This window comes from Adiantum capillus-veneris, chromosome 5, assembly GCF_014529385.1.
Source record: "Adiantum capillus-veneris isolate H3 chromosome 5, ASM1452938v2, whole genome shotgun sequence".
NCBI classification, from domain to species: Eukaryota; Viridiplantae; Streptophyta; class Polypodiopsida; order Polypodiales; family Pteridaceae; genus Adiantum; species Adiantum capillus-veneris.
In genome coordinates this window covers 43,929,284-44,073,462 of record NC_140935.1, presented here as the reverse complement: position 1 = coordinate 44,073,462, position 144,179 = coordinate 43,929,284, and the positions used below count along the sequence as shown (strand labels likewise).

At 43.7% G+C, this 144,179-nt stretch overlaps 1 protein-coding gene across 1 annotated transcript; it reads left to right on the top strand.

Moving 5' to 3' along the window:
• The first annotated feature begins 54,872 nt into the window (after positions 1 to 54,872).
• Positions 54,873 to 116,949, top strand: LOC147457217 (mitochondrial import inner membrane translocase subunit TIM10-like). Its single transcript, XM_086513548.1, has 5 exons — positions 54,873 to 55,019; positions 55,329 to 55,381; positions 55,476 to 55,514; positions 116,328 to 116,397; positions 116,495 to 116,949. Exons 1-5 carry the CDS (start codon positions 54,996 to 54,998, stop codon positions 116,543 to 116,545), a joined length of 237 nt encoding a protein of 78 aa, XP_086369674.1. The 5' UTR covers positions 54,873 to 54,995; the 3' UTR covers positions 116,546 to 116,949.
• The last annotated feature ends 27,230 nt before the right edge of the window (positions 116,950 to 144,179 follow it).

The following is a 144,179-nucleotide window of genomic DNA, read 5'->3' as shown; positions in this document are numbered from 1 at the left end:
CCCATCAATCCCCACTTGTCCACAATGTTAGGGTTTAGGACTACCAAATACATGGTACCCTCGTCATCTAGATATCTATCTCCGCTATAGCTCACAGGCACTAAGTCCTTGAACTCACTAGGTCTATCTTCTATCTTTACACAATAGCGGTCCATTCCATCTTTGTAGATCTTGGCACCTTGCTCATTGTCGTACTCGTATTTTATGAACAATAGCTTCATTGTGGCGGAAGGGTTTGATGGTCCTGATGCCATATTTTCTCTGTTGTTCAGGTTCAAGTGTTCCAAGTGTTCGGTGAAAATCTCGTAAGATCTCTCCGAAGAAGTATCAGAAACACTTCCTTCAAAGATCGGCTCTAATGGTTGCACCCAACTTTGGTTTACACTTCCCTCAGTTGATATGACACTTGCTTGTTCCCCTTGTTTTGGTTGGTTATTCTGGAGATTCCTGCCCGATCTCAAATTCATCAATTCCCCTAAAGGACTTTAACTTTTCCGTCTCGGCAATTTGTTTTCCCAAGTTTTTGTGGTCAGAATTGATCCAAACTGATTGATACTTGGTCAATTGTTTAATCTTGTCAGTTGGACAACTTCTGTTTTATCAAGTGAGAATTTTGTTGCAGTTATGCTGAAAAAGACATTATACGCGTATGATGTCTTTTTTCACAGATTTGGACTATTTTGGTTATGCTCACTCTCAGTAGCCCCCTTATGCTCTGTCCACTCACAAAATTCAGTTTGAATCTGTTTGAGCAAGTTATGGCTAATTTAGGCTTTTCTTGTCAATTTTCCGCTTTTGACTTGTTTTGGGTCAATTGTGATCCAAATGGGATGAAACTTGAAATATAACCTCTAAACAGCTATTACAATGGATCTGTGTTGGCAAAGTATCAAAATATGTCCAAAATTAGGTCAAAGACATCATACGCGTATGATGTCTTTTTCATCAATTTGGGTCAAGACTTGATATTTTTGCTTTCTACAGTGTTTGTAACAATCTTGTCAGGTCAGGTATCAAAAATAAGCAGTGGATGTGCTAAAAGCATTATACGCGTATGATGTCTTTTGTCCCAGATTTTGACTATTCTTGGTTTTAAGCCTTCTCCAATGTTTATAATTGAGTTTCAAGTGTTTTTGTCAGGTTTGAATATAAAAACAAGATCTGAATCCAAAATTTCCTATTCTTTGCGTTTCTTGGACTCCGACTTGTCTTTTTGGGTTTCTTTGAGTGTTAATGCTCTTGTTTTAAGTTGAAATTAGGGTATAACCCCCCTTTTGAACACTCTGGTAAAGTCAAAATTTCTGTTTTAGTCTCTGTTTGGTCATTTAGACATCATACGCGTATGATGTCTCTGTTTGGTCATTTAGACATCATACGCGTATGATGTCTAAAGTTGCAGATTTCCAATTTTTTGGCACAGAATCCTTCCTAAAGCTTTCTCAAGTGCTCAGCAACTCCCAGATACACAGAAAATTTCTCTGACTTTTGTTTATTGCAAGTTTCACTACTAACTCGACGGTTTAGTGATCTAACATGCAATCAACCATATCAAGCAAATACTCCAATGATTACTAGCTCTAGATCAGGATCAAATGAAGTCCTACCTAAGCTATTCCTAATCATAAAATGGGTTTGGTAATTGTGATTTTAAAGAGATCCACTGCCACTCACGGACTAGCAAATTCTTCTTCTATCAACAACTACTCAACACCAACAAAACAACAAACAAATCTAAGCTAAACTAAAAATACTGTCAACACGGAAGACCCAAGAATACCCCACTTCCTAGTATCTCTCGAGATCTTCGGAGTCCACCACTCCTAGATCTTTTCTAATTAAAGTATACAAAGTAGTTTATACGACTCACCTCGTAGGATTAGTCTAAGGTCACCTACTTAGGGCTCTCGTCCCCGGCAGCGGCGCCAAATGTTAAAGCGGTTACGCCGCTAGCGGAAGCTAAATAGCGAGAACTCAACCAACAACAGAATTTGTCAGACGAGGACGGAGCTTGACTCGCAGGCGCATGGAAACAATTAAGTGGGTGTCAAATCACCTACTCGACCTTCTAATGACAATCACTACTAAGGAAATCAAATCTAAGTTCTAAAATACGCAAGTGACTGAAATCCGTACTACGAACGAATGCTATACGAAACAGGATCTAGAATCATTGAATCGATCTCAAACTCAAGGGGAAGTCTATACACTAGGTAAGAACAACACCCTAAAGACTTGAACTGCAAACTCAACCTATAACCACTCCGTGCGATAAACGCTTATGAAGACAGGCCGAAATATACAGGTGACCAAAACTTGACCCCGATGGTACTAATGTGTAGCTCTACTCGTTGTGGTTCTATAGATATGCTGCATGCTCAATTCCGACACACGAGTTGGAAGAAAAATCACACCGAAGCTCGTAGGAACTTACCACACATAGAAGCCGATAGCGCGCACTCTTGGTATCTGTGCGTAGCTCTCGCCGTTGCTAACACAATGGCGGTGTCGCTTCTCCAATGGTGGCTCCGTAGCTCGCATAGCAAGTAGATAAGACTCTCTCTCTCTCTCTCTCTCTCTCTCTCTCTCTCTCTCTCTCTCTCTCTCTCTCTCTCAGACACAGTCACGACGCTCAAAAACTCACTTTGATTAATAATCTCCTATAGGTTACAAAAAATTTGGCTTATATACCTCAGCCTTGGAGGTGAGAACATCTCTAACTAATTACATAAGCAAGTGAAATTACTTCGGGATTACAAGGTGGAAACTCAATTGAGTCCCGTTACTTAATGAATGGCTCAAATCAAAATTAATGTCGAAAAAACATTTATTACAATCAATGGTTACAAAATGATGAGAGTGAGCAAAAATGTGGGTGTGATCCTCTGCTGGCTCAACAGTTATTCGTAGCAATGATGTGCATTTCAATGAAGCCAAGTTTCACACTAAGCCAGAGAAGACAGAGGAGATCAGATGAGTTGTCTTCAGGGAAGATGGACCTAGTGCTAGCACATCAAGACAACATGGTCAGGATCAAAACAACCAATAGAGGCTAGAGGGGCAGAATCAGTTGTTGTGAGACGTTTTGAGCGTGTCTCCAAACTACTTGATCGTTATGTGCCATCTCTAAATTATTTCATGCTCACGGATTGCGGAGAACCATCTTGTTACAAGGAGACATTACAAGTGGTTGACTCGAAAAAGTGGCAGTTGGCCATGCAATCAGAGATGATGGCTCTGCATAAGAATCAAACATGGATTTGGTTCAATTGCCAGAGGGCAAGAAAGCTCTACCTTGTAAGTAGGTTTACAGGTATAAGCTTACTCCTCATGATGGACAGCCAAAATACAAAGCACGGTTGGTTGCTAAGGGTTTTAAGCAAGAACACAAAATAGATTTTGATGAAGTCTTTTCACCAATTGTCAAGATGACAACATTGAGAAGTGTACTTTCTTTGGTTGCCAAACATGATCTGCATTTACATCAGATGGATGTGAAAACAACATTTCTTCATGGAGATTTGCATGAGGAGGTTTATATGCAGCAGCCAGAAGGGTATGTTGAGAAAGGCAAAGAGAAATTGGTATGTCATTTGAGAAAGATTCTCTATGACCAAGAGAAGTTTCACCAATTTATGCTTTATCAAGGGTACAAGAGAAGTGAGATAGATCATTGCCTGTATACTCAACAAGCTAAGGATGGTAGCTTGATAATCCTCATCTTGTATGTGGATGACATGTTACTTGCTGGCAGACAAATGGCAGAAATTTCAGCTCTTAAGTCAAAAATGGCAAAGGTTTTTGACATGAAAGACATGGGTGAGGCAAGTCATATACTGGGTATGCGTATCCAGCGAGATAGGTCAAAGAAGATGCTTTGCTTATCTAAGGAAGACTATATTGACAAGGTGTTGCAACGTTTTCATATGGACAGGGGAAAGGCATTGATGACACCATTGCCGTCATATGTGAAACTAAGCAACCAAGATTGCCCACAGTCTGAGGTGGAAAAGGTTGAAATGGATAAGGTGCCATATGCGTCTGCATGTGGGAATTTGATGTATGCAATGATTGCTACACGTCCAGATATTGCTTTTGTAGAGGGAGTGGTTAGCATATATATGTCAAATCCCGGCAAGAAACATTGGGAGGCAGTGAAAGGTATCATGAGATACTTAAAACATACAAAGAGTATGCGCATATGCTATGGTAGCCAGGATTTGAGTGTCAGAGGATACACTGACTCAGATTATGCAGGAGACTTGGATAAGAGGAGATCTACATCAGGCTATGTCTTTACATTGGTTGGAGGTTCCATATCATGGTGATCTCGATTACAAGATTGTATTATGCAGTCTACTACAGAAGCTGAGTATGTTGCAACAAATGAGGCACGCAAAGAAGCTATTTGGCTTGGTAGATTGGTAGCAGACTTGGGAATCAAAGTAGATATGCCAGAGTTATATTGTGATAGTCAAAGTGCTATACAATTAGCAAAGAATCCAGTGTTCCACCATTCGAAGACTAAGCATATTGATGTGAAATATCACTTCATTAGGGAAGTACTTGAAGACAAGCAGGTACAACTGCTGAAGATCCACACCAAGGACAATCCTGCTGATCTACTCACAAAGGGGCTTCCAGGAGAGGGCTTTGTGCATTGTCATGAGTTATTGGGCATTGGCTAGATGGCAGCCATGTAAATCTTTGTACATTTATGTTCATAGATTTACAGTTACTTAAAGTGCCACATTGGACTTTAAGTGGGAGGTTGTTGGGATTAAAGCCCAAGTGGCCTCTTATACGGATATGGCTGGCCGCTCGCCTAACTCACTTATCACTAACTCTTTGTATATACTCACTTATACTTTTGTGGATAATAAGGTTTTGGGAGATAACCCTTCAAACGATTCTCTGTGTATTGTGTAAGCTCTCTGTGTATCTGTGTGTGTGTGTGTGTGTGTGTGTGTGTGTGTGTGTGTGTGTGTGTGTGAGTCGATCTACGCTCCGCTCCGCGACTTCAGTATATGTCGCATGAATTTAATGCATTTCTGGCTAGTCGTGGGATAAAACCCCAATGTACAGTGCCGTATACACCTCAGCAAAATGGTGTTTTTGAGAGGAAAAACTGGTTAGTTACAAAAATGGCATGATGTATGGTCCAAAAGTCAAGCTTTGCCGCATTTGTTTTGGCTTGAGGCCATCATGTGTGCCACTTGTGTACTTAACAAGTGTCCTATGAAGCTTTGCAGTCTATGACTCCTTATGAAGCATGGCATGATAGAAAGCCTTCTATTGAGCACATGCGTGTTTTTGGTTGTTTGGTTTATGCTTTGATACCACAAACTTAACAAAGAAAATTGGATGATAGGGCTATCAAATGCATTTAAGGTTGGTTATAGTGCTACAATCAAAAGTTACAGGTTGTATTATCCCCGCAAACAAAGTGTATCTTGGTCTCACGAGATGTTGTTTTTGTGGAAGATTATGTTCAGCCCTTGCTGTCATGTCCTAGAGACAGTATTGTACGCTCACACAACATTTATGACACTTTGTTGCCTCTTTTCAGTGGTGGAAGTTTGAATGTAAATTCCAATGAGGCAAATGTACAGCCTATGGGGGTTTCTAAAAATGTTACAGATCAGCTTATTATTGGTGCAGATCTAAATGACGCACTTGATGAGGAAAGGACTGAAAATGAGCAGGCTAGAGGTATGCCAAAATGGTTGGTGCATATTTTGTGTGACAGTAAATTGGATGCACCTTTGTCTAGTCGTACTCGCTCAAGTTCTTGCCATGCATCTTATGCATCAGATTGTTATGCTTTGGTTGTGTCTAGACTATATGATGTTGAGGAACTTCTATCTTTTGAAGCAAAATTTAAAAAATTGGATGGCTGTCATGCAATCAGAATATGATGCAGTTATAGAAAATGACACATGGACTTTATGTGATTTGCCTCCTGGCAAAAAGGCCATTGGTACAAAGTGGGTTTAGAAGTTGAAACGCAAGTCGGATGGTGAGATTGATCGCTATAAGGCTCAACTTGTTGCAAAGAGTTCTGCACAGCAAAAAGGCATAGATTATGAAGAGACGTTTGCTCCCACTTGTTCTATGACTACTGTGCATTTTCTATTTGCATTGGCATCTCATTTTAGTTTGGATGTACATCAATCAGACATTGTTATTGCTTTCTTGAGTGGTGACATATTTGAGGAAGTTTATGTAATGTAGCCTCGTGGGTTTGTTATTAAAGGGTAGGAAGATAAAGTGTGCAAATGTAAGAAAGCTCTGTATGGGTTGAAGCAATCTCCTCGTGCTTAGTATGAGAAGTCTGACACTTTTTTGTTCAAATGAGGCTTTTGTAGCAGTCCAACTAAAAGCACATTGTATGTAAACTGTGAGGGTGATGTACTTCTCATTGTCGTTCTTTATGTGGATGATTTGTTGATCATTGGACCACATGAGAGGCATATTGGTGTTAAGGCTGATTTGAATGCTACTTTCAAAATGAAAGATTTGAGGCTACTGCATCATTACTTGGGTATACAATTTAAGCAGTGTGATGGTGGTATTGCCTTGTGTCAGACAAATTACATAGAAACATTGCTATGTAAGTTTGACTTGAGGATTGCAAACCTATTGCCACTCCCATGGAAAAAGGTTTGAAGTTGAGTCCTCATGATGCTGGTGATCCTGCCGATGTCACTCTTTACCAAAATGATGTTGGCTTCTTATTTTATGTATGCAACACGAGGCCGGATTTTCAGTTTGTAGTCTTGTAGGTTAGCAGATTCATGCATACCCTAGGGTCTAAGCATTGGCAGGTTGTCAAGAGGATCTTTCACTACTTGAGTGGCACTTTATATCTTGGGTTGTTTTATCCCAAGGGGAATCATTGCCGCCAGATTTACATGCTTTTTTGGACTCATATTGGGCTAGTTGTTTTGACACACGCGTGTCCATGAGTGGTTTTTGTTTCATGCTCAGCAATTCATGCATATCATGGTTGAGCAAGAAGCAACCTACTGTGGCCACTTTAAGTTGTAAGGCTGAGTACATGGCACTCTTCACAGCTAAGGTTGAGTGTGTATGGCTCAGATGCCTTATGGCTGATTTGGGTATTGTACAGGACACTTCCAGCAATATCTACACTGATAGTCAAAGCGCATTGTTAGTTGCGAAGAACCAATTTTTCATGCTCGCACAAATCACATTGAGGTGCATTACCTCTATGTCAGGGAGAGGCTCTCACCAAGAGAGATCAGCTTGGCTTATGTGCCAACACAGGACAACCTTGCAGATCTTTTCACAAAAGCATGTTCTCGTGAGAATTTTAAAGCTTTTTGCAAATCTTTGGGCTTACTCCCCTTGTGGACTGATCATGTCCTCAGTGCAGGAACTTCCTTATACTCTATGTGACAGCTCCCGTTCACTGGATGTAGTTTTTGGTGAGCATTTTTCAATGAGCGCTTTCTTGGAATTCAATGAGCAGATTCCAAGAAGATTCTTTCCTACCTTCTAACCTTTATTCTCTCTCTTGATCCTTCGTTGGCCTCTTTCCCTCTTTCCCTCTCTCTCTCTCTCTCTCTCTCTCTCTCTCTCTCTCTCAGGTGTGTGTGTGCTTTGCAGATGGTTGTATGTGTGTTAAAAAACAAGTGGTAAATGGTTCTACTATTATACCACCCAAGCTTCTTCTTCTCCATCATCATCTCTCTCTCTCTCTCTCTCTCTCTCTCTCTCTCTCTCTCAAACATTCATAAATTTATAAATCTGTCTCTCTCACTATTATCTCACTCATACATGTGACTTGTCTTCTCAAATGCTGTGAAATATGTTGGCCAACAAGATTAACCACCAACGTGATGAGTGTCCTTCTATTTTGCCACACTTGTGAGCACTCACACACATGCACATTTGTATATCAACATGGAAAATATACCCGTAGCAAAGCACACATACTCTTTTCAAACATCATGCTATACACCATGCAACATGATAAGCCATCAACCGGACAACGAGATACATGTACAAATAATGCTCGCAACAAATCAATTTCGACGATTAACACTGCATATAATAATGAACTCCAATTTTGAACAACATTTAAAGACTGCAATAAAAAAACCACATATTGATATTAAAAGGGTTTAAAGTACACAGCTTAAAACAACAACTATAATAAGATAGATATGGACAAAAAAAAACAGTACAATATGCTAATATAGTGTCAAGGCCTTATTTCTCTAACATTAGCGAGAAAAGGTGAGATCTAGTTGTTGTTGTTGTTGTTGTTGTTGTTGTTGTTGTTGTTGTTGGCTCCATTGGCTATTCCTTGCACGTCAATGTATGTCATCCACACTTCTACCCAAGCCTCCGCATGTCGTTCGAAGGATGCACACTCATGGGGGTTTAAAAGATAGATATGGACAAAAAAAAAAAGTACAATATGCTAATATGGTGTCAAGGCCTTATTTCTCTAACATTAGCGAGGAAAGGTGAGATCTAGTTGTTGTTGTTGTTGGCTCCATTGGCTATTCCTTGCACATCAATGTATACCATCCACACTTCTACCCAAGCCTCCACATGTCGTTCGAAGCATGCACAGACTGATATTAAAAGGGTTTAAAGTACACAGCTAAAAACAACAACTACAATAAGATAGATATGGACAAAAAAAAATAGTACAATATGCTAATATGGTGTCAAGGCCTTATTTCTCTAACATTAGCGAGGAAATGTGAGATCTAGTTTTTGATGTTGTTGTTGTTGGCTCCATTGGCTATTCCTTGCACATCAATGTATGCCATCCACACTTCTACCCAAGCCTCCACATATCGTTCGAAGGATGCACACTCCTATGGGGTGCGAAAACCATGTTTCCCCCAAATCATATTTGCATTGTTGGCTAGTGCGGCAACTTTATCAATATCCCCTTTGGTTCGATGTGCATTGAAATCAAGGTTTTGTGTGGCATTGAATATTGAGCTTGTGGCCTTGTTGACTGCACAGAGAGCGTTCGTGTAGTTGTGTGCACTCGGTGCTGTGCATACAACACTCATAGCATATACACTGTTTAGAATGTAATTGGTGTGCACATTGTTGATGGGGTCAACACAGGGAGGGGGTTGAACAGGTTGATCGTGTTGTCCTTAGTTTTCCCTAGGCATGGTAAATATGTGAATGAGAGAAAACTAAAGGAATAACTCTAGATAATAGATACTTAATTAGCATGACTTACACATGAATGAATGAATGAAACTAGTGTTCTTTTCATGATTTACTTCAAAGGTCATTCGCACCATGTTCTTCGTAATATTTTCACATAAGATTTTACGAAGGAAAAAACTCACTAAAAGATTAACCACCATAAATTGACTTGCCTTCAAAATGAAACATAGTACAAAAAAAAACAAAATGTAGTGGCAAACACATAGCAGGTGGTGCAAAAATTAAAACATAGTATGACCAACCAGTAAGTTTTGGTGTACCATTACATAGAGGATAAGTTAATATGGAGTAACTAATACAAGTCGGGATTTAGGTTCCCGATGGCCACAAATTCTGTGGGGATTGCGCTACTAGGGCATGTGTAGGTGGGGGCCCCATGGGTAGTGTGGGAAATAGTGGCCGATAGAGCGGTTGACCATAGCTTGGCCAACCTGGAACTATGGTTGAAGGTATACTCGGAAGCGGAGCAGATGGCACATTTGACTCTTGGCAATGTCATAAAGGAGACGAGGGTGGTTGTGATTGTGCTCTATGTGATACCTCGCCCATATGAATAGTCGGTCCTAGACCAGTAGGAAGCCGCTACTGCGATTGAATACGTGTCAAAAACAATTTCTTGTCTCGGTCAATGCTGATGCAATGTTTTTTTAGACACTCGCACTCCATTGCCAAGCCACCACAACCTGCAAGACTATCCAAAATTGCATCCCCAACATTTGTGAAGGTACCCAACAACCACCTGTTTACAAAAGCACAAACATTTGCAGACACTATAATGGCACATTAGCAGACTAGTTCAAAGACTAGTTCAATGGAAAAAACCAAGCATAAAACTACTCTCCTCAACTTACCGAGCAAAGAACTCACTCTTCTCCACTCCAAGCCGAAATGGTGCTCCAAGGGAATTTAGCATCCATGAAAAGTCCCGTAGTGGCTCTCGGATCATGTCACAATCAAACTCAAACCCATCGTTGTCAGCTCCCACATCTCATGCTTAACGATCATATAGTGGAATCAGTGGAAGGCCTTCAACTTTACATGTAAACATGACCAACAATAAGGTCGCGACTTGCAATATGGATACTGTTTCAAACAAAAACACATCAATATCTACCAACCATGAAATTTGTGGAGAAATGGTTGAGAACTTACTAGATTCGTGAAGTCGTCTATCACAGCATATGTGTGTGATGCCATCCAAAGAAAAATCGTACGAAGATGGCAAAAATCGAACAAGGCGTCATCCAATAGTAAAAACTTTGCAACCAAGGTGAACACACTGGCAACGAGCTTGACAAAGAATGCATTCCATCGGGGTATGCCACCAATATCAGCATCAAGTTTGCAATGTATGGGAAGGTCTACCACACAAGTCGCATCCCTCCAAGCCGCTGATCAGGCTCCATTTTGCCGGAGTGTGAGAGAGATCCAATCAAACACTAAAATCACTGGAAGGCTCTTGCAATACATAAATACCATGCAAAAGAAGATTGATTGAGTGCTTATCAAGTTCAAAGTGGATGCCAAAGTGTCATAAACTCACTCAAAAGAAATATTTGGATCCATGATATCCTTTTATAGATGGCATAGATCAGCAAGTATTGCCAGACGTATTGGGACTACCCCAACACTTATAATTTCTACAATTTGTGCATCAGAGTGAGCCAAAACTGTGTCAAATGCAAAATTTAATGAAATGTTAGGTACCACAATTTTGTTGTTGTCAAAGAAAGCATTTATTTTTTGTGGCATTTTACCTAGTGGAAAGGAATTAAGTGGTTCTAGTGGCCGAATAGAAACCGGGCAACTAGCAATGGATATGGTTCACTCGGGACCTCGGGATCTCAAAGCTTGGAAAGGACTAGATCTCCGTGACTCCAAGTGACGTTCGAAATCACCTTGCTCATAATCTTGCCCACCACCTTCATGATTGCTCCTTTTGCTCCAAAACCCCTCTGAGAACTTTGAAAAATTGTTGATGAATGGCCATCCTCTCTTCTTACCATGTTTAGTTCTTTCCACTGTAGTTTTTGGGCTTCAACATCCCTTGGTCGTGCTAGGGGAAATGGCATCGATGGGAGGTTAATTGATGGTGACACTTCCGCTTTTGCCCTTACCCTTAACCTTCTTGTGCAATACTGCAAGTCCAAAAAAAAGTGAAAACACTATAAAAAACTAAACACATTAGTTGAACAAGAAAAACATTACTTGCGTTGTATGCTTCAACTTCGTCTTCGGGAAATTCACCATCCGCATAGCCCAAAAACCATGCACAATCTCTTCACATTTCCTTACCCAGTCGTCAGGATAGAGACCACTCTCCTCTCTCTCAAACTCCACCCATGCATAGCTGGGATGCTCAGGGTATGGACTGCGAAGACCTATTTTAAGGGCTCCCAACCACCATCTACAAAAAACAAGAGGACTCCACCATTCATAACACACGATTTTAATATTTTATTGTCTAATACCTGTATAGGAAGCGTCGCATAGTACAAGTGAAATGTGGTTGCTCCTCTGCTTGTATGTGGCTCGTATGGTTTTCTTCCACCGCACAAAAGCCTTGCCAAAGTGCTTTTGTTGAAAAGCCTGCAGTGCCTCGCCAAGAGACATGCCACAATCACGTGCGGCACGTGCATGTAGCTTCTTTAACATGGAGTTCGTGGTCTTCATCTTCTTGGCCACACTCAATACACCCCTCCATATTAAGTATTAGTAATGTGGCAATACGAGATAAGACCCCAAACTCTAGTGTTAGTATGCTCACCTTTCAAGCTGCCACCAATATATGTACATTCTCAACCATTGTGAGAAGGGCTTCTCCTGCGTAAGAATAGATGCTTCCACTAACGACACATCACCCTTGGCCAATATATCGATCAGATATTATTTTTTGCAATTTTTCATTGGATAACATTCTTAATAAATTAAGGAGAACAAACAGTGCTTTCAAAACCAGATAGTACTTACTTCGAAGGACTAATCTGTGTACGTCCAACCTCGAAGACTCTGAAGGGGTCATTTTGCAACCCTCCTCTCCCCAACCCACAAAAGAGATACATTTTTGGAAACGATATGTTCCATTCTTGGGATTGGCTATGACCGCTATCTCTAGTCTCTTTTGCACAAAAAGTTCTCGATCTCTTTCACAACAGCCAAATCATAGCTTGCCTTGTAATCATCTTCGTGCATGTGGTACTCTCTACTCCCCTTCCACTGTGGTAAATTCTGCGTTTTCAGCCGATACATTGCATTGAACTCTTCGTGCAATACAAATCAAACTAATTTCCAAAAAAAAACCCATGTACTTACCTTATGCATGTGTACTATAAATTTAGAATTACCTTCCATAGTAGTTGCACTAGGAAGAACATAGGTAGTCTAAGCCATTTTGAACGGTTCATCACCGTCCCACAAAGTACCCTATAAGCTTTTGCCCTATCTTCTTCTTTGAATTTGTCCAATAAGGATTGTGGATCTGCACACGCTAATTTTTACATCGTAAACATGTCGCGCATAGTGGTGTGAGGCACATGGACACGCATCACCTTATTTTTTTAAGAAACGTTATGTTGACAATCAATAATATCAAGTGCACCAATAGAAGCATGAAGAAACTTACTTGTTGATCATGCCGAGTACCAATAGAAATTCCTCCATCTTCGCAAGGTTTTACTTTACAATCTTGCACTCGACCTTTGGTGTAGAGAATTCATCCAACCGCTCTTGCAATGCTCAATCTTTCCATGCATGGAGTTTGTGGTTGCCGTCCCATACAATGAACATTTTCTCCTCCATGTGAGAGAGCTTGGGAATGTCTCTAATTTGGTCATCAAATGTGGCCGACATCACTAACTCTCTCTCGTAAGTGCCACGCCTATCGAATAGTATAGGATCTTGTCCGCAAAAAGCTTTGGACACAACAATGAAACGAGCCATCATGAGCTAGTAACCTCTTTCGGCTATAGAGGTCCTTAGTTCTTCCACACAATCATCATTTGTTCTAATGGCCAGGTTGGCCAAAAGACGACAAAGGGAGATGCGAAGGAACGAGTGATTGTATAGCACAACATGTGCATCAATCCAACTCGATGAGATGTGGCTATCAACCACGGATCCAAAGAAATTGATAAGAGGATCATTACCTGTGTTTTCTGCAAAGATGATGGTTGACGCAACTCCACGCGTTAAAGGAGGCACTTGCATCATCGTCAAAACGGATGCTCCATCCACGGAACTACTCTCTTGAGTGGTGTGCAGAGGAATTTTTTCTTGGGTGGTTTGAATCGTCATTTTTTATTGGCGGTCCACATCTTTGGACTGCTTTCTTGTTAAAATTGGGATTTTGTTTGTTAATTAGGGTGCTTATGGCTTCCAAAGAAAAGATGAAAGGTGAAAGTAAGAGAAGAGGTTTGAAGGTGTGGAGAGAAGGTTTAAGAGAAATGAAATGAAAGAGGTTGGGACTAGAAGGTTTCGAAAAAATGAAATGAGAGAGAGTGGGAGGAGAAGGTTTGGAAAAGTGTGAGGTAATGAAATAAAAAAAGTTTGATTTTCAAAGAGATAGAGATCACTAACGCTTAAGAGAGAGTAGGACTGTAGAAAAAATAAAGAACGGAGACTGAGCTTTTATAGGCAAAAAGGGAAGGGAGGCGAGGGGAGGGGAGGGGATTTGGTCAAAAAAAAAAGGGAAAGGTGGAGGTTTCGGGGGGGGGGGGGGGGGGGCGCAGGCCAAGGGGGACAGTGCACAGGGGGGTCAAGGGGCGGTGCGGCACGGGCCAAGGCAACGTGGTGGGGGTTGGGCGGGGGTGGGTGGGGCGGGCAGTGGGTCATGGGGGGCACGGAGGCGGACGCATGGATCAAGGGGGCAACGCGTAGGAGGTTAAGGGGGCGGCACAAGCCAAGGGGGGGTGGGGCTATGGGGGGGGGGCGCGGGCACGGGGTCAAGGGGCGCGAACGCAGGGGTCAAGGGGGCAGCGCGAGCCAAGGGAGGGTGAGGCGGCGCGGACAGGGGGTCAAGGGGGCAGCCGATGAAGGGGATGCACGAGCGAGGGCACCAGGCCAAGGGGAGGCCACCGTCCACGTGGACTACAATCGTGTGGTTGTCCACGTGGACTATGGGTCAACCGCAATCCACGTGGACGACAGCCCTAAGGCCCACGTGCTGTGTTGCCTCCTAGCACGTCGTAGTCCACGTGGGCATCGACATGGACTACAACGTGTCAGTAGGCCACGCGGCCGTCCCCTATCCCCAGCCCTTGCCCCCATCCCCCCCCCCCCCCCCCCCCCCCCCCCCCCCCTCTCTCTCTCTTTCCCTACGCTTGACAGCCCGCATAGGGCCAATTCTCACGGGACTGGGAAGAGGGGGGAGGGAGGATGGGGGGCGGTCTATAGAGAGAGAGAGAGAGAGAGAGAGAGAGAGAGAGAGAGAGAGAGAGAGTTCGCATGGGGGGAGGGGTTTGGGAAGAGAGAGAGATGGGCAGAATGAAGGTCAAGAGCCACCTGCAGACACTACCTCTCAGCATAAGGACCCACCTGCCAACCAACAGCAACTAGGCAATAGGCAGCTCAGACTAGCAGTAGGATGATAAGGGCAAGAATTTTGTTATAGAATCTAACTCTGAGCATGAACATACACATTCCACTGAATTGCTAACACTCAATAAAGCATTGAGGAAGCAAAATCATCACCAGATCCATAAGTATCTAGATGATGAAACAATTTACTCGGATCTGAAGAGATTTCAGATGCTATATGTGGGGGCTAGACGGATGGTATTGGACTGGAGAGCCTTCAATTTTCATAATCATCCAGCCTGCAAATTGCCTCAATGCCCAAGCTTCATACAAGTATTAGAGAGGTTTTTGGCTTTTGAAGACGTCGTAGTAAACCCAACCATGAAGAAATTGACTACTAACGATTTAAAGTCACTGGGTTTACAATTAGAAATGCTTCTCTGCATGAAACCCATCTATCAATGCATGAAAGACATCAGGGTTCAAATCAAGTAACTGATCATCCAAATGCAGAGTGCCAGAGGGGAACTGGACCAGATAATGAAGGCTTTACTGAAAAATAATGCCACTAGCAATAGAGGACCTAAGACTCGGATGACATTTAGAGAACAAGAGCTCAATTTGAAGAGTTTGTTTCATTTGTTTTGGATCATAAGGAAAATGATATAGCAAGAGAACCGGATGGTTCTCAATTTTCAAGAATTCGTTATAGACTCTCCAATACTGCTATGTGCCATCCTTGCAAAGGAAGCAAAGCTGCCTCAATTTTTCCCAACACTTTATCCTCCACACACTAGCCAGCAAACCAACAACGATACATCGTAGAAAAGAAGCACAAAAAAAAAATTAAGTTTGAGCTCAAGACTATGGAAATCCACTTAGAAGACCTCCTGTTCTTAAGGAAGGGGTAGGCATTGTTGACCATTCACAATACTTAAGAGGGTTGGAACAATGTCCAGTAGTATACATTTGATATTTCACATGATTGGCCAATTTGGTAATCGTGTTCTTGTTCAAGACAATTGAATAGTGAAATCACTTAATGACCAATCACCTCTATGTATGAATCAAAGAATATTTTGAACACAAAAAAAAGAGAAGTACTAGAATTGTGTGGAGAAGAGTTCACACACACACACACACACAATTCAAGAAATGGTCTCCTCATTTGAAATACAACCTTTCTAAGATTTTTTACAAGGACTAAGACATTCTCAAGGGACTAAGATGCCTTAATGACCAATCACCTATGTATGATGGACACTAAAAAGAGAAGTACTAGAATTGTGTGGAAAAGAGTTGAGAGAGAGAGAGAGAGAGAGAGAGAGAATATTCAAGAAATGGTCTCCTCACTTTGAAATACAACCTTTCCAAGATGTTTTACAAGGACTTAGACATTCTTGAGGGGCGGAGGAAATACAACTTTTCCAAGATGTTTTACGAGTACTTAGACATCCTTAAGGGGGGCAGGAAATGTAATGTGGATGGTAGTGAGGAGGAAAATTGGGTTGGGCTCACCCCTACTACATGTGCACAAGGGCAACTTATGGGAGATTTAGGGAGGGTACTCTAGGGAGCAAAAATGGGTTAAGACTTAAAGGTACATGTGGGATGGCTAGCCTTAGTCTTTCAACTCTCTACTTTGCTCATTATGTGAGGGTATGCTTTTACATTTGAAGAGGCCTTCTTTGCTGGTAAATAGTTAGACTTCTCATAACGCTCATAGGAGGGACTTTTGGGGTCCTTCCCAGAGTTTGGTTGCATTGTTAAGGTTAATTTGTTTACCTACAAAGACACTAGAAGTGGGTGATGATAGTTTATCCCATCTTTTTCCTTGAGTCAATTGATTTGCATCCTTATTCAACTAGGATTTGTATGCCCATTTCTTGCCATCTCATTAATAAAAAGTCGCACCAATTCCCTGGCCTTTAGCTTTTTTAAATATTCCATGAGTAGATTTATATACACAAGGTCTAACCTGTTTGAAATCTTCAGCTTGAAGTTTGCAATTGTACCAAGCCTTGTCCTTGTGTTTTTTGACATACGTGGCACATACATTTTTAACTCAAGTTTCCTCTAGGTTTTGGAGCTCATCATGCCTATTCAAGGAGGTTGTCCATTCCATCAAGGGGTGCCCCCTCCAATCAAGACTACACATGCAACACTACAATCAATCCATAAATCAACACAACTTGAGTGGTCCCTACCTAACTAGGACTTATACCATTGATAACCCTTCTCTAGGTATTCCTATATCTGTACGCACTTTAGTTAAAGTGAAGGGCACAGTTAAGGATGAAGGTATCACAATTCTCTTAGATGATGGCAGTAGTCATGACTTCCTTTTTCCATGACTGGCACAATCTCTCTCTCTCTCTCTCTCTCTCTCTCTCTCTCTCTCTCTCTCTCTCTCAATTCTCTTCACCCCACAAAGTAAATAAGGTTTTTAGTAATCAGCATTTCAACTATAAAACTCAATTCACCATTGAAGTTTGCATTGGTGAACTTTCACATACATGTATTCTTGGTCGCACCATTGCATGGTATTGATATGATTTTGGGAATGCCTTTTTGACATGAGTTTAACCCACCAATCAACTACAAAACATGCACATTGACTCTCACCCATGAATAAAAAAACCTTCTCCATTCAAGCAATCTTGGAACATAAAAAATATCCACTTCTTTCTCACACTGAAGCCAAACAAGTCATTAGAAAGCAAGGGAAAACATACCTAGTGCTTGTAAACCAACTCTTTGCTAAAATTGAAACTCCACACCATTCTTCTCAAGATGACTTCTCTTCATAGTTTAAAGATTGTTTCATGCATGATTTGGCTCTTATAATTCCACCTTCACACCCTGAAGGCCATAAAATTGATATTATACCAGGTAGTGAACCTCCTTGTAGAGCACGTTATCATGTAAACCCAATTGCATACAAGGAGTTACAAAACAAAATTACCAATTTACTTGACCGAGGACTTATGTGGCCTAATGGTTCAATAGAAAGCTCCAGTTTTTCTTGTTAAGAAGAAAAATGGAACCTTTTGTACGTGTATCAACTACAACACTTTAAACAAGACCACCATTAAGAATAGGTTTCATATCCCAAGAGTCAATGATTTGCTAGATAAAGTAAAAGGGGCAAACATCTTCAGTAAAATTGACCTTAAATTGGCATACTACCAAGTCAAAATGTTTGAGGAAGTTGTTTACAAAGTGCATTCAAGACACAATTTGAGCACTATGAATTCCTTGTCATGCCATTTGGCCTGAAAAATTCAACAATCACCTTCACACGTATAATGAACAAGAATTTGTATTGATCAGGATTTTTTCATTGTCTTTTTTGACAATTTTCTAGTGCTCAATAAATCTAAACAAGAACATAAGAAACATTTAGCACATATGTTTGTTCTTATTTCACAAAACAAATTATAATTGAATCCCAAAAAGAGTTCATGTTTTCAACCTAAAATTGAGCATTTGGGACACATTGTATCGAGAAAGGGAATTCATGTAGACCCAAAATAAATTGAAGTTGTCCAATCTCATGGCTTAAATCCAAAAATTTTCATGAGCTACATTCTTTCATTGGTTTTTGTAGTTATTACAGAAAGTTTGTTCATAATTTTGCTTATAAATCTCATTATTTGACTCTCATATTAAAGAAAAACACTCCTTATGTATGGAATAATTTACAAGAAAGCTCATTCAATGCACTCAAGAAAGCTTTAACTAATGCACTTAAATTACAATTTCTTGACTTTGATAGATTATCCTTTGTTGTAGTCATTGATGCTAGTGAAAAAGGTATTGGTGTAGTTCTTGTGTAAGATAACCATCTTTCTGGGGGTCCACACAGGTCAACACCTATCATATCTCTGAAAGAGAAGGAACCAAAATGTAATGTCAATCATGGGAAGCAAGTGACTCGACTAGGGCATAGAGGCACACCAAGAGGTTGTCAGGCTCTTGTCTAAACACAACACACTCCACTATGACACTCAATGTGCACTCTAGCTAGAGAAATCTCTTATCCTCTTCTCAGGACCTCTCACATATCTACATGCAAATCCACTCTAGCAAATTCCAAACTTTATAGGCAACATATTGGGACACTATTGATCATATCGAGGTTGTCAAACTTGCACTACAACTTTTAAAAAGATGTGTTTTTCTTTTGGCAACCTGATATAGGTCGGCCTTTTAGAATTCAAATATGCCTAATAGGTTCTCCTAAGTGTAGGGAATCGCATGCAATTGATGAAATCTCAAAACAACACTCTGATAGAAAGAAATGTCACTAGGAAGGTCATAGACATAGTTTCTTGGTTTTTGTGCAACACTTGCACTGTAGGTATTTGCACAGAGAGCTTGACACAACAAACACAATTGTACCCTCGGAATTTTGATGCGACAATCGTGCAGTGTGGTGTGAGCAATGGAAATACACAGTAGAAGAGAAGACACATGATGTACATAGCAAAACCTTATCTCCTCATTCATTCATAATAAAATGATTGTCCAAAAAGCATTACAAGGATGCCTTTTATACCCTGGCTCCGGGTTTCATGGTACAAACGTGAGATTTGCCATAATCTCATCAATAATTACATTCTTGGCTTCACATTACATTCTGGTACAGATACAAATTGTGGGAGGAGTCAACATCACTTGAGATTACAATTACAGTTACATGCGAGATAGAATAAATGGAAATCTTTGTTGGAATCTTCCAACACTCCCCCCCTCCTATTTCATGTAAACAGTGGCCTTGAGATGTAATTTCCAAAACTTATCCACGTACTTTTGAATAGACTCGTAAGGTGCCATCTTCAAGCTTCTCCATTCATGAGGACTTTATCTTTGGCATCCCTTGCAAGGAATTGCTTCATAATAGCAATCCTCAAAACTTTCCATGTCTTGGGAGCTTCACCTTGGACACATAGGCTTGCCAACCATTGACAAGCTAACTTTTGGGAATGCATGGAAACATTTCCGAGATTTGAAAATTTCAAAAAATCTCCATCTCCAAAAGCCACGTCAAATTGTTAAATAAAATCCAACACTTTATCAGTTGCCCCAAAGGTTCCATCATAGGTAAGGAAAGTGATATTTTTTCCTCCCTCTTTGAACTTTTCCAACTTAAGTGACCTCTTCCATACCACATAGCTCCTCCGTTTACCTCTTCACTTTGCTTTGGTGAGTAGCGAGTCGCTGCTCTCCTGGTTAGAAGATGGTGATGACAAAGAGGAAGAGGAAGAAGAAGGCGAGGATGGTGACCACTTTCTCTGATTTCTCCTACTTGGATTGTATTCTCCCTTCTTTGGGTTTGCATGGGAGGGAGTTCTTGATGACTTCCTCTTCGTTTTGGGAGGGTTGGATGACCGCTATGCTCATCACATTCTTGGGGCCGCATCACTTTCAGCGCCAATAGGCGTATCACTTTCATACCTCTCCCTAGAAAGTTCAAAATGCACTTATTCTTCTCAAACAATTTTCCTTAGAGGTCCTTCAAGCATCTCCTCTTCATTACCCAAAGAGATTCCTCTTTTGAGGTCTCACTAAGAGGCCTCACAGGAATTCGCTCCAAGCTCTGCAAAGAGTCTACAAGAGCTCATGCACTCCTGCAAGTATCGGTCCAATACCTGCAAACCTCCCCTATGCTCTATGCCGAGATCAGTCATCGAACAACTAATCAACCCTGCTGCAAATGCTCCCACTGCAGCTGCTATGTCGGGCCTCGAGATCAGCATCTCGTACATGAGGACACCGAATGTTGATGCAACCCTGGCAACCTCTGCCACCTCCAACTCAGAACTCAACTCATGGTAATCCTGTCCCCTATCATAGAGACCATGGCACTCTGACTCCGAGCTCTGGAGTGACTCCTCGTGCCCACCACATATCACATGTGTACCAAGAGTATCCATCTGTCCTAAATCTGCATCAAGCTCTGGCATAAGCATATCAAGAAATGACTCCACAATAGCCAACATCTCAGCATCCATGTGAGTCATCTCTGTCATCACCTCTGATGACTCATCCTGTTGTGACTCACTAGAGCTATCCCGCTCTACCTGTGCATCCGTAGACGCAACCTGCACAACAAGGTCACTGCTCTGCACTCCATGCAAAGCATCATGCAACCCACAAGCAAAAGAGACTCGCATGCTCTTTCGCTCTCTACTTGGCTGCATGATCACAGAGACAACACCGTCTCTCCCGTGATCCACATGCAATGGGTAACCTGTACCACTCCTGGCACCTCTCGCAATCACTAGCGAACCCAAATGCATCACAAAATCTCGCTCTCGTAGCGAAATCTGACATCCACAATCTCTAAGCTGACCAATCGAGATCAAACTCACTGTCAAATCTGGTACATAGCGCACATGTCGTAACAAGTAAGATGCACGACTCGGTAATGATAGTCTCACATATCCTGCACCTGCTATCGCATGCACCGATCCATCGGTCAAACGTACATTGCCAAGCATCCCTCTAGAATAGCTACAAAACCATGCACGATGCGGCGTGACATGAAACATAGCATCTGCATCTAGCAACCACTGTGAAGGGAGTGCACTATCCACATGTATAGCATCTCGTGCATAGCTCGAGGTAAAAGTGACATCCCCGTCACTAGTATACTCCGACACTACATCTGCCTCAACTGTCAAAGCAACTGAGTCCATGGCATCACTACATACATCTCTGAGACTGCCATGTCTCCTACGATGTCGCATACGACGAAAACAGCGCCGTCTAACGTGTCCAAAATGACCACAATACCAACATATCACCTGTCGGCATACTCGTGAATGTACATGTCTCACACGAGTCCTTGATGACTCAAATCTATCATACATATCATGTAATCTGCGCCAAAGTGCTCTCGAAGTAGTCTCATACATAACAAGAGCATATACAGATTCCGCAAGGTGCAAAGAGAGTGTAGATAGTGCCATCTCCTCTAGCTCATGCCACTGATCGTCAGACATGTTTGAAGGTCTACCTACATCACCACTCAATGGTCGATGCAACCCTCGCTATGTCAATGCATCAAGCATACACTCTCTCCATGCCGCAAAGTCTGACCCATCAAACATGCGCATCTGTGAGAGGTCACAATCTGATCGATCGCCTGTCTCTGCCATGAGCACAATGTAGCAAACTAGAAAGCAAAACCACCTCACCAACAACACCTGGAAACTGTCTACTAATATGGCCAGAAACACAATGTAAAACCTGTGAGACACACTCCAAAATAGAGCTCCCTCAATGTCAATACAAGTCAGCCCTAAACTGGCTCGAATCGCATCAACAAAAGTCTGCAAATATGGCTCAAAACCTAATGCAAAGTTGCACCAATAACCGTGCAAAACCTTGCACAAAATCACAAGTCAATATGACTCAATCGCGCATAAATATCTAACAAAATTTTGGCAGAGTCTCCTTTGTAACTGGAGAAAAATCTCAACAGTAAACCTCAAAGAGACAATAATATATGCCACAATGGCCAATCCGGGAATAAACTCGACCGGAATCACCTCACAAAGTCATACATATGAGCATACCCGCTCTTGCCGGAGTACCACTCAAATAATCTCAGCCATAAACAAATACACAAATCCATATATGGCATACATAAACCGCCAAGACCATGGCAACATAGCTCACTCTCGCATGAGTGGCTCTCTGGACAAATGCATATCCAAAAACCTGTGTACACCTATGAATTTGCTGGTTGCTGCAGAAAATACTCCGTGTGTGTGAGATATACCAAAAATAGTGTTTTTGGGACCCGAAAGTGCACAAATAAACCTGTTGTTGTACCTGCTGTAATTCAAAGAATGATTTCAGTAAATAGACATCACCATCGCGTCCGGAGCATGCCAAAACCCTGACCTAGACTCCTGGATCATGTAGATCTGACTCTGTATGACGGAGCTACGCAAAAAACTGCGTTTTAGAGCCCGAAAATGGCAAAAACGAGTTGCACACAGTCTTGAACTTGCTCTTGCTCCACTCTGCGTGATGCAATGTCCTCTCAATGCAAGCTCCAACACAAAATCTCTGCCACAACAGCATCCAAGCACTCGAATGTCAAGCTCTCCTCCGCCGAGCACTTCTCTAACGAGCTCCAGTGAGCTCAAAAGCTCCTCTCACCAAGGAAGCCGCAACCGCCTCCTCGACCAAGCTTGACCACACCAAGCTCCTAAGCTCCAAAGACAATGCTCCTCAAGCTAAAATCGCTCTCCGTGAAACTCCGCGATCGAACTCCACCGTCGAGAACGAGCGAGCTATCGCCTCGAAGCTCTCAAAGCTGTCGTGCTCTCCGCGGTCACCATAGCTCTGATACCAATTGAAGGGGATCGGGGAGCACCACAGATGGAGAGTGAGAGAGAGAAGGAGACACACACACAATGTGGGTGGGGAGACTCCAAAGAGTGAGCAGCCCCAAGTCAGTGGGCGCCTAGACTCTGGGCGGTCGGGCAAGGCACAGGCGCCTATACCCCAACAGCGGGTACTTGGGGAAACTTAAAGAGCTTGAAATTGTCTTTGAAGCTCTGCTTGCAAAATAGGGTTTCCCATTGCTTCTTATAGTTTGTCAATAAAATAGTTGACAACTCTGCAACCATCATCAAATGTTACACCATGAGCTAGATGTAAGTTATCACTATTAGTTAGATTCTCTTTATTATGTTGTGCCATGATTAGATTTCCTTGTATATGTATGCTTGATCTTTCTTTGATGCTTCCAAAAATTTGGCTATTTGTTAGGCCAAAGGGAACCTTAGTAGTAGTATGAAATGATATGGTTGCCGATTGAAAATGGTGCAATTGTTTGTACCCATGTGTCGCAAATGGATCTATAATTCAAACGCCCACTGCGTATTGTGTAGAGACAAGAGAGATGTACCATGTAGAGAGATGATAAATAAATATAGGATTCACTCTGTGTAATCTAATGATGATGAATAACAATATTGTTCCCGTGTTCTTTGGTCTCTTGAACCTTATCGATCGGCAATGAAGTATTGTTCTCATGTTTTGCTTATTACATTATTCGCGAGTAACAATGGAAACCACGATCAACCAGAATTGGGCGATACTTACGGAGTTGAGGTTCATGGAGCTAACCATTGAGGCATGGCAGATACCATGTTGTGGTGGACACGGTCTCATGGTCCACCTTCTCCCATTCCCCTTTCGCCCACAGCAGAAATGCGGAATGCCGCAATCTCGCATAATCAGAGACGCTACTCTAGTGGAACCGGAAGACCCATGGGGGGATAGGGCATTTAAAGTGGATGCGATTAAAGTCACGTACACATTTGCCCAAGTAGTACCGACAAATTTGTATCAATTTGAAGATGAGTCACGTGGATCCGAGCCCACCCCTTAATTCCTGCAAACAATTCCTCCTTCTCCGGATTGGACTCATGACCAAGATGGTGTCGATGCTTTTGAATCGTTTTTTCAAGCAGGATTGAGCCTTGACAAAAGTGCGATCACAATTGTGGGAATTTTACCAGCTGTCGTTGCAAGTTGAGATCCTAGTGTGGTTGATTCCTCCATTCCCGATCCAATTGCACCAATAAGAGAACCAATTGCAGTTGCAAGATTCTTATCCAAGATTTTGACAATTATAACTATTCTTGTTCCGGTTGGACCAAAAATCTTAAGAGTTTCCAGCACGGCATGGTCTCAACTACATCAAATTTGTAGGAAAATCCAATGTAGATCTGGATTCACATGTGTGATCCTTTGAGAAGCAGTATGCAGTTTTGGATGGCAGTGGTGATGTGGTGCATAATGAAGAATATTGAAACCAACCTGAATGGCAAAGCTTCAAAGTGGCTTGCAAAATATCCAATGGATTATTTCAAAACTTTTTCAGATATTGTTGCGACGTACTTGAATATATTCTGTACGAATAAGCAGACTCCACAGATGCTAGCACGCTTACAATTGTGCAAGTAGAAAAGATCAGATGTGGAAACTTACATTGTTAAGTTTTGCATGTTACTTCAGAGAGTTGGAATAGCACTTCTAGCAAATAAGATGTTGAATTCTTATTATGTTCAAGGTTTATGGAAGAGTCTGTGAACCACACTAGCTACAATTGACCTAGAAATTGTATCACTGGAAAAGGTTATGCTGGCATCTCATGTGGCGGAGAGATAGTTAGGTGTTCCTCGTTTTAAAAAGTCCAAGAAATAGTCAGCAGAAAGTGACTCCAATGAAGACACGGATAGTGAATCAAAAGAGGATGCAAGCTTGGACGAGGATGAAGATCCTCCTACACGATCAACAAAGACCAAGGAAGCCAAAAAGAAGGCCCTAGCGGTGACAATAGGAAAGGGAAAAACCTGAAAGCAAACACCTCAAAATTACATTGTACCAAATGTCAAAATGAGGGTCATGTGATGAGTGACTATGCATTGAATAAACTTTGATGTGATATTTGTCAGATGAAGAATCACACCACCAATCAATGAAAATATAATTTCCAAAACATAGCCAATTGGTAAACTCACCAAAACAAACATCCGAGTCAAGCAGCCAACGTGGTACAGGTTCCATAGCAAGGACAATAGCAAGAGACCCAGCAAAACTATGCAAACCAAGGATGTCAATTTGAAGGCTGAGATGGCTATGGTCAGGGTGCATGGCGATTGCATTTTTATCCACCAAGGCAAAAGCATTGCTTATTCTGTTTGGATGATGATCATCGATGCAGCAAGTGTAAGGAGGTTGTAGAATATGATAGCAAGAAAGTAGAGAAAGGAAAAGGGCCCAATACAAACAATAGTGCCCATTGAAATAATGACAATGGAGGAAGAAATAGAAAAAGTATCCAAATCTTCTAATCCGCAAGTCTAAGCAATTACTCGCTCAAGAAAAGAAGTTCATCTGAGTGAAAAGACGGCTTTGAAACCCACTATAGAGGACCAAATAGTTGTTTTACAAAAAGCAGTGAAATGGACAGAGAAAGAACTCATATTGCTATCTGAGGCTCGACTGGGGGAAATCCTAGGGAGACCCCAAACTAGCAGACACAACCTGTTTAAGTTGCATGTAGGAAATCTACCACAACCATGGAAGGAAAGACGGGATGTTGGGGTAACTTGTTATGTTCCAAATGAAGAACCAATTAATACCAAAGTAGGGCAGGACACGATGAATAGAATTTTTCAATATAATATTTGGGACGCTATTGTGTAGTTACCTTTACAGATAAAGTTGGGAGATATGCTCTGATTGGTACTTGTCTTCAAAGAATAGTTAAGGAATTCACCAAAAGAACCAACAACCAATAAAATAGCACTAGGGTCTGACCTTGAGGCATACTGAGAGGTGTGACTTTTGATATTGGGGGAATACCTTTTGCGATGTCCTTTGTGGGGTTGGATCTTTAGGGGATGCAAGCAGATTACCAGATGTTGTTGGGCTGACCATGATTGTGACAAGACAAGGCAAAACAAAATGGGGCTAAGCATACATTAAGTATACGGAGAGGACAAGGAAGGTACTAGTCCCGTACCAACAAGCCAAGAGTTAAGTGGATGAAAGCATTGCAACATATGCATCCCACTTCTAAAGCTCAAAAGCAAATTCAAAAAAGAAATAAATCAATTTATATGTGTATTATGAGGTGAAAAAGTAATGTATACTTACCTCGAGTTCAAGGGCAATTTCCAAGCTTTGAAGGTACATTACCAAAATTCCAACCTCAAAAGGCCCATTATGTTTTTAACACGGTAAACGCTAAAAGTAGAGATTAGTGAAGATAAAAAAACATTTATCAGAGAACCCTTCTTGTTGCCTAGGCAATCCCAACCCCACGGTCAGATTTTAAAAGAAACTACTTAAACCATTAGGTAGCTGAGACTAACATAGGCTACCGTGCTACCAATAGTGATTGTGAACAGTTTGTTAAAGTGAACTTAGTCACTATCCCTTGGCATTTGAGAATTTATTCACTAAAAAGTAGAAGTATGAAGAGGCCAATCGGTGACCATCAACACTTATGGAGTGATTTTTCATGCACAAGTTGGGTCGAACAAAAAAAATGTGCTCCCAAAGATACACCCATTGCTATAGATGAATGAGGAGATCCTCTCAAGTTGGAATCTTATTTGCAACAAGATCCTTGACACAATCATATCTCCCTATTCAAAGGAGAGATTGACTCCCAAAACCAAAAAGAAGGTTGTCATACTAGGTATTTTTTGGCTTTGAAACAAGAGATTGAGGCTCTCTTAGAAGAGTTATATTATCACACGAACTAGTTGCTTGATAGCAAGGCCATGCGTGTTTGTTGTTGCAAAAGAAAATAATCTTCTTTACTGCATGCACCTTGTGCAAATATACCTGCCTTGATTGCTATTGAGTAGAAAGTTATTATGAGTAACCCCTGGAACGGTTTAAATAGAAGAAGACCATGTCAAATTAAAACCACCTTGACTGTTAGGTGGAGATTGCTATCCATACTCTAGTGTTATAGCAAAAGTGTAAACATTGATTGAGTGGAATTAAGTCCACTATCTTGGCACGCCTTGCATGCAAAGACGTTTAAGTGCCTTGCACTATCCAAGACTAAAGTTGAGACATTCAAGCACAAGTTGACCTTGCATAGAAGAATGCCAATTCCCCAAACTTGTGTGCCATTTCCCTTAATTCCAAGTTAATGAGCAGTACCTTAGCATGGGGTAGAAGTCATGCTCCTTGTTATGCCTTTCAAAGCACTTTGCTTTGCACAATAGGAGACCCTTCCAAATTGAAGGTGAAAAACATGAAAACATGAGAATAACTTGAAATTGTCTAACTTTGTCGCCCACTTGGCAATGCTAAAGCATGCTATCCAATTCAATAAACCTTTAAGAGAGCCTTTCCTCTTTGCTTGCTATGGCTAAAATGCCCAATTGGAGCCCTTTTGACCCTTGTTTTAAATGGGTTGTGCTATGAATAGGACTTATAGCCGTGGATTTTGTTAATGTAACTCATACCATGGATTCCAATATACTATAAAAACCCGTTAGCTTGGTGAAAATTTTCTTGAAATTGTAGTCATTTTGGCAATCCAGCTCATAGTTGTGGATTTTGATATAGTGTCGTCGTGTGTATCGTGTAAGCCCCTTGACTTGGATCATGTTGATAGCTAGTGATAGATTGTTCATATTACACTTGCAAAGTGTGTAACATTTAATGCACTAGTAACTTGTGTGTAGCGGAAATTGATAACATAGTGAGCATTTCATTAAGAACAAGTTCCTAATGAGCATAGAGAGAGTACTTAATTGAGAAAGCAACATAGAAATTTACACCTAGTTAATTTGGCATTGACAATACTTGAAAAGAGAGATAAAAAGAACAATTGACAATAGTTGAGGATCGGATTTACATGGAGCCGGTCCTCCCTCCATAAAGGCTTTGTATTATAGCTTCTCCCATCAAAGGAGACTTTTGTACAATACAATTCTTGTGCTCCTTGACAAAACTCGTTGGTACAATGAAGATGCAATCTTCATGCACCAAATTATGCTTGAAAAATCACACCTAGAGTCCCTAGCCTCAGTCCCAAGACCTCACACACCTTCAAAAATGGTGAGAGCTAGCAGGGAATGAGGATAGATTGAGAGGAAGAAGAGGTATCTTATGAAAGAAGTATTCTCCTCACATAATCACTCTAATAGCATATCTTAGCTTAGTAATTAGTATGGTAGAGGAGATGAGCATGGCATTGAACCTTGGCTCTCGGTTGGATTTGCATTCCATAGCCAAGAGTTGTTGGTGTAGGCCTCTACTTCTCAATGCTTGGAGAAGGAGATGGATTTCTTCTTGCACACATGAGTTGTGTGTGTGTGTGTGGGTGGGTGTGTGTAGCATTGTGTTAGACTAAAATGCAGCCCCTTCTCTCATCTTGGTTGACCCCTCTTGCTAAATGCTCATGCTGGCCTCCCATTGGCTCTTGTAAAGCTTAGCCAATCACAAATTAGAAGCATAGCTGATAGACTTTTGACAAGTTTCCTTCTTTCCCCTTTTCTGAGAGCTTTAGGTATTTAAATAATTCCTCTAAACTCTCATTGGACCTTTTTGTCTTCTAGCCAATAGGAATCAAGCAAGCCATTGGGCTGTTGGATGCTCATTGGACCCCTTGGTAGACTGTCCAATAGTATTCTAGGGAGCTTAATTTCTATTGTTTCTTTTATCGAGCATTTTTAAATTGATTATACTAATTTTACTCTAGCCTAATCCTCATTGGTCCACCTCTATGGCCATCCAATAGGATTTGAGGGAAGGTTGGGGGCAACTGGCCTAGGAGCCTGACATGTGTCCAGTATTCCCTTTGTGTAAAGGGGAAGCCTTGGAGTGTGTATGTGTGTGTGTGTGTGTGTGTTTCTCTCTCATCCCCTACTCTCATGGCTCGCCCCCTCCTTGATAGGGATGTGGGAAGACTTTTTAGTCTTCCCATGACCATCCAATTTTCCCCTATATTGGCCTTTGGACAATTAAATAAAAAATTAGGAACCTTAGCCTATGGAAGCCTTAATGGAGGTGAACCTTAGGTCTTTTAAGCCCCATTGAAGCACATTGCTCTTTTGCGGACTGTCCCCCTTTGGATCCCTATTTTCTCTCCTTTGGATCCCTGACAGAGACCGGTCTGGTAGCCTTACCAATATTCTAGCTTTTACTCCCCTGGTACTTCCCCATATTAAATGATCAGTTTAACATGAGAAAATCATTGGGAGTATTAGATATTAGTTTTTATGACATTACATCTTTCTTGAAATCGTAGTCATCCTCGATTATGAGGTAGAGAAGATAAAGCCTAGTCATTAGTCCGTTTGCTAGCGTGTAGACGATCCCTACTTTACCCTACGACATCATTCCAGAATGGATGACTAGTCCATTTGGTGCTTGAGAGCGTTAGCTGCCGCAAGCATGTCTGCACATTAGTCAAAGTGACAAGCTCTACTTGGTGTTAGGGAGACGTCGTCTCCACAAACATGATCCTAATCATGCATACTTAATAAAAATTGTGCACAATAAAGAAAAAGAGAGTCTTATAAGACAAAAATTTTGTTCATTTATACATACTTACATTTGCTTACTCTAGGGAATCATTGTAAGCATTGACAAGGTTTAGGTTATCCTTTAGTTGTATGCCTTGCATCCATATAGCATCTTCAAAAGGATAATTTTTAAACCTGATAAGCTATCGTCGGATAGTCTTACCACCTCGTAATACCTTGTCTTCGTGTTGGAGAATGGACTCGGGCTGCAACACCTCTTCTCGGTCCTCGATATCCGGCGGGTCTTCAATGATTGCTCTTGAGGTGGCTCTCCTTTGTAAGGCTTTAGTAGGCTCACATGAAAAGCATTGTGTATGAGCCAATGGTTGGGCAACTTAAGTGGATAGGTCATCTCATTGATTGACCTAAGAATCGAAAAGGGGCCATAGTACCTTTTTGCTAATTTAGCATAGTACTTTTGGTGTCCCGTAGGATTCTTGCAAAGTGTCATGATAAAAATCTAACCTTTACGGATCGCTTAGCGATCACGTTCTTATATTATTCTCGCAGGTATACTTGGTGCGAAAATCGTACAGGATTTTCGAGGAAAAGAAGGATAAAAGCACGACGGGTGGTGCATTCGGGGATCATACACAGATCTCCTCTTCTGCGAGTGCGAGTGCGAGTGCGAGTGTGAGTGCGAGTGCGAGTGCGAGTGAGAGTGAGACGCTGCATGCAAGCAGACTGAAGCTCGGGGGTGGTCGGGAGGTTCGAGCTCCGTACAATGGAGTGCGTCCATATTCAATTGCTCCTCTGTTGTATCAAAACTCTACAAAATGTCATCAATACAAAGATCTCTTTTTTTGTCGATCTCTATTATTCCGTTCCCGTGACACGTCGTGTGTCTTAATCGAGCCTTGGGAAACTTAAGCAAGACCCAATCATTTTGTTTAAAGACAAGGGCTCTTGTGTGCTTATCAACAGCAGCCTTTTGCCTTGCTGAGAGATGGATATAGCATCCTTAATCTTTTGGAAAGATTCTTGCAGGTCTTGGCTATATTCATCTGCAGCGAAGATCTTCCCATGTACCTTGAGTAGCATGGAACTTTTTTATCTTCCCTCAATTACCTTAAAAGGTGCTTTTCCCGTGGAAGTATGTACAGTGTTATTGTAAGCATACTCCACTAAGGGTAAGTACTTCTCCAATTGGGACTTTTGATCTACTTCTGTGACATAAGCTTTTAGTAGATCAAGAATTGTTAGGCTAGCTATTTCACTTTGGCAATCCATTTGGGGATGATAAGCCGAAGAGAAGTTTAGCCTTGTACCTAAATTCTCAAAGAGACCGTTCCAAAACTTACTGGTCATTCTAGGATCTCTATCCGCCACTATGGACATTGGCAAGCCGTGGTACTTGAAGATTTGTGATATAAAGAGGGTTGCCATTAGATGGGCCTGGATAGTCTTTTTGACAGGTATAAAATGTGCTTGTTTGCTAAACCTGTCTACTATTGTCCATATTCCCGTATTCCCATGGATAGACTTGTGCAATCCAAAGATAAAATCCATGGATATGCTCTCCCATGGCGAATTAGGGATGGGCAATGGTTGAAGCAATCCAGGTTGCTTCCCCCTATCAAACTTCGTCTTTTGGCATACCATACATTTTGAAACATACTTTTGTATGTTTGCTTTTATGGCAGGCTAATAGAAATATGTTTCTATCCCGTTTAGGCTAGACTGAATCCCTCTATGCCCCGCATAAGGAAGAGTATGAGATTCATACATTACTTTCTCACGTAGTGAGTTAGTAACGCATAGTCTATTACCATAGAGAAGATAACCATCTTGTAGGGTAAATGGTTCTTCCTTCTTCCCTAGTGAAAGCGCTGAAATCACATCTCTAAAATCGAGATCGATAGCGTACTCATCTATCATAGAAGATAGATCATTATGAGTTGCTATGGATATCGCATTCACTCTCGCTCGTCTTGAGAGTGCATCAGCTACTTGATTATGCTTGCCAGTAATGTGAGCACTATGAAAATGAAATTGTAAAAGGAAAATACCCACTTCATTTGTTTGTCGGAGAGCTTGGTCTGCATCATGAAGTACTTAAGGCTTTGGTGACCCGTTCGCAGAATAAAAGGAGTCCCTAAAAAGTAGTGCTTCCACGAGTCTAGAGCATGTATAACTACTAAGAGTTCCTTCTCATATATGCCTAGAGCTTGCTCAACTGGGTCGAGCCTTCGACTTTCATAGGCTATGGCGCGCCCTTCTTGGAGCAAGACAACTCCAAGGTAATCACCACATGCGTCGCATTGGACCTCAAATGGCTTTGAGAGATCCAGAAGTGTAAGCAAAGGTTGAGAGATAAGCTTTTATTTAAGCTTTTTGAAAGCATTGTTCTCCTTAGTGGACCATAAATACCTAAAGTTTTTCTTTGTTAGGTCATGTAATGGTCCCGCACTTTGTGATAACTTTTCTATGAAGCGTCTATATTATGCACACATACCTATAAAGCTTCTTAGTTCATGCAGATTCCTTGGATTAGGCCATCCTTTTATTACCTCTAGCTTTGATGGATCCATTTGGATGCCATCTTGAGAGATAATGTGACCTAAATACTAAATCTCTTGTAAGAAAAATTCACTTTTCTTTCAACTAATATAAAGTTTATTCTCTCATAAAACTTGAAATATTACCTGGAGGTGTTGCTTGTGTTCATCTAATGAATTAGAGTAGATGATTATATCATCAAAGAACACTCCAGTAAAGGTTCCGTGAGGCCTGAATAGCTTCTCCATCAAGCAATTAAATGTGGCTGGTGCATTGGTCAAGCCAAAAGGCATGACAATGTACTCGTAAAGACCAAACGTAGTGCGAAATGTGGTATTTGCAATGTCTTGATCAACTATCCTTATTTGATGGTAGCCACTTTTTAGGTCAATCCTACTGAAGTAGGTCGACCCTTGTAGCTTATCAAATAGGTCTTCTACCCATAGAACGAGAAACCTATTGTTGATAGTGATTCTATTTAGTGCTCTATAGTCGACACACATACGATATGTGTCGTCTTTCTTTTGCACTAATAACACTGGTGAACAAAATGGAGATGTGAGCTAGGCCTAACCATGCCCTTCTCAACTAACTCATGCACTTGCCACATAATCTCCTCTTGTTGAGCTTGAAAAACTCTATAAGGAGGTTTATTAGGCGGTGAACTTCCTGGAAGAAGTTCAATTGCATGGTTGTCATTGCCTTGTTTGGGAGGTAGTTCACAAGAGATATCATCAATAAAAACATCCTGGAACCCCTTGAGGAAATTGGATAACTCTAATTCCTTTTGATTATTTATATTTTCTTTTGCTAAAGTATTAGGTTCATTTTGAGAATCTTTAACAAAAATCATGTACACAGAAATAGAGCTCTTTATTGACTTATTGAAAGCTTGCTTATGTACAAGAGGTATGGTACTACCCAACTCCTTAGCATCTATGTACATATCTTTTTCCCTGAACCTAAAGTAGATTTGCCTCTTAGAGAATTTAACATTGGTAGCCACGCGATCAAACCATGGTGCCCCTAGGATTACATCCTCGTGCTTGAGAGGAGAGATAAAGAAATCCTTCTTGTCCACATAGCTCTGGACATGGAGCCTCTATTTCCCAATTAAGGGAGTGACTGAGGCTTCTTGCCCCTTGAAAGCACCATCGACACGTAGGACATCTCCCATCTCATAGGCTTGGATGCCTAGCTTGGTGGCCAACTTTGTGGATATGAAATTGTGAGTAGAACCAGGGTCAAAGAGAATAAAAGCATCATGTTCTCTTACCTTTCCTCAAGCATGGCATAGAGGAGATACTTTGTGATGAGCATCCTCTTCTTGAATTTTGACCAAGGTAGCTCTAGGAGGCTCATTGTGTGTATTCTTGTGGGGGCAAGCATGATAGGCATGCCCTTGCTCCCCGCACTTGAAACAACGATTATCTTTCCGATAATGCTCTAGCTCTTCAGGAGAGAGTTTTATTTTGCCTTTATAAACTCCCTTCTCCTTAGCTTTGTTATTGTTGGCGTTGCCTTTGGGAGACTTTTGGACATTGTCCTTCCCCTTAGGCTCGTTACGGTCCTTTTTTTCGTGGGCTTAAAATTTCTCCTAGCCCCTTGTTGGAAATTGATTTGTGATGCCACCATGGTATGGTGTATGACCACAGATATGGTGCATGGCCTTTGGGAGTTAACATACTCCGCCATATCCTCAGTTAACATACTCCGCCATATCCTCAGTTAAACCCGCGCAAAATTGTTGTTTTTGCTCTCCAAAATCCATATTTTTGAAGACAGTGGCTTTGAGATGTAAATCCCAAAACTTGTCTACATATTGGTGAATAGATTCGTAGGGATAGAGCTTCAAGCTTCGCCATTCGGTGAGTACTTTGCCTTTGGCATTGGTAGCCAAAAATTGCTTCATGATGGAAGCTCTTAAAGCTTTCCGCGTTCGTGGAGCTTCACCATTTGCTCGTAGGCTAGACACCCATTGCCTGGCGGACTTTTGAAAATGCATAGCTACATGACATAGCTTAGAGGACTCCGTCAAGCCCTCATCTCCAAACGCCGCATCGAATTGTTGGATAAAGGCCAAGACTTTGTACGTAGCACCAAAAGTGCCATCGTAGGTAAGGAAAGAGATGTTCTTTCCTCCCTCTTTGAATGTTTTGAGCTTGGACGACCTCTTCCAGGCGGCATAGGATTTCCTATGGCCTCTTCTTTTAGGTGGTTCAAGAGTTGCACCATCACTTTCTTCGGAAGAGGAAGAGTATGAGGAGGATGGAGAAGAGGGTGACCTCTTTCTTGCCTTTTCTTCCCTTGTTCCTCCTTGTCTACACCATCACTTTCTTCAGAAGAGGAAGAGGATGAAGAAGATGGAGAAGAGGGTGACCACTTTCTTGACTTTTTCTTCTCTTATTTTCTCTTGTCCCTCTTTGAATTATGGTGTAGAGAAGTATGCGATGGTCTTCCCCGTTTAGGGGGTGTTGGAGAGCGTTTTTCCCACCGTCTTCGTGGAACCATCTCCGCCAAGGTGGTATGAGACTCACTTATTTCTCGTTCTTTCGGTGGGGGCTCTACCGTTGAAACTTGGGTTCTCCTTTGGGAAGTAGATGCGTCATCGAGTAGTAGATTTTTGAGCCCTTCATACGGATCCTCTTCTTCTTCCCTTATTGGAGAGAGTCCTCTTTTGGAAGTTTCACTAGGAGGCTTCCTAGGTACTCTCTCTTCTTGGTGGGGAGTTTGGATAATACCATGGGTGTGCAATTGTTGTAACACTTCACCTTGGAGGGATGGGTTTCCCAAGGCTTGTTGTAGCCTAGAAACAAGATAGTTTACAAGCATAGGGGCATCATTAGTTGCTCTTTCATTAGCAAAATCAAAGCTATCAACATTCATTTCAATCTCTTTTCCTTTATGAGCCATACTAGCAAATTTTAGGTGTAAACTTTTACTTGTACTTTGGCACTTCAAGCCCTAGTTGCTATTCCTCTTTACCTTCAAAGATAAGCACTCAAGCATCTATACCCGTGGCTTGAATATTATTAAATTGCAAGGAATAGAAGAGAGGGTTCAACATAGCCAAGAGAGCACCGGTTCCTGTCAAGCTTCTAATAGATTAATAATGGTTAAGCCATAAGAAAGCCCCGTAGGACTCCATTATTAAGACCATAGCTCTCGACGGTGTCCCCGTTAACTGCATAAAGCACGCGTGCTTCAAGGATGAAAAGTCCCTATTCTACTTACTCTTTTACAATTAATAACACCAACTATTTTTAGCAAGCTTGAGGACCTTTCTTATTGAGCAAGAAAAGAGAAACCAATAGCTCTGATACCAATGTAACGTTTAATGCACTAGTAACTTGTGTGTAGCGGATAACATAGTGAGCATTTCATTAAGAACAAGTTTCTAATGAGCATAGAGAGAGTACTTAATTGAGAAAGCAACATAGAAATCTACACCTAGCTAATTTGGCATTGACAATACTTGAAAAGAGAGAGAAATAGAACAATTGACAACAGTTGAGGATCGGATTTACATGGAGCCGGTCCCCCCTCCATAAAGGCTTTGTATTATAGCTTCTCCCATCAAAGGAGACTTTTGTACAATACAATTTCTTGTGTTCCTTACAAAACTCGTTGATGCAATGAAGATGAAAGCTTCATGCACCAAATTATGCTTGAAAAATCACACCTAGTGTCCCTAGCCTCAGTCCCAAGACCTCACACACCTTCAAAAATGGCGAGAGCTAGCAAGGAACAAGGATAGATTGAGAGATAGAAGAGGTATCTTACGAGAAAGAAGTATTCTCCTCACATAATCACTCTAATAGCATATCTTGGCTTAGTAATTAGCATGGTAGAGGAGATGAGCATGCCATTGAACCTTGGCTCTTGGTTGGATTTGCATTCCATAGCCAAGAGTTGTTGGTGTAGGCCTCTACTTCTCAATGCTTGGAGAAGGAGATGGAGTTCTTCTTGCACACATGAGTTGTGAGTGTGTGTGTGTGTGTGTGTGTGTGTGTAGCATTGTGTTAGAGTAAAATGCAGCCCCTTCTCTCATCTTGGTCGACCCCTCTTGCTAAATGCTCATGGTGGCCTCCCATTGGCTCCTGTAAAGCTTAGCAAATCACAAATTAGAAGCATAGTTGATAGACTTTTGACAAGTGTCCCCCTTTCCCCTTTTGTGAGAGCTTTAGGTATTTAAATAATTCATCTAAACTCTCATTGGACCTTTTTGTCTTCTGGCCAATAGGAATCAGGCAAGCCATTGGGCTGTTGGATGCTCATTGGACCCCTTGGTAGACTGTCCAATAGTATTCTAGGGAGCTTAATTTGTATTGGTTCTTTTATCAAGCATTTTTAAACTGACTAGACTAATTTTACTCTAGCCTAATTCTCATTGGTCCACCTCTATGGCCATCCAATAGGATTTGAGGGGAGGTTGGGGGCAATTGGCCTAGGAGCCTGACATGTGTCTAGTATTTCCTTTATGTAAAGGGGAAGCCTTGGTGTGTGTGTGTGTGTATGTGTGTGTGTGTGTGTGTGTTTCTCTCTCATCTCCTACTCTCATGGCTCGCCCCCTCCTTGATAGGGATGTGAGATGACTTTTTAGTCTTCCCATGACCATCCAATTTTTCCCTATATTGGCCTTTGGACAATTAAATAAAAAATTAGGAACCTTAGCCTATGGAAGTCTTGATGGAGCCGAACCTTAGGTCTTTTAAGCCCCATTGAAGCACATTTCTCATTTGCAGATTGTCCCCCTTTGGATCCCTATTTTCTCTCCTTTGGATCCCTGATAGAGATCGGTCTGGCAGCCTTACCAAGATTCTAGCTTTTACTCCCCTGGTACTTCCCCATATTAAACGATCGGTTTAACATGAGAAAATCATTTGGGAGTATTAGATATTAGTTTTTATGACAAACTGCCAACGAGTTTGTATGATTGCAACATATCTCAAACTTGGGAAGCCACCATGCCAGATGCATAAAGTTGAAGCCTTGCTTCACATAATGATAATGGACAAATGAATAGAATAATAGTTCACTAATGAACCTAGGCCGACTGGTGTTTGGGCTGGAAGCATTTTGAGGCCTCTTCAAACACTCACATGCTACGCATGATAAAAATCTTAAGAGCTAAACCGTGTTAGCTATCATTCATGCAAGCTCCCGCAGAGCTAAGATAAGAACGACCTTGCCAATCATCAACAAATGTAATGGAAATGAACTATGAACATTGAGAATAGCAGAATTTAGAAAACTGTAGGTAGTGAGCATTTTTATGAGAATAATTTGAGAAAATTGTTAACCCTCACGGCACACGGACACCCATCACCTACGATGGACGCGTATTATGTATTCGATAGAGTCAGGTACCGGGCTTGTCGGACCAATAGGGAAAGGTAGAGTGATCGCCGATGAGAGGCGCACTTTAACTTGGACATTCAAGGGATTAGTTGGTTAAGCATGGGCGCCCAAGTGTGAATGGGGTGAGCTCCTATAAAAGCCAACTAAACCTAATTTTTACTCATTCTCTCATTTGTGCAATTGAAGAGTGCTCTTGCTCCATCTCCATCTTCTTCTTCTTCTTCACCTCCTTGTGTGTGTGTGAGAGAGAGAGAGAGAGGGAGTGTGTGTGTGCGATCGAGCATTGCGAAGGCACGACAGCGGCGAAGCGGTTGAGCGCGGCACGACTGCAGCTTCTTCTTCATCGCGGCGAGGAATCCACCACGAAGGCGAGCGTAGAGCGGTGAGTGACACACCCTTTGTTTTCTTGAGCTTGCTAGTTTAGGCTTGTTGTGTGCTTGGAGCCGTTTGTGGCTCGCATACGGTGTATTGGCAAGTCCCTTGCTTCGACAGTGCGGCAAGGAGCGCACATTTTTGGCGCCGCTGCCGGGGATATGCCCTACACTAAGCTCGGTTAGCACTTTACGCTTCCTTGTGGTGCAATCTCTATCATAGGAAAGGCAGGGAAGGAGTGTGTGGAAGGTTTCTGTTTTTTGCGTTTTCTGCAATTGCTGTCAAGTTTCAATTTCTGCTATTGTCTGTGTTTTTTCAATTTCTGCAATTTCTGCATTTTCAAGTTCGGCGTTTTCAATCTCTGCAATTTTCTGCAATTTCTGCGTTTTTGCTGCATTTTCTGCAATTTCTGCGTTTTTGCTGCATTTTCTACAATTTCTGCGTTTTTTCTGCATTTTCTGCAATTTCTGCGTTTTTTCCGCATTTTCCGCATTTTCTGCAATTTCTGCATTTCTGCGTTTTTTTCAATTTCTGTATTTTCTGCATCAACAAAAAAAAATTGAAAAAAAAAAGTTTTTTGAGAAAAAAAAATTGAAAAAAAAAATAAAATTAAAAGGAAAAAAAATTCGGAAATAAAAAACGCGAGTGAGTGGGCGGCGAAATTTTTCGAAAATAAAAAACGTGACTCTTAAAACGGACGGGTTGGTTTGTATAAAAGATAGATCGGGATCATTTTCCCAAGCCCAAGCCCAGGCCCAGGCCCAGGCCCAGGCCCAGGCCTCAATCCTATGATATATACTAGACTCACTCTTATATATATACCCTACTCCCTCAAGAGAGAATGAGAGCATGTGGGACAAGTCCTCCACTCTCCTCCTTTCTCTTCCCACTTGCACCCTTAGACTTTCTAGTTTGGGCCTAGTTCCCTACTGGAAATTGACAGTTTTAGGGATTTCGAGGGCATAGAGTGACCAAACGGAGGGCTGTAAAGCACGGCACGACCCTCTGACCGATACGCTCGTTTCGAGCTATCACACGGCCCATTCCACGACACACTCTAAAAAATCTAGCAAAAACAAACAAACAAAAAACACGCTAAAAACTAGTCACAAGGCCTCCTAGAGCAGCTTTTTGACACCTAAGGGTATCAAAAGCACATGCACTTACGCTCTGGGCGGGTGCTAAAACACGAGCATATTGAGGGTGCCTCTGTTCATACGGACACCCATTACCCATCCACGATAAGCTCTAGACCCTCAGCGGGGACACAAGGTAGCACCACCCAAGACCCTAAAATAGCCGCTAGTGATTCCTCCTCCGACTCAGAAATCATGGAAGCATACCCTACCCAAAACACTGAGAGAGAAGGCCATGCACCTCCCGAAGCTCCACAGCCTAGTACTAGTATGTTTAGCCGTTTCATGGAAACATTAGGTAGAGCTACTCGCTCGGAACCTGATGCAGATGAAGCACGCGAAGGGGGTGGGGAAGTGGAATCTCCTTTCACATCGCACGTGGACCCCACACCCCCAAAGAGTGTCCATGTGGATATCCTACCAACTTCTTACCAAGAAGGCCCTGTTGAGCTGCCTCCTTCAGAAGTTCCCTCTAGAGTACCGTTGGTGGCAAGTAAAACCACGGGGAGCAACATTGCTTCTACCTCACAAGAAACCGTTAACACGTCGACTCTAGAAGGATTGTTCATTAATGATCATTGGACATACGACCTCCACACTGAGGTGTTGACGGATCTACACTCTGGCCACGCCTACCATGTAGGATGGATAGAGATTGTACAATCCACCTCTAGTGCCACGAGCATCGAAGATCAACAAAAAATGATCTGTAATGTTATCCATGGCATTATTCAATCAGAAAGGCAAAACCGAGGGGTAAATATACTCTCAACTGGCCCCATGAGATTTCTGGATACGAGCAAGGCTCAACAGCCTACTCTATCTCAAATGGAGACTCCTCTAATGAGCCCCATGGACCCATCTTACGTCATTTCACTTGGGGTCTCTATGCAATCTGAGCCTCCGAGCGACAACTTTAGCTTCCCTAACTTGGCTCAACCCTCTATTAAGGAAAACACAGTGCTCACTCCAGGGATAAGCCTGACAGAGAATGTACCGATGACATCTACGATTAGCGCAGTGCCACTACCTAGTGTCGTAGTACCTAATATGGGGCCTCGACCATATGTGCCTCTAGCCCCTTATGCACACATGGCCCCCACACCTCCAATTGTACCACTTGCTTATGCTCCTCGAGTGCCGCTCCCTAGCTCTTATCCGAGTGGACCTATGCCCGGTTATGTTCCATATCCTGCATCATCTACACATATGCCAAGACCGGTACCCGTTCCTCTCCCACATATGATTCCAAGAGTACCTCCACCGGCCCTACCTCCTCACATAGGTGACTTGGCAGCGTTTGCTCAAACCATAGGTCGATCTATCGCGGAAAATATGCGTCATGCATCTGATAGAGAGCCTAGAAGTAAGGCAGTACAAATTGCCAAACTCACGCAAAAATTCAATGGGGATGAAGATGCTAGGAAACACATTGAAGTGTTTGAACAAGTATGTGATTCCTTAGGGGAACGCAACGAACTACATAAGTGCAATGCCTTAAGCTTGACATTAAGTGGGAAGGCTGGAGATTGGTATAGGACCCTAAGGGTGGATGAGAAAACAATCTACCCTACCCTTCGAAGGTTGTTTCTAAAGGAGTACATACGAGAAGGTGTGCTTTGGGGTGTAGCATCTCAGCTACAGAAGGCCGAACGTAAGGAAGGAGAGTCAGTAAGGGACTTCATTAGTCGTCTAAAGCACTTAAACTCTCGCTGCCCTGTAAATGAGCGCTTCAACAATAACCAACTGCTTGATCGATTCATTCGAGGGTTGGGGAATGAAGGAATCTATAATGGACTAGTGATTAGAGGTATCACAACCTGGGAAGATGTCACTGCCAATGCAATCCAATTAGAGGACAACTTGATGATAGCAGGCATGAGGGTGTCTACTGACACGAGATCCACTAGCTCACAAGCCATTGAGTATGAACCCATGACTGCAAAGCCCATTGCCAATGAGCCAAAGGTATTTGAGACATTCTTGACAGACCTCACCAAGGCAATCCAAGAGTCTCTTAAGGATAATCGACCCCCTCAAAATAGTCACATGTATCCAAGAAGGGAGCAACAATGGTGTTCCATTTGCTTAGGTCCACATAGCACTAGTGAGTGCCCTACGTTTAGAGTAAAATTTAATGGAACTTGCAACGCATGTGGTAGGTATGGTCACCAAGCTAAGGATTGTTTAATGATCAAACGTATGATGGCAAATAGACCACCTGTAGCCTGGACGGATGCGCCTCGAGCTCCTGTATTGATGCCTACTCCACCTGTTGAGCAACTACCGCAACACATGGTCCCTAGATCTCAAAATGTTGTACAAGCTACACCGCTACCACCTCCTGTGCTAGGACCGCAGCCCCCGCATCCAAGAGTCGCCCCTATGAACCAAGTGGGTTGCGAGCCATCAAACGCTTATGCAGATGGTTGTGAGGAGGAAATAGACACTAGTATTGCCTACGGACTTGATACATTGGAAGAATGTCCTATATACTACATGGAAGATTGTTGGGGACAAGTCAAGCCGGTTTATCAAGCTGCTGCTCTCGCATCCAGAGGTCAAAATATCAACACCCAGGCTAGGAGGCCACCTCTTCAATGCTACGAGTGTGGTGGACCACATCGAGTAGCGGAATGCCCTATTAGGCTGCAAAAGAATGCTGCACAGATGCAAGTGAATCAAGGGAGCACGTCTGCAATGCCAATACTCACATGTAATCGTTGTGGCATAGATCACTTGATTGCCCAATGCCCCTATAACCCAAATGCGCCTAAAATCACACCCCTGAATTTGGTCAAAATTGCTAGTGTGACGTCACCAATACCACCCGTCGCACCCGCTTATGCGATTACACGGTCCATGCTTCAAGGGCCAGGACATATCCTCGAAGAGAGAGATACCGCGTCAGTTATCCAAGCAAAGAAAAAGAAGACACGAAGGACGAAGTCGCAGAATACGGAAAATTCAAAGCCAAGTTCCAAAACAAACATAGGAACAGGAGATGACCCCGTGTATATGAATGACCTCGAGGATGATTCAGATTCAGTCGAGACAATGGAGACTAGAACCAATACCACAAAGGGAAAGACCGACAAAGAAAACCGTAACATGGAACCAAATGAAAACCGAATGAGAGAAAACCATAAAGAGCCTCTGAAAACACCACAAGTGTTTCCAAATCCAATCCAAGACCCCCAAGATAAACCGCAGGGGCAAAAAGGGAAGAATCGTAAAAAGAAGATTGGGACGTATCCAAACCCTGTAGACGAGATTAAGCAGGTGAAACATCTAAGAGGTTTAGTGGAGGAGACTCAAAGGAAACTAGAACCAGAACCCATGCAGGTCAAAATTCATGACACAGTGTTTCCCACGCAAGTTCATCCACCCCACATGAACCATAGACCGTTAGCCATATCTAGTATCATCCAAGAAGGGAGTGAGGACAGGACATCAGAAAGTGAGCATACACCCTTCTTGTTGGAAAGGATGTTTAACGAAGGAATACCTGATCCCATTGAGGAATATGAGATTCCATCCTCACCAGTTCCTAGTCAAGGACCTACACCCTGCAAAACGCCAATGAATGTTGCCAAACTAGTGGACTTCATGTCTTCTGAGGTCCGAACCACGATCATAGCAAAGCTGTATGGAGATCCTGAGTTATTCCTTGCACTTCGAGCATTCCTTAACGGAGAGCTACGAACGGGATTACCGCAGTTTGCGCAACCAAATAGGCCTGACTCGATTATGATTGATGAGGAAAATCATGTGCAATCACTTGACTTAGATGGACACGAGTCTGTGATCGAGGTACCCATTAACGAATTAGGGCAGTATTTTGAAGGCGACGAGTCTAATGCGACCCTACCCATCACTACCAAGGGATTAACTATAAAGGGAATTCTTGATGGTGGTGCGGGAGTTAGCATCGTTACAAAAGATTGTTGGGAATCCATGGGAAAACCCCGCCTCAGTGTTACTAACATTGTGGTAAAGATGGCAAGTGGTACCATAGCCAAACCTATGGGGATGCTCAAGGATCTTAAGATCAAAGTTCTAGGATACAAGGTGCGACATACGTTCATTGTAATGGATTTCTCTAAACACCTTATGTCATATGAAATGATTTTAGGACGACCATTCATGAGGGAAGCACAAATGGTTCACGATTGGTCTAAAAATCATGTCTATTTGCAATTCCAAGACTCTGTCCTTAGAGTGGATTTGGTGACTGGTAAGGTACACCCCTTAGGGAGTAAAACCATTATTGATCATCGCTCTGACACCACAGTTCACTCGGCCCCACTACAATATTGTTACACTTGTAAGAAAGATACAGACATTGGCCAAGATTCTCCTTATATGGATATCCTACCTGGGATGACTGAGTCGGACAATGTGGATTGGGTACACCTAGCTGCAACCATAGATACCTGGGGAAATAGAGGAACCACTTGGGTCACACCAGAGGGGGAAGAGGTACCACAAATTGCACCTCTGAACATGATAAGTGCCATACATGCATCTTCTAAGGGCAAGGCAATTGTGGACCAATCTGACAGTGACACTGATAGCTCAATAGAAGACTTTGACCAACACGACTTGGACACTGACTCCCAGAGTGAAACGGATTCTGAATCTCATGAATTAGAGAGTGGAGCAAGTTCACAGTCAAAACATTCGGAAGGATCGAGCACATCAACCGATGATAGCTCCTCCGAGAGTGAAGAGGACACCAACGAGGACTCCTTTAGTGAGCCAGATCTAAATGCAAATCAAAAGCAGGTCTCAAATAAGAAAAAGAAAAACCTTAAGAGGCGTCGATATCGAGCCAATGTACGTGCTAGGATAAACAAGAAGAGATCCTCAGCAGAATGGCTCAGTTATATAGGAGCATGTGATGCTCATCGAAAATTGGTAGACAATTGGGGTGAATATCTCCAAAATGTTATGTGGTGTAGACCACGACCCCATGACATAGCCCAATTAGAGATCATAGACAAGCCAAAGTTGAGCCGCACTGCAAGGAGGCGTCAAAACCAAGAGTTAGCTCGACAACACAAGAAAGCAGAAATGGAAGCACAAACCAACGCACAACCAGAATCCACAGACTTGCATCCTGCACCAGAACATTTCAAATCTTACACCACAGGGGAAGCAAAGGTTGTGTACACAAAAGCCCAAAGAATACCTATCGATGGGAATAATGGAATCTATGATGGTCCGGCAATAGTTAAAGAAATAGAATTAGCTGACCCCGGTGAAGAATCAAAACCTGTTTTTATTGCCCAAGACCTCACAGAAGTTGAAGAGGCGGTCCTCAAAGAGCTTCTCAAGGAATTCAAGGACGTATTCGCTTGGACATACCATGATATGAAAGGTGTTCCACCTTCTGTGGTCCAACATACAATCCCTATGATTAGCACTACGAAGCCCGTACAACAAAGACCCTACCCGATGAATCCTAAGTACGCAAAGATCATTCAAGAAGAACTAGAAAAGCTTATCAAATGTGGGTTCATATATCCTATTGAACACTCTGAATGGGTGTCGCCAATAGTTATCGTGCCAAAAAAGAATGGGAAACTCAGGGTGTGCGTGGACCTCAAAAAAGTTAATGCAGCTACTAGAAGAGACCATTACCCCCTACCATATTCCGAACATGTACTCGAAAGAGTTGCAGGCAAGGAAGCTTATAGCTTTCTAGATGGGTACTCAGGCTACAACCAAATCACGATAGCGCTAGAGGACCAAGCTAAAACTGCCTTCATCACAGAATTTGGCGTGTTTGCATTTCGTGTGATGGCTTTTGGCTTAACAAATGCCCCTGCTACATTCCAACGATTAATAAACACTGCTTTTAAAGAATATTTGAGAGAGTTTTGTGAAGCTTTCTTAGACGACCTTTGTGTTTACTCTTCTTGGAAAGAACATCTATCATGTTTGCGGAAGGTGTTTGAAAAATGTAGGTTATATCGTATCTCATTGAACCCGTTCAAATGCCAATTTTGGGTCAAGCATGGAGTTATTTTAGGGCATATAGTATCCAAGAATGGTATCTCAACCGATGAGAGCAAAATTAAAGTGATTCTAGAGTTACCACCACCAACCAATTACAAGGGAGTTCAAAGGTTCATGGGACACGTGGGTTATTATCGACGGTTTATTTTATTTTTCGCTGAGATAGCACGTCCTTTGTACAAGCTTCTCATTGAATTTAAATGGACCGAAGAGTGTGACCAGGCCTATGAACAATTGAAGAAAACACTAGCAAGTGCTCCAATTTTAAGGACACCTAACTGGGATGTCATTTTCCATGTGCATATTGATGCATCAAACTTTGCTATTGGGTGTGTTCTCACTCAACCAGGAGAACATAAATTGGACTATCCCATTAGCTTTGCAAGCCGTCAATTGAACGATGCTGAAAGGAACTACACCACTACAGAGCGAGAAGGTTTGGCAATGGTTTATGCAGTAAAGAAATTTCGCTACTACCTTCTGGCAAACAAGTTTGTATTTTATGTGGATCATCAAGCGTTGCTGTATCTGGTAAACAAGCCATGCTCCACAGGAAGAATCACACGATGGTTGTTAATTCTTCTTGAGTTTGATTTCACGATTGTAGTGAGACCCGGTAAAAGGCACGTCATGGCTGATCATTTGTCTCGCATACCCAATGGTGAAGCCCCTACAGGAGTTGATGATGAATTACCCGATACTTCCCTATTCATAGTTGAGACTATGCCTGAATGGAGTGAGAACATTGTTAACTTTTTAGTTAATGGTTTTCCACCCAAGGAACTTCGTAAGGATATCGCTCGAAGGCTAGTAAAAGAATGTGAACCCTATTGTTTGATTGCCGGAACCCTGTATAGATTAGGCAAGGACGATATTCTTAGGCGTTGTGCCCGCGAGGATGAATATTTGTATATCTTGCAAGAAGCACATATGGGCATAGCAGGAGGACATTTTTCAGGGGACCTGACTGCTAGAAAGGTGCTGCAATCAGGCTATTGGTGGCCAACTTTATTTAAGGATGCATCACTTTTTACAAAAGGGTGTGATGAGTGCCAACGTTACAAGACCACTCAGCGCAAGGACAGAATGCCCTTACATCCTATTAAAGTAACCCAACCATTTGAAAAATGGGGCTTAGACTTTGTAGGTCCAATTAGTCCCGCAGCTCGCAACACTCAATCTCGATATATTCTAGTTGCTACGGACTATGTAACAAAGTGGGCTGAAGCTAAGGCTTCACAAAAAGCTGACGCGAGGACAACAGCTAAGTTTCTTTTTGAGAACATTATCACAAGATTTGGTTGCCCTTTTGAAATTGTTAGTAATAATGGTACCCATTTTATAAATGAGGTAATAAGAGAGCTTACCACGACCTTTATGATATCCCACCATAAGTCTACACCTTATTACCCGCAAGCTAATGGACAAGCCGAGAGCACCAACAATACTCTAATCTCTATTTTAACCAAGACGGTAGAAGCTCATCGCACTGATTGGGATTCGAAGTTGACATCTGCTCTATGGGCTTATCGTACTGCTTATAAAGTGGCTATTAATTGTACGCCATTCAAAATGGTATACGGCCAAGAAGCGGTTATGCCTTGGGAGTTTGTCATTCCTAGTCTTAGGGTAGCTTCGCAAGAAGGATGGAATGGTAACCCCTTAACCGAGCGTTTGTTTATCTTAGAAAAACTAGACGAAGAGAGACAGTTGGCTGTGCAAAATGCTCTTGTGGAAAAGGATAGGAGAAAGAAGTGGTTTGATCGCCATGTGAAGGACAAGGATATCAAAGTTGGTGATAAAGTCCTTATGTATGGAGTACGTAAAGAGAAGAAAAAGTTGAAATATGCTGGTAAAGGACCATATAGAGTATGTGAAATTACCCCACAAGGTACCCTTCGTGTGGAAACTCTTGATGGAGTTGAAACCATTGGATTCCTCAATGGGAGTAAATTCAAAAGATATTATGATCCTTTAAGCCAAGAAGAACTACGGGCCATTCATCAAAAGAAGGCCGCCAAAGCACAAACCGAGTTAAACAAGATACAAGCTCAAGCTGAGGCTAAGGAGCGACAACAACGTATAAGACAAAAACGAGAGGCTAACCTTGGGGTCACAAATGCATTCCACGTGGAAATCGAAGAGGATGGGTTGGACTCTGACACACCTCTACGATACCCCATTGAGTTAAATAGTGCCTATGGAAAAGTGCTATATAACGCCTTATTGGACACGGGTGCTAAATACAATCTGCTATCCTATGGGGTGTGGTGTCAGTTAGGGAAGCCACCTCTATCTGAGAGTATTATCCAAGTCAAGGGTGTCAACAAGAAAAAAACTGCGGTTTTTGGAATCTGGCACACTTCTGTCAGTTATGACAATGGGGTGGTAGCTCAAGACTTTTTGGTCATGCCTACTGGAACTATGGAGGGTAATATAAACCTAGGCCGCACGTGGATGATAGCCACCAAATGCACTATTGATTGGGGGACTGGGGGTGTTACAACGCAAAAACCAACTCTTAGCCCTACCACTCAAGCCATAGTCCCTGAGATATTGCCCAAGGAAATAAAACCCAAGACATTGCATGTCCAGGAGGTTGAACCATACGTCCCCATAGCCCAACTCTCTAGAGCTTCAACTAATGTAGTTGAAAGAAAGCTTGAGACACACAAGAACCATCCTAATATAACAGAGAAAACATACAAGTGGGTCCCTAAAACCTCTATAGTGAGCATGGTTGATGCAAAAAAACGGAAACCTAGTAAGAACCGTACCACTCACTCCAAGAAATGTAAAGAAACGCTGCGTTGGATTCCTAAACGACTATTGGAAGCCCAAGGATACTATGAAGGAAATGATCAAATCTGGGTGCCCAAACGTAAAGTGTACTCTTACCTGTCACCTGGCCTATGTAAACCCAATCCTGTGGCTCCAAAACAAATTGAAAATCGCGGAAAGGAAAAAATCATGGAATGTTACACACCCGTTCTAGAGCTAGTTTGGGTACCAAAGAAAGAACGATTTGTTCCACCTAGCTCAGGAACAGGGAAATCAAATGAAGCTTCTTGCTCTTCATGTAGTTCCTATATGCACATAGAAGCTTCGACACAACCTCCACCTACCACTGTACATATCCATCCAAGCACGAAAGAGTTTGCACCTTCCGGGGTAAGTTCACCACCTACAACAACGTTGCAAATAAAATCCTGGGAGAGTACCTTACCACCCTTACAACTTGACGAGGCACCTAGGGTAATAGAAAACTACTGGCAAAAATCCTCACCTATTACCAACTGGAACAATTGGTTTCAAAGGGTGACAAGCTCATTTCAAATGGTATGATCTACCCAAGGAAGGGGGGAGTGTTTGTGGACATCCATCATTCACTTGCTTCCCTCTCAACCTTTTTCCCTGACCTCTTAATCTCCGATCTTAGGGAATGTATATATATAGCCTTATACTCACAAAAAAACAAAAATAGTAAAGAGCAAGAGCGCCTAGCAATGAGAGAGCACCCTATCAGATCTTACATATAAGTCCAAATTCACCGTGTCAAGTCAAGCAACACACAAAAACAACTCTTATGTTTTAAAGGCCTAACCAAATCTATCTGTCTTGTCAGAAATGGCTACTTCACCAGAGGCATGCACTTATATTTTTGATGAAAGGTACCCCTTGTCTTTTCAACAAGTGTTCTACGTATGCTACCCTATACTTTCTTGCGAATGGGATTTGATAGAGAGCCTTGCATGTGAGAGAAATTTTGAGGAGTTAGAATGGCTGATACGTCTATGGCTAACTAGTGATCCCTACCCAGTGGCGAATGTGTCTCCAATGGCACATGCTTATTCTTTTGCACAAGATGAGTATCCACGCATCACGAGGTTCTTGATTAGCATGCTTGCACAAGAGGATGATGAAGAGGAACTAATAGAGACCGAGGAAGACTATGGCCTCACGGACAACGATTTTATTTATCTAGATGATGAGGATAGAGGCCTAGCCTTAGGGTGGCCACCCGGTTTATATAATATCCTCTTTCCTTGATTCTAAAAGGGGTGACAGATAGGTAGGTTAGGGGTCTAGATTGTGTTTTGAGTTTGTTTTTTAGGAGTTTTAATTTTTCCCACTGATGTGCCTCCTGGAGGTATTCCTTTTGTTTCCTAGTGTGTACAGGAGCGTGTTGCTATTGATAGGATTTGGACCTTCATGGAACCTTTCTCTCGTTCACACTTCAAATCAAGCGCGACCATCAACACAAACAGGTGTTTCTTGTCCATTAGCATTGCCGTTATCTTTTTTGCATCCATGTTTGTCTGCTTTGATTGTGATTGGTAGCATAATATTCAGCGCATTGGTTAGTATCAAACATTTAATTAAATGTAGTGTTTTGTCATAATCACTTGTTTAGGTGTAAAAATCAAGCAGTCCGACTAAGCTAGTTTGACCAAGCTAGGTATTAGAAATCTTCTCTTAATACCATGGGGAATGCCTTCCTAATAATCAATGGTTACTTAGGTTCTTAATCCGATTTAGGCAGCATTGTATGAAATGTACTAGGGCTTTCTAGTGGGCTTAACCCTATTGACCTTTAGCTTAAGTATTATAAAGGGAGTTTACTAATGTGATGAGCCTGGGGAATGTAACAATGTTATATGACCTCCCAAAGTTACAAAATTAAAATGATGAAAATGAACAAACAAAAAATCAAAGTGCCACAATGTAAAATTTTAAGCTGGAAGCGAAATCTCAGCTTGATTTGGTACTTCACTCACATGTATCGCCTATGGTACTAGAGCCCTAGAGGTTCCCAGTGTGGGCGCTTTTCCTTGAAAAGCAAAAAACCCAAGGCATACAAAATAAGCACACACATCATAATTGAATCACTGTGAAAAGACCTTGGGGGGTCAAAGAAAAAGTAATCAGTCAGGCGATGATTTCATGAGAAATTCCTTTTATGGTAGCTTAACTACAAAGTTTTCTAGATATAGCCTCTAGTCAGCCCTCGAACATGAATACTTGGCTCTCGCGATTAAACAACTTAATTGACCACAGAAAGTTAAGAAGCTTACCCATGGTATTAATATTCGATCTCTAGTGCTTTTCGACCGTCAAATTATCGACCCCAGACTTGTTTAATTTTTTGCCTTTACATCTGTTTATGCATTTGATTACATTGCAATTTAATGTTCATTGCTAACAAATTGTTTGAAATTCTTTGACCAATCAATTTTTCTACCTAAAACTGCATATGCTTTTTAAGAGAATGCCATTACTGTGCCAATGTTGTTTGATTTTGCAGTGACTGAAGAAGGCTAAGGACATTCATCTCAAATTCTCTTCCACCTCGACGAACCAGCTTCAACTCAATAGCTTCCGAGGATGGAATCTACATCAGGAAGGGGGGCATGTTAACCCTCACGGCACACGGACACCCATCACCTACGATGGACGCGTATTATGTATTCGATAGAGTCAGGTACCGGGCTTGTCGGACCAATAGGGAAAGGTAGAGTGATCGCCGATGAGAGGCGCACTTTAACTTGGACATTCAAGGGATTAGTTGGTTAAGCATGGGCGCCCAAGTGTGAATGGGGTGAGCTCCTATAAAAGCCAACTAAACCTAATTTTTACTCATTCTCTCATTTGTGCAATTGAAGAGTGCTCTTGCTCCATCTCCATCTTCTTCTTCTTCTTCACCTCCTTGTGTGTGTGTGTGAGAGAGAGAGAGAGGGAGAGTGTGTGTGCGATCGAGCATTGCGAAGGCACGACGGCGGCGAAGCGGTTGAGCGCGGCACGACTGCAGCTTCTTCTTCATCGCGGCGAGGAATCCACCACGAAGGCGAGCGTAGAGCGGTGAGTGACACACCCTTTGTTTTCTTGAGCTTGCTAGTTTAGGCTTGTTGTGTGCTTGGAGCCGTTTGTGGCTCGCATACGGTGTATTGGCAAGTCCCTTGCTTCGACAGTGCGGCAAGGAGCGCACAAAAATAGAGGGTGAACTTGATTAGAAGTAGCAACATAACCATTATACTTAATTAACTTGGCATGAGCAATACTTTGCAAGAGAGAGAATTAGAGAACTTGACAACAATTGAGGAACGGATTTATGTGGAGCATGTCCCCCCTCCAAAAGACTTTTGTATTATAGTTTCTCCCATAAAGAGAGATTTGGTACAATACAAACTTCGTGTTCCTTGAAACCTTGATGGTGTAATGAAGATAAAGAGCTTCATGCACCACAATTATGGCCGTAACTTAGCTAAATGAAAGCATTAACTTGTCCCCGGCCTCAATCCCAAGACCTCAAACACCTTTGAAGGTGGAGAGAGCTAGCAGGAAATGAGGGTAGTGAAGAGAAAGAGGAAGTAACTTATGAGAAAGAAATAGAGTCCTCTCATACCATTACTCATAGAGCTTAGCATAGCATAGTAGCATAGTAATGGAGATGAAGAAGATGGATAGCATAGCATTGAAGCATGGATGTGGGTTGGATTTGCATTCCATAGCCAAGAGTCGTTGGTGTAGGCTCTCAACTTCTCAAGCTTGGAGAAGGAGATGGTATTCTTGCACAACACACTATGAGAATTGAGAGTGTGTGTGAGTGAATGAGAGAGGGTATATGGTCAAGCACACCCCCTCCTTGCTTGGGTTGAACCCCTCTTCTAGCTCTAGCCAATCACAAGCTTTGTGTATAACAAGAGACAAGGGTAGCATTAGGACAAGTGTCCTCCTTACCCCTTTGGGAGAGAGGACTTGAATAAAGCTAAACAATTAATTCATTCAACTAAATTCTCATTGGACCTCTCAAAGGTATCCAATAGGCTTTAGGCACACTATGTGGGCAACGTAGCTAAGGCCTTGACATGTGTCCTATTGGCCTCTTTGAGCAAGGGGTGTCCCTTGGTGAGGGAAAGACCATTCAACCCCACCCCCTACTCTTGGGGCTCGCCCCCTTCTTTGTAGGCCTTGCTTTGACTTCAAGTACCTCGAGCATCTTGGTCCCCAAGTACCTTAATCATTTCAAGCATGACAAGCACCTCAGGTCAGCAAGCACGACAAGCACCCCAAGCTTGGGCTGGGTTTCCACCTCAAGCTTAGCCTAAGGTCCTAGGTCTAAGGACTTTTAACACTAACCTTTGGAGGTCTATAATGAAGCTAACCCTAAGGTCCTTCAAGCTCCATTAGCTAGCATTGCTCTTTGACATACCATCTCTCATTTGGACCCATCGACTTTGGTCCCTAACCCGTCCCTAAGCACATGTCTATATTATAACTCTTGTTGCCGTTTATTCTCCCACAGTAAATGATCAGTTTAATATGAGAAAATCATTTGGGTTAGTTAGATATTAGATTTTATGACAACAAAGAAGCAATGATGGCAAGTAATATGTCATAATAGAAGCATGAAAATTATCTGCAATTAATGCAAGTCATATAACACTATTGCATTGACAAAGCGTACCTCAGTTTGTAGAGTGCAAAGAGCAGATACATAGAATAGCGACAACATACCCATAATGCATTCTAACCAATATACAAAAAGACACTTTTGTATATCGCTCTTAGACTTAGATATTCTATCCAACGTGATGACATAATTACTCTTCGAGTAATTCTTGCATCAAAAATTTACTTTTGAAAACTTGTTCATGGAATCCTGCAAAATAAACTCATATATGGATTAAGAAAACCCACATAAATTATGAAATCGCAAACCTAATGACCATGTCATTGTTGGTGTACTCGGCAAAATGCCTTGCATGTTGTCGTATTCTTGATTCCCTTACTACATCTTGTATGTTGATATAGAGATCATCAAAGATTGTTCGGCTACTTAACAACTAACTCCTGTCAAGCTTTGACATCATGTTCAAGCACCTCCAAGTGCCAAGCTTCCTGTGCTGAGATCCTTGGTAAAACTTTGTCGTAGCTTGAATCGGAAACATGAATGCATGCATACATTAGGGACTAATTGCATGCCTCAGAGCCTCACTTCCTTTACTTGATAGGTTTTATGTTGACTCTGACATGCGTTGCCATGCACCCGAGATAATGACTCTTGCAACTTTACCCGAATTTGGAAAAACTGCCAAGGCCTCAAGCATGATGGCACCTATGCAAAAGTTGTAACATAGCACCGTCATTGTGATGACACTCCAAGTGACTGTGGTTGGTAGGTAGTGATTGCCAAAGCTACGGTGTGGTTAGGCTTCTTGTGTGAAATCTTCCCAGGCAAAAAATTTGGCCACCAGCATGACCAACCCTCAATTAGGGCAACCGCTTGTGAAAACTTTAAGAAAAATCGGCTATGGCATCGGCATCAGCATGCAAATAGGAGAAGAAGAAGATGTTATAGGAGATTTCACCCAGGGATGTTGAATTGAGCTTTGTGCAAGATGCCAACATGCACCCTTTTGGTGGCACCCTCGTGCAAAAACATCGAGGTTGCCATTGCCCTCCTCCTCTCCATAGGCGGATGTGCCCACACAAATTTTCTTTGACACCTAGCTTCCTAATCAAAGCTCATGCATGCAAAGTGTGCCCCACTTTTGGCAAGGCAAACCCATGATCTTCCTCCTTAGAAACAAAAACAATGCTTTGATACCAGTGTAAGACTGTAGGACTACTGCATAATCATCTCCACCCAACCTTATCCCTATATAGACCCGTGGTCCTTATTTTAGGAGTCTCCTTGACCATGCATGCGTAGATTAAGGGCTTGCCCCCTCAATCCTACCTTGGGCTTGGCAATGGGTGTTGATTTGATAATCAAAACTGATCAAGAAACTATCAAGTATTTATTATCTCAACTTTTAATATATAATATGTATATTAAGTGGGCTACTTTTATTCAAAGTTTTTAGCCCAATAGTCAATACTAACTTGGTAAACAAAATGTCGTAGCTGATGCTTTGAGTGGAAGACCCTCTCTTAATAATCTATCAACCATTATGGGTACTTCATTTGATTCTATGCCTGATACTTATGCACAAGATGATGATTTTAAAACCACATGGTTGTATATGCTTGACAATTATGTGCACACATTCTTGGAATATACTATTCAAGAACAGTTTCTTTATTTTAAACAGAAATTGTGGTCACAAAACCTTTTCATCTTTTACTCATTGAAAAGTTGCATAAACCACCTTATGCCAACCATAGAGGATTTGTTACTACATTACAATACTTATGTTGTGATTTTTATTGGCTTACTATGAGAAGCGATCTTCATGTAACTTACATCTGCAACATATCCCATTTGAAACCCCAATTTGTTTAGCATTTTTAGTCCAAATTCCGCGATGAAGTTTCGGCCACATGAGGCAACTCTGCTTGATTGAGAGAGGATAAGCCCATAAACATTCAAATCTGTAAGACCATTGTTGAGAGTTCCAAGAGTTTTAGTCCAAATTCCGCGATGAAGTTTCGGCCACATGAGGCAACTCTGCTTGATTGAGAGAGGATAAGCCCATAAACATTCAAATCTGTAAGACCATTGTTGAGAGTTCCAAGAGACCCCCCATCTTTTATTGAGCTTAGAAACTATTACAAGTCTACACTTGCCTACTTTCCTTGAAGGTGTAGTAGATACAAATATTGTCCTTTGAAACATCTTTGCAGAATTGGGTTATGTAGGCGTGAACCAACGATCGATCACGTATTTAGTCCTACTAGAGTAGATACAAATATTAACCAACGATCGATCTCGTGTTTAGTCCTACTAGAGTTGAGCATAGCCAGGTCTGAAGTGTTGAAAGCAGCTATGGCGAAGAATGCGTCTGACGAGGTAACTTCTGTTTATGTTTCAAGTGCATGGCACGCATACGAAGCTCTTACTGCGTTGCTCTATGGTAAGAGCTTCTGCTTTTTTTTCGGCTGTTCCACAATGGCGAGGCATGTGAGTTTTGTGGACCGAGTGTGATCCTGGTAGTGGAACGCCAAATACTGAGAAGTTGGACTGGTCCTTCCTAACTTGTTGGAGTTCTTTGTTCATCTTACTCTTCATATCACCGTTAGCATTTGTTGCATTCATGGTCACGGCGATTTTACTTCTTTTTTTCTTGTCTGACTGTGAAGCTTTGTGGCTATAATGCAGATGCTTGGAATGGCACAGCAAGAAATGGAATACCGGGTCGAGCTTTATAACAAGTAATCTGGCTACATTTTGTCTGCAAACTTCTATCAGACAGACTAAAGTATGACCTTCATCAGTCTGATTTCTGTGATTTTTTTGGTGATGCAGATTGACACACTCCTGCTTTGATAAATGCATTGAAAAGAAGTACGTATACAATTTGTCTTTGTTGACTTGCTTGGTGTTGCGGAGAAGCTGTACCAGGCTTCTGTGCCTGCATGTGCAGGACGATATTATGTTTTTATTGCAAGAGGCTTATTTGTATTTTTCGTAGTTGCAAGAAGTTTCATTTTGGAACTTGAAGTATGAAAAATACTGGTGCCTCTTAACGTACTTCCACTTGTAGTTTAGTGTAAAAACTTCCTCTTAGAGTAGCTTTAAGAGGCACTAGTCTTTTTCATGCTTCCTCTTTAAGTACTACAAGTGACTTCCGCTTAAGCCTTAACTCTCTTTTTGGAGAAAGTTCAAAGCATGCATTGGATGGATTTCTAAAATATGTAATGTTATAAATCTTTTAGAGACATCTGTACAAGGGTAGGCAAGAGAAAAGTGGGAGATGACTAGCAAGTTTGCAAAGAATCTTACAATTACCTTGTAGAAGATTAAGAGTACAAAAGCTTACACAGATTGTGGTCTAGGACTTGAAATAGGTAGAATATATATGTGTCGCGTTTTATCAACATCCTCTTGGTGCTGTTTAAAACATTTAGCATATGAAAGTCTCATATATCTGTTGGAATAAGCAAGAAAAGGGGAAAAATTGATGTTTGGGTTTTCTAGTAGCTTCCCTTTTTGAAAATGCTACAAAAAGGCTCCTGGTTTTTGGGGGGTGTGGGGACAAGGATCACCAAATGGACTTTCTAAAGAGCTCTTTATTGGTGTTGATGTGGGGTGGAGCAAAGGGTGATGGTGATAGGAGAACTTTCTAAAGAGCTCTTTATTGGTGTTGAGGCGGGGGTGGATCGAAGGGGAGAGGGTAGAAAGGGGGAGTGAAGTGGTTTTTCAATGGTGGTAGGAAGTCAATGGTAGTTTGTTTTTAAGGTAGAATAAGGAGGGTGATTACAAGTATAGATTAGTTTTAAGGATTGATAAAATATATGAAGGTTACATTGCAAAAAATGGTGGGAGATCCTAATATAGGGGTGGTATAACATGAGGAGTTTGCTTTTAAATAGCAAGCGGTTTACAAGAGAAGGTTAATATTGCATGCGTTTAATAATCATCGTATCTAGTGCACCATTGAGTGCATCTTGATGGAGAGCCACATCACATAATGTTCGGTTACATATGGATGTCCCCAATGTTGACCACAATCACTAGATAGTACAAGGGACTCAAGTCTAACATTGCTATGACCACCAAACAATGATTATAACAAGTAAATGTGATGACTAATTAAGTGAAAATTGTTCCCCAACCATGGCTTAGTATAATCATGAGAAGGAGGGAGAGATATCCAAGTATCAAAATGGAGACGACGTTAGACATCTGTACAAGGGTAGGCAAGAGAAAAGTTGGAGATGACTAGCAAGTCTGCAAAGAATCTTACAATTACCTCGTAGAAGATTAAGAGTACAAAAGCTTACACAGATTGTGGTCTAGGACTTGAAATATGTAGAACATATATGTGTCACTTTTTATCAACATCCTCTTGGTGCTGTTTAAAACATTTAGCGTGTGAAAGTCTCATATATCCGTTGGAATAAGCAAGAAAAGGGGGAAAAATTGATGTTTGGGTTTTCAAGTAGTAGCTTCCCTTTTTGAAAATGCTACAAAAAGGCTCCTAGTTTTTGGGGGGCATGGGGACAAGGATCACCAAATGGACTTTCTAAAGAGCTCTTTATTGGTGTTGAGGCGGGGGTGGAGCGAAGGGGAGAGGGTAGAAAGGGGGAGTGAAGTGGTTTTTCAATGGTGGTAGGAAGTCAATATGTAAGTGTAGTTTGTTTTTAAGGTAGAATAAGGAGGGTGGTTACAAGTATAGATTAGTTTTAAGGATTGATAAAATATATGAAGGTTACATTGCAAAAAATGGTGGAAGATCCTAATATAGGGGTGGTATAACATGAGGAGTTTGCTTTTAAATAGCAAGCGGTTTACAAGAGAAGGTTAATATTGCATGCGTTTAATAATCATCGTATCTAGTGCACCATTGAGTGCATCTTGATGGAGAGCCACATCACATAATGTTCGGTTACATACGGATGTCCCCAATGTTGACCACAATCACTAGATAGTACAAGGGACTCAAGTCTAACATTGCTATGACCACCAAACAATGATCATAACAAGTAAATGTGATGACTAATTAAGTGAAAATTGTTCCCCAACCATGGCTTAGTATAATCATGAGGAGGGAGAGATATCCAAGTATCAAAATGGAGACGAGGTTATTTACGCCCACTAAAGAGTATAAAACATTGAAGAAAAGAGAAAGACGGGGGGGGGGGGGGGGATGGTGAAGCCCGAAATAGTGTGGAAAACAGGGTAGGAAAACGATTGCATTGAAGTGTGATTGTGTGAGGGTTAAACATTCATCAAGGATTATTCTTTGCATCAATAATAGGGGTAAGCGTAGGCCAATAAGAAGAAAGGTAGATCCTCTTAGGTAAGGTTGAATTTTGTGACCTTAGCGCTCAAGAGGTAAGGAACAAAGTTTTCTAGGAATTAGGGTTGTTTGTGTGTGTATCAGTCAATGTGACAATCATATAGTACATTAATAGTACTGTATAATTGTACCAATGTACTAGTGTTTTAACTTATGAAGGTATAGTACATTATAATTGTACCAATGTACTAGTGTTTTACCTTTAAAGGCTTCACTTTTTAAAGGCTGGGTTTTAAGGTTGTAGCAGAGCCTACTTTTGAGGCTTATTGATCATGATGCTTATGTCGAGCATGGTGACGAAAGAAAATTTTTTCAGTCCATTAGAAGGAAACCCGAGTATGATGAGGATGGATGTATCCTCACAAAAGGGGGATTTTTCTATAAGTTTGTGACCACTTCCAACGAGCCGTTGGATGAAAGATGATGAACAACTGAAGTTTGCATGCTTATAACACAGTCAATACTGTCAAAGAAAATTGAAATTAATGAACATATTTGAATTGAAGATGGTGAAAGGGATGGAGAAGAAGATATGGGAGTGGGATACCTGTGTTATAACAGATTTGGACACCCCAAGTCGGAAATCTGTCACGACACGCGAGAGAATCACGTCAAAACACTTCACAAACTTTATCACAATTCAATAGAGTCGACACGGCCGGGCGTAGTTCCGTGCCTAGAGGTATTGGCCCAAAGTCTGGCGCCCCTCGGTATTTATTTTTATATTAATGCTTGAGCAAAGTTACAAAATCGGAGGGTCCTCTCTGCTCAGTGCTTGTGAGCAAATCTTAGCGGACAAGAGACCCTAGGTACATATATAAAGGGCCATGGCCTCTCAAAAGCAGTTACAAGAAAAGCTTCAAGTCCCTAAAGCTTCAGGTCCCAAAAGCTTGCACAAAGTTAGCGTCCGTACTTTGCGGAAATCTGTACGGATGCTACGTCAGCAGTGAGCGTGAAACGCGAGACTGTCCGTACAGACTGCCATGTTAGCTTGTCCACGCGCTGTCCTCTTTTTTTGTTTTTGTCTTGTGTCTAAGGGCCCCATTGGACAGGACGCTACAAGTTGGAACAACTCATAAACTTTAAATCTGTCAATTTTCGGTCGGACATGCCACGTCATCATTTTGTGACATACCCCCCTCTTGAAAGAATTGTAATTGCCCTTGATTACGTCTGCAGAAATCAGACACAAGCCACAAACTAGTTCAATAGACACTGACTCTAAGTACAGAGGCACTAGGTGACACAAATCCAGCACTTGCCAGCGACGACAGTCATTGAACATCCAAAGCATATCCAAATCAAATCACATAAAATCCATCGAGATCTAGGACCATGATCTCTCGACAATGTGTTTAGCAATCGCATCTAGATCTACACTTGACCTCACCGATGTCGGATTAACTAATTCTTATCGTTATCATGTCCATAGAATCTTAAGGCCAAATGCTGTAGTCATTTCGTCTTCCAAACCTGCACTCAAACACAATCACATGAGAGAGCACACATAAATCAGATTCATTTTTCGGGAATTCCCATTTCAAAGTACTTCATTCATAAAGCTATAAAGCAGAATACTGTCACCACATCAGTGTCCCTGAAATCCAAAGGGAAATCAATGACCTTATTCCATCTTGGTAATCTGTGACAAAGTAGCGGAGTGACTCCCCTCGTGCAATCCCGTCTGCACGAGATTCAACCGTGCTGATCTGCGGAATCTCTCGGAATAGACGCAGCTAGACCAAAATCCTCAAGGTAAAGTTTCAATATCTTAGCCTTTAGGAGTATCTGCAAGGTCCTCCTTCTCCATCTACTTCGCATCCAACTTCGTATAGTTCTTGAATTTGACTAAGAACCTCACTTTATCTTTCACTTTCCTTTCTAGTATCTGTTCAGAAACAAGTATCTCCTCGCTCTCTTCTACTTCAGGTTGCTCCTCAGGCTTCCTGTCGCCTGACACTTCACCCTCGAAAGGTTCTAAAAGACTCACATGAAAAGCATTGTGAATCTTCCAAGTATCTGGCAACTTCAGTATGAAGGAGACATTGTTTATCTTTTCTTGAATCTGGAAAGGGCCATAATATTTTGTACTTAGCTTTGGAAAAAGCCGCTTCTTTCCCTTTCTTTTCCTCAGTCGTCCCTTCTCAAATCGTAAGAGCCCAATCATCTCCTTCAATTGCAAGTCACGTCGATGTTTATCAGCTGCCTTCTTATACCGTGCTTGAGGCTTCTCGAGCCATGAACCTTGGCAAAAGCAGTATCCAAATCTCTCGTGTACTGATCCGCTTCAAAAATCTTGTCTTTGGTGCTTAGAAATGGAGGAACCTCTTAGCACCCTCGATTACTTCAAATGGCACCTTCCCAGTCGATGAACCGTGTTGTTGTAGGCAAATTCTACCAAGGGCAAACACCATTGAGTCTTTTGATCCGAAATGTGAAGATTGATATAAATCCAAAACCACTGAATTTGCTATTCCAGATTGCCCTTGTACGTGTGGGTGGAATGAGGAAAAGAATTGCAACCGCGTGGCAATGTTCTCCCAGATTTCCCTCCAAAACAAACTGGTGAGTCGGGGGTGCGACAAGAAGTAGCATAAACTCTGATCATCTGTGAAGACAGTAAAATCGGCTCCGAGTCGATAGTGTCGCCATTGCGTAAGAGCATGGATAACTGCCAACAACTCTTTCCGGTAAATCTGTGTAACCAATTCAGGATGTAAAAAACATCTTGCTCTCGTAAGCAATGACATGGCCTTCTTGCATCAAAATTGCTCCTAGACTGCGACCACAAGCATCATAGTAAACTTCGAATGGCTTTTGTAAGTTTGGCAAGGCCAACACTCGTCCAGGAGTCAACTTTTCTTTGAGAGTTTGAAAGACGGTAATCTTTGTTTGTCCCCAAGCGAAAGGAACCCCTTTCTGAGTGAGTATATGCCTTTATCTTTGCAAATTTTTGAATGAACGGCCGATAATATGAACACTGTTGCTAAATTGGCTTTATCTGACAGAAAAATAATTCTAAATGAATTATTGGATTTATAAGTGAGAGGGTTTTCTCGCTTGGAACATCAAAGAAAAATAATTCTAAATGAATTATTGGAATTTTAAGTGAGAGGGTTTTTCTCACTGGAGACATCCGAGTATAGAGTATTCCTAGTGCGTCATTCAAAGTAATGACGATAGCACTGTGAACGAGAATATCTGTAAGGCCACCAGGAACGGGTACTTCTGATGCGTAACATCGGATGGGTGAAAGGGAGCATCGGGAAGAAGTATCCGACCATCCGAGAACGGACATCTCTGATGCGTCATAGGATGGGTGACATAGAGCATCGTGAAGGGGATTGTACCGTAAGTTCGGTAGGAAAGGACTAGGTGATGGGTATTCCTGATGCGTCACAAGGTGGGTGACGGGTGCATCGGAAAGGGGATATCCATAGTCGAGAGGAAATCCGAACTGGAAAGAGGAATACGCGTAAAGACGCAAGCACAAGAATAAAGATGGGTTCTAAGAAGCTTTTCTTAAAAAACGGAAAATTTGAACAAGTTTTCCGGGAAGAGCAAACGCTTTCCCACGAGGAATCTATGTTTGCATTGCATTCGTGCATGTGGTTGCATCCAGGGACGCCTGGGAAGTGCTGTGAAAGCATTGATTTTAACTTATAAGGTTTTATTGAGTTTTTGGGCAGGTTCAGACCAATTTTAAAAATATGCCGGCCGTCCACTTAATAAGTGGGCAGCCACTTAGAAAAATAAAGCAACAAAACCAGCTAGCGAATTCTCTCTCCCTATTTCGGGTAGAATAGGAAAAAAAAAAAAGAAAAGAAAAAAAAAAACGAAAAAAAAAAACGGCCGCGATCTCTCCGCGAGCAGCTATTCGTGCCGTGGTGAAGGAGCTATAAAAGCACCACATGCCCTCACTGAAGAGAGGTTGCCAGCGCCAGCAAGAGAAGACTCTGCCGCCAGAAGACGCGAGAGATCGCGAGACTATGAAGCACGGAAGTCGCTTTTCTCGCGCAAGAGCGACAGGTACCTATTGTGGATTCGCCATACGAATTGTTGTCGTGTGTTTGCGTGTGTGTTTGCAGGTACTTCATCGCGAAGGAGAAGCGAGAAGGCTTCGGCCTACGCTTGGGAATTCTGGAAACGGAATTTGGAAATTGTCTGCGGAGTTTCAACTCCGAGTACAGACGGAAAAAGGATTGAGAGCTTGTCTTTCGGATTTCCCTTACGGGAAGGAACGACCATCAAGTCAGAGATTTAGAACGGAGGGGTTTTCTCCGGTTCTTGTGCTTGTAAAAAGATTCTCCCTAATAAAGAATTCTCTTTAAGGGGGGGGACCAACCCATCTTCTGGTCCCCAGTACTGTGTCGATCTTCTCACTCTCTCTCTCTCTCTATCTATTTCTCTCTATATCCTTTGGCTTCAATAATAAGAGATAAATTCTATTTATCTGAGTATATTTTATATTGTTATGCGCTCCCGTTTGTGACAAACACAAGCCAGAAAGCTTCGAACTTCATGAACATTCTTTAAATCACGAATAGTCTCAATTTTGGCCGCGTCCATCTTTACCCCTTCTACTGATACGATGTGTCCTGAGAAGTGTATCTTAGGCAAGAAAAATTCGCTCTTTTTCGCATTTATAACCAATTTATGCTTCCGCAGTGCCTAGAAGAAGTGCAACTGGTGGTGTTTGTGTTCTTCATTCTTGGAGAAGACGATAATGTCGTCAAAGAAAGTGCCCCCAAACAATCAACACTCTCTGAAAATCCTATCCATCATTTGGGTTGAATGTCGCTGGAGCATTCGTAAGGCCAAATGGCATAACTAAATATTCATACAAACCAAAAGTTGTCTTGAAAGCTGTCTTGTAGATGTCTTCAGGAGCAATTCGGATTTGATGATATCCCCTCTTCAGATCAATTCTGCTAAAACAAGAGAACCCTTGAAGTATATCGAGAATATCATCAATCCTTGGGATAGGAAATCTGTTCTTGATGGTGATTTTATTGAGAGCTCTATAGTCAATGCACATTCTCCAAGATCCATCTTTCTTTAATACTAGCAATACCGGTGAACAAAAAGGTGAAGTGCTAGGTTGGATGAGATTCTTTTCAAGAAGTTCTTTTACCTCATTATTTCTTCATTTTGGGCTCGGCTAACTTGATAAGGTGGTCGGTGAAACCGGCCCGTAGGGCGGTAGGTGTTGGCTTTCACCCGAAATTCTTTACTTTAGACACACACACACAGAGCACTTGCAAAGGAGACCTGTAACGGGAATTAACACTTAATCACACACACGGCTCGGGAGCTAGAATGCTCAGAGCAGACACCGACAACTTGTAGGCCCCAAAATTGGCGCCCCTTTCGGTATTTCTTTATTCTTTAGGAGGGTAAATTACAAAGAAGAGTCCTGGGAATCCTTTGACTGTATCCCACTAGATACCGCCTGTTTTGGCCAAATTTCGGTAGCATAACAGCCCCAAAACTTGCGCGAAACCAATTCCCCTGCTGGAACTCGCTTCTATTGGCGTATACCCTCCGATTCCTGTCCAAAAACAGTAAATTCAGCACGCTGTATTTACTGGTTTTTGCCCTGTTTTCAGCCCCAAACAGTCCCCTAACCGTCCTCTGCCAATGGGGCACGATTCCCAATGGTCCTGGCGTCCGTATGGCTGAAAAACAGTAAAATTACAGCGCATACACAGCGCTGATTTTGCACCTGTACGGTGAGGTTATGACCCTCACCAGTGCCTGCTTTGGAGTAGCAGCTAGCTACCCCTGTTCCTGCTCAAGGAGGCTCGTGCCTCAGCACAAAAGCATGAACCCACACAACTGTACATCAGTCAAATGAGTAGCCCTCTTGTGGGGCATCACATAATTGCACGTAGGGGAGAGAGAGAGCAGTGTGTAGTGTGCAGGGCATCACTCCTAGCACCACACTGTACATGAGAGGGAAAGGAAGCACTCCATAGCTCTTAACCTGTGACAAAAGCTGAAATGAGGCCTCTCCCAGCATAAAATTCAGCGCCACTTCTTCTGCAAGAGGAAAGTGCATGAAAATTCGACACTTGGCGCATTTACAAGCATTTGCCCGTTTCGGGTTCGCCGCTTAAAAATATCATGACCGGTTGCCCAGCTGACTTCGCGGCAGAGTTATAAAATGTTTCCCTAGTCATACCGGAGGTAATGACGCGAACACATTTCACGGCCCAAAATAGCAGTTCCCTAAATTTTAGGAGATGCTTCCGTTGGGCTCCCACTGGTCTTCTGACCATCTATCCTCATTGGGACCGCATCCAAAAGTGCAATGTGGCCCAACTGTCGGATACTTTTTGTTGGTAGTCCCACCTTGACTTTACGCCTTAATTGAGTTCACTTCCTAGTATCCACCAACTTGCTAAGTGCGAGGGGGGGACCTATATGATCTTGCTCTGAGCCTAGACATCCTCTTACCATACGAATTCTAGTGCCGACCACTTCTCGTCTACGGGTGAATCTACCGTTCACATTGGCCATACAATGTCCGACTGTTAGCTACTTCAAAAAGAGGGTCTCAAAACAAATAAAATAAACCCCATTGAAAAGAAACCAACAACCAAGGTTAGCAGTTGCCACATCTGTGTGACATGGTTAATAACTGCCACGTCCTCGTGGCATACCCCCCTCTTGAAATCGCAAACGTCCTTGATTGCATACCATAAATACACGCCACTGATGATCTTGTGCTATTAACACTCTTTTATCATCGCATGTATCCGCAAGAAAGGTCGTAACATACATAGATACAAATGACTTAATGAGGCCTTCATACTTTTGCCATTTCCATCTATGGCACTGAATGCATATGTACATTTGATGTACTAGCTCTATCATTACCCCTCCTTTGCACACGTTGGGTTGGGGCATAAGTAGGCTGTAACCCAAAGGCTTCAAGGTAAAGCTGCAATACATTTGGTGACTCTTAACAGTTCATGCTCTTCCATCCACTTTGCATCCATAGGCGGATAGTTCTTGAACTTCACCAAATAGCGTCTTGCAACTTGTCCTTTAACTTTTCTGTCCTTATGTGCCAAAACTTGCTCAGGTACCAGGATCTCATTAAGTTCCTCAACTTCTGGCTGATCCTCAACTGGCATATCTTCTGGCACATCACCCACGAAAGGTCTTAGAAGACTCACGTGAAACGCATTATGAATCTTCCACGCATCAGGCAGTTTCAGCCTGTAAGCCACATCGGGGATCTTGTCAAGCACTTGAAAAGGCCCATAGTAACGCATGCTCAGCTTAGGAAACAGCCGTTCCTTGCCCTTCATCTTCTTTAACCTTGCCTTTTCGCACCTTAACAGAACCCAATCACCAGGTGATAGCAGCAATTCACGACGGTGACGATCAACAGCCTTTTTCTGCGTTGCCCGAGTCTTCTCCAAGGCAACTTTAATCTTCTTATACATCCTATCCATGTTCTCAACATATCGATCTGCCTCAAAGATCTTGTCCTTTGTATGCAAAATGGGAGGAACCTTTTTGCCGCCTTCAACAATCTCAAAAGGTGCTTTGCCAGTAGACGAATGCACTGTATTATTGTACGCATACTCAAGCATAGGCAAATACTGTTCCCACTTGGTCTTATTATCTGACACATAGCATTTCAACAGATCTAAGACAGTAGAATTAGCCTCTTCTAAGTGTCCATCAGTTTGTGGATGAAACGAAGACGAAAACTTGAGCGTAGTGCCCATGTTCTCAAACAATCCTCTCCAGAATAAATTGGTCATGCGAGGATCACGATCACTGATAATCGATTGTGGCATACCATGGTACTTAAACACATTGTACATGAACAAGCGTGCCATCTGATCAGATTTTATCTTCTTCCTGACACGGATAAAATGGGCTTGCTTGCTGAACCTGCAGATAATGGTCCATATACCATCATTCCCTGTTGGCGTCCTTGGAAGATCAAAGATAAAGTCCATAGCGATGCTTTCCCATGGCTTATCCAGAATCGGCAGTGGTTGTAACAACCCTGGTGCCTTTTGCCTGTCAAACTTGACCTTTTGGCAAACTATGCATGCTCGCACAAAGGCATCCACATCTCTCCTCAAGGTAGGCCAATAGAAGAACGTCTCTACCGCTTTAACTGTTGCATCAATGCCACGATGCCTTGCATACGGTGGGACATGACTCTCTTCCATGACCTTATGTCGCAGTGGCCTAGTGACACAGAGTCTGCCATGCATCATCATAAAACCATCTCTGAGGAGGTAGTGCTCGTGATGTTGCCCCTCTTGTAACTGTTCAAAGATCCTTGCAAAATCTTCATCAGCAGTATACTGTTCCTTCATGTCATCTAACTCATGATGATAAGGAATTGACACAGCTGAAATTTGTGGCTTTCTTGATAACGCATCAGCCACAACATTCTTCTTACCTTCCACATGCATAATCTGGAAGTGGAACATGGAAAGAATGTTTGCCCATCGCATATGCTTTTCGGATAACTTTGACTGTGTCAAGAAGTATCGCAAGGTCTGATGATCTGTTTGGACAACAAAATCAACACCTAAGAGGTAGTGCTTCTAGCTAGAAAGTGCATGAATCACGGCCAAGAGCTCTTTCTCATAGACTTGCATAGTCCTCTCTGGCCCTTGCAAAATTCGGCTTTCATAAGCTACCACCCATTCGTCTTGCATTAGCACTGCTCCGATGCTACTGCCACACGCGTCACACTGGACCACAAATGACTTCCTGAGATCTGGCAAAACAATGACTGGATCTGAAGTCAACTTTTCCTTTAAGAGACTAAAAGCTGAAATCTCTTTTTGGGTCCATCTGAAAGTGACTTCTTTCTTTTGCAATGCGTGAAGAGGCGATGCTATCTCTGCAAAATTTTTGATAAACCTTCTATAGTAGGAACACAATCCCAAGAAGCTTCTGACATCGTGCACAGTCTTCAAGTCTGGCCATGTCTTGATAGCTTCGACCTTTGCGGAATCCATTCTAACACCATCCTTTGAGACTATGTGGCCCAGAAAGTGGATCTCTTCAAGGAAGAATTCACTTTTCTTAGGATTGACAAGTAACCTGTGACTGCGCAGCTCTTCGAACACAATGGTCAAGTGACGCCTATGCTCCTCTTCATTCTTCGAATACACTATCATGTCATCGAAGAACGTTCCAACAAACTGTTGATGCGAGTGGAAAATCCGGTCTATCATTCTGTTGAACGTGGCAGGAGCATTTGTTAGCCCAAACGGCATCACTAGAAACTCATAAAGACCAAATGTCGTTCTAAACGCACTCTTGTACACATCCTCTGGCCTTACACGAATCTGATGGTACCCACTCTTAAGGTCTATCCTGCTGAAAATTGCAGCACCCTCTAAACGATCGAGAATATCATCAATGCGAGGAATAGGAAACCTATTCTTGATGGTATTCTTATTCAACGCACGGTAATCAATACACATGCGCCATGAGCCATCCTTCTTCTGCACTAGGAGCATTGGGGAGCATAAGGGTGAAGAACTATGCTGAATCAGCCCCTTCTCTAATAACTCCTCAACCTGGCCCATAATCTCTTTCTGCTGCGCCGCACTAACCCTGTAGGGAGGTCTATTTGGTGGGCTACACCCTGGCACCAAATCTATCCGATGGTCCTCAGGTCTCTCTGGCGGCAATTGCGACGGTAATGAATCAGAAAAACAGTCACTAAACTTTTGCAAAAATGCTGACCTTTCTTTATCTAACAGAGATAAATTTGACTGATCACTATCTGAGACATCACGTGCAAAAATCAAGTACACAGAAAGATGATTCTTTATTACAGAAGTGATAGCAGAAGCAGATACAATAGGGACTGACTCTCCTTTAAGCTTTACATCCAAGATGTGAGTTTTGCCCCTATGTTGTACAATGATCTTTTTGTTGTAGGCATCCAAGACTCCATGCACTCGGAACATCCACGGGATCCCCAACAAGGCTTCACAACCTTCCAGCGGCATGATGTAAAACTCTTCAGTGTCCACATACGACTGAATATGCAGACACAGTTTTCCAATGATGGGAGTAACACACTCTGAGTGGCCAAGACATGCCAACCCTGCCTCTGCTGTGTACCCCATCTCTTCAGCTCTGATGCCCAGCTTCATAGCTAACTCTGGTGAGATAAAGTTGGCTTTGGCACCTGGATCAAAAAAGATGAGTTCCGTCTGATCCCTAACTTTATCCCATGCCCTGCATAACTCACTGGCATCTGTGCTGGGCCTGTCACCCACCATGTCTGGCACTAAACCTGCCGTGGGTTTTGGCTTCTTGCCTTTCTGGTCTTCTTTATCCTCTGAGTCAGTTGGCCTTTTCCTTTGTGGACAATTGATAGAAAAGTGACCAGGCTGCTCGCATATAAAGCATTTGTTCTCAGCCATTAGGACCTTCTTTTCTTCGAGCGACTTGCGCACAAAAGGCTTCCTTTTCTGTTTCTTTGCCTGCGCTCCAGAAGTCCCGGCTGAATCCTTGTCTTTGGTGGCCTTTTCTGACCCCTGTGACGCATCAGGAGCCGTTTTCACAAAGGGCTTCTTCGCTGAATTTTTCTTTTGCTGCCCTCCTTTGTCACTGCTCTGAAATCCACTGTCCTCTCCTTTCAACAAGGCAAGACCAGTGTTCGCAACTTCCATAAGCTGAGTAAGGGTAGCCACTTTGTTCTTTGTACAGTAATCGCGAAGCCCTTTAGGTAGCCCACAATAGTACTTCTCTATCTGTTCTGTCAATGGCACAAATCTGTAGGAGGTCACTGAGAGTAACGCTTTACAAAACCTCCTATTGTACTCCAGCAAGCTCTTGCACGAAGCTGCAGTAAGCTGGTGCCAATCTGTCAGGACATCGGCTTCAAATTCATTTGATAGCCAAGCAGATGCAAACATTTGCTTGAAGTAAACCCAAGTGGCGGGTGCCTGTCCTTGCATTAACAATGTCGTCCACCATGTAAGCGCATTGTCCTTTAAGAAAGTGGCAGCTTTCCTGACCTTCTGGGCCTTTGTAAAATTCCCTCCCGCATAAGCTGTATCAAACTACTGGAGGAAAGTGAGTGCCTTTGTCTTGTCCTCGAAACCACTGAAGGTACTGAACTTTACCGCTGCGCCACCTTCTTTGTAAGCCTTCGGCTTCTCTAGTGCCCCCAAATTGTCATACGGAATGGTCTGCAACATGGGCACTGTACTAGGCATCATCGGCACGTGTTGGCCATTCACATTTTGCGTCAGAGGTGCGATATCTGGCTGCTGTCCAGAAAAACCAGCCATGCCAAAATGACCCTGTGGCACCCCAAATTGACCCTGGTTGTAGTGGAAACCTTGCTGCATGCCGATACTACCATACATGGGGTTGCATACCCCCGAACACTGTTCCTGGCATGTACGGCTGACTTCCAGACGCATAACCAGCCATACTTTGGAACACTGATCCATCCCCGAAATACCCAGGATGTACCGTGGGTGGTGGAAAAAGTGAATGCATAGCTTGGTATCCAGCTCCTTGTCCATTCAAGACAGCATGCTGGCTCTGAAAGGTGGCGGGCTGAACTGGCATAACTTGTGGAATAGGCGTTCTAGCCACTTGTTCAAGCACGGGAGGAACCTGGTTTGGAGCCCCCGACTCCGCAACATGCGAGTGTTCCCTTTCCTCCTGCGTCACATGAAGTACCTGGGCTTGAGCATCAACAAGCTCCGTACGCGGCGTAGGTTGCCTATTTTGCTATTGCACTGGTGGCGCTTGCAAGAATTCCATAAACCTCGGATTCTGCACCAGCTGCGAAAAGACATTCACCGCGGCAACTAACTGAGTCTTGAACGCATCATCCTCAAGTTGCCCTTTCATAAAGCCCTGTACTACTGGAGGGACATTCACGTTGATAGGAGGTACAGACTGACGTGGCCGTGAGCTCTCGCCAATCTCAAAAACTATAGGAATCTCCTGTCTGTCCTTTGAAGAGGAACCCTCTTCCATAATTCCCTTCCCCTTGTCGGCCATAGTGTAATCCCCGTGTTCTTGCACTGTGTGTCTTTACCCTGAACAATCCAGGCTCACTCTTTGAGGAAAAAGTGATTAATGTCCCGGCAACGGAACCATGAAACCGGCCCGTAGGGCGGTAGGCGTTGGCTTTCACCCGAAATTCTTTACTTTAGACACACACACACAGAGCACTTGCAAAGGAGACCTGTAACGGGAATTAACACTTAATCACACACACGGCTCGGAAGCTAGAATGCTCCGAGCAGACACCGACAACCTGTAGGCCCCAAAATTGGCGCCCCTTTTGGTATTTCTTTATTCTTTAGGAGGGTAAATTACAAAGAAGAGTCTTGGGAATCCTTTGACTGTATCCCACTAGATACCGCCCGTTTTGGCCAAATTTCGGCAACATAACAGCCTCAAAACTTGCGCGAAACCAATTCCCCTGCTGGAATTCGCTTCTATTGGCGTATACCCTCCGATTCCTGTCCAAAAACAGTAAATTCAGCACGCTGTATTTACTGGTTTTTGCCCTGTTTTCAGCCCCAAACAGTCCCCTAACTGTCCTCTGCCAGTGGGGCACGATTTCCAATGGTCCTGGCGTCCGTATGGCTGAAAAACAGTAAAATTACAGCGCATACACAGCGCTGATTTTGCACCTGTACGGTGAGGTTATGACCCTCACTAGTGCCTGCTTTGGAGCAGCAGCTAGCTACCCCTGTTCCTGCTCAAGGAGGCTCGTGCCTCAGCACAAAAGCATGAACCCACACAACTGTACATCAGTCAAATGAGTAACCCTCTTGTGGGGCATCACATAACTGCACGTAGGGGAGAGAGAGAGCAGTGTGTAGTGTGCAGGGCATCACTCCTAGCACCACACTGTACATGAGAGGGAAAGGAAGCACTCCATAGCTCTTAACCTGTGACAAAAGCTGAAATGAGGCCTCTCCCAGCATAAAATTCAGCGCCACTTCTTCTGCAAGAGGAAAGTGCATGAAAATTCGACACTTGGCGCATTTACAAGCATTTGCCCGTTTCGGGTTCGCCGCTTAAAAATATCATGACCGGTTGCCCAGCTGACTTCGCGGCAGAGTTATAAAATGTTTCCCTAGTCATACCGGAGGTAATGACGCGAACACATTTCACGGCCCAAAATAGCAGTTCCCTAAATTTTAGGAGATGCTTCCGTTGGGCTCCCACTGGTCTTCTGACCATCTATCCTCATTGGGACCGCATCCAAAAGTGCAATGTGGCCCAACTGTCGGATACTTTTTGTTGGTAGTCCCACCTTGACTTTACGCCTTAATTGAGTTCACTTCCTAGTATCCACCAACTTGCTAAGTGCGAGGGGGGGACCTATATGATCTTGCTCTGAGCCTAGACATCCTCTTACAATACGAATTCCAGTGCCCACCACTTCGCGTCTGCGGGTGAATCTACGGTTCACATTGGCCATACAATGTCCGACTGTTAGCTACTTCAAAAAGAGGGTCTCAAAACAAATAAAATAAACCCCATTGGAAAGAAATCAACGACCAAGGTTAGCAGTTGCCACATCTCTGTGACATGGTTAATAACTGCCACGTCCTCGTGACAGTCGGTTTGGTGGTGTACTACTGGGAATCAAATCAATCGTGTGATCTTGAGGACGACGAGGAGGTAACTCGCTTGGTAGGCCTTCAGAGAAAGAGCCAGTTTGTGCGTGTAGAAATTCTTGTCGTTCCTTTTCTAGACCAGACATATTTGACTTTTGTTCGTCATTCAACTCCTTCTGTCACGATTGTGAGGCATTCTTTATGTTTGTATTACCTTCCTCGCTTGGTTCTCTTGCATATACGAAGACGTACCAGATGAGAGACCCCTGTTCTCGAAAGGATGTGCCTCTTCGCCCAAGAGTCACACCTATTCGGCGAATAGCCATGCCTCTTCAGCGAATGGTTGCACCTCTACGCCGGACGGACACGACTCTACAGCAGAGGGACACGACTATTGCCCTAGAGTCATGTCTTTTGACCTATGGTCATGTCTCTTCATCGTGTCTCTTCAGATTCTATATAAGAACACCCTGGTAACACATTTCAATCAATCAAACACATTCAATCTCTGAGTCTCTTTTATCAAGTTGTGTTCAGAGTTCAGTTTTCATCTAAGTTTAAGTATGAATAAACACACATAGTAAGCGTGTTCTTTATAGTGGTAATAGGATTCAGAGCAAATTTTGTCCCCGGAACCCGAAGGTTGTGAGCCTCTCACCCTTGCTGCTACCCTCTCCCCCCCTTCCCGGAGTTGCATGGAAGCAGAAGAAAGGTGGTTCCTTGCTCAATTTATGACCTCCTTTAAGTGAGCCTTATTTTCCATACATGGTTATCCATGGGTGGTTGGAGATTTGGAGCAGTCAGTGAAGCGATGGATGCTGCCAGTCATCTCTTGGCGCCATGTTGCCACAACTACCCCCTGGTGCCTACGCTGCCTTTCTTCCTGCTCTGTACCTGCTGGTGATGCACCTTGCGGAGGTGCCGTGTGCTGTCCAAGACTCTGCGTGTTGTCCTTTTGGCCTTGGCGAGCCCTTTTTCAGCCAGTGATGACCACGAAGCAGCCAGCCAGCGTGTCGATTTAGTCCAGGCAACACTTCGCGTACGAAAACCAGCCAAGCGATTAAAATTGCCCACGGCAGTCAACATGCGATCAATTTTTACCCAATTTTTTTAGTGCTGACGTGCATTAAATTATTGAGGTGGCACCCTTGGTTTGCGTGAATAAGTTAACAAATCGCTACAACACTGCCAACGATGGAAAATTCTCAACAACAGGAGTGCCACGTCACAGGAACACTGCCCCTTTTCACCATCACTGCCTCCGGGTGTTCCTCTTCGTACTCCCAGCTGCATGGATGCCGAAGCCGACGAGTTCCACGTGCCAGTGCCATACTTGAGCTACATTCATGAACTCCCACAAGAGGTTCTCCCGGAAATCAGCCCGCACTTTGTTCTTGAGGTGCCTCTCCTTGAACTAGAACGAGATCCTCTCCCAGAACAAGTACCTGAACTTGTTCCTGCATTGGCACCTGCAACAGAGAGCCCTCTTCCAGAACCGGTTTCACAACACCCATACCCGCTGTAGAGGCCAACCCCATACAGCAGGAATACAGGTTGAATGTGACACATCGTCACGCCACAGTTCCAATTATTCCCTGGAAGCAATCGGCATGGCTGAATCACAAAATGGCAACGACTCTATTCCACCTGAGGATCCGATCGTGGTTCTTATAGAGTAGATGGCAGCACTCCTGACAAGTCTCACATCAATTAACATTCGCTTGGATCAGATGCAGACACTAAACACTTCTCAAAGTTGTCCTACAACTTCTCGGACGACTAATGTTGCTTCTTCATCACCTTCTTCCAAGGCTTCAGTGGTCGATCAAGGAAAACCACTCAACCCAAAGGCTTCGGAACTCAAATTTTCTCACCCAAAGCATGGTTTCTTAGAGGCAACTAGACACAAAAGTATCTTCGTGCGAGCAACAAGTCTTAGCATGAATATTCTTGAAAATGTTACAGTTCTTAGCAACCTACTTCTTTTTGGAATCATCAACAACAAAAGAAGCAACATGAAGCTTCCAAAGGATCTCATCTTAAAAAGCAATCAACAATATCAAGATGGGCTTATTTAGTGGCACATATATTCGACCCTAGTCGTGTACTCGGTTGTGAATGCCGCGACGTTGGACAAGTTCCCCCTCGCGAGCCATGCCCTATATTTAAGTCTTTCTTATCTGATCGTGGAAAAGTTTAAGATTTATTAATCCTTTCCTTGTGCAAGAGGATTCTATGGAGGTCTAGGAGCCTAGGAGGCAACAATCCCCTCAACACTCCCCCTTCTCAATTGGAAGCCTTCATACCCGCTGAAACAACTGAAAATTCAAAAGATTCCGGTTCTTGTGTGACAATGGACAAGCACATAACCCCTTCTATGGCCGTGATCCAGGCAGAAAAAGTCGCCTTGTCACCGTATCTTTGTTTATGAAAAAATACCAAATGCAATGGTGAGTGACAAATTTTCAAACTCGAAGACTCCAATCCTTGCCTTCAATGGTGCAAATGATAAAACAGATGGTGTCTATTGCAACACGACTTTAGTCGCTGCAATTGAATCTTTGGACATAACTTGTTCTATTGATAAACCTTTACAGCTGGATATACCTCCAAACACTACTTTGTCTCAGTCTACGACATCCCTTCAGAAGGATTTTATTGTTCCACAGACAAACCAATGGAATACCTTGCAGATTTCCAACCAATGGTCTTCACTCAATAGAAAATGCAAGTCACTTTACCAATAGTTTCACTCAAAATAGATAAAGATTCAATCTTTTCTTGGACAAAGCTCAAAGTTACAAATAACTTTGACCTAATCAAGTTGCAGATATTTTCAGTTTTCATTTTGGCAAAACCGTTATGGTCAATAACAGTGCCATGACGTGGGACTTAACAGAAAGAGCTTTGGATGTAGAAGCAAGCCGAAATACATTTTCCTTCTCTCGGAGTTTCAACTTTCTACAACTACCTTGGGTTTTATTTTAAATGGGAGGGAATGTCATGATTGTGATGTATTCTTTATGTTTGTATTACCTTCCTCACTTGGTTCTCTTGCAGATATGAAGATGTACCAGATCAGAGACCCCTGTTCTCAAAAGCATGTGCCTCTTCGCCCAAGAGTGGCACCTATTCAGCGTATAGCCATGCATCTTCAGCGAATGGTTGTACCTCTACACCGAATGGTCCCGACTCTATAGCAGAGGGACACGACTATTGGCCTAGAGTCATGTCTTTTGACCTATGGCCATGTCTCTTCATCGTATCTCTTCAGATTCTATTTAAGAACGTCCTTGTAACGCATTTCAATCAATCAAACACGTTCAGTCTCTATTATCAAGTTCTATTCAGAGTTCAGATTTCATCTAAGTTTAAGTATGAATAAACACACATAGTAAGCGTGTTCTTTACACCTTCAAGAAGATCGAGTACACAAAAAGGAGTACACAAAAAAACTGGATTTCATTAATTTGGAAATGGCGGAAACCGATACAAGTGGGATGGACTCGCCCTTCAGCTTTACATCAAGTACAATCTCTCTGCCCTTCTCATTCTTTAAAGTAGCTTTCCTAGCCCTATAATCGACCACGACACCGTTCTTGTGGAACCAAGGGATTCCTAGGAGGACGTCACCCTTCCAAAGGCATGATGTAAAAGTCCTCGTGTCCTAAATACCACTGACAATGTAAATGAAGTTTGCCAATGAAAGTTGTAATAGCAACATCCCGTCCAGGTGTCGCTAGAACAGCCTTCGCCAGTCGCCCCATTTGCTCGGGCGTAATTCCAAGTCTAACCGCCGATTTGGATGAAATAAAGTTGGCCTTGGCTCCTCTGTCAAAGAAGATGAGGGCTTCTTGATCTCGTACTTTGCCCCATGCGCGACAAAGTTCAGTGCTTTGATCCATTTGATCTGGGTTTGTCCCCACACAATCTAGTACTTGTCCTACTTTTGTCTTTTCTTTTCTTCCGTGTTCTTCGGTTGCTCTTGAAATCTCTGGCCTATATTTTGATTGTCCACTAGGTGCCTTTTTGGGGTGCCGTGCGGAAATATGTCCTTGTTCCCCATAGGCAAAGCACTTTCTTGTTTTGAGGTACTCGGATTTCTGTTCTTCTGTGAGTCGGGGACGTGTATCTTTCTTTTCCTGAAACTTCCCTTTTCGTCTGTTATCATTTGTCGAATCTTGCCCGCGGTCCTCGGGGTCAAAAGTTGATCAGTGGATAAGTCAGATTATCTGAATGCATAGCAAACCCTTGCTAAGCATGTCCCATCAGTTGTTGTATGGACTCAGACTTTTGTAGTAAGCAGTAATCTCGTATCTCTTTGAGAAGTCCACAGCAAAATCCCTCGATTTGCTGCTTAAAAGTGATCTTTTTAAAAGAAGAGGAAGGTAGGAAAGCATCCTAAAATCTCTCGCAATAAATATCCAAGTATCTCCCTTGGTCATCCGAAGATGATTCCAAGCGGTAATCAAATCACGTTCATACTCCTGATTAAGCCAAGAGGAAAAAAAAAGTCGTTTGAACTTTAGTCACTTTGTCGGTGCTACTTTTCATAACAGAAGAGTGGACCACCATGTTCGTGCATTTCCTTTCAAGTAGGATGTTGCCCTCCTGATCTTGGAGTGCTTTGAATAGCTCCCTCTAGAAAAAGCTATGTCAAATTGTTGAATAAAAGCGAGGGCCTTGTGAGCATCTCAAAAACCTGAAAAGGTATCAAATTTTAGCGCTTGTCCACCCTCCTTGAATTCTTTGGTCTTCTTGCTCTTATCCTCGAGAAAGTCGTGTTGATTGGCTTGATAGAAATGCTTCCTGTTAGAATAAAACATTTGGTTATCAGAGTTCGAACTCTCAAAAGAAGATGAATCCTCCTCAAAAGTGTAAGAAGATTTTCGAGATCTTCAAGGGGATCTGCTCTTCTTGGCCTTTTTCTTGTTCTTATCGTGTCTCTTGAGTCTTTCTTCGTTTTCTGCTCTTTCAGTCCTCACTTGAAGAGGAGCTGTTTGAACTGTCAGAAGAGGATGAGGATGAGGTGGAAACACCCTCAAAACGTATGCGTTTCTTTGGCTTTCGTGCATTTGCAAAAGAAGACTGACGACCCAAGTAACCAGGGTAGTTTGCTCTCGGTTGCGTCTTCTTGTAAGGTGCAATGGAAGTGAGTGTTGAACTTTGCTCAAGATGAGTGCTCCGAACTGTGCTCAAGGGTTTTTTTTACTTACGGAAGGGAGAACCTTCCGTTCCTTTAGTGAGAGTGCAATGGACACAAACAAAGTGGTGAACACTGTGAATGAAGGTGCATGAGATTGAGAGATAGAGAGAGAAGAATACGACACGAGAATGTTGTCAAACCCTCCTCCGAAGGCCCCACTCTCTATGGCGAGAGTGGTCTACTATTGATTGCACAAATCTCTACAATGCTTTGGACTTGCCGACGATGTCGACGACGATGTCGACGACGATGAGGAGGACGATGAGACGGCCTGAAATCTGAAAACACTAATGGCTGAAATTTGCAAATCTTTATCTGCTGAATTCTGACTTTATGTTGGTGATGACGGCGATGACGACGATGCAACGACGACGCGCTGAAAACGCAAATGCTGAAATCTGCGTTTTCCGGGCTGAAATTGTAAACGCTCGTTGATTTGACCGTGCGGCGAGGATGTGCTGCGGAAAGGTGAGATCTGCGAGGTTCGGGGTCTGCGGTGCGGAGTCTATACGCTGAAAACTGAAAACACTGGTGCTATTCTGGGTTCTGTCGCGATGGAATTGCAAAACGCTGGGCTGCTATGCTGATCCAAAAACGCTAGGGTTGTTTCTGAGTTCTGCTGCAAAAACGCTAGTGTTTCTGCTGATCGTGCTGTCACCTGGGCTGATCTGCAATGCAGAACGCCAAGGCTCTGCTGTTGATGAAAACGCGCTTGGCCAAAGCGCTAGGTATATTGGGGGGGGTGGTCTTGCTGTGAAGGTGCCTGTTGGATGTTTGGTCCCTGCTGCCTCTTTGCCAGAAAGTGTTACCGCTAGGTTTCTTATGTACTTGACTTGCTAATTTGCCCTACCTAGTTCCCAACAAAAGTCACTTAAAAATAATAAGTGAAAATTGGCTAAAATAGGTCTATGCACTATAAAAATGCTCCTGATGGAAATCTGATGGTCATGCTGTGTGCAACTAGAGGATATGTATCTAATCTAAGTGTCTGGACATGCACGGTCTGCGAATAGACTCACAAAAGTGCCAGAACACTTCCTAAGCTAACTGAACTGAACTGAACCCATGTCATGAAGTAGCTTGTCCACGTACACATAGGGTTAGATGTGCATGTGACATCCCCTCCTTTTCATAGTGAGGTACTGGTACCGAACTGTATGGCGTCGAGGGAGATCGCCAACAGTCTCAAGAATCCTGGAAAGGACTCTTCGCCGGCCCACTCTGATGCGTGGGTCATGCGATACTTGAACTTCATAAAGGTCTGCAATGCTTGCTTCTTTGGGCCGCGTCGAAAGCGACACAAAGTCATCTGTGGCTCCTTCAATGCTTCAACTTCATCCATAGTCACGTATCTACCTTCTTCAAGAATCTCCGAGGATGAAAATTCCTGAAACCACTTCCAACACAAAAACATGAACATACCCATTCCATGTAAAGTGATTGGAAACATTCTAGTCTTCTTGAAAGACTGTGCATGCAATGTAGATGAACATAGAGATGGAGTGCCAAACCGTTCATCAAACACACGCAAACAATGAATTCGAAACTTGTCTTTCTGATCTAAATCTATTAATTGTGGCAAATCACAATGAAAATGCCGATGCTTGATGCTCAATCCTTCTTGTGCTCTTTCTGATACTGTGTCATGCCAAGGAAGAGACCTGGAATGTGAATTCCTTGGGTGCAAACATTTCATCTTTTCATGAGTAATCCGCATACGTCTTTGCTCATTCATGAGTGAATCGTGTTCATCGTGCAATATGGCATTCCTGTGAAAAGGGATCACATAAGGACGGTGACTAAAATACAGGAAAGCATCACGAATGAAACACTCGAACAATGGGTGCTGACGAATCATTCGAACACATAATACTTCCTATGGGGGTTCTTTGGACCTCGACTCGAGAGCCAAGATCGGTTCTTCGTGATTGATCGAATCTGCAATGAGGTTAGCTTCACTAGACAAAGTATCAACTAAACCATTATCCTTGTGAACAATCACAGTTTCTTCTTGCAAATCATCATGCTCGTGAATAATCACATCTTGATTATGCAAATCAATGCTTATCATTATCATGTAAATCATCGTGCAATTCCTGTGTGTCGTGCTTTGGAGAAGAAAAAACTGAGAGTCTCCGACCCTTTTCTATCTGTGCGTGCACATTAGAAAAGAGTCGCAACAACTCTTTCATGTGTCGGTCTCTCAACGCTTGTCTTTCTTTGTGCGCGCCATCCAATTTTGCTTTTCTTTCTTCGCGCTCACGATCCAATGCGGCTTTCTGTACTTGGGCTTCCAAGCGTTCTTGCTCACGCTCACGCTTTATGGCTGCCATTCTTTCTTCGTATTTACGCTGTATGGCTGCTATTCTTTCTGCTGTTCTTGCTTCGCGTTTTAACTTCCTGTCCATCATCATCTTGTCGAAAGCCTCCATAGGAGTTGATGCAATCCTTTGCGTAGATGGGGAAGGGGGAGGGTTAGAAAAACCTCCTGGTGGGGAAAATTCTTCTTCGCCACTGCCATGCTCATCACCTCCATGCGAAATATCCATTTTGCTTCGGGTAATGACCATACATTGAAGTCTTGGGTTCTTAAGTTCACGAGGAACTTGGGTTCTTGTGGGTCTTGGGTTCTTGGGTTCTTGAGTCTTGAGGTTCTTCTTTAGCTTGCAATTTGTGTTAGAGAAGGATCTTCTCTTCACCCGAGCTCTTCTCTTTCCTGCGGGCGCACCCCTTAGCGGCCTTGCGCTCACACCAAGGTTGCTTTTTCCCACCTCACGTCGATTGGCCGGCCCGTGCACGGTTCGCTCTCAATGAGTGAAAAGAGAGACAAGGGGAGGTTGGACAAGCCCTTCTTTCTTGGATTTCTTGTCACTCTTCAAAAACATGATTAGGAATCGACACGCCCAAGAGGACTTGGGTTACGCGCGACCGCAACAAGCAAAAAAAATTCTTGTGGTTCTTTCCTTGAGTGATACAGAACATTGCCAAAGCTCTGATACCAATGTAAGGTGCAACGGAAGTGAGTGTTGAACTTTGCTCAAGATGAGTGCTCCGAACTGTGCTCAAGGGTTCCTTTTCCTTACGGAAGGGAGAACCTTCCGTTCCTTTAGTGAGAGAGTGCAATGGACACAAACAAAGTGGTGAACACTGTGAATAAAGGTGCATGAGACTGAGAGATAGAGAGAGAAGAATACGACACGAGAATGTTGTCAAACCCTCCTCCGAAGGCCCCACTCTCTATGGCGAGAGCGGTCTACTATTGATTGCACAAATCTCTACAATGCTTTGGACTTGCCGATGATGTCGGCGACGACGAGACGGGTTGAAATCTGAAAACGATAATGGCTGAAATCTGCAAATCTTTATTTGCTGAATTCTGACTCTATGTGGGTGACGACAGCGATGACGACGATGCAACGATGACGTGCTGAAAACGCAGATGCCGAAATCTGCGTTTTATGGGCTGAAATTGTAAACGCTCGTGGGATCTGACCGTGCAGCAAGGATCTGCTGCGGGAAGGTGAGATCTGCGAGGTTCGGGGTCTGCGGTGCGGAGTCTACACGCTGAAAACTGAAAACGCTGGTTCTATTTTGTGTTCTATCGTGATGGAACTGCAAAACGCTAGGTTGCTATGCTGCTCCAAAATCGTTAGGGCTGTTTCTGAGTTCTGCTGCAAAAATGCTAGTGTTTCTACTGATCCTGTTGTCGCCGGGGCTGATTTGCAATGCAGAACGCCAAGGCTCTGCTGTTGATGAAAACGTACTTGGCAAAAACGCTAGGTATGCTTTTGGGGGGGGGGGGGGGGGGGGGGGGGGAGGGGGGAGGAAGGGATGGTGGTCTTGCTGAGAAGGTGCCTGTTGGATGTCCGGTCCCTGTTGCCTCTTCTGCCAGAAAGTGCTAGCGCTAGGTTTCTTATGTACTTGACTTGCTAATTTGCCCTACCTAGTTTCCAACAAAAGTCACTTAAAAATAAGAAGTGAAAATTGGCTAAAATAGCGAAAATAGGTCTATGCACTGTAAAATGCTCCTGATGGGTTCTGATGGAAATCTGATGGTCATACTGTGTGTAATCAGAGGATATGCATCTAATCCAAGTGTCTAGACATGCACGGTCTGCGAACAGACTCACAAAAGTGCCAGAACTCTTCCTAAGCTAACTGAATTGAACTGAATCCATGTCATGAAGTAGCTTGTCCATGTACACATAGGGTTAGATGTGCACGTGTCACTTCTTGAATGCATCGCGGTCCTCAATATTTGGTTGACTCGTCGTTCTATCACATCATCAAGTTCATCTTCAGTGTACACCCGTGGGGCAGGTGGTTTCTTCAATGCTTACTTTGTAGGTGAATTGAAGGCTGTACGCCACCGAGTATGCATTTTGTCGATCGGATGCTTGGTAAAAAATTTGCATGCTGGGGATCCTTGGAATACTGGAGCATCTGCTTAGCACAAGCATCAACCTGCTGTTGACGCTACATCTCCATTCGTTCATACTTCGTCGATCGTGGTGGCCCGTACTTTTCTTCTGAATCGTCAGGGGCCAGTTGTCGTCCATTTAAATTTTTCGTTCTCTCACTCGACCTTGAATTGTCAAGTGGATTGCTTTGCTCTTTGTGGGATTTGTCGACTGAATCCATGTGTCACGACCAAAGGGATCAGATTCTCCGTAGGAGGAAAATCGATTGAGCTCTAATACCACTATAACAGACTTGGACACCCCAAGTTGGAAATCTGTCACGACATGCGAGAGAATTTAGAGTGGGGTAAGACTCTCTCGAGATGTGTTCCAGGCAGATGAAGATCAATAGGAGTTTTCGCCCTTAGTTTCAATGAAGTTCCTTCGGATACAGTTTGCAGTTCATCATGACATATGGTGGTTGGTGTAGTTCTTTGGTTCTTTGCCATCGAACAATTGATTTCTCAGTAGCCTTGGTTGTTCGTATTCTTAGGACTTCTCGTAGCAGCTTGGAGATTCTGCATGTGGTATGTGACTGGAGGTGCAAGTTTCTGACTCTTTCCTCGAGGGTAGAGCTCTTGAAAGTTGGGAAATAATTTAGGTACCAATAGTTTGTCTTTACCCTGCATTTTTTAAAAGCGGTTAGCAGCAATATCTTTTGCAGATGCTGTTTGTGAGACTTGTGAGTCAATTGAGTTGAGGGGATTCTTGATACAACTTCAAAATTTGAGTCAACACAGCTCGGCGTAGTTCCATGCCCAGAGGTATTGGCCCCAAAACTTGGCGTCCCTTTTGATATTTCTTTATTATATTAATGCTTGAGCAAAGTACAACTCTCGAATGGGTCCTCTGCTCTCAGACTCTGAGTCAAGATGTTCTGAAGAGTGAGGCCCCTTGGGCTTACTTATTCTTACAAGGGATGCCCCAAAAGCAAAGCCCCAAAGGCTTCTAAACTCAAAAGCAAAAAGTCCCAAAAGCAATTGGTTCCAAATCTGCCAGAAAAGTAGTTAGCGTAATTTGCGAAAACCCATACAGGTTGCCATGTTAGCACCTGTCAACGCAAATCACGGAAGGCCGTACTGTCTGCCACGTCAGCATGTCAGCACAAATTTCGGGATTCTGCCATATCAGCTTCTACCCCCCTCTTGAGAGAATTGTAATCGCCACGCATGCAAAATCAGACATAAGCCATAAACTAGTTCTGTAGACATTGACTCTAAGTACCGACGCACTAGACGACACAAATCTAACACTTGTACAAAGACGACAGTCACATCACATCACATGACATTCAAATCATATCACATAAGAGTCTATGACCATGAACCTTGACAATGTATTTAGCAATCGCATCTAGATCCGCACCGAACCTCACTCATGCCGAATTAGCTAATCCCATATTGTGATCATATTCGTGGATTTTATTCTGACCTAGGACCATGATTGTTGGCAACGTATTTAGTAACCGCATCTAGATCCATCCCAGATCTCACTGATGTCGGATTAACTAATCCCATATTGCGATCATGTCCATAGATTTCTCGAGACCAAAAACTGCAGTCTTTTGGTCAATCATTTCACTGTCGTGTGCGAGTAATCCTTTTCGGGGATCCCAATCCATCAATCACACACTGAGTTCATACTGAACAGAGTGGTTCAATCATTCAGTTATAGTTATGTGGCCATCTCATCCCACAGGAACTCTCGATGCACTCACAACAGTTCCATTGAATCATTCATGATTCTTTTTGGTATCAAGTTCATTTTGGAGCTGTCATTGCTCCGAATTCATCATCATATCATTCTCGATTTTCACATGTTATCTGCACACAACTAGCAAGGTCTTCCAGAAAACATTAATTTAATACAGAAATCAAATTCATCTTGGGAAATCACTATTTCAAAGTTCTTCATTCACACACTCAGTGCATACTCAACACAATGTTTCAATCATCTAGTTATCTCACCCGTCTAGAAGTCTTGATGGACCTAGATCCCTATGTAGCCATTTCATCCCGCAGGAACTCTTGATGCGCGCACAAGATCTTGATGCACTAGAATCATCATCATTCATTCAAAGTTCATGATTCTTATCTCGAAGCGTGATCATGTTCATTTCGAAGCTATCGTCGCTCCCAATTCGTCATCATCTTATTCTCGATTTCACTGCAAAACATGCAAAAGTTTAGGCAAATGGGTTCACTTGGTTGCAAAAGAGTCGAGGTCTAGTTCCATGTTTCCAAATGCTTTCATATGCATGTTCCTCGCTCCTACTAGTTATCTGCACACAAGCAACAAGATAACAATATCTCTTTTAGCTTCCTTTCCAAAATCTTTTTTGGAGCGAGTATCTCCTCGCCCTGTTGTACTTTCAATCTGTCGGTCATTCTTATTTTGTGCCTTTTTGGGGTACCTTGCGGAGATATGTCCTTGTTCGCCACATTCGAAACACTTTCCTGCTTTGAAATATTCGTCTCTTTGGTCTTCTGTCAATCGAGATCGTGTCTCTTTATCGTCTGCTTTTGTTTTGACTTGTTGAAGATTCCTGGTGGGTTATTCAAGTTACCCGTATGCATAGCGAATCCGCGCTTAGCATGTCCCATGAATTGTTGTATGGACTCTTACTTCTTCTCAAGGCAGTAGTCTCGAATCTCTTTGGGAAGTCCACAACAAAATCGCTCAATTTGCTCCTTAAAACTCATCTTTTTACAGGATGAAGTAGGTAGGAAGACATCCCAAAATCTTTCACAGTAAGTATCCAAAGGTTTTGTCTTGACCATCCAAATATGATTTCAGTCTGTAATCACGTCTCGTTCGTATTCATAAGTGAGCCATGAAGAAGTAAAGAGTTTCTTAAACTTCAATCACTTTGTCGGTACTTCTTTTCTTAACAAAAGAGTGGACCACCATGTCCCTGCATTGCCTTTCAAAAAGGATGCTGCTTGTCTAATCTTGGAGTTCTTTGTATAGTGGCCTCCAAAAAATGCTATATCAAATTGTTGGATAAAGGCTAAAGCCTTGGAAGCATCTCGGAATCCTGAAAACTAATCAAATTTTACTGCCTGTCCACCTTCTTTGAATTCATTGGCCTTTTTTCCGTTGTCGTCAAGGAAATCATACAGATCGGCTTTGTAATAGTGCTTCCTTTTTGAATAAAATGTATGGTCCTTTCGTTGTTTCTTTCCCTTTCTGTCCTCATCACTCGAGTTAGAAGAGGTTGAGCTGTCCGAGCTGTCAGAAGAAGATGAGGACGAACTGGACAATCCTTCGAAGCGTACAGGCTTCTTTTGTTTTTTGGCATTTTCAAAAGAGGAGTTTCGGCTCAAGTAACCAGGGAAGTTAGTTCCCTTGTTTTGTTTTTCAGTTGCTTCTTCTTTACCTCCAACAATTGGTTGACTTGTCTTTCAACCTCGTTCTCTAGTCCATCTTCAATAAATATCCGTGGGGTAGGAGGTTTCTTGAGGGCTGACTTTATTGGGGGATCGATGGCTTTTTGCCAATGGGAATATCAATCAGGTGCTAGGTAAAAGATTTGGCATACTGGGGATCCTTTGCAAACTGAAGCATCTGCTTTGTACAATCATCAACCAGTTGTTGACGCTGCATTTCCATCAATTGATATCCCGTAGGCCGATGGGGCCCGTACTCTGGATTTGCTTGTTTATTCGAATTTCCCGTGCTGCCTCCCATTTCAAAAGTGTTAGGAAGGTTCATCTGATTCTTGCGGGATTCGTCGTTTGAATCCATGTCATTAAGTGATGACATGGTTGAAAACCCTAATTTCTGCCAGAGAAACCCTAATTGCAAAAACCCTAATTTTTGGTAAGAACCTAATTGCAAAAACCCTAATCTCTGCCAGAAACGCTAAATGGTTGCAGAGATGGCTGACGTGGTTGGTCGTAGCCTGCTGATGTGGCAGCCCGCAGATTGCGGAGGCTGAGATTTTGCGGCAGATTTGCTTTTTTGGACAGTTTTTGGATACTGCTTTTTCCTACGCAAAGGATGGTAGAGAGAGAGAGAGAGAGAAGCTTTTGCTTTATTTTCTATTGGCTGAAGAGAGCTTGTGAGAGAAAGATCCTTTGCTTTATTTTTAGGCTTTTGATTTTCAGCTTTTGGGGCTCTGCTTTTGGCAACCCTTGTAACCTTTAAATACACGGGTAGGTCTCTCACAACTCAAAGCATCTGGACGCAGAGTCTGAGTGTGAGCGCCTGCCCCCACTCTTGTACTTTGAACTCAGATTAATACAAAAAGAAATACGAAAGGGACGCCCGTCTTTGGGGCCAATATCTCTAGGCACGGAACTCCACCAGGCCGGTGTAACTCAATTGTGAACTGTGAATTGTTTTGAAGTGGTTATTTGGTGATGTTGCGGTAGATTCTGGACTTGAAGTGTCCAAGTCTGTTACAGTGGTATCAGAGCACGGCCAATTCTCTTCTACAAGAAATCCGATCCCATTTTTTTTTTTTTCCGCGGCACCTATGGCTTAACGCAAGGATCAGTCGACTCCCTCTGCATTCGGAGATGCGGCAAGGGATCACAACAAAGATTTCGGCAGGGAGTATGGCTCGCCTCGGCTTGCTCAGGCGGAGCGACGAGAGATGGAGCGTCGTCAATTGATCGGCGATGCAACAAAGATGATGCTCAATTTTGCGAAGGACCCAAAATTTGCAAATCATATGAGGGAGACTTCTTTTCAAGAAGTGCATGCGCAGTGGCAGAAAACCACAACACCACCCCCAAAACCCGCTCATAAGAAATATTCAGAGAAGGAATTAGAAGAGGTGGTTGATGCACGGATTGCTCAGCTTTTTCACGCGCAAAACAAAGCTAAAACGCACGGCAAAAAGCAGAAGAAAGACACTGACTTCCCGGGTTATTATGGGTCATCAGTCGACATTTGAAAAGGCAAAGAAATAGAAGGCAAAGAAACAGAAGAAGCGTGTTCGATTTGAAGAAGTACCCATTTCTTCTTCTTCTTCTTCTTTTGACAGTTCTTCTAGCTCATTTGACTCGAGCGAAGAAGACTGCAAAGGCAAAAAGCGAAGCGAGAAACAACGCTTCGGAAAGGGCAAGAAAAAAGCAAAGAAGCCTAAATCTCGCCCAGTGAGTGACAGTTCTACAGAGGACTCGACTACAGACAGTTCAGACTCTGACGAAGCAACTTTTATGCGAAGAAGAAGAATTTTTATAAAGCCAACCAATATGACTTTCTGGAAGATAAAAGCAAGAAGGTCCGAGAGTTTAAGGAAGGTGGACAATCAATTAAATTTGATACGTTTTCGGGATATAGAGATGCTTCGAAGGCTTTGTCTTTTGTACAGCAGTTTGTGTCACGTGACACATCCAACCCTATGTGTCCGTGGACAAGCTACAACATAACAGGGTTCAGTCAGTCCAATTAGTCTAGATTAGAAGTGATTTGGCACTTTTTGTGAGTCTATTCGTAGACCGTGCAGGCCCAGTCATTTAGTGTAGATGCATATCCTCTGGTTGCACACATCATGATTATCAGTATTCCCATCAGAATCCATCAGATTCCATGAGGGGAATTTTCCAGTGCATTCAGCCTATTTTCCCTATTTTTGACATTTTTCACTTATTATTTTTAAGTGACTTTCCAACAAAAGTAGCTAGGGCAATTTGGGTAAGAAAATATATAAGCAAACCAAAGTTAGCACTAAATGGTAGAAGAGGCAACAGGAGCCAAGCTCAGCAGGCAACTTCTCACAAGAACCTTGGTGGACTTTCCCCTCCAAGCAGCAGATTCCTCACCTAGCGTTTTTGCACAGCATCCCTAGCCTGGCGTTTTTGCATCATACCTGCATCGCCAACAGTACCCAGCACCCAGCGTTTTTGCAAGGACCACAAGTGCTAGCATTTTTGATCATCAAATCCCCTAGCGTTGTCAGGAGTTTTTTGGAGCAAGGGATTGCATATATGTACATATACATGCATGGTGCATCAAATAAAGGATTGCCCATTTTCCTTAGCCAGGTGGTTATGTGGGGCCCACATGTGTACAGGTAGGACAGTGTGTACATAGTGCATCGATATTTACTATCACCAGTATCAATATGTTTTTTCTACAATAATGAGGAGTTTATAGCGCGTAAAACTTCTCGAGGAAGCTATCCGCGGGCCGACGACATGAGGTCAGAAGGTGCGTCAGATGGCATCTAGTGGCGTCAGGAAGCCGAACGGGGTCAATATTTGCACGCAGATGAGGACGGACACAACGTGGGTGTTTTCTTGTGAGAGTTATGCACAAAGGTCATCAATAGGACCACTTTTTGGGGCCACTTCACGTGGTTGCGAGACGCATTATTGAAAAGAAATGAGTGCCAGGTGTGCGGATGATGCAAAAAAGGTGACAACTATGCACTGCGAGGTCAGTTTTTGGCCTGTTCGGGGTCCGTTTGAGGTCATCTAAAAGGCCAAGGGTGCCCAACTAATAAAGCTAAGTGTGGGAACTGAAAAAACAGAGAGAAGACCAGAAAAAACGTGGAGAAGAGAGGAGGAACAGCCGCAGGTGTGTTTATGCCCATTTTGGAGCCTGTTTTGGCCGTAAAATGCTCATCCGAGGTCGGATTTGAGCACTTTGACATTGTAGACTGGGGTTTTGGGCCGTTCCGGACGCGATGGCGCTGTCCATTTTGCCAAATTCCTCACTCTTTTCCTGCTGTTTTTCTGTGTAAGTTTCTTCTATGAGCGAAGTTTCTGCTCTAGTTTGTGATTGTATCTGGCTTATTTTACCCATATTGTGTGAGCTATTTGCCCCATTGGTGTTGGCCCAAGCTCAATTGTATCTAAACATCAGAAATTCTCCTCTTCTGAGCTGAGTTTTTTTTTGTCTGTGTGTGTGTGTGTGTGTGTGTGGAGTGGGCAAGTGGATAGTCTCTCTCCTCTCACTCCAGAGGTGTGTTCCCTGTCTCGGCCAGGTGTGTTGTCTAAGCCGAGTGGTGCCCCATAGTGTGTGTGTGTATCTTCCAAAGAGTGTGTGTCGGGTCGTTATAGAGGCGCTGTGTGTGTTTTCATCCCGCTCACAGCGTTTTTGGTTTTTAGCAACAGATAAAGATCGGCAATTTTCACCTAAAGTGTAGCAGATTCAGCCCGGAAAGACCATCAGTTTTCAGCCTTGAAGAACCTCAGTTTTTAGCCCTAAACCTGTAGACTTTCAGCGTCAAAAACCCACAGAAAACAGCCCCCAAATCAGCGTTTTTGGCTCAGTCGCAGATTTCAGCCCATAGCGTTTTTGGACAGCAGTAGAAGGATTGCAGATTTCAGTCCTTAGGTCGACTTCGTCATCACCGTCGTCAGCATCGACATAGCCTAGACTTGCATCAGTCTAATGCATTCCATTTGTACCAGATTGTGCAATCATACGTAGACCACTCGCCGACGAGAGTGGGGCCTTCGGAGGAGGGTTTTACAATGTGTCTGGTGTCGTATCTCTCTTCTCTCTCTATCTCAGTCTCACGCACAGTGTCCATTCACTTTGTTTGTGATCATAGCATTCTCTCATTAAGAACGGAAGGCTCTCCCTTCCATAAGAACAAAAGGAACCTTGAGCACAATTCAAAGCACTCATCTTGATTCTTGAGCAAAGCGCAAACATTCATTCCGTTGCACCTAACAGTTTGACATCGGTTTCGCGGGAGGACGCTACTTAGAGCACTCTAAGATTCGGAGAGCTGCCTCTTATTTTAAGGGGAATGCTCGAACTTGGTGGTCCACGCTTCTTTTAAACAAGACTGCGCCAATTAAATGTCTGAAATTTAAGAAGCCTTTTATTTCTTCTTGGCTCATTCAAGAGTATGAACGCGATATACGAGCTGCTTGGAACCATCTTTGGATGACCAAGAAAGATACAGTGGACGCTTATTGCGAGAGATTCTGGAGCTCTTTTCTACCCGCCTCTTCATTCAAGAAGATCTCGTTCAAAGAACAGATGGAGCGGTTTACCTTGGGTCTACCTACAGAGATCCGAGATCACTGCTTGGAACAGAAGTCAGCTTCTATTCAGGAGTTGATGAGTCATGAGAAACGGGGTTTTGCCATTCATTCTGGCAGTCTGACCCACCCCACCGATGAGGTCATGACACAACGAGCCGAACAAACTTCAGCAAATGAAAGTAGAAAGAGAAAGAGCAACCCAGAAAAGAAAGATGCACGAGCCAAGCTTACTCCTCAGGAGAGAGCTCGCTTCATAAGGGAGGGGAAGTGCTTTGGACGCGGGAACATGGACATATCTCCGCGAAGTGCCCTAAAAAGGCACAGAAAGAACAGAATGACAAGGACGACAAAAGGCCTGAGAGTTTGAGAGCAGCTGAGGAACGTGGAAGAAAAGGCAAGATGAAAACATGACTGGTTCTAGACTGTATGGGTATCTATCCCAGCACGTTGGACGAGAGTACAAAACTTTGCCGAGCTTGGGGCAAAGTGAAAAACCAAGAGGCCTTGATCTTCTTTGATGGAGGAGCCAAGGCCAACTTCATTTCACCGGAATTGGCGGCGTGGCTCGAGATCACTCCCGATTGGATGGGACCACTTGCGAAGGCAGTTCTAGCGGCACCCGGCAGGGACGTAGCCATTACACTTGTCATTGGCCAACTTCGGTTGCATTGTCAGGGGTATTTGGGGCATGAGGACTTTTACATAATGCCTTTGGAAGGTTGTGATGTTCTCTTGGGAATTCCCTGGTACCACAAGAACAACGCCGTGGTCGATTATCAGGCGAGGAAAGCGACATTGACTACAGAGAAGGGCAGAACCATTGTACTTGACATTAAACTGAAGGGCGAGTCTGTCCCTATTGTATCGGCTTCAGCCATTTCTAAATTAATGAAATCCAGTCTGTTTGTTTACTCGATCTTTATGAAAGAGTTGAGTGAGAAGGATAGGACAAATATGTCTAAACTTGATAAAGAACGCCAAGATTTTCTCCACTCTCACGCCGATTGCTTCTCAGAGGGCCTACCAGGCGAGTTACCACCTGTTCGTCCTGAAGATCATACCATTGATCTGATACCTGGAAGCACACCACCGAACCGGCCACCTTACCGTGTGAGCCGAGTACAGAATGAAGAGATTATGAACCAAGTGAAAGACCTCTTGGAAAAGTGTCTTGTCCAGCCTAGTACTTCACCGTATTGCTCTCCAGTGTTGTTGGTTTTGAAGAAAGACGGATCTTGGAGAATGTGCATCAATTATAGAGCTCTCAACAAAATCACCATCAAGAACAGATTTCCGATTCCTAGGATCGATGATATACTCGACAGATTACAGGGATCCTCGTGCTTTAGCAGGATTGATGTGAAGAGTGGATATCATCAAATCAGAATCGTGTCGGGAGACGTCTACAAGACACCTTTTCAGACGACTTTTGGATTATCTGAGTTTTTGGTGATTCCTTTTGGCTTAACCAATGCTCCCGCGACATTTAACCGGATGATGGACATGATTTTTCGAGAGTAGACGCTATTTGTTGGTACTTTCTTTGACGATATCATTGTTTTCTCCAAGAATGAGGCAGAACATAGAGATCATCTGCTTCAGGTTTTTTAGGCATTACGAGATCACAAGTTAGTGATTAATGCAAAGAAAAGTGAAATTTTCCTACCAGAGATACACTTTTTGGGACACATTGTGTCAGCAGCAAGAGTGCAAATGGATCCGGCCAAGATAGAGACTATCCGTGATTGGCCCGATTTGAAGAATGTCCATGAAGTTAGAAGCTTCTTGGGACTGTGTTCGTACTACAGGCGGTTCATTCAAAAGTTTGCAGAGGTTGCTTCCCCTTTGCATATCTTGACACAGAAAGGAGTCCCTCCTCGTGGGGACCCATAGAGGTGACTGCCTTTCAAACATTGAAAGAGAAATTGACTACGGGACCAGTTTTGACTTTGCCGGACTTGCAGAAGTCTTTTGAAGTATATTGTGATGCTTGTGGTCATAGTCTAGATGCGGTCTTAATGCAAGAAGGCCATGTCATTGCTTACGAGAGCCGATTGTTATCAAGGCCGGAAATGACAGCACAAATTTATGAGAAAGAGCTTTTGGCAGTTATCCATGCTCTTACTCAGTGACTGCACTACCTACTCGGAGCGGATTTTACCGTCTTTACAGACCATCAGAGTTTGTGCTACTTCTTGTCATAGAAGCAACTATTGGAAAAGCAGATGCGGTGGGCGAACATCTCGTCACAGTTCCACTTCCAGATTGTCCATGTTTAGGGACAAAAGAATGTGGTGGCAGATGCTATGTCTCGGAAGCCGTTGGTTTTGGCTATTTCCACGATACATCATAGGAGCTTCGAGGATATGGTCGACCAGTATGCCACATATACAGATTTTGCATACGTTTTCACACGGATACGGGATGGGGAGACAGTAGCGGGATATTCCATTCGGGATGGCTACTTGATGAGAAAAACCATGTTGTGCGTTACACAGCTGTTGAGGGAAAAGGTTACGACTGAATGCCACTGTCCATCTTTTACGGGTCACCGTGGCATCGCTACCACCATGAAAGGGGTAGAGAGATACTTCTTTTGGCCGAGACTCAAGAAGGATGTGGAAGAGTTTGTGCGCAGTTGCTTGGTATGCCAGTAGGTCAAGTTTGATAAGCATAAAGCACAGGGATTGTTACAGCCTTTGCCCATACCCACCCGCCCCTGGGAAAGTATTGCAATGGATTTCATTTTTGATCTCCGAGAACACAGAGTGGTCACGATTTTTTAGCGAGACTATTTGTGGCCGAGATCTTCAGATTACATGGCATGCCTGAGACGATTGTCTCCGACAGGGACCCCAGGTTTACGAGTTTGTTTTGGAAGGCAATTTGAGAGAACATTGGCACGCGGTTGCAGTTCTCGTCATCGTTCCACCCGCAGACTGACGAGCAATTTGAGATTGCCAATTCAGTGGTTTTAGATTTATTGAAGTCTTATATCTCGGATTAGAAGACTCAATGGGAAAAGTATCAACCTTTGGTGGAATTTGCCTACAATAACACGATACACTCTTCAACGGGGAAGGCGCCATTTGAGATTGTTGAAGGTGCTGCGAAGGTTCCACCCTTCCTAAGCACGAAAGATAAGATTTTTGAAGCGGATGAGTATACGTGCGACTTAGACACGGCTTTTGCCAAGGTTCGTGAGGCTTTGCAGAAATCTCAAGAACGACAGAAAAAAGGCAGCGGATCGCCATCGTCGCGATTTGAAATTGAAGGAGGATGATTGGGTGCTCTTACGTTTTGAGAAGGTACGCCTGAGAAAGAAGAAGGGAAAGGAGAGGCTTTTTCCAAAGTTTAGTATGCGATACTACGGACCTTTCTTGATCTTTGAAAAGATCAATGATGTCTCCTTCCGACTGAAACTGCCTGACACTTGGAGGATTCACAATGCATTCCATGTGAGTCTCTTGAAACCTTTTAAAGGTGATGTGCCTGATGATGGGGAGCTTGATGAGCAACCCGAAGTGGAAGAAAACGAGGAGATCGTTCCTGAACAGATTTTGGCACATAAGGACACGAAGAATAAAGGTAAAGTCCGAAGGCGGTTCTTGGTTAAGTTCAAGAACTATCTTGCATTGGATGCGAAGTGGATGGAGGAGGAGGACCTAGCAGATACTCCTTAGATTGTGAAACTTTACCTCAAAGCTTTTGGTTTAGCATAGTCTACTCCAAATGGAACCCAGAATTCAGCTTGGCCGGAGATCTAGTGCAGTAGGATGCTCAAGAGGGGAGTTACTCCATTCCTTTGTCAACAGATGCCTCGATTTTGATACTAGAGTCAGTGATGTCTCTTTGAGCTTCAGGGATACTGAGAGCTGACAATATTTTGTCGTATGACTTTATGAAATGGAATTCCTGAATATGAAACTGATTTGTTCTTGACTTGTTTTAAGTGCAAGAACTGATAGACGAAATGACTGTAGCATTTTGGTCTACTTGATCTCGAATAGACATGGTTGCAATAGGGGTTAGTCAATCGGACATCGATGAGGTCCCGACTCGATCTAGATGCGATTGCTAGCTACATTGCCGATAAATCATGGTCTAAGATCCGAATGAATGTTGAATGTCATGTGATGTCCTATAATGTCGTGTGATGTGACTGTCGATTGGTACATGTGCTAGATGTGTGTTCCTAGTACGTAGGTACTAACAGTCAGTGTCTGCTAAGACGGTTTATGGCCTCTATTTGTTTTGCAGGCGTAATCGAGGGCGATTACAATGCTTTCAAGAGGGGGGTATGTCAGTGATGACGTGGTTGAAAACCCTAATTTTTGCGAGAGAAACCCTAAGTGCAAAAACGCTAATCTATTCCAGAAACCCTAAATGGTTGCAGAGATGGCTGACGTGGCTGGCCGTATGCCTGTTGACGTGGCAGCCCGCAGATTGCGGAGGCTGAGATTCTGCGGCAGATTTGCTTTTTTGGACAGTTTTTGGATACTGCATTTTCCTACGCAAAGGATGGGAGAGAGAGAGAGAGAGAGAGAGAAGCTTTTGCTTTATTCTCTTTTGGCTCAAGAGAGCTTGTGAGAGAAAGAGCCTTTGCTTTATTTTTAGGCTTTTGATTTTCAGCTTTTGGGGCTCTACTTTTGGCAACCCTTGTAACCTTTAAATACACGGGTAGGCCTCTCACAACTCAGAGCATCTGGACGCAGAGTCCGAGTGTGAGCGCCTGCCCGCACTCTTGTACTTTGAACTTAGATTAATACAAAAAGAAATACCAAAAGGGGTGCTAGTCTATGGGGCCAAATCTCTAGGCACGGAATTCCGCCGGGCCAGTGTAAATCAATTGTGAACTGTGAACTGTTTTGAAGTGGTTATTTGGTGCTGTCGCGGTAGATTCTTGACTTGGAGTGTCCAAGTCTGTTACAATTCATGTGTAATCTAGGATTTTTTATGGCTTATGCCATGAAAGACAGAGCGATGAAGACGGGAGCGCCCCCGATGCGCGATGAACTAAGGGTGGGAGTGCCTAATAAGTCTAGGGTCGGGGCACGAAGATTCTATAATAACAATTTCCAAAGTGCCCTATCTGCTCTTTGATAGGACCGGTAATGCTTTGAGAAAAGTACACGCCGGATGACTGATACCACTGTCACAATCTTGGACACCCCAAGACGAGTATCCGGCACGACACACGAGAGAATCACTTAAAATACTTCACAACTTTAAAAATTGAGTTGACACGGCCCGACGTAGTTCCGTGCCTAGAGGTATTGGCCCCAAAACTTGGCGTCCCTTTCTGTATTTCTTTATTATATTAATGCTTGAGCAAAGTACAACTCTTGAAGGGGTCCTCTGCTCTCAGACTCTGCGTCCAGATGCTTTGAAGAGTGAGGCCCCTTGGGCTTATTTATTTTTACAAGGGATGCCCCAAAAGCAGAGCCCCAAAAGCTTCTAAACTGAAAAGAAAAAGTCCCAAAAGCAATTGGTTCCAAAATCTGTCAGAAAAGCAGTTAGCGTAATTTGCAAAAATTTGTACAGATTGCCATGTCAGTGTCTGTCTGCCACGTCGGGATTTTGCAACGTCAGCATCCGTACTGTCCTGCCCGTACAATCTGCCCAGGTAGTCATGCCATGTCATCTGTTTGTGACACCGATGATCCTCGGGGCATGTCTTCCTATGCTAGGAGGAGATCTAGACTTACTGTCCTCGTGCTTGCTCAACGGTTTCCTAGTTGTTGCCAGAGGTCTCATGTGCAAGAGCAGTTGGCAGAGTCAGTAGCAGTCGCAGTTGTGTGTACCTCGGGCCTATCGATTGGGGCATGCCAGTTCTATGTCGGCAGACGACCCTTGGTCACTTGTATGAGTAGCTTGTTATCAACATGGAGAGCCTTTCTAGATCTCTCTCTCTCTCTCTCTCTCTCTCTCTCTCTCTCATTCTTAGATGCCTTGTCTCTTTTTACATCAATGATCTCTCTTCTCCACAGGTGCCTTGTTCATGTATGTGGCATTGCAGGTGTTCTAGATCAGAGTCGAGGTGTCCATTCGACTCCATTGGATTGCATGCCAATTCTTGTCTTCATTGCATCCTCCGTTGCCTATTCTGACAGGGGATAGTTTGCCTATTCTGACAGGGGCACTATCCAAGATAGCTCTTTTTGTGATATTAACATGCTGTCACCCGTGTACTATCCTCAAAAACCTTGGAGACAAAACAACAAATGGAGACCACCAAGGTGTGACAATAGAGGAAGGGGTGGTGGAGGACACCTTGGAGAAGGAATTGGGGTGGTCCAAATCTGCCTCTCCAACCTCCACAACAAAACAAGCCTCCAGGTTAGAAGAATGTCCGTGAATCTCATGCAAATTTGGTATTCGTTGAAATTATTCAAGACACTGAGCCGCTTTAGAAGGTAGAATCAGCTAAATTGGATGTAGATTGTGACTATTTTGGATGTGTAGAATCAACTGTGATGGCTGCTACAAGGTCACAAGCAAAGTTAAATTCTCTATTAGACTAATCAAAATAGAGAGAAGTCAGAGATGAAGTTTTGGACAAACTTAAGAAAGTACAAAGACCACCGAACAATCTTTGCTTCTTATGCCAAAGAGAACAATATATTCTTATAGGGATATGTAAGACACTTTTTTTACCTCATTTGAACAAAGAAAGTCCTAGAGGAAGGGGTGGTGCATTAAGAAGAGAATGGGGTCTAGGAAGGTCTCTTTATTTGCCATGGGATTAAGGAATGAACAAATGGGTGACTACTGACATGGTGGGTGTTGCAGGGCCTAAAAGTGAGAGGTCAAACTTGTAGGCCTAGAGGCATTGGGAAATAAGTATTTATCAATATAATAAGAAAAGCTTTAAAAATTAAGAAATTTGTTTTTTTACCTAAAAATTTGGGGTAAAACCCAGTTGTTTCTCTTCTAGAGACTGCCAGTTTCTCCCCCTCTCTCAGAAGGGGGTCCCTCCAAAAACGTGTTGTTCACTTCCCTCTCTCCTCTCTCCATTCTACCATCTCTATCCTCTCTCCACTCCAACTCTGCAACCTTAATCTCCTTCCTCAAAATCACTTTTCCCTCCAAAATGCCTCTTGCAGCAGAAGTCCTCAAGTTATCAAGCCATTCTACTATCTTACCTCTTACATTTCTCCGCAATGCAACCACAACCACAACCACAACCACCTATTGAAGCTTTGCATTGTTCACTGGACCTCACCTTCATACATTTCCATTGAGCTGTAGATTTGAAGCTTAACTGCTTCTAGGGTCTCTCTCTTGAGAGGAATTACTTTCCTTGATACCTTCCCTACTCCTTCCCCATTTAGTTCTCAAATGGTCTTCTCTCACACTACAACTTCGCTTTGAAGATTAAATATACTACGTGAAAAATGGTTGCGGAAGATGGATGGGTATGGCTGAAGACAGTGACAACCAGTGCAAAATCTTTCGTCTCCGATGATGGACAACAACACGTCCTCTAGATATGGCAACTCCAATTAGCCCGCACAATATGTGCAACCTCTACCGCAATGGAACAAGTGGAGGGCTCGCCTATGGTAAGAGAAAACACAAGAGGAAATAATTTCAAAAGGGCAAGGGATATAGAAGAGACGGGCATAGACGTGCAAAAATGTCACAGACAAAAAAAATCTAGTAGGTGAGGCTAAGAGAGTGTGACCCAAAATGTTAGCACTGATGTTACGTGACACATCCCAACCCTATGTGTCCGTGGACAAGCTACACCACAACAGGGTTCAGTCAGTCCAGTCAGTTTAGATTAGCAGTGATCTGGCACTTTTGTGAGTCTATTCGTAGACTGTGCATGCCCTGTCACTTAGCATAGATGCATATCCTCCGGTTGCACACAGCATGATCATCAGTATTCCCTTCAGAATCCATCAGATTCAGTTAGGGGATTTTTCCAGTGCATTTAGCCTATTTTCCCTATTTTTGGTATTTTCACTTATTATTTTTAAGTGACTTTCCAACAAAAGTAGGTAGGGCAATTTTGCTAAGTTAATATATAAGCAAACCCAAGTTAGCACTTTCTGGCAGAAGAGGCAGCAGGAGCTTCCCGCTCAACAGGCAACTTCTCAACAGTACCCCCTCAAATCATCTAGCGTTTTTGCATCTTCACCCCATCCCTGGCGTTTTTGCATCTCCACCCCAGCCCTGGCATTTTCCTTCCACAGCAAGCCTTCGCCATCAACATCAGCACCCTAGCGACTGCAGGTTCTCATTGTCGCCAGCAGATCCAACTTTGCCAACGTTTTTCCCAGATCAGCCCTAGCGTTTTGCTAGCGTTTTTGCTCTGCTGCAGCGCTTTGTTTTCAGCCTTCATCTACAGAAGATACACAGCGATTTCAGCCTATGACACCGTAGCAGATCAGCCCCCAGTCGGTTGCAAAAGTCCCCCCCAACTTTAGCCAAGAAAACGCAGCCAAAACAGTCATTTTCAGCCACCAAAACAGTCCCCGAATTCAGCCATAGAAGATCACAGATTTCAGCATAAGTCGTCGTCATCACCGTCGTCGTCATCGGCATAGTCCCATTGCATCAGTCCATTGCATACGCATTGTACACCTCAAAGTAGACCACTCTCGCCGATGAGAGTGGGGCCTTCTGAGGAGGGTTTTACAACCTCTCGGGTGTCGTATCTCTTCTCTCTCCTTCTCTCAGTCTCATTCACTTGCACACACAATATCCACTCACTTTGTTCGTGATCATAGCACTCTCCATAAGACGGAAAGCTCTCTCTTTCCCTAAGAACTAAAAGGAACCTTGAGCAATAAAGATCACTAATCTTGAGAAAATACAACATTCATTCCGTTGCACCTAACAACTGAACTTTGATGAGCGATTGTTGATGCAACATATGGGGAACCCCCCTCCCTCGGAGTCCCTATATATAGAGAGTATGTGGTTGTCTGACTTTTTAACATATCCACGATTGGGCAAAAGTGGAAAAACATATGGAATTGGTCCCGTAGGTCTCGAGAATGAGACACACTAGGCAAATGGTAAAGCCCTAGAGGGGACCTACTATGACATTGCGAACAGTATAGGGTGGGCAAACAATGGCTGAAGCAGGCCAGAAGTGAGAAAACTACCTCACATAGGCATGATCAATTTTGTCTCATGTGTATGTTTTGTGAAATGTGCTATCCTTCCTATCGGTCACTAGCCCTATAACAAGATCCAGCCCAATGGTCTCTATGGTGGAGGCTCACTCTCCCGCAAGGACATCGACTGATTTTCCTGTTTCCGTAGTGTCATGGGAGTGGGCAAAATACATCCCCCCTTTGCAATAGGCAACAATGCCATGAATGGATCTCCTCCTAGTGTAGCTCCATCCATCCGCAATGAAGGTCACTCCATACTTTGTCCATTGCCTCTTCATGTTAAGGGTTTCCATCTCCACAACAACCTTCTCTCTATCAAGTAGAGTAGTGCGGAGGGTCTCCGAAGAGGGTGGCACATAGCGTGCCCCATACTTTCCAATCCTTGTGCACATAGTCTTGAAGTACTCCAACCGACACATAAGAGGTAACACATAGGTATTAGAATTCCGGGGTTATTATTTAGAATTGATCATTGAGCAATGAGAAGATATACTTAAGTCTTACGGAGCCTTTATGAAGGGAATGTGGTCATGAATCCTCATGATAGAAGAAGCGTGCAACACTTGCATCTACATCCTCCTTCCTTTTTTGGATCCCAAGGGGCATGTAGAGTACGTTGATGAGGTTTGGGAGTGGAGACCGGAGTAGTATTAGGCAAAGCAAATGCGGATCGAAATGATGTTGCCCCCGTCTCCTCCACCGCCACATTACCATCACCACCAACGGATGAAGATTTAGAAGAGGGAAAAACCAAGTCATTGGGGTCGATTGTGGGGCGCTTCGGCTTGGCCGCTTCTTTCTCTAGTTTGTTGGCTTTGATGGTGGCATCCTTGGCTTCAAATACCTTCAACGACTTCTTGTTGCACCACGGGCCTTTTTCAACACTAAGGAATGCACTTCGTCCCACCATGATGCTTGATCCTTGTTCTTCTTAGCACCCAAGGGCCCGCGTTCACTTGATGCGGAAGCTTGCGCCATAAGTTATGAGAGAGAAAGAAAGAAAGAAAGAAAGAAAGCTTTATTAACATCTTCTAGAGGCCGAACTTGGCCTATGAGACAAAACCATGGATATCCTCTGGGTATCCAAAAAAGGATAAAAGTGTTGAAAAAAGTGATGAAAAAGAACTGACCTAAAGTGATACAAGACTAGAGGTGAGGTGGTACAGTGCTGTAGTAATCAGATAAGAGGTGGGGTAATACATGTGCCAATATACTGAGGGGATGGAGCTCTATCTCTAGTAGATGTGAAACTATATGCTCAGGGGGTACAATGATGAGATGCAATCTAGCTCCATGCAGTAGAAAACTGAGGGTGTAGGACATCATGCATAGGAGGGTAGAGAGTGAAGAGTCCCTGTAGTATGACAGCCGGATCGGAGAAGACTCCTTGTATCTCTCTCTCTGTTTGGCTTGCTCATGCTATGTCCGAATCTGGTAGATCTCCCTTTGGTGTGCTCGTTGAGCACGATATCCCTCTGCTCTGGGTCGTCTCTTGGCTCGGATCACATCTGCCTGTTGGAGAGTGACCCCTCTCTGTGTAGTTGTAGCAAGTGGTGGTGGAGTCGCTCGATGAAAGAAATCTGTAAGGTGGGACTGACTACTCCCACTGGATGATTGTAGTACTAGGTCTCTATGTCTTTGAATCTGAAGGAGAAAGCGCCCAAGCTGTCTCTGGTCTCTGGACTGCATAAGCTCTCTGAGTGTAGGTTGCCTTGAAAACAGGGTAGGGTAGCGGTTGTGGATATCCTGGTAAGCTCGGCATCTACAAACATAATGCTCCTCTCTCTCCGCCTCTGCTGTACATACCCTACATATCCTCTGGTCTCTGAGAGTATGTGATGCTCGGCTTGTCTCAATCTCCAATTTGTGTGATGAACTAAGCTGTCCAACGGCTACTTTGGCTACTGTGGCACTGTGAGACATGTAAACATCCATGTATCCATCCATGTATCTAGGCCTCTGGATGAAGCCATCCTCTAAGGTAGTGAAGAACTGATCTCTGTAATACAACATCTTCGGTGGAAGAGGCTGTCTCGGTGTGATCCATGTCTCTTTGATATACAGCTGCCAGAGATCCTACTTGAGGACTCGATTCCTCTCCGCATGAGAGAGGCGAATGAATGGTGAGTCGGGGTCGTACTGAAATGTTGGTAGCTGCTCGATATCCAAGCCATGTGTGCTAAACCATTTTGTCATCCGTGCATACCATGATCCACTCTCTCCAGTCGCAGCTAGCTGGCGGGATGCCTCAAGTGCTCTATATGATAATCTGTCCGATGGAAGCTGCCGCACTCTCTGGATGAAGCATACTGTCTAGAAAAGGGCCTCTACCAACATAGGTGGTGCAGCTAGCTCTGCTCTGATGATGTCGTGGGGCATTGAGGATTTCCCGCGTATCCGATGGGATAGCATGATAATCTGTAGCCTCTCGACTTGTGTCCTCCAAGAACCTGTAAGGCTCGGTGCCCAAACTGGTGCTGCATACATGAGATCTGGGGTGACTAATGTGTCGAAAAGCCACCCCTTGGTGCGGGGCTCCTGGAAAAAAACCTAGTGGCATTGTCGCTCTAGCATCTCTAATGCCGCATATCCTCGTGTGATCCTATCTTTGGCTGCACTCGCCATGGAGAACCGTCCTGCATCAACACTAAAAGTGATCCCCAAGTAAACATATGAATCGGTGACCTCAACTCGCCCTCCTGCTAGTGGGAATGTGGCTCTGCTCTTGACCTGTCTGAAAGTATGGAACATAAGAACCTTGGTTTTACCAAGGTTCACAGTAAGACCTCTCTGTGTGCAAAAGTCATCCAAAATCTGAAGATTTCGCTGTAGTCCCTCCTGTGACTCAGATACCAATACAATATCATCAGCATATAACATGATATGAACATGTGTACCTGCTAAATCCACACCCTCGCCCCCATCTCGAAGAATATGCTCTGACAACTCGTCAATGTATAGCCCAAATAGTGTCGGTGAGAGAGGACAACCGTGCTTCACGCCAGTTGTGCTAGCAAGAGATGGTGAAGTGCCTCGTGGACAACGTACTCTAGCTGAGACGCTCTCATAGAGAGAGCGAAAATCGCCCAAATTATCTCTAGAGGAACTCCTAGTATCTGAAGGCGTTGGAAGAGTCTATCGCGGGGGACTGTGTCAAAAGCTTTGCAGAAATCCACAAAGCAGCAGTATAGTCGTCTCTTCCGCGCTTTTGCCCGATCAATCCGACAACGCAGAGTGAAGATGTGGTCGATGGTGGAGAAAGCTCGTCTGAAGCCAGCGTGGCCTGGTGCTCGTAAACCCTCGCGCTTAGTCTCCAGTACTGCTCCATAAAGCTTGGCCAATGTGTGGCCAATCATGATAGTCGTGTAGTTGCCCGGGTCAAGTGGATCCCCGGACTTGTGGATAGGTACGATAGTGTGCATACTCCTGTAACAAACTGCTGACGTGTCAAAGCCTAAAGAATGGAGTCAACTTACAGATGTGGCCGAGGGGTCTAAACCCTAATTTCTGCCAGAAACCCTAACTGCTGAAACCCTAAATCTAGAAACTCTAACCCTAAAACCTGCAAACCCTAATTTTGGAAACCCTAACCCTAAAACTGCAAAAACCCTAACCCTAACCCTAAGGGCAGCAGACAGATTCCGAAAATTGCGTTGACATGATGATGTGGCAGGTTGTATGGATTTCCGCATTTTGCGTTGGTTGATGACGTGGCAAGCTGTATGGATTTTCGTAAATTGCGCTGGCAGCTTTTTGGCTTTGCTTTTGAACCAGAAGCTTTTGAGTTTTAAAGGCTTTTTATTGTAACTGCTTTTCAGGCCAATGGCCTTTAAATATGAGGCTAGGGGTCATTCTCTTGCATGCTCCCTGAAGAAGGTGTAGAGTCTGGAGTACCGGCTTGTATTGTGTTGATGCAATATAAAGAAATACCGAAAGGGGCGCCAAGGTTTGGGGCCAATACTCTCTGGGGTGGAATTCCGCCACTCCGTGTCGCGTGTCGTCTCTCTTCATTTCAGTTCAATTGTTATTTGAAATGCTTAAAGTTGTTCAGTCTGTTCTTTTCCATTGGCACGTGGTGCCCGCCTTGTGATAGTGGTATCAGAGCATCAGGCATGTGCTTTTCTGAAAGCATACCGGTCCTACAAAAGAGCAGACAGAGCTAATTTCAAGACAGAGCTATTGATGGAATTTGATTTGAGGTATCTTCGCCCTCCAACCCGGACTTATTAGCCACTCCCACCCTTACTTCATTGCGCATCGGGCGCGCTTCCGTCTGCACCGCAGTGTCTTACAGGGTATAAGCCAATTAAGAACCCAATACTTGGAATTCATGGATTCAGCAAAATATTTGCAGTTTTTGCTCAACGAGCTTCACGACATTCTTTCGCGGCATCCTCAACAGAATCTTCCAATGCTGCAAGGTTTTCAACAATTTTTGAACTACATGTTACCCCCTTTGATGCCCCAGGTGGTACCTCCTCCTCCGGCACCAGAAAGTACGAGAGCTTCCAACCGGCAACCTTCTCAGTCGTCTGTCCCGATTGGGGGAGTCTTCAGGAATATGATGCAGCCATCTGACCTGATCCAGTGCAATCGCCTTTGTCACAACCATTCCCCCCACCTCCACCACCACCATCGCCACCAGGCTACAATGGTTGGAGCCCATATAAATACCCTTATTATCCATACCCGGGATATGTGCCAAACCAACCCAAAGATTTCAAAGATGGTGGCACGACAGTCAAATTTTTCACTTTTTCCGGGGTGAAAGATCGCAAGAAAGCATTGCAGTTCCTCTCAACAATTCGACAACATCTATGCTTTAGGGAACTATACAGAAGAATCCAAGATTTCTCGAGCAGCGGGATTTCTTAAAGATAATGCTATGCAATGGTGGAGTTCAATCGCGACACAACCGCATGCTCCAAGGACCTGGCAAGCTTTCATGACAGTTTTTGCACGTAGTTACATGATTTCTATGTTTGAAGTGCGGATTTTGGCAGAATGGGGCAACTTGAAAATGTTTGCCACTGAAACCATGGACGAATATAACCAAAGGTTTCTCGATGTGTACCTTCCGATGTCCTTCTTTAGATCTGTTCCCTTGGAGACCCAATGCGGATGATACACCATTGGACTACCATCACCATTGCAGGAATATTGTCTATCCAAGCAAGTCTCTACCATGCTAGAACTTATGGACCATGCCGCGGTCGGCTACAAACTGATGAAGGGAAAGCTATAGTTTACCACAGAAGAATCTCCGGTCACTAACCACAACTCTCGGCAACAACGAACAAATTCTCGAGAGTCTTGTGAAAATCAACCGCAAAGGCCTCGTTTGACGCCTCAACAACGAGACACCTTACTACAAGAAGGCCGATGCTTTGGATGCTTTCAAACAGGGCGTAATCATTCTAATTGTCCCAAACGCACTGATAGACCAGAGGAGCCTACGCCCGCACCAACGGTCGACAGAACCCCAGCGCCACCTCCTGCTAAGAGAGCTAGACCTGTTATTGGACTAGTTCCTGATATTTATGGCATACGCCTTGAGAGTACAAATGAATTGTGTCGAGCATATGGCAAAGTCAATGGTTTCAAAGCCCTTATTTTCTTTGACCCCGGAGCTACAGAGAACTTCATCCATCCAGAATTCTTAAAGCAGATGCACTTTGATTATGATGCAGAGGGTGGAGAAATTGACGTTGAGCTAGCCACAAGGCAAACTCAGAAAGTAGTACCGCTCATTGATGCTCTTCCAGTGACTATTCAAGATTATCATGGAAAAGCTTATTTCCACATCATGAAGTTGGGCAATTGTGACATTCTATTAGGCATGCCTTGGCATGACAAGAATGATGCGACTCTCCAAGTCTAGAACTGAACCATCACCGTGATGCAGAAGGGCAAGCCAGTCGTCTTTAAAGTTCGGTTGTCCGAACAAAATCTTGAATGAACTCTCTAGTTGTTTTATAGTTAGATACTTTTGAACTTTGTTTAAGAAAGTATTGTTTGAAACTTTGTTTGAAATGGATGGTATCTGTTTTGAACCTGTTTTGGTGCCAGTTTGAATTGTTTGACTCTGGTTTGATACTGGTTTCAATGATTGGTGATTTTACTCCCGGGTGGAGAAGTGAGAAATACTGTTTTGGTATTGTTTGAACCTCGGAACGACGCAGGCCGATGCTTGGGGAGCGTTTGGTTGTATGCTTGTAAAATAATTGTTGTTGTGACTCCCGGCCCGGACCTAGATGGTTATGCGGGAGGAGTATTGAGAAGTCTCTCAGCACCTCCAAACGACGCAGGCTGCGGTCTGGGGGGTGTTTGGTTGTAAAAGGCCTCTATATCTCCCGGCCCGGACGTTTTTAGGTTATGCGGGAGAAGTGATGAGGGAGTCGTTGAATATCTCCCGGCCCGGACCTTGTTAGGTTATGCGGGAGGAGTGTTCATCGGCGGCTTTATGTTTCTATGTCTTGTAACATGCATATGTGAGCATTTGTGTTGCATTGTGACCACTGAATATTCCTAATTGGATGAGAGGAATATCAAGAGTTCCGATCTGGAAAAAGGAGAAGCTAACTCCTTGATCAAAACAGCCGAAAGGAGAAGCTAACTCTTTGATCAAAAGAGCAGAAAGGAGAAGCTAACTCCTTAATAAAAAGAGCAAACTGATTATTCCTCGGAATGACCCTCGGAAATTTTTGAACTAACTTGAGTTGTTTTGCAGATATGTTGTAATCGCGGACGATTACTCTCTTTCAAGAAGGGGAGATGTAACAAACTATTGATGTGTCAAAGCTTAAAGAATGGAGTCAACTTACAGATGTGGCCGAGGGGCCTAAACTCTAATTTCTGCCAGAAACCCTAACTGTTGAAACCCTAATTTTGGAAACCCTAACCCTAAAACCTGCAAACCCTAATTCTAGAAACCCTAACTCTAAAACTGCAAAAACCCTAACCCTAACCCTAACCCTAACCCTAAGGACAACAGACAGATTCTGAAAATTGCGTTGACATGATGATGTGGCAGGCTGTACGGATTTCCGCGTTTTGCGTTGGTTGATGACTTGGCAGGCTGTACGGATTTTCGTAAATTGCGCTGACAGCTTTTTGGCTTTGCTTTTGAACCAGAAGCTTTTGAGTTTTAAAGGCTTTTTACTATAACTGCTTTTCAGGCCAAGGGCCTTTAAATATGAGGCTAGGGCTCATTCTCTGGCATGCTTCCTGAAGAAGGTGCAGAGTCTTGAGTACCGGCTTGTACTGTGTTGATGCAATATAAAGAAATACCGAAAGGGGCGCCAAGGTTTGGGGCCAATACTCTCTGGGGTGGAATTCCGCCACTCTGTGTCGCGTGTCGTCTCTCTCCATTTCAGTTCAGTTGTTATTTGAAGTGCTTAAAGTTGTTCAGTCTGTTCTTTTCTATTGGCACGTGGTGCCCGCCTTGTGACAAGTCCACTCTGAAGGCAATCCCTCTGCTAATACCCTATTGAAGAGCATTGTGATGAAAGGGGCAAGTGTATCTGCAGCATATATGATGTGCTCACTCTACATACCTGTGTGGTCCATGTAGCACCCATGCTGTAGGCGGCGTATGGCTCTCCCTTGCTGTAAAGAAAGTAGATGTGGTCGGGCGTGGTCCTGGGGGCTCTGGCATGGGTGGTTGCCCTGGAATCTCATAAAGCCTCTGAGCATAATCATGCCATCTCTGGGGGTCCTCAATTGGGGTGGATGGGCGGGGTTCCCGTAATCGGCGCTAGGCTAGTGCTGAATCCTGCTGGCTCATGAGTAGGTGGTAAAGATCTAGCTCCTGTGCCTCCTTGAACCCGCTTCTTACGGCGGGTGAGGGTCCTCATCTGTCTGCGAGCCTCCCTCTCAATGATTTCGCCTGTGGCCCGTTGCGCGCGTAGGAGTCTCTATAGCTCTCTGCACTCGTCATCTGTAAGGTGCAGCAAGAAGTGAATGTTGACTTTGCTCAAGATGAGTGCTCCGAAGTGTGCTCAAGGGTTCCTTTTACTTACGGAAGGGAGAGCCTTCCATTCCTTTAGTGAGAGAGAATGCAATGATCACAAACAAAGTGAATGCAATTGTGAATGAAGGTGTTGAGACTGAGAGAGAGATAAGAATACAACACCAGACGGTTCTCAAACCCTCCTCCAAAGCATAGTCACAAGGGACGCATTCCGGGACGGGGGAACGGGGGACGGGGGACGGGGCTGAAATGGATTTTTAGTGTAAAAAAGAGAGCGGGACGGCAAGTGGGGACGGAAAAGTGGGGACGGGAAGCCCGAAAAAGGGCGTCCCCTGTTACTATGCTCCAAAGGCCCCCTCTCTATGGCGAGAGAGGTCTATGCTATTGATTGCACAAATCCGGTACAATGGTCTAGATGCAATGGACTTGCCGACGATGTCAACGACAATGACGACGACGACGAGGTCGGGCTGCAATCTGAAAAGGCTAGGGCTGAACTGCTGAAATCTGCAAAACGCTGACTTTCTGCTGATCTCTGACACCGTGTCGGCGAGGACGATGATGGTGACGATGCGACGACGATGCGCTGAAAACGCAGATGCTGAAATCTGCGGACAGCTGGCTGAATCTGAAAATGCTGGCTGATTCGACGGTACGGCAAGGATCTGCTGCGGGTAGGTGAGATCTGCGAGGCTAAGGGCTGGAAACTGAAAACGCTGACGTGTTGGGGCTGATCTGACACCGGAATCTGCAAACGCTAGGTTGAATCTGCAAACTGGAAACGCCAGGCTGATCTGTAGCAAAAACGCTAGGTTGACTTTGTTGCTGAAAATGCTATGGAAAGGAATCCCAAAAACGCTGTCAGCTCTGTCGGCTGAAAACGCTAGGCCTTCTGTCGGTCTTGCTAAGAAGGTGCACTGCAAGTTGCCGGAAGTTCTTCTGCCTCTTCTGCCAGAAGGTACTAGCGCTAGGTTTCTTAAGACTTATATAGTGACTTAGCAAATTTGCCCTACTCACTTTTCCAACAAAGTCACTTACTAATAAATAAGTGAAAAATGAGTAAATAGGGAAAATGGGTTCTATGCACTGTCAAATGCTCATGATGGGTACTGAATGTCATGCTGGTGATAACGCTGTGTGCAACCAGAGGATATGCAACTACTCTTAAGTGCCTGGACATGCATGGCCTGCGCACAGGCTCATAAAGGTGCCATAACACTTCCTAAGCTGACCTGAACCCTAGACCTGCAGCAGCTTGTCCACATGCACATAGGGTTAGATGTGCACGTGACATCATCATACCATCTGTTCTGGGGCATGGTCCCAGATCGAGTGGTGCTACCAGTGCGTGTGTGATGTGGGAAGCTGATGAGTGCCGAGTCGTGTAGAACAAATGAGAGTTGTGCAGTAAGTGTGTCGAGGGGTGCAAATGGATCAAGGTGATATATGCCACTATAAACGTGCTAAGTATATATGTCAGAGAGATCATGTGTGAAGTAGATAGTGGTGTGAGGTGTGTAGGTGGCTAGTGTGTGTGGTGGGGGTGTGCTATCCAATGAGAGTGAGATGTAAGTGTGGTCCGTCCCAATGGGTATGAGTGGGATGGTTAGGGATGTGATCAAGTGTGTGGCCTCTCTAGATCCAATGACATAGTCCACTGTACTCCCTCCTTGTGGTGCTGATGAGGGGATGCCTGGAGGCCTCCTGAGTTGGGCCACCGGGTCATCCCGTTATAGATAACGAGACGATGCTGTGGGCCTAGTCTGAGTAGATGTCTCCCATAGAGTGTGGGGGCTGTTGTGTCTGTTGATGACAGATGTCTTATCCACTCTTGCCTCATCTAGTGGATGTAGAAGCTCGGAATCCTCAAAGTCATAGGTCTCACAGTCTGCTCTGTGTCCTCCGTTGAAGTCTCACATGAGAAAGACTTTGCCAAGGCTGGAGTACTCTATGATCCCCTGTGTTAGGCATGCATAAGGCGAAAATGTATCTCCTCTTGCCTCTCCGTCTCTCTCCTGAAACTCTCTGTCACCCCCTGTTGTGTCTCCACTGACTGTGGCAAACCTCGATCCTGATGGGGCGAAATAGCATAAGGCAATGTAGATAAAACTCCCTCATGTAGCCCCACTCTGATCCACATGAAGCGCGGCTCTGCATCTCTAGCCACAATCTGTATCCTGCCCTGTAGGTCTCGTCTATATAATACTGCTACCCCTCCTGAGCCTCTGGAAGTGTGTTGACGCATACTCTTTCTGTGCGATGACTCCCATACATATCCCTGTACCCTCGGTAGTCCTCTCTTTGGGCTCTCATGTGTGTCTCTGTCAGAAGTATGATATCTCGGTCCTCATCACCTCCTCTAGTCTCCCCGGATGCGTCCACAAGGAACCATTGCAGCTCCATACCGCCATGTGTAGCTTTGAGTGAGGTGTCTCATAGGCCGCGAATCCATGATATCTCGGTCCTCCATCACCTCCTCTAGGCTCCGGGGATGCGTCCACAAGGAACCATTGTAGTTCCATACCGCCATGTGTAGCTCTGAGTGAGGTGTCTCATAGGCCGCGAATCCCTAGTCGATAGCCTTGCCATCAATGATGACACGGACGTCTCTGTAGATAGCTCTCTTGCCCTCCTTGCGGGCTTGTAGCACTCGAGGCATGCATGCTCGTTGATGCTCAACTTGCATGCATGTGAGATCGTCATCAAGGTATATATAGAGTACGCAATGCTACCCTCTTTCTTATGAAAGTGGTCCTCTCCTCTTCGTTGGGGAAGTGGAGGATGAGAGCTCTTTTCTTGGTTGTATCTTTCCCTACTCTCCAAACCTTGGCAAATGGGAGAGATTTGCTTTTGTAGCCAAGCTTGAGACATAGCCCTTTGGCATCCTCCTCGAAAGTAGAGGTAGTTGTCTCCATAACGCTTGTCACTCTGACATTGAACTCCGTGCTTGTCTCATCTTTTCCTCTTCAATTGTTGTTTGTATGATGAGATGCTCGTCTTTTTGGGCTTCTTCTTTGACTTCCCTCCGGAGGTTCTTACGTACTACCTCCACCCATCCCTCCTCCTTAGCATCCATCTTTCCCTCAATAGAGTCAGCCATGGCTTTTGTTTTTATCTCGATGGCTTCGGTGATGGTCTTTGTAAGCTCCTCCTTCATTGCTTCCTTCACTTCGACAATGTCTCCTTTTTCGCATGATGGCCGGTCTCGCAAAGAAGCGACCTCCGCTTTGAGGATGCTAATCTCTTGCCTCATCATATCTCTTTCCTCGAGGATGGCCGCTTTCTCCTTCGGCCATTCGTTCATCTCCTTTCTCCATGCTTGCATTTCTTCTTCAAGGGCGGCGAGACGCTTGTTGGTAGCCATGAATGTGGCCTTGTTCAGTCTACTCGCCAAGGGAGAGGCCTTGACGGCGGGGGAGGCCATTTCGGGATTGCGGGAAAAAGAAGAAAGGGGGAAGATCCTTTCAAATGTCTATCATGGTGTGGAGAGAGAGAGAGAGAGAGAGAGAGAGAGAGAGAGAGAGAGAGAGAGAGAGAGAGAGAGAGAGAGAGAGAGAGAGAGAGAGAGATTTGATTTGATTTGATTTGGTATTAACGTCTGCGGGGGGCCAGAAATGACCCATGGGACCTCAAAGTGATACATAGTCTCCCCTCACGGGGGTGTATGGTGTGGTGTGTGTTATTCTCTTTTTGTGTTCCTATGAGTGTCTTTTGATGCTCAAGTATGCGGGTGAGGTATGTTCCGATAGTTGTAGGGGAGGGGTCTGTCTTGGATAATAGGTCCGCAAAGGTAGAGCAACTGCTTAGAAGTGGTTGAAAATTAGCCCGGATGTGAGCGTATTCTAGGCATTCCAATGTCACATGTGCTTCATCTTCGGGAGCTTGCATTGTACATGATGTGCATATCCGTTTAGAAGCATCAATTTTCAGCCAGCCCTCTGTTTCTATTTTGAGCATATGTGACCTTGTGCGCATCAAAGAGATGGCTCTTCGTGCCATGTGGGGCATGGGTGTTCGTATGTGGGCCTGGGCTTCCATTGGGTGTGTGCTATAGCCTTCCCAATACTTTGTGTTGACATGCTTGCAATAGTATTCAAATTTCGAGCGGTGTTGCGTTGTCTTCCACTTGGTGTGGAGGCTATTTAGTAATGCAATTTCAAAATTCAGCATGTGTTCTCCCTCCTTGCCCTCCTCAATAAGCATGTCCACATATGTCTCTACATTCCATTTAGCAAACCATTTCTTAATGTCCTGTATGAGGCTCGATGATAGAAATTTGCTTTTTTTTGTCTTTTGCGGCGCACATCCCGTTTCCCATGCAATGCGGGGGATTCGAGTAGTAGGCATCGCTTTGAACTTTATGATATACGTGTACATTTTTTGCAATGCTTTCATTTCTAGTGGTCTCTTGCCTGTCTCCAAGAGTAGCACGGAGTATGGTGTCGTCTTTTTGACCCCCATGTGTCGATATAGAAACTTTTTCTGAATTTTTTCAATTTCATTCCATGTGTGGGCTGAAATGCTTGCTCCCCAGATTTCCACTCCGTAGAGGATGGCTTGCACTACGCATGTCTAAAAAATGGTCGCTTTTATCTCCCATCTTTTTATGCTCCTTTGTGTGCTTATGTTTTCAAATTGATAGTACTTGGCATGGCCAATGTCAATTCTATTATGTGCGCATTGTCCCCAAGCATAGTGATGTCAATCCCCAAGTACTTGAAACTGTCGACTTTCTCAATTTGTTTCCCTTGATACATGAGGGGGGCGTGGATATCCATCTTACGAGTCTTTACAATCATGAACTTTGTTTTGTCTACATTGATTGATAGACCCACATTTTCACACAAAGCATGTAACGCATCGACCAATTTCTGTAGAGCTGTAATGTCATGGGCGAAAAGAGCCACATCATCTGCATAGATGAGCATGAGAAGTGTAAGCATCCCGATGGCTAGTTCATCCCCTTCTAGTTGAGGGAGGAAGCTTTCTATTTGATCAATGCACAATCCAAAAAGAGTAGGGGAGAGAGGGCATCCTTGTTTGACCCCCATGTTGCTCGAGAAAGCTTTGGACAGCCCTTCGTGCGTTTTTAGTTGACATATGACTCTGTCATAGAGACGTGCTACCGCACTCCTGAGATGCATCGGTACTTTTATGCATTCCATCCTTTTCCATATACCCATTCTCGGGACCGTGTCAAAGGCTTTAGTGAAATCTACAAAGCAACAGTATAATGTTTTTCCCTTTAGCCGACTCTCTTCCATTAATACCCTGAGTGAAACAAGGTGATCAATGGTGCTATGTTTTGGTCGAAAACCTGATTGTTCTTTTGCTCATTTCCATTTGTCTCTGCCCATGTGCTTATGCTTTGTTCTAAGATGCTTCCCAAAAGCTTTGCCATGCAAGATCCTACCATAATGGTACGGTAGTTGGTAGGCTGATTTACATCCCCTTTTTTGTAAAGTGCTTTGATCTAGTTCTTTTGCCAATCCTCGGGTAGCCCTTGAACAATGGCTTGGTTTAGCATTCTATGTATCCACTCTCTGGCTCTCATACCTAACCATTTAAGCATTTCTGAGTTCAAGTGTAGTATGTTCGGAGCTTTCCCATTTGCAAGTTTCTATATGCCTTTTTTAACCGTTACGGAATCAAAGTGGTCTTGGGCATGGGGATCGGTTTGCATGTGTGGCATTTCTTCCGCATTATTATGCATATATAGTTGTTCCACATACATGTACATGTCATCTGAGCTTATGTCCCCCATAATGTCATGTCTCCGTCCTTTTATTTTCAGCCATTCCTTTTTGGGATTTTTCTTGAAGTTGGCTATGGCTTGTGTCTCCGTGCGTAGCTCATAGTTTCTTCTTTTCCGCCTCTTGAGATTTGTGTAGTCTTTTGATAGAGTTTCCCATTCCGTGTTCGTCGTTGACAGTGCCCGCAATTGTTTTTTGACATATTTGCACTCTTCATCAAACCATGGGTTATGCGGTAGCCCTTTAACATGATTTCCTCGCCGATGCGTTTTTCCCATTGTTTGTTCCACGGCATCACATAGAGCTTGTTTGAAAATTGGCCATGTTTGTTCAATGTGTGATGGCATGGGTACATGAGCAAGTGCATTGTCTAGATGTTCTGCATACATTCTTTTCTTGTCCAGTTGCATTTTGTATGTCCATGATCGGGCATCGGGCTGTTTTTGTGCTTTTTGAGTGGGAACTTGTAGCCATACATGGATTGGGGTGTGGTCCGAATTGGGTGACCTCTTCCCAATTGTAAAATTACTTACAATATGGGATGCCGCATATGCAATCAATACATAATCAATAACACTCATGCCTTTGTTGGCCGTGTAGCATGTGCATTCTCCCGATTTTTCAAACTTACTTGTTCCATTGACGGCGATTAGTTGTAAGGATGTCATCATACTGAGCAATGCAATACCTTGCGGGTTTGTAATGAGATCTTTCGAACATCTCTCCCATGTGGGATCTAGTATCTCATTATGTTCAAGCATTGGAGGTGTCATGAGATCCACCATTTGCATTTGCGCATGTGCTATGCGAGCATTCATGTCCCCAATAAGCATAATCATCCCTTCTTGTGCATAGGCATGGATATCGGCATACAGATCCTCGAAAGGGTAATTCTTCTCTACATTGAAGGCACCATAGAATGGTGACTCTCTATGGGGGATGTAGCACCCGGCAATGAACATAGGTTTAGGTTTTGTGTCAAACTTGATCCATATGTACCGGTTATGAGCATCTGTCTTGCAAATTGTGATCATTTTTCTGAGTTCCTCTTGGTATATCAATGCGACTCCTCCTTGTCCCCTCATTTTTGTACATGGCATCCGTAGGGAGTGTGTGACATATCTTTCAATGTGTGGTATTCTACATGCATCGTGTTCCCATGTTTCCAATAAAAAGAGAATATCGGCTTGTGGTAGGACTTCCGTTAATCCTTCTCCTTTATGCCACGGGAAGCCTTTGCAATTCCAACTTGTCACGTGTAGTTCCGTGAACCCATGGGTCTAGCATTGTCATTTTGTTTCCTCTTTTGCTTCCCCTTTCGTGTTGGCTTGGGCTGTTTTTTTGTTCATGCGAGCTTCGTATGCTTCACGTCTGGTCTTTTTTTGGTTCGGCGTTCGATCTTCACTGATGTATAGTGCGCTATCCTTTAAGTAGATGCGGGCATTTTCGAGGATAATAGCCCTCTTGCGGGCATCCAGAAGTGTGCACACGATTGCCCGATTTGCTTTTGGTTTCTTCTTGCCTACTCGATGTGCACCATATACCACCACATCATGCATTCCGAAGTTAGCGGAGATCATTTCCGTGATGTCGGTGTTCAAGGTAATGACCTTCTCGTTGTCGGATTCGGGGATGCCCCGTATCACGATGTTCATTTTTCTTTTCTCTTGTTCGGTGTATTCTTTGTCATCCTCATTAGCATACATGTCTGTTCATTGAGGAAGTCTGAGGCATTGGTGTGTTTGTCAATGCATCTTTCCAAGAGCCCACATTTTCAGATACATTCATTTTTCATCATGTGTGGCTAGCGTGTCTTGCATTGTAGCTGTGTGCTTATCAAGAGCACCCTGGAGCTCTTGCATCTTCTCCTCTTGGTGACGGACTCGTAGGTCGTGCATTTGGAGCTTGTGTTCCAATTCTTGGTTTTTTAGAGCTAGGTCTTTGATTTCATCGCTTTGCTTCATGATGGTGGTGTGCATCGAGGAGATGAGTCCCCATATGTCTCGTAATGAGCATTGTGGCGTATTCCCTTCCATGATGTCCGGTTTCGGGGGGGTTGTTTGCTGTATTGGTTTGGGTCCCATGGTGCGTGTAGGTGAGGACCTGACAGAGAGGCCGCTTCTAGAAATTCGCAGGTTCACAGTGTCATTCATGTGGCCATGGTGTGCTGACCTGCTGGGGCTATACGTCCTCAGTCATTGCAGTCCGCCATGTGTTCAAAGATGGGCGCGCTGCTGCACAGTGAGAGGGATTAAAGTCCTGTCGATGCTCCTGCTGTGGTGCCGCGCAAACAGAAGGAGGTTGGGCTTGTTGCTACAGTCCCGAGAGAGAGAGAGAGAGAGAGAGAGAGAGAGAGAGAGAGAGAGAGAGAGAGAGAGAGAAGCAGCGGGGGGGGGGGGACGGGAGCGATAGGCGATAGAGTGAGGTGTGGGGGGGGGGGGATGAGGTGGGTGGGCGATAGACTAAAACTAAACAGTGAACGGACAATAAATAAATAAAAAACTCGAAGGCTAAAATAATCAACGATAGACAAAAAAGGAGGGGACGCACGATAGACAGGAGGGGGATTAACCCGCAATAGACAAAAACGGGGGGGGGGGGGGGGGGGGGGGGGGCAGGGTGATGGAGAGATGGAGCGGGAGCGGGAGCGCAGGGCAGGCGCAGAGAGAGAGAGAGAGAGAGAGAGAGAGAGAGAGAGAGAGAGAGAGAGAGAGAGAGAGAGAGAGAGAGAGAGAGAGAGAGAGAGAGAACTGTAGAGCTGATTTCTGATGCATGATTAGGGTTTTGAGCAACTGTCTGCTGCGCGTTTAGGGTTTGCTGACCACCAGGCGGAGAGAGAGAGAGAGAGAGAGAGAGAGAGAGAGAGAGAGAGAGAGAGAGAGAGAGAGAGAGAGAGAGAGAGAGAGAGAGAGAGAGAGAGAGAGAGAGAGAGAGAGCGAGCCTGAGCCTTGAGGCCCGAGGGAGAGGGACAGAGAGCCTTGAAAGTTGAGGGAGAGGGAGAGATGGTCCATGGAGCTTCAACTTCAAGCTTGAGCCTTAAGGGAGAAGAAGAAGAAGAAGAAGAGAATTTTAACGTCGTAGGAAACTATCCCAAGAGACCTTAAAGATCTATTCGACGAGAGAGCCTTGAAGTTGAGGGAGAGGGAGAGATGGAGCTTCAAGCTTGAGCCTTGAGGGAGAGATGAGAGGTGGAGCTCAAAGATTGAACCTTGAGGCCCAAGGGAGAGGTAGAAGAAGAAGAAGAAGAGAATTTTAACGTCGTAGGAGAGAGCCTTGACTCTTGAGGCTTGAGGGAGAGGGTGAGCCTTGAGGTTGAGAATTGAGAGCTTGAGGGAGAGGCTGTGAAAGAAGAGGGGGAGCCTTGGGGCTTAGGAAGGATATATACCCCCTCCTCTCCCCCCCAAAAAATGTTCACATTGCGGCCAACAGCCTTAAAAAAGAAAACCCATAAACGGTCACTTTCTGGAAGTTTGAAATTTGTGTTCCGTCTGGCTATTTCGCCCATTCCGGTTCGCGTTCTGCCTTGTGTTCCCGTTTGGCTGGGGACGGAACACCGTTCCGTTCCCATCTCCGTTCCACGTTTGAGACCTGTCTGGGAAAGCATTAGGGGAACGGGAGGGCCCACCCGTACCCTGCTACTCTGTGATGGTTATGTTATCTTGTGGATGAAAATCACGAGTCTTTCCTTGAAGGTGTATCTGGCCTTTTTCCTGGATTCATCTAGGTATATTATATAGAATAAAAGAGCAACCTTAATCACACCAACTCTCACTGATTTTTTTCGACTTTACTGCAATGCTACCTTGCAGCAACGGTATTTGAGGGGTATTTAAGGAATTTCCGCAAATTTCAGGGGTATTTTGGTATATGTATTTTGGTAATTTTTCCTTAGTTATAACCGTTTGATTGCAAGTTGATTGATCACATAGTTCATGTGATATGTTTGATGGAGAGTTTGAAATGGTGCTTGAGGTTGGTATGTTTCTGTTTTGTAAGTCAATATAATAACTGCAAATCCTTTATGATAGCTGCGTGCTTTTCTTTTGTTGTTCTGCTGAGCTATTCTTTGCTTAGTAAGAGTGGCCCTTGTCTTTCAGGCTGCTCTGCACTTGTTATTGCTGTTGTGCAAGTCAAATAAATTGTTGGTGTGTCGGTGCTGTTTCTAGGAGCTATGATTTTGTCTATTTGCTGTTAGCAACTGTTGAATGTTCAATAGCGAGTATGCATTTTGCCTTTGGGTTCCTGAAGGTTGTCGGTGCATATTTTTCAAGGTTCAAGGATAGCGATTTAAATGTTGCGGAAAACAGCTGTGTGGATAGATGTGTCTACAAGTATTGGCAGGTAGTTTTGTTGATCAAGTTCCTGATAAGAATGGCCCACAATGGATGTATGTCTTTGTAGCTTCTGAACTGTTTTGCTGGCTTTATTTGGCTGCTAGGTGACAGCAATAATCGGCCAACTATTGAATTCGAGTAAGCCTCCGATGTGAGGGAGGGGCTGGGGGCTTTATAGGAACTCAGTATTCGGCTTCAAGGCGGAAATTTGTGTGTCGAAGTTGCAGTGGACTGGGGTGCCATGTTGGATGTTTCTCCAATCCGACGAGACCCCCTTGTCTATTGCACAAATGGAGTGCATTCTCCTGGAGGCGTATCTTTTGTTTCTGAAACTGCGTAGTGAAAGGCGCTTATTCGCTCCACCCTGTCACAATTTAAGATTGCCCACTTTTTATGCCTCATGACGACACACTAGCACATAATTTGCTTCAGATGCTGCTACATGTGTTTGTGGTGTGTTTATGGAGCATACCTTTTTGCCTAGAGACCCTTGCCTTGAAAGCTGCCTTGTGCAACGTTCTGTCTACGTCTTTGAAATTCAATTTTCACATGTCGATCATCTTTGTAAGTAGTTGTTTGAGGTAGTTCTTTGTAGGTGATTTCCGTCGTCGTTAAATGGCAACTTCAGTTTGCTCACGTTTATTTTCTCCTCATTTTTCTCTCTTCAAGTTTTGTTTGGGAAAGTTTAATTAGTAAGTAGAGATGTTTTCTGGTTCTCTAGCTTAAAATTTGCTATTTCTACTCGCAATTTGGTCATAGTACAAGCCTTCAACTGCTATCCCACCTGAGACAGTTCTATCGTGCCACTTATCCTTCTGACAAGTCTAGTTTATCTTTAATATTTGAAAGGAGTTGTCATCTACAAAATTTGACATGATCATCATATTGTGTATTCATGTTCGTATCAGTAGCGATTCAAAGAAAGGACATTTGTCTCAGTTTAGTGAGGCTTCAAGCATACCTGTTATTGTAGGCTGTGTTTATTTATTATTATTGTTCCAGTGCATGGGGCTGAGACCATTAAAATGTTTGCTTGTTTCTAACGGTGTAGCACGAGAGATGCATGACTTTCATAGGACAAATATTTGAAAATAATGGGACCATTGAGACTGTCTTAATTGAACAGAATGGGACCTAATTATTTAACAACTTAAATTAGAAGAGAACCTTACCTTCCAAACATTTGGGCATGCTGCTTAGTACTTGAAGGGCTAGGTACCAAACGACACCAGCCATGCATAGGCATCCTCACAGAGTCACATGCAGAATAATTGCAGCATAAAAAAGGATCAGTAGTCACCTGAGAGTAGAGATTCTAATTAAAGTTCCATGGGTCATATGCAATACAAAATCCATATTAGTATGTGCTATGATAGCAAGTCTGATTATTTCAAGTCGTGGCTATCCCCACAAGATGTCACTTCCTCATAATTTTGCTATCTTATGGCATTGACTAGTGCCTCGCTCTGTTTAGTTAATCTAATGGTCCCATTATTTCTTAGCTACAAGAGAAGGGTCCTTTCTAATTCCAATATTCATCTCGTGAAGGGGTAGGGAATGGTTATGCAGTGGCCATTCCTTGTAATAATGCTTGGCCATGGTGGGATCACATTTTACATGGAATGGCCACTGTAGGACCATTCCCATTCGTCGACGGTGGGAGTGGGGCCATAACGAGAGGGTGACCATTGTACACATTTGTTGATGCATAGGACGTGCATGCATTCCATATTTTGCATGCTGTGCTGCAAGATAACGATCGCATGCAAGTTAAGATGATTTGCACGAAAATTGGTTAAAATTTTGAGTGATGATGTGTCATCTATATGTTCAATAGGGTTGGTACAAATTCCCAGTGTTGATGTGGTGTTGTAGTAGGGCTATAGATTTCACAGGATAGACAGTTGGTTACAGTTGGTCTGGTTCACATTGGACGGACCCTCTGGGCTGGGGAGTGACGTGGCAGGATATCGACAATGGTCTAATGGACATCGTGGCCAGTTTGGAGATAGACTTAGCTGACTAGACATTTATGAGCTGTTGGTGGCTCTTTATGATTGTACATATGAGTAGTCGTTTTGGTCGTTAGTATCATTATCTTCATATATGGTTGGACGTAGTTGTCTAGAGTGAGTCTATACACAGAGCACTTATTCACCATCCTTGCACATCTCAGCCTCGACACCCCATTGTACCTGAGAGTCCTGGGTTGGAGTTGAGTGTGCTGCCACACTAGCGTTTGTTTCAGTTCTTTGAGATAGTCGAGTCATTTGTTGTGGTCTACTGTTGCTGTTGTGTCTCTGTGAGATCAATTGTTGTCTATTGTTTCCTGTTTTCACTTTGTTTTGAGTGAGATTGTCTCGCACATTGCACTGAGGAGCACCCACTGTAGAGAGCAGGACACAATATCTACGCTACATGTGCTCTCATTTTGGCGATCACGGTGGGACCTCAACTGAAATCTCACTGTGTGAGGTACAAATCTTGAAGCTAGTTGGGTCTATCTAGCTTCGCCTACCTTGCCTTGCACTGTTCTCCTCTCGCTTGGTCCAACTGGTCTAGTCTTCCTCGCCCTAGTCATCTCTCGCCCTGGTCCAACCAGTTTCCTTGGTCTAGTTCTCCTCGACCCTTGTTTAGTCCTCCTCGTCCCTAGTCCAGTGTGGTCTAGTCACTTGCCTGGTCTAGTAGAGTCTAGACCAGTCTTCAACCAGTTCAAGGTTTTCTTGCCTAAAGCTTGGTTGGATTGGTCATACAAGGCGGTCAGTCGAGCGTCAAAGCGCACTACTGAGCCCTCTGAAGTACTATAATAGAAGATGACCTTTGGTACCTAGTAGACGTCCATCAACCTCATCACCCATACCTCCACATACATCACAATTTCCTTCATCAAGTTCCACATCTTCCAGATCACCTTCTCCAGTAAGGCTCTCTCCTATTCTGCTATAGCAGGCTATTGAGCAACAGGCTCAGCAAGGGGCCATGGAGGCTTTGGCAAGTGTTTTGGCCAAGGTGAACATCAAGTTCTCCACCTTCAAAGGACTCTCTTCAGAAGATGCTGACAACCATGCAAGGAGGTTTGTATCTCTCTGTAGGGGTCGTGGTATTAATATGCAGGATGCTTATTTGGTACTCTTTCCATCTACCTTGGATGGCTTAGCAGACAAATGGTACAACCAGTTTGCAGAAAACCATTTTGCAACTTGGGCAGAGCCTTAAGACAACAGTTCTGTGCAACATTCAGGCCAAGTGACTATCAAGAGAAGGTTTTGGATGAGTTGGCCAACATGGTGCTCTAGCCAGAGGAGACGTTTGCAGAACTTATGACGAAAACCAAGTCTCTGGTTGCCAAGCTTCCCCAGCAATCCGATGAATTTATGGTTAAGAAGTGGGTAGAGAAGGTGCTTCCCAAAACTTCTCAACAAAAACTCCGAGAGAGTCTTCGACCCGACGCCACTCTGGAGGAGTTCATCGCAGCTGCTACTAGGATAGAGGGGGTAGGAAGCTGTTCACCAACCCCCCTCGCATAGAGACTCCCTCTATGTTTTCAGAAAGTCCTGTTGATCCATTGACTTCTTTGCGCAGAGAACTTGAAGCCCTAAAACTGCAACACGCTCTCTAAGAAGAGAAATCAATCTTTCTTAGACAAGAGAAACCACCACATCTTGAGGCTTTGGATCAAATAAAGAGAGAGCTAGAAGAACTTCGGTCTCAGCAGGAGACTAAAGCTATGGTCTGGTGCAACTCTTGTTGCTCTCCAGGGCATCCTCCACAGGACTGTCCCCTCCGGGCTTATTGCCACTTCTGCGAAAAATCTGGGCACGAAGGCAAGGATTGCTACTATATCAAGGGATTGCGGCAAATTCAACAAAGTCTAGGTCCTTCTCTCCAACAAGGGCTAGCACCTGCATCCAACATGGTCTCACCCTATGGCCATTAAAACCCGTTGCCACCTCTGCTGACAACACCTCCTATGCAGCAAGGTATGCACAACAACTTTGCATCTCCCAGCTTTTATCATGCTAGTACTCCTTCAGTCCCCCAAAACTTCTACACGTCAGCATCCGGTCCCATGCAGCAAGGGCAGAGACCACCTCGCCCCTCCAATAGGTCAATTTTGTGCTATAGGTGCGGAGAGTATGGACATTATTAGAGCAAATTTTTGTTGCCAGAAGGGTCCCCTCCTTGCCGACATTGTCCTGAAGCTAAGGATCACTATAGTAAGGACTGCCCAAAACAACGAGCATCCACATCTGCAAGCACAAACCAGAACCAGTAGGAGTTTACATTCCCAAAGCTTAACCTCATCACAGTGAGAACCATTCCACAGGCCCCGCCTTCCACTCTTGTAGTTGCCTCTCGAGATGGGTTGAAGCAAGTGGAAGAGCCGGTTGGTGTGCTCACACGGCCACAGAGAGCTGCTCTTGGGCTTAGCCTCCCTGGTCCAATTTTTACATCTCCTGTCACACAAATGAGTCAAACTCCCTTAGTAGCTGACAAACGAGCAGGTAGTGTCAAGAGCCAACCTACCTCGCTTCTATCAGATATTGATGGTGCTTTCATGAAAGCAGTACAGGACTTGCAGAAGCTTACGATACCAGAGCAAGATCTAATCAAAGGAAACAAGCCCACAACAAAGTCTATCTTGAAAAACACGTTTCAGCAAGTGTCACTGTACGACATGCTTCGACTTGATGCAAAACAGGGCCTAGTGGCGGGCACCTACCTGTGCAGCCCTTGGAGTCCTACATGATTTCATATCCAGTTGCTCCCCTCACTGACTACAAAAGCCCTCGTCTCACTCTGTCTATTCTTGGGCATCAATTCTCAGGCGTCATAGTGGATGGTGGATCTGGGATCAATTTGATTCCAGAATTTACTATGTTGGCCTTAGGTCTGCAGTCTACCCGCCGTGCTCCATTCACTGTTACATTAGCAGACCAGAGGACATTCTACCTTGTGGGCATAGTAGAGAAGGTGCCTCTGATGGTACAACTTCACATTTAGCTTGGATTTTGTGGTGGCCAGTCTTCCTCAGGTGGAGGGAGGATTTCCTTTGCTGATTGGTAGACCATGGTTGTGGCATACTAAGGCACTTCATGATTGGGGAAACGACGCCATGTGGATACATACTCCTGGCTCCCCCATGCAACCAATTCGGCTCGAAGGAGGTATGGATCTAGTGGTTCATCACAGCTCATTGTCAGTACAGTCCAACCCCGACCATGAGCAACCCATCCCACTTGACGGGTCTGACGAAGACCTACTGCAGTGGTTGGAAGCTACCGCCTCGATGCCATGCTATGTGGTCTCTATTCAAAACTCACCTGTGCCGGTAACGCTCTCTCTCCCAGCTCCTCAGGCGGACACCAATGTCCCAAGTCCTACAATAGATAGTGTACCGGTCAAAGAAGTAAGTGTGTTAGTCTCTGATTCTCATGATTCAAATGTTCCTCTGATAAAAGCCGTCGGCCTCGGGGAACCTATAACACATCACTGAAGGGGGAAGGAATCTCCTCTGCATGAACTCGCCAATGATTCCCCCCTTCCTCTAACATCTCCCAGGTCGGACGCCCCGCCTCCTTAAAAGCACTCTGTTATTTATGTGTCTGAAGATTTACCCTTCGAGGAGCTTCCACCAGGATAGTTACAAGAAGAGTATGCGGAGTTTCCAATCGATCAAACACCAGCCATGATGTCTCGAAGCTCCAAGAGGCAGCTCAATTCTCAACTTTTGAAGTACACAGTTACACCTCATGACCCTGTCAAAAAAGTCAACCTGGGCGACCCTGACAACCCTCAACACGTCCTCTTAGCAGCTTGGTTATGGGAGCATCCCGCATTACTTGATTAGGTAGTTTCTTTTATTCACTATTTTAAGGATTTTTTTGCTTGGTCCTACAAGGATTTGGAAGGGATCTCACCAGAATTGGGTCTCCACACTATCCCTCTGGTTGAAGGGGCTAAGCTTCAGAGGCCGAGCTTATAAGCTCAACCCAAAGTATGTAGAGGCTGTCAAGTCAGAGCTCGAAAAAATGCAAGAGGCAGGGATCATTGTACCTGTGGAGCACTCTGAGTGGTTATCACCCATGGTGATAGCGCCTAAGAAGCAGTCCAATAAAATTTGTGTGTGCATAGATTACCGTGCTCTGAATAAGGTAACTATCCCAGATGGTTTCCCCATACCTTTCACTGAGCATGTGCTCGAAGATGTAGCAGGGCATGTTTTGTACAGTTTCATGGATGGGTTTAGTGGATACAATCAGTTGGGCATCCATCCACGTGATCAGCTGAAAACGGCCTTTGTGACTCCCTGGGGTATTTTTATCTACACTAGAATGTCTTTTCGGTTGAAAAACGCTCCACCTTCTTTCAACTGGGCGGTATATCTCATCTTTTGTCCTCTGCTTATGGATCATCTTCGCATCTTCATGGATGATTTTTCAACCTTCTCAGGTGCTCAATGTTCAACCCCAATGGAAAATCTGGAGGAACACCTCACTCAGCTCTCTGCTGTGTTCCTCCGGTGCAGAGAGGCACGCCTAAAGCTAAATCCTAACAAATGTCATTTTTTGGTCACTGAGGGCACACTTCTAGGCCATGTGGTGTCTGCTAAAGGTTTAGCACATGACCTAGAGAAGATCGTGGCAATCTTAAAGTTACCACCTCCCATCAATCCAAAAGTGGTGTAGAGCTTTGTAGGCCACACAATCTATCATCGCAGGTTTATACGCATGTATGCACAGGTGGCTCAACTGTTGGAATTAGGGTTGCAGAGAAACACACACAGCTTGGAGAAGACGAAGGAAGCTCAAGGCACACAATAGAGAGTGTATTACTTAGTGTGCAATGGAAAGATAGATAGCCCTAGAGTGATGGGCGTATATACAATGCACGGGGGAAAAAACCTCCTAAAGAGGGAAAAAATGCCCCGACGGTCCTAGTGTGTTCACACACATCACTACCACATGTATATGGTAACAAATCCCCCGTGGAGTGATGCGGTGAACGAGAGCTGGCACATGAGTAAAGGGAAGTGCCATGCCCTGAGGACAGGATCGGTCCACAAAGGGGAGTAAGCCCAAAGCTTTGCGGAAAGCTTCAAGCTTCTCACGAGACAATGCCTTTGTGAAAAGATTTGCAAGGTTGTCCTGTGTTGGCACATAAGCCAAGCTGATCTCTCCTGCTGAGAGCCTCTCCCTAACATAGTGGTAATGCACCTCAATGTGCTTTGTGCGAGCATGAAAAACTGGGTTCCTCGCAATTGCCAATGCGCTCTGACTGTCAGTGTAGATAATGTTGGCAATGTCCTGTCCAACACCCAAATCATCCATAAGGCGTATGAGCCATACGCACTCAACCGTAGCTGTGAAGACTGCCCTGTACTCAGCCTCACAACTCGAAGTGGCCACAATATGTTGCTTCTTGCTCAACCATGATATACATGAACTGCCAAGCATGAAACAAAAACCACTTGTGGACACTCGCGTGTCAAAACAACCAGCCCAATCTGAGTCCGAAAAAGCATGTAAATCTGGCGGCAATGATCCCCCCTTGGGATAAAATAGCCAAGATGTAAAGTGCCGCTAAGGTAGCGGAAAATCCTCTTGACAGCCTGCCAATGCTTAGACCCTGGGCTATGCATAAATCTGCTGACATGTGAGGCTGCAAACTGAATATCCGGCCTCGTGTTGCATACATAAATGAGGCAGCCAACAGCAGTTTGGTAAAGAGTGACATCAGTAGGATCACGAGCATCATGTAGACTCCATGGGAGTGGCAATAGGTTTGCAATCCTCAAGTCCAAACTTACATAGCAATGTCTCTATGTAACTTTTCTGACACAAGGCAATACCACCATCACACTGCTTAAATTGTATACCCAAGTAATGATGCAACAGTCCCAAATCTTTCATCTTGAAAGTAGCATTCAAATCAGCCTTAAATTCAGCAATATCTCTCTCATTTGGTCCAGTGATCATCAAATCATCGACATAAGAACCATGATGAGAAGTACATCACCCTCATGCTTTACATACAATGTGCTTTCTGTTGGACTGTTACAAAAGCCTTGTTTGACCAAATGAGTGTTAGCTTTCTCATACCAAGCACGAGGAGATTGCTTCAACCCATACAAAGCTTTCTTACATCTGCACACTTTGTCCTCTTGTACTTTCTTGACAAAACCGGGAGGCTGCATTACATAAACTTCCTCAAATATGTCACCGTTCAAGAAAGCCGTAACAATGTCTGATTGATGTACATCCCAACCAAAATGAGCTGCCAATGCACATAGAAAACGCACAGGAGTCATACGACAAGTGGGAGCAAAAGTCTCTTCATAATCTATGCCTTTTTATTGTGCATAAAGTTTTGCAACAAGTTGAGCCTTATGACGATCGATCTCACCATCCGGCTTGCGTTTCAACTTGTGAACCCACTTCGTACCAATGGCCTTTTTGCCATGAGGCAAATCACATAAAGTCCATGTGTCATTTTCTATAAGTGCATCATATTCTGATTGCATGGTAGCCATCCAATTTTCTGAATTTTGTGCTTCATCAAAAGAAAGAGATTCCTCAACATCATGTAAGCTAGAAACAGCCAAAGCATAACAGTCTGATGCATAAGATGCATGACGAGAGCCTGAACGAGTACGACTAGACAAAGGTGCATCCAATTTACTATCACGTGATGTATGCACCAGCCATTTTGGCAAACCTCTAGCCTGCTCATTTTCAGCCCTTTCCTCATCAAGTACATCATGTACATCTGCATCAGTAATAGACTGATCTAAAACATTTTCAGAAACCCCCATAGGCTGTACTTTTGCCTCATTGGAACTTACATTCGTAATTCCACCATTGAAAAGAGGCAACAAAGTGTCATAAATGTCCTGTGAGCTTACATTACTGTCTCTAGTACATGACAGCAAGGGCTGAACAGAATCTTCCACAAACACTACATCCCGTGAAACCAGAATACGCTTTGTTTGCGGATGATATAACCTATAACCTTTGCTTTCAGCACTATAACCAACAAAAATACATTTGACAGCCTTATCATCCAATTTTCTGCGCTGCGCTTGTGGCTCCAAAGCATATGCCAAACAACCAAAAACACGCATGTGCTCAATAGAAGGTTTTCTATCATGCCATGCTTCATATGGAGTAATAGACTGCAAAGCTTTCATAGGACACCTGTTAAGTACATAAGTGGCACACATAATGGCCTCAAGCCAAAAAGAATGCGGCAAAGCTTGACTTTTGACCATACATCATGCCATTTCCGTCAGTGACCTGTTTTTGCTCTCAGCAACACCATTTTGCTGAGGTGTAAAAGGCACTGTACATTGGTGTTTTATCCCACGACTAGCCAGAAATGCATTAAATTCATGAGACATATACTCCCCCCCTCGATCGGAACGGAGGGTGCCCATAGTACATTTCGAGACATTTTCAGCCATAGCCAGAAATTGTTTGAAGCACATAAAAACTTCGGACTTTGCTTTAAGCGGAAATACCCATGCATGCCTGGATTAATCATCAATGAAAGTCACGAAGTACAAGTAATTGCCCAAGGACGGAGTTTGCATGGGCCCACAAACATCACTATGCACAAGCTGCAACTTGCATGTGGCCCGAACTGAACCATCCTTTGGAAATTTAGAACGTTGCATCTTACCCAAAATACAGCCTTCACAAACATGTTTGACAGGTGCTTCAAGAGGCGGCAAAGAAGCAACCATATCAGATTTCTGCAGATGCAGCAAACTGGCAAAATTCAGATGACCAAAACGTGCATGCCAAAGTTTTGCATCTGAAATAGCCCTTGAATCTGCAACAACATTTGCAAAATTTTTTCCACACTTGTCATACAAAGTGAGCTTATACAACCCACGGCACAAAAGCCCAGATGTAACAATTTCATCACTAAAACTGAGATCATGAACTGTACATCTGTCATCCACAAATTTGACTACAAGTCCAAGTCTAGCAAGTGCGAATATAGACAAGAGATTCTTCTTGATCCTAGGTACATAAAGTGCATCAACAAGTGTGAAGGAATTGCCATTAGCAGCAGTGAGCACAATCTTTCCAACTCCTTGAATTGGATAAGAGGCGTTGTTGGTACAAGTGACTGAATTCCCATGAGGGACAGACTCAAGAGAGGTAAAAAATTCACGATGTGAGGTAATGTGCTTTGTAGTACCACTGTCGAAATACCACACATGTGAATCTGTAGCAACTGACAAGCATGCAGGATTGTAAGTGCACTCTGCGCTAAAAGCCCATTCTGCATCAACATCAGCATTACAGTCTCCTTTTACAGAAGACTCAACAATGGCTGTATTTGTAGTGGAACCAACATTTGTAGTGGAACCACCCTCTTTCTTCTTAGCCTCTTTGGCCTTCAACTTACGACACGACTTGATCAAGTGATCATTGGCTTTACAATAATGGCAACGCATCTTCTTTTTTCCCTTATCACCAGAATTGCCACACGAAGTGCTGCTAGCAGAAACATTATGAACAGAATTTTTGCCACTCGCAGCAGAACCATAAGAAGTGGCTGCATTACTGTTACCACCCTTTCTTTGAGAAGCAATAAAAGCCTGTTCAACTGCACGCTGCCTAGTCCTGTTTTTTCTGGAAAGTGACTCTTGCAACAGCAATGTGCATAATGCATCAAACTTGACAACTTCAGGATTTCCTTGGGTCATAAGTCTCCAAGTATTAGCAAAAGTCTGGTAGGAATCTGGTAAGGCATCAAGAACAGTCTGCACAAGGGAACTATCTGAAATGACTTCACCTGTAGAAATAAGCTGCTCATTGATATCCTTGACACTAGCAAGGAAAGTGTCCATATCATCTTCCTCATGCATAATCTTCGACTCCAGCTCTTTACGCAGCAAAGCAATTTTAGCCTCATTGCGGCTTGCATAAAGACTTGCTAAAATATCCCAAGCCTGTTTTGCAGATTTTGCTGAACGGATGTGAGGAACAATGGTGCACTTCACACACAACGCGATCAATGCATGAGCCTGCGCATCCTTAACATCCCAACAAGCTTGTTCTGCCATAGGCAAAACAACTCTAACAGCTGCAATCCTTGTAGCAAGACCTGCAACATCCTCAACATCGCCTACATCCTCAGAACGAGGACGTACATCAATGCCCTGCACAATGTTCTAGACACCCTTTGACACAAGAACATGTTGCATCATATAAGCCCACATAGGGTAGTTGTCCCCATCCAACCTGTCCTCAGCAGCAAACATCTTGAACACATCTGTGTTGTTGTTGTCAGCCATGGTAAATGCTGCACCTGATGTGAAAACTGCCCGAAAATAGGAGAAACGGAGCGGGAACAACATGTGCTATATATCACAAACCGTAGAAGACTATAAGGCACCTGTTATGTAGAAAATGGCACTGACAGAAATTTTGCACAAAATGACGAAATAGCCTATGCAATACTGCATGTAGTGGAAACGGAGGCTGAAATGAGCCCAAATCAAAATTCTGAGCAGACCGAGCTCTTTGAGATCGCCCAAAATTTTTGTCGACCTGCGATCGCTCGCCAAAGCTCACTGAAAGCGGAGAAAGGGAGCAAGCGTGTGCTGGAGCAGCTGGCGACTAAGCCCGGGAGGACGTGACCTGCTCTGATACCAATTGTTGGAATTAGGGTTGCAGAGAAACACACATAGCTTGGAGAAGACGAAGGAAGCTCAAGGCACACAATAGAGAGTGTATTACTTAGTGTGCAATGGAAAGATAGATAGCCCTAGAGTGATGGGCGTATATACAATGCACGGGGGAAAAAACCTCCTAAAGAGGAAAAAAATGCCCCGGCGGTCCTAATGTGTTCACACACATCACTACCACATGTATATGGTAACATCAACCCCTAACACGGCTAACCAGTGCTACTCTTCCCTTTCAGTGGTCGAATGTAGAGGCTAAATCTTTTGCATACCTCAAAAAACGCCTCACTGAAGCGCCTATCCTAGTAGCTCCCAATTGGTCTCTTCGTTTTCATGTGCATACTGATGCTAGTCAACTCGCTGTGGGGATTGTGCTGACTCAGCCTAGTAAGGAGTACAACCTGGATCGCCCTGTTCACTATGCAAGTCGCCTACTCACCAAGGCCGAACGCAACTTTAGCAGCACAGAAAGGGAAGGTTTAGCTATTGTGTATGATCTCCAAAAATTTTGGCATTATTTATTAGGGGTCCACATCACAGTTATTACTGATCACCATGCCCTGCGCTATCTGCTCAACAAGCCGCAAGTTGCCGGTCGAGTATGGCGATGGCTACTGTTATTTCAAGAATTTGATTTCGAAGTGGTACTCAGGCCCGACAAACATCATGTCCTTGCCGACCACCTCTCTCGCATTCACACGGGTGAAGAAGCAACGGGGGTTGCAAGCGACTTTCCAGATAGCAGTCTCTTTAAGGTGGATACCACTCCGGAATGGTACGGCGATGTTTTGCATCTGCTTTCTACTGGCGTGTACCCGGAGAACGCTTCTCCACTGCAAAAGAGACGACTGTTGTTGAATTCTAGGCCATTCACTCTGATTGGGGGCTAGCTATACAAGTCAGGACAGGATGGTGTTCTGAGGCGGTGTGTCTCCCCTCATGAAGTGGAGTATATTTTCGAGGATGCCTATAGTAGTCCCACTGGTGGCCATTACCCTGGTTATATCACTTCCCACAAGATTCTCCAGTGTGGCTTATGGTGGCCCTATATTTTTCGGGATGCAATTGCCTATGTAAAAGTATGTGATGTGTGTCAGCGCTGTGGCCTTAAACCAAGCAAGCAGTCAAACCGTCCTCTGCAGGTCTCTATGGCGTGGTTGCCCTTTGAGCGATGGGGCTTGGACTTTGTTGGTCCAGTTACTCCATGTGCTCAACCAGGAAATCGTAAGTATCTCCTGGTAGTAACGAATTATGCAACAAAATGGGCCGAAGTGGTGGCTACCATCGACTGTACAGCCGCCACTGTCGCAAAATTTTTGTATGAAAATATTTTTTGCAGGTTTGGGTGCCCTATGGAAGTCACCAGTGATCGAGCTAGTCATTTTGTCAACGACCTGATCTCCAATCCTCACAAATTACAAGATTTTTCATCGCAAGTTTTGCTCTTACTATCCTATAGCAAATGGGCCGGCTGAAAGCACTAACAAAGTGCATTGCGCTTCTTAAGAAAGCTTGTCATCTGCATCCAACATCTTGGGCTCAGGCTATCCTCGGCACAGTTTGGGCTTATTGCACCTCCTTCAAGGAAACCACTAACTACACCCCATTCCAGCTAGCTTTTGGCCTAGAAGCAATTGCACCATATGAGTTCAACTCATGTTCAGCAAGAGTGGGAAGTGTTCGTGTCACAGCGGGGATTGCTTCAACAAACCTCTCTTGTCTCTCAATGTTAGAAGAAAGCAAGAGGTTAGCTTCACATGCTCTCCAAGCTGAGCAACTTTGTCACAAAGCGTGGCATGATCGCCATCTCCGAAAGCCGAAAATAACGCAGGGTTCCCTGGTGCTACTCTATCAAGATAAGTATCTAAAGAAAGCTAAGAAGCTGGTCCCAGCCTGGCAAGGGCCATTCATGGTGGAAAAGATTTTGCCACAGGGGGCTGTCCAGTTAGTCACTCTAGAAGGTGTGCCCTTGCCACTAGTAAATGAATCCAGGGTGAAATTCTATCACCGATCCTCTAACTCAGTTTAAGGAGTTCTCAGCTATGTTATCTTCAGTACAACCTTCTGCCTTCTGTCTGTAACCTCAATCAGATTTCAAGCTTTCAGATGTATCTCTCTTGCTCTGTGTCCGCCAACCCACCAGCCGTTCTTACATCTCTAATCTTCTTTTCAAGTGTATCACTTTTGATGTAATTGCATTCTCAGCTGTTCTTGAGTTTAACTTCGCCTTTTCATCTCCAATTTTATGGAATCTATAATTCTCTCGTCCCACTTCTCTTCCTCTCTTTCAGAGTCACTACACTCATCACCTTTTTCATTTCATCGTTTTCTACTCTCTTTTCTCCAATCTGCATGCACTATGATTATATTGTTACGCTTCAAATCCTCTTCCCCATCCGAATCTCCCTCCCTCCTTTGTACATTCACTCTAGTTAAATATTTTGGAATTCAATTTACCTTGTTCCTCAGCAGTTAGCATCTCTCTCCCTCATTGTGGTAGATTAGGTCAGGTTTTGAGTTCAACTCTCGTTGCATAGATCTTTGAGGTTTCTTGGATTGCTTTAAGGCATTTAAATTCTCTTTTATTCTGCTTTTGCTTTTGGTGCTTCATGGCATTAATTCTCTTTTCTTCGGCTGCTTTTGCTTTTGAACATTATAACTCACTTTCTCTCTGCTCCCCTGGCTTTCTTATGCTTCAACCGCCCTAGGAACCACTTCACCTCTCACCCCTACCCACCCCCAGTGCCTACCCTCTCTTCTTGGTCCCTACCCTAATCTACCATCTTTCCCCCGCCACTATCCACCCCTCACCTCTCGCCCCTACCCTCTCTTCCTCGCCCCTACCCTCTCTCTCCCTTGCCCCTACCCAATCCCACCCCCTCACCTCTTGCCCCTACCCTCAACCCCTCGCCCCTACCCTATCTCTCTCGCCCCCACCCACCCCCTCGCCCCGACCCTCTCTCTCCCTTGCCCCTACTCAACCCCTTGCCCCTATACTATCTCTCTCGCCCCTACCCTCTCTCTCCCTTGCCCCTACTCAACCCCTCGCCCCTACCCTATCTCTCTCGCCCCTACCCACCCCCTCGCCCCTACCCAATCCCCCCCCACCTCTCGCCCCTACCCACCCCCTCACCCCTCGCCCCTACCCTCAACCTCAGCCCTCGCCCTGTGTCTCCCTTTGGCTCGCCACTACCCCTTGCCTCGCTCCTACCACTCTGTGCCTCGCCCCTACTCCGATTTCCCCAAGCTAACACCACTCGACCCTACCCTAAAAATAAAAACCGCCCCTATCGAATCTACTGCTCTCTACCTCAACCTCGTATACTAGTTCTGCTAGTGTCATGTCTCGCGTCTGATACACTCTTTCAACTGCACTCACTCTACTCACTATGGCAGGAGGTAGCAAGAACAGACAGAAGGTGGTAGCAAGAGACAGACAAAAGGTGGTAGCAAGCAAATAGAATTGTTGAGAAAAAAGAAAGCTGTGGCTGTAGAATCAAAAGCGAGGAGATGTCAGCAAGCAGTAGCCACGGCTTGGATGACATAATCACCAGCGATGAAAGCTACAAAGCAGACTCGTCGTCTGATTCAGAAGCACACTCCGAGTCAGATGCTTCAAGTGATAAAGAGGACCATACAAAATCAGCTCAAAAGAAAGGTAAATAGCCAATCATGAGTCATGGAATCAAGAGGCTTGCAACATCCAAAAATTGCACCACGTTCTCTTTGGATTTTTATTTACAGCAGCCTTGACCATCTCTGAGCGAGGTCTTTTCCAATGCTCAGCTACAGACTCTAGGTCTCATAGCATTGGCCGATGCCGATTTACCTACCACTGTTCTTGCGAAGATGATACATCAAATGTTAAAAGATTTTCCAAAGGTAAGGGGCCACAAGTTGACAGCTACAAGGCTTGGCCATGCCATGGGTATGACCAGCTTTCCATCTGTGAAGCCGGTTACACACACTTTTTCTAAGCTATCCAAGGATGCAACAATTCAAGCATGTCAAGCACTGCTAAGTTCGGATCACCCAAACTATGAAAGGAACAAACGGAGTTTGGCAATTTTTAGGTATTACTTTCTCACTAAGAAGACAAAGAATATTAAGAAAAAGGTGATCTTCCCACTATCTTCTCCCACTGCGAAGGCCTCTACTGTTTGATCCACACCATACCCTGTGGATTCCACCAGATTCTCTTTACCTCTTTACAATCTAGGGCTAAACGATTTTGGGGCCAAGTGCAATCTGTGCAGTTAAGCTTCAAATGTTTTGCAGCACCTCCCGTGGCATGGGTCATAAATATATATGTTAGCCCCGACGAAGTGGATGAGGATCCACAGGGAACCTCGAAAGGGAAAAGAAGATCTGTAAGTATTCAGGCTGACCCTACAGTTACCAAGAAAAAGAAGATCAAAGCAAAAGTGGCGAAGGATACAGTGCAGTCTTTACTCTCCTTGCCAGTTTTAGAGAGCCAGCAGACTAGGGTGATGCATCTTCCGAGTCACACTCCATCTACTTCTACCCCTCGTTCTACTATGCCCACGCCAGTGTCTACTTCCGCTCCTCAGGACAGGATGGGTGCTTTGCCCTTACAGGATCCTCTCCCTTCTTCTCCCATCTTCACTCATACTCTAGTCAACATATCTCACTCTCCATCTACAACAACCATCTTAGAGGCACCTACTACACCCGTTGTACCGACTCCTAGCTCGTCGGCTGTGCCACTTACGCATCCTCCAACATCCCATGCATCTGAGGGATCTTCAGGGATGCCCGAATCTACTTCTCTGTTTCAGCTTTCTAAGAAGTTACTTCAAGACTCAAGGGCTGCTATTGCCACCATAGAACTAGGTACAGAGTAGCTAGCTGCTACGCACCAACGTCACTCTGCCACATATGCAGCTATGGAGGGATCTCTAAGAGGCACCGAGAGTGCCATCACAGATCGAGATGCTACTATTTTTGCATTACAACAAGCATTGAAGATTAAGTCAAAGATCATTGATGACCTAAGAGCACAGCTACAAGGATTTCTTTTGTATGGTAATAGGTGTACACAGGTTCCTGTGGGATACGGATGGACTGGGCCAAGGACACAGGTCCAGACTCCTGCAGGGTATGCAAGAGCAGCAGCAGGTCCCTCTCAGTAGTTCTTGGGATCGTACACACAGTCCCCATTCCAGTATTATACTTCGCAGGGGCCTCAAGGTCAGGTACCACAGGTGCAGAGCGTTCCTTGGTGTGACGGAGTTGCTGGTGCACACTGCCATGGTTGTGTCACTAGGCGTCCTGAGTACACTTCAAGGTAGGTGCTTCCATCCGCTGTGCAGCAGGTGGCTGCTCCAACCACAGGGAGCCAGTTTTTTCAGAACATAGTCCAGCAGCCGCAATGTTACACAATCGATTTGATGACTCCCCCGAATGTCGAGACTTCTGGTGCAGCAGTGGCGACGACACTTTCTCTTGGGTGACAGGACCGCACTGCTTGCTACTCCTTTCATTGTACATATGGTTACTTTTTGCAGTTTATCAGTGTTTTGCTCACCGAGACAGTGACCAGTCTTGTGGCGGGAAACCTGTAGTAGGGCTACAGTGTCACTTCACAAGACAGACACTTGGACAATTGGTTACAATTGGTCTGGTTCACACTGGACGGACCCTTTGGGTTGGGGAGTGATACGTGGCAGGGTACCGACGGTGGTCTAGTGGACATCTGGCCAGGTAACCACCACTACCACTCAGTTTGGAGATAGACTTAGCTGACTGGACATTTATGAGCCGTTGGTGGCTCTTTATGATTGTACATATGAGTAGTCGTTTTGGGTCATTACCACCATCTTCTTCACATCTTTTTACGTAGTCCTCTAGTGCGAGTCTATACACACAGCACGTCTTCACCATCCCTACACATTTGAGCCTCGACACCCCATTGTACCTGAGAGTCCTGGGCTGGAGCTAAGTGTGTTGCCACGCCAGATTCTGTATCATTTCTTTGAGATAGTCGAGTCATTTGTTGTGGTCTACTGTTGCTATTGTGTCTGTGTGAGCTCAGCTGTTGTCTATTGTTTCCTGTTTTCAGTCTGTTTTGAGTGAGATTGTCACGCACATTGCACTGAGGAGCACCCTCTGTAGAGAGCACGACACACTATTTGCGCTACAGGTGTTCATCAAAGTTGTGGTTGCGTAGGTTTTGAAGTAGAAAGCACAATAGATGGAGGCTCAAAATCACCTACTCCTTGACCAAGGACCTTGACGGTAAATTAAATCATACTTAGTGTTGCACTCTAAATCTCAACAGTCCCGTTATTGCTGGTTAATGATCAGAGCTCACCTTGACATACATGAAAATTGTTTTTTATTTTGCCTTGGTTAGAGTTCATTACATGAAGTCTCTTGCACAAAAGACTCAATCTTCTAGCCAACAAAGTACTCTTCATGAAACACCCAAAAGTCAATTTTGTATACACAGGGATTTGAATATCGAATAAGTAACATGAGTTAAAAAACTTCTAGGGATGAATATATGTTGTTGCTTACCCAAAGACCTATCACAATTGTTGCAAGGGTTTTGTACACCCTCCATGCACAATTTTGTAGAATAAGTAACATGAGATTCAAAACTTGTAGTGATGTAAATATGTTGTTGCTTACTCAAAGACCTATCACAATTTGAAGTATGAAAAAAAGGTGTAGTATGGTAGTCTCAAAATTTTTAGCCTTGCACACTTGACGAGACAAGTAATGAGACTAAGGTTAATTATGATAAGAGAACTATACACTTTGAACTTGAAATAAACTTGATTGTCTCTTAGTTAGAATTTAAGGTAAAAAACGTCATAGAAATTTCAAAACTAGAATACGCTTGTTTTCAAACTAGAAGCTAAGTTGCATTGCACGTTATACGAAATACATAGAATATGCTTTAAACGGGCGTATTATATGAGTCATGCTCATACTTAAAAATAACTTAGGTAGACTTAGTGAGTACCTATCAAGTGGAAGCAATGCTCACCCTAGAGGTGATTTTTGCAAGCAGAATAGTGATCGCTTGCCTTGTGTAGAGTTTGACTCACATTTGGAAGTGATTTAGGTAGGATAACTAAAAATTACCTCTCACGTGTAGAGATCGACTCACACGTAATGCTCATTTTGGTAGATTTAAGAGATTGTTTGTTATTGCAGAGTTTACTCACACTTGAAGACTATATAGTTGTAAATTAGGCGATTCTTGGTCATGTGTAGGGTGAAAGCTCACACTAAAAAAAATTTAAGATGTAAATAACAATACATTATGAAATGCTTATGCTCATGTTTGTGGACATTGTAAATGTTTTTTGATTTTTAAAGAAGAAAGCAATGGTGATGATTTGATTTTTAACTAAAGTAGAAATAATTTGTATATTGAAACTAATTTGAGGTAGAATGGTGATAGATAGTTTTGTTATGCTCATAGACCTCTTTGCAATATAGTGAAAGGATATGAGTGGAGCTACGTAGATAAATTGATAGCAAGAAAGACCTCATTGAGGTTGAGGAGTAAGTCTTGTGGCCACAAATTTAGCGAGCATGCACACATGATAAAAGAACACGTGTTCAAAATACATGGAAATGTGCTAGCTTGCAAAACTTCCCCCAAAGGTATTGCCGAAAAATTTCCCAAATGGGCGCTCAAGGAAAAGAGAATACTTGCCGAAGTAAAAAAGAAGGTTAGTCCAAAAGTACTTAGTTCACTGAGCGAGAGGGAAGTAGAGATAAATTTTGAAGATGAAGTAAGCCAGCCCCTTGTGTATAAGAATTTGCAGATCTGTTGTGAGACAATTTGCAACTGCGCATTACATTCTTGAAACATTGCAATTTGCAACAGGTTAAGCCGGCCCTTTGTGAAACATTTTTAGATAGAAGATGGGATATTTGGATTGACAAGTATCCTCGCTATGATCACGCAATCACTAAGTTCTTTCAACTTGTGAACTCTCCTGTATTTAGAGAAATGTGGAAACAATTATCAATGTTACAGAGCACTTTGTGCATTTAGTGCGCTTGGTTAACAAAGATGCGTTCATATTTGGATGGGTTTATTGGTACATGCATGAGGCTGTTCACAAGCTGAAAGAGAGTATGTCTTTTGCAATAAGAGAGAAAAACATGATGGTCTCTTTTGATGAGAAAAGTTGGAATCAATTACACACGCCTTTACATGAAGCAGGCTTTGTGTCGGATCCAAAGTTTCAAATGAACAATCAATATGCTAATAATGAGGTCATCAATAATTTTAAGAAAGTGTGTGCTCAGTTATTGGGTGATGCAGATGGCAGGGTAGCCTACACACAAAAGACATCTTAAACCAACAAAGAAGGAATATTCAGAGATCCATGGCACATAGATGCAATCAAGACAATGAGTGCAAATGTTTGGTGGAAATAATTATGGCGGGGAGAAAGTGGGGCTATGACACGTGGCTGTTAGTGTCTTGTCAGTGGCCGCCTCTAGTAGAAGTTGCGAGTGAAATTGGTCATCTTTTTTCTTTGTACACACTAAGAAAAGAATCTGATTAATTCCTAAATGGGCTACAAATCTAGTGTACGTCTTTTGCAATATGCGACTAATACACAAGCCGACAAGGATAGCTACACGAGCTACGGCCCAAAGCTTCGGATGTTTTTAGACCCACAAAGCAATTGGAGATGAACCCCACTCCGATGATGAAATTGAGTGGGATCTCGAAGATGTGGATCCAAATTGTTCAGATGTGGAGGAAGTGGATGATGTGGTGCACGTGATTGACACTTTAGATGATGTATAAGCGAAACCATTAATCAAATAAAGCCCTTGAGTGTTAGACATCTCTCTCTCTCTCTCTCTCTACCTTCACAATGAAGACTTTGATAACTTCTAACCTCTCCATCTCTCTCTCTCTCTCTCTCTCTCTCTCTCTCTACCTTCACAATGAAGACTTTGATAACTTCTAACCTCTCCATCTCTCTCTCTCTCTCTCTCTCTCTCTCTCTCTCTCTCTCTCTCTCTCTCTCTCTCTCTCTCTCTCTCTCTCTCTCTCTCTCTCTCTCTCTACCTTCACAATGAAGACTTTGATAACTTCTACCCTCTCCATCTCTCTCTCTCTACAAATTCACTAAGGTAGACACTCTATGCCTATGAATGTTGGAATCTGGTTTTTATTGAAGAAAGACACTATGGTATGGGCACATGGCCTTAAATTTGAACTCAGAACTAATCTCTAGTCAAGTTAGTTATGCTAATTGGTTTGATGTGAATATTTCATTAGTTAATGGGCTATCTACTACTATTTGGCTGAGACCTAATTAACTTATGGCCTATCTAGATCACAAAGGAGACCTAACTAGGTTAGGCTAAGGCTATACCATAACATGGGATGAAATAGTCCCTTCCAAATTTACTTACCCTGTTTAGTTGCTGGCTTCAAATGGCATTGGTATCTGTTGGACTTGAATTTTCAACCCAGCCTCTCTCACCTGCCTCCCTTCTTGTGATAAAAATGATAGTGCGCTAAATTCAGGCAATTTTTAAAAGACTTTGATCATCTTAGATGGCATGTATGCACTAACGATTTGAATGTTTTCTTTGACAAGGAGGTGAAATAATTTCTCAATTGTGGGTTGAACCATATCCCCACCTAGCCAGTGAATCAACACTTGGCTTTTGCCGCACTGCTTGATTGCTTGGCTGACATAGCCAATGTCCTAACATTGGATAGTCTAACCCTTAACAAATTATATGATGGTTTGATTTCAGACTTTCACCAGCTTGGAGAGTAATGAGACTTCGTGGCTCTCATCCTTTGTTTCACAAATGCTTTTTAACTTGAAACAAGACTGGTTCATTGTCGGATTAAAAAAAGCACCACACATCCCTACCATCATTTGCAAACAACTTGCAAAAATAGCTGCTCTGGGACGAATTGATGGACGAGAATGTTACCATATACATGTGGTAGTGATGTGTGTGAACACACTAGGACCGCCGGGGCATTTTTTCCCTCTTTAGGAGGTTTTTTCCCCCGTGCATTGTATATACGCCCATCACTCTAGGGCTACCTATCTTTCCATTGCACACTAAGTAACACACTCTATATTGTGTGCCTTGAGCTTCCTTCGTCTTCTCCAAGCTGTGTGTGTTTCTCTGCAACCCTAATTCCAACAATTGGTATCAGAGCAGGTCACGTCCTCCCGGGCTTAGTCGCCAGCTGCTCCAACACACGCTTGCTCACTTTCTCCGATTTCAGTGAGATTTGGTAAGTGGTTTGCAGGTCGACAAATATTTTGGGGGAACTCAAAGAGCTCGGTCTGCTCAGAATTTTGATTTGGGCTCATTTCGGCCTCCGTTTCCACTACAGGCAGTACTACACAGACTATTTTGTCATTTTGTGCAAATTTTTGGTCAGTGCCGTTTTCTGCATAACAGGTGCCTTATAGTCTTCTATCGTTTGTGCTATATATCACAGGTTGTTCCCGCTCCGTTTCTCCTATTTTCGGGCAGTTTTCACATCAGGTGCAGCATTTACCATGGCTGACAACAACAACACAGATGTGTTCAAGATGTTTGCTGCTGAGGACAGGTTGGACGGGGACAACTACCCTATGTGGGCTTATATGATGCAACATGTTCTTGTGTCAAAGGGTGTCTCGAACATTGTGCCGGACATTGATGTACATCCTGGTTCTTAGGATGTAGGCGATGTTGAGGATGTTGCAGGTCTTGCTGCAAGCATTGCAGCTGTTAGAGTTGTTTTGCCTACGGCAGAATAAGCTCGTTGGGATGTTAAGGATGCGCAGGCTCATGCATTGATTGTGTTGTGTGTGAAGCGCACCATTGTTCCTCACATCCGTTCAGCAAAATCTGCAAAACAGGCTTGGGATATTCTAGCAAGTCTTTATGCAAGCCACAATGAGGCTAAAATTGCTTTGATGCGTAAAGAGCTGGAGTCAAAGATTATGCATGAGGAAGATGATATGGACACTTTCCTTGCTAGTGTCAAGGATATCAATGAGCAACTTATTTTTGCAGGTGAAGTTATTTCAGACAGTTCCCTTGTGCAGACTGTTCTTGATGCCTTACCAGATTCTTACCAAACTTTTGCTAGTACTTGGAGACTTATGACCCAAGGAAATCCAGAAGTTGTCAAGTTTGATGCATTATGCACATTGCTGTTGCAAGAGTCACTTTCCAGAAAAAACAGGACTAGGCAGCGTGCAGTGCAGTTGAACAGGCTTTTATTGCTTCTCAAAGAAAGGGTGGTAACAGCAATGTAGCCACTTCTTATGGTTCTGCTGCGAGTGGCAAAAATTATGTTCCTAATGCTTCTGCTGGCAGCAATTTGTCTGGAAATTTTGGTGATAAGGGCAAAAAGAAGATGCGTTGCCATTATTGTAAAGCCAATGATCACTTGATCAAGTCGTGTCCTAAGTTGAAGGCAAAAGAGGCTAAGAAGAAAGAGGGTGGTTCCACTGCAAATGCTGGTTCCACTACAAATGCAGCCATTGTTGAGTCTTCTATGAAAGGAGACTGTGTTGCTGATGTTGATGCAGAATGGGCTTTTAGCATAGAGTGCACTTACAATCCTGTTGTCCATGATGCATGCTTGTCAGTTGCTGCAGATTCACATGTGTGGTATTTCGATAGTGGTGCTACAAAGCACATTACCTCACATCATGAATTATTTACCTCTCTCGAGTCTGTCCCTCATGGGAATTCAATCACTTGTGCCAACAACGCCTCTTATCCAATTCAGAGAGTTGGAAAGATTGTGCTCACTGCTGCTAATGGCAGTTCCTTCATCCTTGTTGATGCACTTTATGTACCTGGGATCAAGAAGAATCTCTTGTCTGTATCCGCACTTGCTAGACTTGGACTTGTAGTCAAATTTGTGGATGACAGATGTACAGTTCATGATCTCAGTTTTGGTGATGAAATTGTTGCATCTAGCCTTTTGTGCCGTGGGCTGTATAAGATCACTTTGTATGACAAGTGTGGAAAAAATTTTGCAAATGCTGTTGCAGATTCAAGGGCTATTTCAGATGCAAAACTTTGGCATGCACATTTTGGTCATCTGAATTTTGTCAGTTTGCTGCGTTTGCAGAAATTTGATATGGTTGCTTCTTTGCCGCTTCTTGAAGCACCTGTCAAACATGTTTGTGAAGGCTGTATTTTGGATAAGATTCAGCGTTCTAAGTTTCCAAAGGATGGTTCAGCTTGGGCCACATGCAGGTTGTAGCTTGTGCATAGTGATGTTTGTGGGCCCATGCAAACTCCGTACTTGGGCAATTACTTGTACTTCGTGACTTTCATTGATGATTACTCCAGGCATGCATGGGTATTTCCGCTTAAAGCGAAGTCCGAAGTTTTTATGTGCTTCAAACAATTTCTGGCTATGGCTGAAAATGTCTCGAAATGTACTATGGGCACCCTCCGTTCCGATAGAGGGGGGGAGTATATGTCTCATGAATTTGATGCATTTCTGGCTAGTCGTGGGATAAAACACCAATGTACAGTGCCTTATACACCTCAGCAAAATGGTGTTCCTGAGAGGAAAAACAGGTCACTGACGGAAATGGCACGATGTATGGTCAAAAGTCAAGCTTTGCCGCATTATTTTTGGCTTGAGGCCATCATGTGTGCCACTTATGTACTTAACAGGTGTCCTACGAAAGCTTTGCAGTCTATTACTCCATATGAAGCATGGCATGATAGAACGCCATCTATTGAGCACATGCGTGTTTTTGGCTATTTGGCATATGCTTTGGCGCCACAAGTGCAGCGCAGAAAATTGGATGATAAGGCTGTCAAATGTATTTTTTTTGGTTATAGTGCTAAAAGCAAAGGTTACAGGTTGTATCATTCGCAAACAAAACGTATTCTGGTTTCTCGGGATGTAGTGTTTGTGGAAGATTTTGTTCAGCCCTTGCTGTCATGTACTAGAGACAGTAATGTAAGCTCACAGGACATTTATGACACTTTGTTGCCTCTTTTCAGTGGTGGAAATACGAATGTAAGTTCCAATGAGGCAAATGTACAGCCTATGGGGGTTTCTAAAAATGTTTTAGATCAGCCTATTACTGATGCATATGTACATGATGTACTTGATGAGGAAAGGGCTGAAAATGAGCAGGCTAGAGGTATGCCAAAATGGCTGGTGCACACTTTGCGTGACAGTAAATTGGATGCACCTTTGTCTAGTCGTACTCGTTCAGGCTCTCGCCATGCATCTTATGCATTGGATTGTTATGCTTTGGCTGTGTCTAGCTTACATGCTGTTGAGGAGCCTCTGTCTTTTGATGACTCACAGAATTCAGAAAATTGGATGGCTGCCATGCAATCAGAATATGATGCACTCATAGAAAATGACACATGGAATTTATGTGATTTGCTTCCTGGTAAAAAGGCCATTGGTACGAAGTGGGTTTACAAGTTGAAACGAGCCGGATGGTGAGATTGATCGCCATAAGGATCGACTTGTTGCAAAGGGTTATGCACAACAAAAAGGCATAGATTATGAAGAGACTTTTGCTCCCACTTGTCGTATGACTACTGTACGTTTTCTATGTGCATTGGCAGCTCGTTTTGGTTGGGATGTACATCAATCATACATTGTTACTACTTTCTTGAATGGTGACATATTTGAGGAAGTTTATGTAACCCAGCCTCGCGGTTTTGTCATAAAAGGACAAGAGGACAAAGTGTGCAAATGTAAGAAGGCTTTGTATGGGTTGAAGCAATCTCCTCATGCTTGGTATGAGAAAGCTGACACTCATTTGGTTAAACGAGGCTTTCGTAACAATCCAACAGAAAGCACATTGTATGTAAAGCGTGAGGGTGATGTACTTCTCATTGTGGTTCTTTATGTTGATGATTTGCTGATCACTGGACCAAATGAGAGACATATTTCTGAATTTAAGGCTAATTTGAATGCTACTTTCAAGATGAAAGATTTGGGGTTGTTGCATCATTACTTGGGTATATAGTTTAAGCAATGTGATGGTGGTATTGCCTTGTGTCAGAAAAGTTACATAGAGACATTGCTATGTAAGTTTGGACTTGAGGATTGCAAACCTATTGCCGCTCCCATGGAAACAGGTTTGAAGTTGAGTCTACATGATGCTGGCGATCCTGCTGATGTCACTCTTTACCAAACGGTTGTTGGCTGCCTCATTATGTATGCAACACGAGGCCGGATATTCAGTTTGCAGTCTCACAGGTCAGCAGATTTATGCATAGCCCAGGGTCTAAGCATTGGTAGGCTGTCAAGAGGATTTTCCGCTACGTTAGTGGCACTTTACATCTTGGCTTGTTTTATCCCAAGGGGGGATCATTGCCGCCATACTTACATGCTTTTTCGGACTCAGATTGGGATGGTTATTTTGACACGCGAGTGTCCACAAGTGGTTTTTGTTTCATGCTTGGCAGTTCATGTATATCATGGTTGAGCAAGAAGAAACCTACTGTGGACACTTCGAGTTGTGAGGCTGAGTAAAGGGCAGTCTTCACAGCTACCGTTGAGTGTGTATGGCTCAGACACCTTATGGCTGATTTGGGTGTTGGACAAGACACTGCCAACACTATCTACACTGACAGTCAGAGCGCATTGGCAGTTGCGAGGAACCCAGTTTTTCATGCTCGCACAAAGCACATTGAGGTGCATTACCACTATGTCAGGGAGAGGCTCTCAGCAGGAGATATCATCTTGGCTTATGTGCCAACACAGGACAACCTTGCAGATCTTTTCACAAAGGCATTTTCTCTTGAGAAGCTTGAAGCTTTCCGCAAAGCTTTGGGCTTACTCCCCTTTGTGGACTGATCATGTCCTTAGGGCATGGCACTTCCCTTTACTCATGTGCCAGCTCTTGTTCACCGCATCACTCCAGGGGGGATTTGTTACCATATACATGTGGTAGTGATGTGTGTGAATACACTAGGACCGCCGGGGCATTTTTTTCCTCTTTAGGAGGATTTTCCCCCCGTGCATTGTATATACGCCCATCACTCTAGGGCTATCTATCTTTCCATTGCACACTAAGTAACACACTCTCTATTGTGTGCCTTGAGCTTCCTTCGTCTTCTCCAAGCTGTGTCTGTTTCTCTGCAACCCTAATTTCAACAGAGAATTTATTATGACAGACATGACTGCCAATGAGGTAACTGAACCTCTTTAAGGAGCACTACAACACTTTGAACTAGAGACAAATGGTAACAAAAATCCTATCCTCTTTCCAACTTACAAAAGTCACAAGCACAATTTTAAATGGATATTTGATGCATCTAAATGTATCATGTTGCAAGCTACATCTATTATCACATCTTGCTTGAATCTCTTTCTTGAGTATTTGTGCACCATCTGTGAAGAAAAATTCTTAACGGTCAAAACCTTTACTAACCAAGAAGTTAATACTTTTTGGTTGGTTCAAAATGCAACTGAAGTATTTTTGAATCTGCCTCAACACATCTTTGTTGCTATACATGGAATGCCCACCTCTCTCAGTTTTGCCATCACAATATATGCTGCACAGTTTGTAAGGCCCCCATATGAGGAGAAGCCAATGGTGCACATATATTTGGTGGATTCCAGCTTTGCACGCTGATCAGATCTCTAAATTTTGTGATTGTGGATGGTACAGAGCAAACTCATGACCAACTTATTTTTCAAAATATTCCTTTCACCAAAATATCTTGGCTATAGGGCGGCCGTAAGACAATAAAAAAATGGCCATCTGGTGATTGGTGGCCGGTTGTCCGTGGTCTTTGTCCGGTGGCCGGATTTTGTTGGCCAGTGGCCGAGTTCTAGGAGGACTTGTCTACCCAAAAGCGGCTACACATGGGCGCATGGGAGAGTCCTACTTAGACCTGGCTATATTGGGTGTTTAGAGGCTCCCGTACATCTATATAAGGAGGCCTTCTCATGAGTAATTCGGTAGAATGGTGTGTACACTTGACACACACAATGCATCCTTGTTGAAGGATTGTTAGTCCCTTGTATTCCTACTTTCTCTAGTTGTTTAAATCGCCATCCAAGCTCTACCTTGAGAGTGCATGGGTGGATGATGCCATCACTT

Excerpts from the sequence above, each read along its gene's own strand:
- LOC147457217 (XM_086513548.1), top strand. The coding sequence starts at position 54,996 with ATGGCGAAGAATGCGTCTGACGAG. Across the intron at positions 55,020-55,328 it reads CGAAGAATGCGTCTGACGAG|ATGCTTGGAATGGCACAGCA; the intron begins GTAACTTCTGTT and ends GCTATAATGCAG. Across the intron at positions 116,398-116,494 it reads GTGTCTACAAGTATTGGCAG|GTGACAGCAATAATCGGCCA; the intron begins GTAGTTTTGTTG and ends TTTGGCTGCTAG.